The sequence below is a fragment of the Acartia tonsa genome, chromosome 6 (genome assembly GCF_053477335.1).
Source record: "Acartia tonsa isolate MP-2025a chromosome 6, ASM5347733v1, whole genome shotgun sequence".
Lineage (NCBI taxonomy): Eukaryota > Metazoa > Arthropoda > Copepoda > Calanoida > Acartiidae > Acartia > Acartia tonsa.
In genome coordinates, this window is record NC_137265.1 from 23,553,534 (window position 1) to 23,663,480 (window position 109,947).

A 109,947-nucleotide genomic window follows, 5' to 3' on the forward strand; every position below is an offset into this window, starting at 1 on the left:
AGCTCCAGAACCTGGAGGCCTATCCAAAAAATCTTAAAACTTCGTGAAATTCATCATATAAGAAAGATTTTATCACTAATAACTTATCCTCTCAGTCCAAATATAAAGCCTAGGAGCCAGGTTTACGCAAATGTGTCAAAACTCACCCCCCCCCCCTTATTCTTGCAAGAAATTATTTAAAGAGGGGGGGCGAAAGTGACACTTTTTGAAACCAAAACTAAAAGTCTGAGGAACTCAACTAAAAAAAGAGTTACAGGTCTGACATTTTGCATGGCAGTTGCTTTATAGGGGTACAATATGGAACTGTGAAGAAACGGCGTCGCAACCGCCGAAAACCGCCGAGAAAAGGCAAAATAAATTTCGGCGGGAAACGGCGTTTTTCGGCGGTTGCTCCGCCGTTTCTTCACAGTTCCATATTGTACCCCTATAAAGCAACTGCCATGCAAAATCTCAGACCTGTAACTCTTTTTTTAGTTGAGTTCCTTTGTTGACTTTTAGTTTTGGTTTCAAAAAGTGTCACTTTCGCCCCCCCCCCCCCACCTTTGTTTTTAAAATGAAAATCCTTGCAATTAGGCTACTAATATTTAAACGTTATTAATGCAAAATATAGAGAATTATTCGGGTAGGTAACACGTACATTAATGTTTACCAAAAATAAATGCAGTTATTAGATCTTATTTGTAGGCTCTCTTATATGACTTGATATACACGGAAAACTTTGAAAATTGAATTTCGGTACTTTACTTCTAGGGGCTTGTGGAGCAAAAGACCCCCAAAACACTAAAAATATGAGTTCTGACCTTATTTTTAAAGATATCAACCTGATTTTTTCTTTATAATACTTTTTTAACATACCCGAATCAACGAACCATTACAGATTACATTTTGGGACTTTCCTTCTAGGGGCTTGTGGAGCAAGAGACCCCCAAAACACAAAAATATGAGTACTGGGCTTATTTTTGAAGATATCGACCTGATTTTTTTATAATACTTTTTTAACATAACCGAATTAACGAACCATTACAGATTTCATTTTGGGACTTTCCTTCTAGGGGCTTGTGGAGCAAGAGACCCCCAAAACACAAAAATATAAGTACTGGGCTTATTTTTGAAGATATCAACCTGCATTTTTTATATAAAAATAATATTTAAACATAACCGAATCTACGAACCATTACAGATTTCATTTTGGGACTTTCCTTCTAGGGGCTTGAGGAGCAAGAGACCCCCAAAAATCATAAAAATATGAGTTGTGGGCTTCTTTTTTAAGATATCAACCTAGTTTTTATATAAAAATACTATTTTAACATAACCGAATCTACGAACCATTACAGATTTCATTTTGGGACTTTCCTTCTACGGGCTTGTGGAGCAAAAGACCCCAAAAACACTAAAAATATGAGTTCTGAGCTTATTTTTTAAGATATCAACCTGATTTTTAAAAAATAATACTGTTTTAACATAACCAAATTAAGAAAACATTACAGATTTCATTTTGGGACTTTCCTTCTAGGGGCTAGTGGAGCAAAGATTCCAAAACCACTAAAAATATGAGTTCTGAGCTTATTTTTTAAGATAACCTGAGAACTCAATTTATTTTGTTTTGGAGGTGTTTTACCCTACTTTCCCCTAAAAGGAAAGTGCCAAAATGAAATTATTAGTGGCTACCTAGTTCAAACATGTGAAAAAAGTTTTCATGAAACAAATCAGCTCAATATCTCTAAAAATATTTTTTGGGGGTCTTTTGCCCCACTAGCTTCTAGAAGGAAAGTCCCAAAATGAAATCTGTAATGGTTTCTTAGTTCGGTTATGTTAAAAAAAAGTGTTCCTAAAAAAATCAGGTTGATATATTTAAAAATAAGGTCAAAACTCATATTTTAAGTGTTTTTGGGGTCTTTTGCTCCACAAGCCCCTAGAAGGAAAGTCCCAAAATGAAATCTGTAATGGTTCGTAGATTCGGTTATGTTAAAATAGTATTTTTATATAAAAAATCAGGTTGATCTCTTTAAAAATAAGCACAGAACTCATATTTTTAGTGTTTTTGGGGTCTTTTGCTCCACAAGCCCGTAGAAGGAAAGTCCAAAAATGAAATCTGTAATGGTTCGTAGATTCGGTTATGTTTAAATTAGGGTTGGGCCGGATATCCGGCCATTTTCAATATCCGGCCGGATACCGGATATTGAAACTATCCGCCCGGATATCCGGCTATAACTTTTTTTTATATTTTACACCAAAAATCTCTGCTTTTTAAAATTTTAAATGGCTATAATTTTCTTATTATTGAAGCTAGAAGAACAATTTTTGAATATGTTTATCTTTATGTAAATTTTATATATGAAATCTCAAAAGTTTATTAATAAATTTTTTTTGCTACTTTAATATCAGGTAATTTAGCCGGTTATCCGGCCGGATATCCGGTAATTTGGCCGAATAACCGGATATTTGCCTGATATCCGGCGTTGGCCGGATATCCGGCCGGATACCGGATATCCGGAATTTGAAATCAGCCGGATATCCGGTATCCGGCCAAAAAAGTATCCGGCCCAACCCTAGTTTAAATATTATTTTTATATAAAAAAGCAGGTTGATATCTTCAAAAATAAGCCGGGTACTCATATTTTTGTGTTTTGGGGGTCTCTTGCTCCAAAAGCCCCTAAGAGAAAAGTCCCAAAATGAAATCTGTAATGGTTCGTTAATTCGGTTAAGTTAAAAAAGTATTATAAAAAAAATCAGGTCGATATCTTCAAAAATAAGCCAAGTACTCATATTTTTGTGTTTAGGAGGTCTCTTGCTCCACATGCCCCTAGAAGGAAAGTCCCAAAATGAAATCTGTAATGGTTCGTTGATTCGGGTATGTTAAAAAAGTAGTATAAAGAAAAAATCAGGTCGATATCTTTAAAAAATAAGGTCAGAACTCATATTTTTAGTGTTTTGGGGGGTCTTTTGCTCCACAAGCCCATAGAAGGAAAGTACCGAAATTCAATTTTCAAAGTTTTCCGTGTATATCAAGTCATATAAGAGAGCCTACAAAAAGAATTAGGTTGATAACTTTAAAAACAAGCCCATACGACCCTCCCAAACTTTGGTACTGAATTTCATTTCCTATAAGTGTACAAACTCCCCCCCCCCCCCTTATCTAGATAGATATAATTAAAAATAAACACAACAAATCTTCAAAAAGTAGGTAATTAATTAATATTACAATATAATCGATCTGAATGCATGAAATATATTTTTAGCTTCGATCTACAAATATTCTCAAGATTGTCAGGCAAAGAAAAATAATTCTAAGCTAGGGAATTACAGTATCAGCTTTAATAATCGAAAATAAGAGAATTAAACAATATATATATCATATCTTTCCATAACATTGTTTTTATTAGTTTATAAGATATTTTTTTTAGCTCGCCGGTCGTACTTACTTTGGGCGAGATTATTTCATTAAATCGTAAATTAAACTAAAATTATACTGCTTATGTATTAGATTTGGAGCTAAAATAACATAAACTCACTAAATACTTGCCTTTTTTCTCAATATATTACTACTTAAATTAATTTATTTTGATTTACATCTCGGCCCACACGGCTCCGATGAAGACACAAGGGCCAAGAAGGCAGAGACCGACTCATAATAATCAGCTGATCAATTCATAACAAACTAAAGAAATACCATTTTTTCTCTACATCTTTTTCTCCTTTTCCTATTTTCCGTTTTGCAATTGCAAATTCATATTTTTGGCATAAAACAATTTCAATGTGTTCTATTATTTAGTTTTAGGCATATTTAATTATCTTCAAAGTTTATTTAAAAGTTTTAATTAAATTTTATATGAGTTATTTTTTTAGAGAAAATTTGATTACTTAGAAATTGTCCAAATGATATAAAATCAAAAATACCCTCTTATTTTTCTTTTAACTTAAATTTACTCTTACATTTAGAATTTCTTAATGATTTAAATCATTTTTGTCCACTTTTTATCACCGATTTACTTTGTAAGTGTCATTTAATTACTGTTTTTATATTATTTATTTTTCTTGTTACTTTTAAATGTCGTCGTTGTGTGAATAGTGTACACTCAATTAGAAAATATGGGGTCATAATTTTTTATTTGATTTGTAGATTTGTTAAATGTTATATATTTATAAAAGTTTTGAATAATCAAAAAGAATTTGATAGGTTTTTTTTGTATAATATTTTGATCTACAAAACTGTTTTTTCATCTCCCTCTTATTTTACAGACAGACACTTGTCTACTTGAAGGAGAAAGAGGTGTTTGTGTTGTGATGTGTGAAGTGACAGAAAACTTGTCAAATAAGAATCAGACAAATGCCAAGACAGATAACTAGAGAAACTACCACTTGACAGATTATTAACACTGTAATTTATAATTCAGTAAAGTTATATTTAAAATATAAATATATTGTTTCTTTTGCATAGAATAAATTAATATATAACATATGTTTTGATAATTTTAATTTTAGATGATGATTAACACTTTCATAAGCGAAGCTTTCTAGCTTATGATAGGGACGTCCGTCTTATTTTGGCATTTATGAAAGAAATGTTTAGGGGGTAAATTTTTTGAGATGGATGTTTTCCACGCAGCCAAAAAAAATTATCCTTAATATTACTAATACTATATGTCTTCCTATTGATAGAATCGAAGATTACATTAAATGTATGCGCGATGAACCCATCTGGCGCAGTGGTTGCAACTTATCTTACAGACTGTTTAACTCCATAGCACTTATTTTGTATCATGGTGTAAATTTTTATAAACTAACGTTTCAGATAACAAAATGAAATTTTAAAAGACAATTTTTACACTTTTACATTTTCCTAAATAAGAAACTTTATCTTTTATATTTATTCAATTTAAAGTTTGAAAGAGGCATAGAAATGGCTCTTCAAAAGGTGAAAGGGAATATTGAGCGGATGTTTGATAAGAATCTGACAGATTTAGTCAGGGGAATCAGGTAACCGACTTATTTTATTTTATTCTACTGGTTTATTTTCAGTCAATTTTTATTGAAGATTGTTTGTTTTTCTCTGCTTTTATTATTGAAGACTAGATTTCAGTATAAAAATAATACAACTATTGACAATTTACCTACGTATTGGATTTAACTGTACTACTAAGTATTTTATTTACAGGAATAATCGAGACAATGAAGGAAAATACATAGCTCAATGTCTTGAGGAAATTAAACAAGAATTAAGACAGGTACAAAAAATGTTTTATGTTACTATTAATTTTCTTTTGGAAATACTAAAGACTTCGTTTTCGCCCTATTAGAAGATGGGAGAAAATCTCTCAAAGGGGGGGGGCGAAAGTGACACTTTTTGAAACCAAAACTAAAAGTCAACAAAGGAACTCAACAAAAAAAAAGAGTTACAGGTCTGAGATTTTGCATGGCAGTTGCTTTATAGGGGTACAATATGGAACTGTGAAGAAACGGCGGCTCAACCGCCGAAAACCGCCGTTTCCCGCCGAAATTTTTTTTTCCTTTTCTCGGTGGTTTTCGGCGGTTGCGCCGCCGTTTCTTCACAGTTCCACATTGTACCCCTATAAAGCAACTGCCATGCAAAATGTCAGACCTGTAACTCTTTTTTTAGTTGAGTTCCTTTGACTTTTAGTTTTGGTTTCAAAAAGTGTCACTTTCGCCCCCCCCCTTTATTTATTGTTTAATTTAAGTCTAGTATTTAAAGAAAAAAACATTGAACTATTGATATAATATTAATTTTTGGTTGTTTCAGCACAACATAGCTGTGAAAGCAAACGCAGTTAGCAAGTTGACTTATCTACAAATGCTTGGTTATGATATTTCATGGGCTGGCTTCAACATAATTGAGGTAAGAATTTAAAGTAAAAGTTTTCTGTCGGCGTATATTTTTTTTGATAGGTAAATAATTTGTATCATAAAGAGGACTATCCACGAACGAGAGCACACGATTCTAAGTACCTTCCAGCATTGACCCTAAGTATTTTCTTTCAGAATATAATAGTTCACCATATATTATTGATATATTGACGAGAAAATTTATGTTTCACCATGTTTTTTTTAGGTATTTTAATTGATTTTGAAAACTTTTATGAAGCTAATTCTTTAAATAAAATGGATATTTGATGATACATATGTTAATACTCGTATTATATAGATTGTAAATTAATCCATAATAGCATTAATTTAAACATACATTTGAGATATAGTAAATGTGCTTTTGACTTTTTTTAATTTTTATCATTTGACAACATGGACAATTAAAGACACCCCGAACTCAACAAAGCGTTTGATAGAATTTTAACTAAAAATAGTGGACATTTTTTTACTTTTCTTCAACTTGAAGTGGTGAAACATAAATTTTCTCGTCAATATATCAATAATATATGGTGACCCATTATATTCTGAAAGAAAATACTCAGGATCAATGCTGGAAGGTACTTAGAATCACGTGCTCTTGTTCGTGGATAGTCCTCTTTCTATATCCATTTAACGTTTGTAGTTATGCCTCTTTCTTAGTAGATAGGATACCTTCGTTTTAGATAATTACTTTTAACTTCCTAAAACCTTTTCAATAGCCCACTACTTTCAATATTATCACTTTAGTCTAAAATTGATATTTGGTGTCTCTAGGTGATGTCAAGCACAAAGTTTACTGAAAAGAGAATTGGATATCTGGCAGCCAGTCAGTCCTTTCATCAGGTATCAATAACTATTATCGGTTGCGCTCTAAGCTTCTAGGAGATCTCAAAAAGATGAGGGAGAGGGTAGAAAAAAACCTAAAACCACCGCAAATCTTAAGGTGGAAATAAAAAATAGTCAGAAATCAAGACCTACTTAAAAGTATCCCTAAATAGATAAATTGATCGGTTCAGTTGTTTCTGAGATCTTAATGGACAATTTAAATTGAAATACCTTCTACTGTTAAATGAGACATATGAATGATGGTTAATCTTTGCTTATCCTACTATAAAATTCCAGGACACAGAAGTGTTGATGCTGGCAACGAACATGATCCGCAAAGACCTGAACGCAACATCCCAATATGAGGCTGGTCTCACACTTTCTTCCCTATCCTGCTTTTTATCTCCCGATCTTGCAAGGTACAATAAGTAATTTAACATTTAACTTTAAAAGCATGCATAAACAAAACATAGTTTACATAGGAAATTTTTATATCAATGTACATTGGAAATTTAGGCTTCTTAAACCTCTTAAACTTAAATTATTACCTACAGTTTATTTGTGAAAGATTATTTTCAATAATTTGAATTTTAAACAAATAGTACCTATTATTACCAACTAACTTTAGGCAAATTTTGCTAATCATTTTCATTAAATATAACTCCTGTAGGGATTTGGCCAATGATGTGATGTCTCTGTTGACTTCTACAAAACCATATCTACGAAAGAAGGGAGTTTTGCTGCTTTATAAGGTTGGTACTAAACACTTATTTAAGAAATATGTTATATCTGTAGAAAAATGATTTTGCCAATAACTTTTTACCAGTGAAAGTCATCAATATTAGTTTATCACACATATATGTACACTGTTATTTTTCAAGATTTTACTCAAACATTAAGATTATTTTTCCTAGGTGTTTTTGAGATATCCAGATGCTCTAAGGCCAGCTTTTCCCAGGCTCAAGGAAAAACTGGAGGATCCAGATCCGGGAGTTCAGGTGGGAAGTCATGTTTAGTAGCGATACTACTCTATATCATGGACTAGCGGCTACGCCCCTAGAGGCCTCTAGTGGCACTTTGAATGTTTTTTTATTTAAAATATCTAATTACAGAAATAATTGGTTTATGTTTCGTTGGAGTCTCTTTTTCGGGAGGGGTAATTTTTTTCTAGGGGCGATTTCTCCTGATAGGGTGGTGGTACCCTCCCCCAAAATAGTTATAAACCTTCCCGGGACTTATGAGAAGCTACCTTGTTAAGGAGAACCCGATCGGTTCAGCGGTAAGCGAGATCCTTCGGTACAAACACACAGACACACAAACACACAGACATCCTGTTACTTTAGTATAAGGATATGTCCGTATGTCAGGACTGTAAAGAGATTTAGATTCACACTGCACAGCTGTCATATTACGTAAGACCATCGATTTTATTTCTATGTGATTTCCATATTTTAATAGGTAGGGAAAAGTAGGTTTTAAATTCTCTTGTAATCCTTTTTTTATCCTTTACAAGCTAATATTTGTATGTCTACTCACCTGTTGAATTTTATTAGGAGCCGCCTCTTAATAAATGTTTCATCCTTGTTTTAATTCAGAAAGGCTTAGATGCGCTTTAAAGTATACTTATGAGACTTTTCAATTGCAAAGACACGTGTTATCTTTTTTTAGTACCTGTAATATGTTTTATTTCTATTCAGTCTGCTGCTGTGAACGTAATATGTGAGTTGGCACGTAAGAATCCCAAGAATTATTTGTCCTTGGCTCCGACATTCTTCAAACTTATGACTTCTTCAACAAATAATTGGATGCTGATTAAGATTATCAAACTTTTTGGTGCTCTTACACCTTTAGAGCCCAGGTAATATTTGTTTATTTTGTCAAGTACAACATCATAAAAAAGTTTATTTTATGATGATCAATGTAAGAAAGTAGATTTGTATAAGTCAAACCAATCCTTTCTTACCCTATATATTTGTTTGTATAGTCAAAAAAAGCTAGATCCTTTCTTTTAATACGCTTTTGCTATGAGAAAATGTTAGAGAGATTATATTCCAGTATGGCTTCGAATAAGATTGATTTTGGCTGGATTAGAACCTGTTCTGAGCCATACATTAAAATTGTGTATCGTATAGTATCACATAATTCTACTTTAATTAGCACGGGCCTTCGATCCATTGGGCCAATTGATTCTAAGAGTTTTCATTTTACTATCTTTAGAAAATTTTTCCATATTACGATGCAATAATTAACATTTTTAGGCTTGGAAAGAAGCTGATTGAGCCCTTGACAAACCTGATTCACTCAACCTCAGCCATGTCACTGCTGTATGAGTGTATCAATACAGTGATAGCTGTCCTCATATCTATCTCCACTGGTATGCCCAACCATGCGGCTTCCATTCAGCTATGTGTACAGAAATTGAGGTTGGATTTTCTTTATTTAATGTGTTTTTTCTAAATACCTATCGAGAATTATTGTCTTTATTTGCCTGTTTGTAAGGTTCCTCCTTATAGTAAAGCTTCTAATAGGTCCTTGAGGTATATGATAAACTACAAATATGTAATTTTAAAACTTTCTGCATATTTATTTTCTTCAGTTTTCCTACAAAAAAATAAATAATATCCTTCCTTTAGAATTCTAATAGAAGATAGTGACCAGAACCTGAAATACCTGGGTCTGCTGGCCATGTCCAAGATCCTGAAAACAAGCCCCAAGTCTGTTGCCAGCCACAAGGACCTTGTCATGTCCTGTCTTGATGATCCAGATGATTCAATCAGGTTAAAATTTGTTGTTACTTAAATTCCACATGTCAAAAAAAAATTTTATCAAAAACTGGATTTTTAAAGCATTGGTTTACAAAACGAATTAAACAAAAGGAGGGTAGTGGTCCAAGGATATTGAACAATACTTTCAACAAAAGAGCTTTTATTAGGAGATTCATAATAAACATCCTAATATCAGATGAATAATTCGAAATCAGAATTTAGACTTACATTAGGTACTAATAGGAGAAAACTTAGTATAACCTAGGCCTGTATTCACCCAAAAATAGGTGTAACGAGAATTCTAGTTGTCTTATCCATGTGATTCCAACATTCTAACACAAGAAGAGCTGTTAGCAAGTTTCTTAATTACTAAATCATTAAACTCCCTACATAATTTTAACATAGGTTGCGGGCCCTGGACCTTTTGTCTGGCATGGTGAGCAAGAAAAACCTGATGGAGATTGTAAGGAAGCTCATGTCACACATGGCCAAAGCTGAAGGCACAACTTACAGGTTTGTTTTTATTATCACTGCGACGATACAGTAGACTGTAGATAAATCTTCCCTCAAACTTTAAAAACTTGCTTCTGAAATTTGTATCTTGGGTTAAATTTAGGAAGTGTATTACAAAGCATAAAATAATACCCGCTTCACATTCCCTCTAATATTCAATCTACAATAATTGTTTATTATTACTCAGCGAAAGATTTATTTATTGTCCATTGTCCTATGCCTGTATCCCTGGTTTCTATAATAGGTTTTAATACAATAGGGACGATTTCACTAGGGGAAAAACCTAAATACTTTTGTTATCACCTTGTATTATATTTGTAATATTTAGGGATGAGCTGTTAACCAAAATTCTTGAGATCTGCAGTCAGAATGATTACCAGTACATATCCAACTTTGAGTGGTATGTGAGCGTCCTTGTTGAGCTATCCCAGATGGAGGGGGGCAGCCATGGCGGAAAGCTGGCACACCAAATGATGGATGTGGCGATAAGGTATACATTTTTACAATTAAACGGTAATAGAAACAACTACCTGGGCAGGAGGTACTTCTTGAAGTACTGGGGGATATTGACGTCCCTCCCCTTACCAGTCACCCTTCCTTCCAGGGATATGGAAGGTTTGCGTAGGACTAACTATCCTACCTGTAAAAATCCCCACAGTTAGCGAAAACACCCACAGAACCTCAAACACTTATGGCTTTCACACAGCCAGAGGTGTACATGAAACAAGAACTGTTGGAACTGATGCTCAGTTTACTGAGAATATGAAAGATGATGGTCAAATCCGAAAGGAAGCTATCAACTTGATGACAGGACCAATAGGTTCTAAGCAAAGCTGTAAGATAGGAACCTGGAATGTTAGAACAATGTATGAGTCAACTAAAACAGCCCAAGTAGTTAAAGAAATGACAAGTTACAATATTGGAATACTTGGAATTGCGGAATGTAGATGGACAGGACAAGGACAAACTACAACCAAAGATGGCCACCTAATACTTTATTCTGGTCATGAAAGCCAACATATGTATGGTGTTGCTATAATTATTCAAAAACGACATGTCAATTCACTAATAGACTGGAAACCTATATCAGACAGAATAATTAAGGCTAGATTCCAATCAAGGCATTGCAAGTTGACTATTATCCAATGCTACGCCCCAACAAATGACAAAGATGGAGAAGTAAAACAAGAGTTTTATGATCAACTGCAATCAATCAGAAACTCAGTACCCAAACATGACATGTGCCTAGTTCTTGGAGATATGAATGCTAAAGTAGGAACTGACAGGACTGGAGTGGAGAACGCAATGGGACACTTTGGTATAGGTACAAGAAATGAAAATGGAGAACTTTTAATTGAATTCTGTTTAAATAATGATATGGTTGTAGGAGGTACACTATTTCAACACAAAAACATTCACAAATATACCTGGACAACGCCTGATGGACAAACAAGAAACATGATTGACCACATTATGATCAATAGAAAATGGGTCAAGTCAATGCAAGACTGTAGGAGTTACAGAGGAGCCGATATATTTAGTGACCATGAACTAGTTGTCAGTAAGATTAAATTAAAGCTGAAGCGTACTGGCCATGATAAAAAGAGTGAGATTGGTAGACAATATGATTCTACAAGATTAAAGGACCCTGTGATAAAGAATGAATTTGTCTTAAAACTCAGAAATAGATTTCAAGTCTTAGAGGACCTAAATGACGAGACTGAGATCACATGGATTTCAATTAAAGAAAACTTTCAATCTACTGCTAAGGAAATCCTAGGTCACAAGAAACCAGAGAAAAAGGACTGGATCTCTGAAGAAACATGGATCAAAATAGAAGAGAGAAAGAAGCTCAAAAACAAAATCCATAATGCTCAACATTTGGCTGACATGAGCAATTTAAAAGCTGAATATACTGCTAAAGACAAAGAAGTCAAAAAGTGCACAAGGAAAGACAAGAGAGATTACATTGACAATCTGGCTGAAAAGGCCCAAAGAGCAGCTGACTTTGGTAACATGAAAACAGTATACAACATAACCAAGCAATTAAGTGGCAAATATAGCAAAAAGAGTGGTGAAACTATCAGGGCTAAAGATGGTAAATTACTCACTACAGAAAAAGAAGTTGCTGAAAGGTGGAAATCACATTTTGAAGAAGTGTTGAACAGACCTGAACCAGAAATTACTGCTGAACCAGAACCAGGACATGAAATAGACATAGACACACGACCACCAACTATTCAAGAAGTTAAAGCTGCTATACATAGTCTAAAGAATGACAAAGCACCAGGACCTGACTTGATAACTGCCGAAATGCTTAAGGCAGACATAGATCTTTCTGCTAGGACTCTAACTGATCTCTTTGATAAAATTTGGAGGCAAGAAAAGATACCAACGGACTGGTCTAAAGGTATAATCATAAAACTACCTAAGAAGGGAGATTTGAACAATTGTGATAATTGGAGAGGAATTATGCTGCTTTCTATCCCAAGCAAGGTCCTATGTAAAGTTATTTTAAACAGAATTGATGAGAAAATTGACAATAAACTAAGAGAAGAACAAGCTGGATTCCGTGCTGGAAAGGGCTGTGTTGACCAAATTTTCACCCTTAGGACGGTTATTGAACAATGTGTTGAATTTAACAAGCCACTTCATGTAAATTTTGTTGATTTCTCTAAGGCCTTTGACTCCATACACAGACAAACACTTTGGAAAATACTAAGAAGTTATGGTATACCTGAAAAGATGATAATTATGATAACTAAATTCTATGACAACTTCCAAGCCTGTGTTTCAGTTGGAAACAATAAGACATCTGATTTCTTTAGAATAAGCACTGGAGTTAGACAGGGATACATTTTATCACCTATTCTATTTATATTGGTCATTGACTGGGTGATGAAGAAAACCACAGAGGACAAAAAACGTGGTCTCCAGCTGGGCATACTAGGACACCTAGAGGATCTGGACTTTGCTGATGACCTGGCACTGATTTCAGAAACAATCAAACATCTACAAGCTAAAACAGATAGACTAGTCAAATATGCAGGTTTAGTCGGGCTCTTTGTCAATGTCAAGAAGACCGAAATTATGAATATACCTACAAACCCTGATCAAAATATAACAATAAATGGTGAACAATTGAAACAAAGCAACAAATTCACCTATCTGGGGAGTGTTATCAGCAGCGAAAATGGCTCAAAAGCTGATATTAAGACCAGGATTGATAAGGCTAGGGTTGCTTTCAACAGTCTACACAACGTTTGGAATTCAAAGAAACTTGCTCTGAAAACAAAAATCAGACTTTACAACAGTAATGTGAAATCAGTTCTTCTTTATGGAGCTGAATGCTGGAGAACTGTGAAAACTGAAACAAATCAACTTAATGCATTTCACAATAGCTGCCTAAGAAGAATTTGCAAAATATTCTGGCCAAACAAAATATCAAACATTGAGCTGCATGCTAAGACGAAGTGCAATAGTATTGAAGCAGAAGTGAAATATAAAAGACTAAGGTGGCTAGGACATGTGCTCAGAATGGAACAAAATAGGTTTCCAAAAAAGTGCTTAAAATGGAACCCCACCACTGGTAAACGTAAACGGGGACAACCAAAAATGACCTGGAGGCGGAGCACTGAAAAGGACCTCTTTGATTTGGAATTAACATGGGGAGAAGCTGAAGCACTTGCCAAAAAAAGAAATTCATGGAGGAACAAGGTGTCCGTATTCTCTGGACTCAACAGTCAAAAAGAGAGATGCGCCTGATGATGAGAAACAACTACCTACCTACCTAAAGCATATTGATGGATTTGATTTTTTTCAAGCTTCAATAGGCAATAGCGGGGTTTTTAGTGTTAGCTTGTCCTGTAGTTAATTTATTTTTGATAAGGTAATATATATATACTAATTATATTTTCTTTTTCCAGAGTTGAGACCATCAGACCATTTGCGATAGAACAAATGTCCCTGCTCATTGAAAACTCTTCTGTACTGTTGAAGTAAGTTATCCTGTTTTCCTTTGAAAAATATTTTATACTAGTTTTATAACTTGAATATGTATCTTGTAAGTAATAACAAATAAGCTAAATGTATTATATATCATTATCTAGCTTTAAACCATATTAGAACTAAACTCTTAGTTACAAATTATATATTGAATCTTAATAGATATAAAGAGACTTGCCTATTAATAACAACTTTGATAACACTGAAATATTTTAGATCTGGACGACACACGTCAGCTACCGAGGTGCTGTATGCCGCCTGCTGGTTGGTTGGCGAGTTCTGCAGCTTGCTGGCCAACCCAAGACAAGCTCTCGTCTCAATGCTGACAGGGACAGAGATGCCCAACTATATTTGTTTTAAATATGTTTGGATTCCGCTCTCCTACTGGATGATTGATTCTTGAACTGACCATTAATTGACATTTTTTCCTCTGTCCTAATATACACGTATATTATACATCCATTGTTCGGATGAATTTTAACTTATTGGATTTGTATACTTCACTTAATTACTATTATTACTAAGAAAAAGCATAGGTAGGTAGTTAATAGTTTTTTTTTGTTACAAATACACATATGATAAACAATCATCTAAATTCATCACTCATGTAACTTGTTAACATTTTTGATTCCATTAATTTTCGGTATATTTTTTTTATGATAAAGATAATAATTTGAAATATCAACTGGCGTCCCTGTGGTTACAGGATTGAATCCAGCGTTGGCTCCCCACATCCAGGCAACCTTTGTGCACAACATCCTGAAGCTCTACTCCAGGCTGGAGGAGGTAGATACAGAGATTGATGCTATGGTAAGTTTCATATTCAAATAGCTTGTTTTTAAATCAAATTATTTTTTTCTTATCTTTCTTTTTTTGTAGTCTAAAATTATACTGCCTTTCATGATGGCTACACTTACTGGACATATGAAAATGATTATATTCAAAGAGTGCTATTTATATGTTTTATTGGCAAAGTGGGATGTTTTTTTTACACATTTCTCCATGAATCAAAATAGTAGGTACTGATATTGAACTGGCAAATCAATCACTAAATATAGGATTGGGATAAGAATAATTTGTTGACTTTTATCCTATTCCTGTATTCACTTATAAACACTCTTTTTTTTTGAAAAGCAGCTAGATGATTATATTTTATTTTAGATATTGGGTAAGCTGGAAGAGCTGGTATCCAGTCCAAACCTTGAGGTCCAGGAGCGTGCCAGTACAGCCCTCCAACTTGTCAGGTCTATTGCCAACCCGGACATTGGCGAGGAACAACTAAGGAAGGAATTACAGGTACCTAAGAAATTATTGGTTGAAAAGTTTGAACACAACTTGTTTATAACTAACAAATTAGAATACAATAGAATTACTAGGTAAAGTTTTTGTGCCAACGAATAAGATAATGTGGTTATATAACTTTGGGTAATAGAATAAATCTAAAAAAAACCAGATAGTTGAAGACCGTCTACTAGCAGATTTTAGCGACTTGGCTGTGTTAATATTCCGGACGCCAATGGCTGATATTCAATGGCGCAGTAGAAAGTCGGCACAGGGTCCAAGGGGTGGGGACATTCATCTATTCAAATACTTCACTCTCTATTGTTTTACTCTAATAGTAATAGTGTAATTTAAAATGATTTATTTGTTTTTAGATTTTATACGCTGGTGAATTGAACCCTGTTGGTCCCAAGGCTCAGAAGAAGGTTCCGGTGCCGGAGGGACTCGATCTCGATGCCTGGATCAATGAACCTGAACCTGAGGAATCTGATGACGAGGATGAAGTGTAAGTTAATCAGCTAGCCTAAAACTTTCCCCTAGACTCTGATTAATTTGTAGACCGTATACCGGATCTTAGTGGACAAATAAACACACAACTTACTGTTTTACACTTTTTCGTCCCTAGCATCTCTAGGCTCTGTATTCGAAGCGTAAGTCTTTGGATGGATAAAAGGGGGACGTAACTGAAGCTTTTTTGATGCTGGGGGGGGGGGGGTTTTCTCCGGAACCACTTGATGAACCGTGCAAATTTTTTGGACTTAAGCTTTTAGGGGTATGAACATCTTATGGTTTCAAAGTCAACCCCCTACCCCCACCACCTAGCCCCCCGGGGCTCAAAACCCCCCTAAAAATGAACCTAACCTTAATTATCTCAGAAACCATTTGACCAATAGGGATGATTTCTTAAACTTAAGCTTTTATGGTTATAAACTAACTTCTAGATTAGAAGTCACCCCCCTGCCGCCAACCCCTAGCCCTCCAGGGCTCCAAAAAACCCTAAAAATGAACCTAACTTTAATTTTCTCAAAAACCATTTGACCAATAGAGATGATTTCTTAAACTTAAGCTTTTATGGTTATAAAATAACTTCTAGATTAGAAGTCACCCCCCTGCCGCCAACCCCTAGCCCTCCGGGGCTCCAAAAAAACCCTAAAAATGAACCTAACTTTAATTTTCTCAGAAACCATTTGACCAATAGGGATGATTTCTTAAACTTAAGCTTTCATGGTTATAAACTAACTTCTAGATTAGAAGTCACCCCCCTGCCGCCAACCCCTAGCCCTCCGGGGCTCCAAAAAACCCCTAAAAATGAACCTAACTTTAATTTTCTCAGAAACCATTTGACCAATAGGGATGATTTCTTAAACTTAAGCTTTTATGGTTATAAACTAACTTCTAGATTATAAGTCACCCCCCTGCTGCCAACCCCTAGCCCTCTGGGGCTCCAAAAAATCCTTAAAATGAACCTAACCTTAATTTTCACAGAAACCATCTGACCAATAGGGATGATTTCTTAAACTTAAGCTTTTATGGTTATAAACTAACTCCTAGATTATAAGTCACCCCCCTGCCGCCAACCCCTATAGCCCTCTGGGGCTCCAAAAAACCCTAAAAATGAACCTAACCTTAATTTTCTCAGAAACCATTTGACCAATAGGGATGATTTAATAATGCGGTTCCTGAGAAAACTGAGATTAGGTTATTTCTCTGAAAGCATGTTTTAAAAAAAAATACTGGAAATTTAAGCTGAAGTATATTTTTTAGGAGCCCAGGACCGGGGGGCTATGGGGTGGGTGACTTCTAAAATAAAATTTAGTTTACAACCATATATCTGCCAAACAAAAAAGTAGTTTATACACATAAAAAAACATCTCTATTGATCAAATGGTTTCTGAGAAAATTACAGTTAGGTTCATTTTTAGGGTTTTTTTTAAGCCCAGGAGGGCTAGGGGTTGGCGGCAGGAGTGGGAAGACTTCTAAACTAAAAGTTAATTTATAAGCATAAAAGCTTAAGTTTAAGAATCTATTGATCAAATGGTTTCTGAGAAAATTAAGGTTAGGTTCATTTTTAGGGTTTTTGAGCCCTCGAGGGCTAGGGGTTGGCGGCAGGGGGTTGACTTCTAAACTAGAAGTTAGTTTATTAGCATTATAGCTTAAGTTTAAGCAATCATCTCTATTGATCAAATGGTTTCTGAGAAAATAAAGGTTAGGTTAATTTTTATGGGTTTTTGATCCCCGGGTGGCTAGGGGTTAGCGGCAGGGGGGTGACTTCTATACCAAAAGCTAGTTTATAACCATAACGGTTTAAGTTCAAGAAATCATCTCTATTGGTCGAATTGTTTCTGAGAAAATTAAGGTTAGGTTCATTTTTAGGGTTTTTGAAGCCCTGGAGGGCTAGGGGTTGGCTGCAGGTGGGTGACTTCTAAACAATAAAAGTCCTAGAAATCTGACGTATTGATCATATGGTTTCTAAGAAAATTAAGGTTAGGTTCATTTCTAGAGTTTTTTTGAGCCCTGGAGGGCTATGGGTTTGCGGCAGGGGGGTGACTTCTAAACTTTAGTTAGTTTATAAGCATAAAAGTTTAAGTTTAAGAAATCATTCCTATTGGTCAAATGATTTCTGAGAAAATTAAGGTTAGGTACATTTTTAGGGTTTTTTGAGCCCCGGAGGGCTAGGGGTTGGCGGCAGGGGGGTGACTTATAATCAAGGAGTTAGTTTATAACCTTAAAAGTTTAAGTTTAAGAAATCATCCCTATTGGTCAAATGGTTTCTGAGAAAATTAAGGTTAGTTTTATTTTTAGGGGTTTTTGGAGCTCCGGAGGGCTAGGGGTTGGAGGCAGGGGTGTGACTTATAATCTAGGAGTTAGTTTATAATCATAAATGCTTAAGTTTAAGAAATCATCCCTTTGGTTCAAAGGGTTTCTGGAAAATTAAGGTTAGGTTCATTTTTAGGATTTTTTTGAGCCCCGGAGGGCTAGGGGTTTGCGACAGGGAGGTGACTTCTAATCTAGAAGTTAGTTTATAACCATAAAAGCTTAAGTTTAAGAAATCATCCCTACTGGTCAAATGGTTTCTGAGAAAATTAAAGTTAGGTTCATTTTTAGGATTTTTGGAGCCCCGGAGGGCTAGGGGTTGGCGGCAGGGGGGTGACTTATAATCTAGGAGTTAGTTTATAATCATAAAAGCTTGAGTTTAAGAAATCATCCCTATTGGTCAAATGGTTTCTGAGAAAATTAAGGTTAGGTTCATTTTTAGGATTTTTTTGAGCCCCGGAGGGCTAGGGGTTGGCGGCAGGGGGGTGACTTATAATCTAAAAGTTAGTTTATAACCATAAAAGCTTAAGTTTAAGCAATCATCCCTATTGGTCAAATGGTTTCTGAGAAAATTAAAGTTAGGTTCATTTTTAGGGTTTTTTGGAGCCCCGGAGGGCTAGGGGTTGGCGGCAGGGGGGTGACTTATAATCTAGGAGTTAGTTTATAATCATAAAAGCTTGAGTTTAAGAAATCATCCCTATTGGTCAAATGGTTTCTGAGAAAATTAAGGTTAGGTTCATTTTTAGGATTTTTTTGAGCCCCGGAGGGCTAGGGGTTGGCGGCAGGGGGGTGACTTATAATCTAAAAGTTAGTTTATAACCATAAAAGCTTAAGTTTAAGCAATCATCCCTATTGGTCAAATGGTTTCTGAGAAAATTAAAGTTAGGTTCATTTTTAGGGTTTTTTGGAGCCCCGGAGGGCTAGGGGTTGGCGGCAGGGGGGTGACTTCTAATCTAGAAGTTAGTTTGTGACCCTAAAAGCTTAAGTTTAAGAAATCATCCCTATTGGTCAAATGGTTTCTGAGAAAATTAAGGTTAGGTTCATTTTTAGGGGGGTTTTGAGCCCCGGGGGGCTAGGGGGTGGGGGTAGGGGGTTGACTTTGAAACCATAAGATGTTCATACCCCTAAAAGCTTAAGTCCAAAAAATTTGCACGGTTCATCAAGTGGTTCCGGAGAAACCCCCCCCCCCCCCCCCCCCAGCATCAAAAAAGCTTCAGTTACGTCCCCCTTATCCAAAGACTTGATTCAAATAGTAAAATAGCCTAAAACCATCCGAGGTATTATTTAAAGATTCACTAAAATGGAGAACTCAATCGGCTCAGTAGTTATAAAAAACTTAAGCCACAGACAAACAAACCAGTTATAAAAAACTTAAGCTACAGACAAAACAAACCTTGCTACTTTATATAACAGGATAAACTCTTTTTGAATTGATAATGTATATTTTAGTGAGGAGAATCTTGCGCAAGTGTTTTTCAAGGATGACCGACAGGAACGAGGTGGTAAGAAGTCACCCAGCGAACCTTCAGAGGAGGTAAATTTATCTTAATTTACATTTTTGTATCGTAGAAAACGTAGTAGCGGGTTTCGCAGTAGCTTTTGATAGGTTATTTTAGGTTAGGTTAGGTAAATGTTAATGACTGCCCGCAGGGTTAGGAAATTGGCCCCGCAGGGACTAGAAATAGGAGAAAAGCTACTGTGAAAATACGTTTTCTTTCCATTATCCACATTTTTATGTCTTTTATCTGAGGATTTTAGAATTCAAATTAAAAGATAAGATAAAACTTACTCAGGGAAAAGGGAATGATATTCCCACAAACAATTTAAAGGAAAATTTCCCCACAACTCTCTTCCCTTTTCTCCTTTTTTTACCCACCCCTCTTCATTTATATGAAAAATCAAGATATACCCCCAGCTAACTTCCAAAGGTTTCGTGATTTTGTTTGTAACCTGTAACCTACTAAGTTAAGCACAAAACGTCTTAAATAGATTTATTATTCTAAATAGTCAATCAGATACAATATAACGTTCATATTTTGTCACATTACAAGCGATGAAATTTTCGATTAAAAGAAAGTCTCTTGCAAAACTTTATACTAAGAAATTAATCTATTTAAGCTGACTTATTATATGGATGAGTAAGAAAAGGACCCAATAGTACTAAAAGTGTAATCCTGTACTTAAAAGTGACACAGTAATACATATTAATAATAAATGACTGTGAAACATGTTAAGGAACTTGCCAACATGAGAGCACAAAGATTGGCCAACCAAAGCAGTAATCCTAATTATCTAAAATCATACACACCCACCTCTCCAAGTAGACAGGTAAACATATTTCAGTATAGCTTCCAAACCGATTAATATCCGCTGGTTTAGAAGCGGTTCTCAGCCATACGGAAAAGTTATGTATATTGTATAGCATCGTATTATAGACAATGTTTTTCTAATATTAAAATAAAAATCATAATATTAATTCCAGTTTTGTTTACCCAATGTTTTAAGCCAACGAATGAGAGAAAGTGTTAATATTAGTTTCAAGTATAATTTACAGTCTATTATCCCCTTCCTCTTGGGGAATTACTCACCCCAAAAATTGCAATAAGATTTTTTTTAGGATATGAATGGCGGTGAGGTGGATGAGATTGGTATCCAGTCAATAGATCTGGATGTTCCTCTCTATATTCCAGGTTACAATTTATATTAAACACTTTTTTGGTTATTGACGTCAAATGGATACAGGATATACGGGGATATATTGACAGGGGAAATTTGTCGGGGAGGGGGAGGGGGGCAGTATTAACTCATTCATTACACAGAATAAGATTTTAAATCAGGTTTCTATCAAAATGTAGCACTTGTTCCCCCTTTCTTTAGGTTTTTTAAAAATTTAATTTGATTTTATGACTTTATGAGTCCATGACAATTTTTCCATACTATTGTGGTATTCGGCAACCGTGAGCCATGTCTATGGCACCCCTGATCTGGGGTTCGGTGGAGGGTCAATGGCCCTCCCCCGAGTCCTGGGGAAGGGGTCTAGTGACCCCCTCCCTACGCTTAGAATTAATGATTTGAATCTGTCATGTTTATTATGGTTAACTGTATTCTTAATTCTCCCCCACCCTTTCCAGGGATGGGGGAATCAATATTGCCCAAACTGACCATTGTATATGTATTATTTATGCTTTCATGTTATGATTATTTATTCCTATCCATGTAATTATTGTTTGTTGTATATAGCTTTAGTATTGCTTAACCCTTCAATAAAGTGACAACTGAAAATAGATGTTGATCATTATCTAGTGAAAGCTAGAGAAGCGTAGCTTCTCTATAGTAAGGTGTCCACGTCTGTCACACTGCCGTAATCTAATTGAACTCCGGTGTCTGCCATTTATCCTCGGCGGATACCACAACTTTGGTGACAGCTGTGTGAGATTACGGCGAACCACAAGTGTAGAGCAGACGCGCATCTGAGGCTAAGGTACTCCCAGCAGTGAATCTGGCAAAACTGACGCAAGCAACCTGAATTACCCACCCTGGACAGCAAAGTTTAACTCTGCATCCGGCAGTTGTGGAAGCGAAACAGCGAAATCTGACGAATAACCGCGAGCAGCGCTGATATCTAACGGAGAATTGAGCGCCAAAAGGGCTGAAACAGGCCTGCGGACCGGCTGAAACAAGCCAAATACGTGTAGACGGCTGAAAATAGGCCAATTTTACTGCAAGAAATAGCAGGATCCGAACCAGTGGCGCTAGCAGGACGGGACATTCCCTGCCGCCATCAGCCGGATTTGGATCAGCGGCGCTAGCAGGACGGGACATTCCCTGCCGCCGATAGGCTGAAACATGCCACATAGCTGCAAGCTGCGAGCTAACATACGGGTGTAGTGCACCAGAACAGAGAAAAACTACGTCAACCCCGAGTATCCTGAGAAGCTACAACGCAGCCACCCATCTAGAAAACAGATATTATATCACATTTGCAGGGATTACCACCCTAATGTGATGGCCAAACAATAGATTTATGAGCAAAGCTTGGCAAACAAATTGTTGTGTTGTGATAAATCTAAGAATAGAACAGGCTTGGATTACTGTGTATTGTGATAACAGCTAAAAATAGAACAGAGTTGGTCAACAAATCTGTTATGCAATTGTGATAAGGACAAAAATAAAAGCTAGATGTAATATAATCAAAACAATCTCAAGCCCACAGCACAACAACAATACACCCCTTATTCCAAGGGAAGGGGAGGGGCCCCTTCTCCATTGAAGGCAAATACAATCAGGGTGATATAACAGATAAACCTAAGATTAAGAAGAAAAGGCCCTATTACACCAGCACACAGTTACCCCCCTCCCTCACAGGGGGAACGGACGGAGTTACCCCCGTCCCCTCACGCGCTTCCCCCTTCCTACCCACACTAGACTAAGTCCGTCTGTGGTGTGGAGCTAGCGATCGGAGACACAGAGCGCCATTCACGGGTAGCGCAACAGAGTGCGGAAAATATCATAAATCCAACGGACGAAACGGACCAATGAGAGAGCGAGCTGAGGGGTGAGAGCGCGTTTTCCCCGTGTGCGCGGATTTGACGGCGCGAACGCGCGTTACAAGGACAGAAGATTCCACGCACACACACACACACACACACACACACTCTCACACCAGAGCAGAGCTACTCCATAGCATTTAACAGGGGTATTTTTAGCAAATAAAGAATTGCAAGTTTCTTTCCTCCTAGCTCTAGTGTGATAAGGGAAAACCCAATCAGTTCCTGACAGCAGTTCAGACCCTCAACATCTATCTACCTCAACACCTAACTATTGATAAGTACAGCCAAGTTATATCTTTGCAACTAACACTCCCAACCTAGTGATACAAACAGTGTTGGCTGTTAGGCTAGGAAGCCTCAAGTGACAACCCATTCATTGTAGTACTGTATAACTTTGTGCCCGCCGTTTCACCGTTGACCCAATGGACCAGCATCAAGTCCCAGGAGGTGACCAAGCCCCAGGATGGCTCCAGGATGACCCTCAGCCGGCCCCAGCCGAGTACCGCAAGCTGATGCTGAGCAATCTGCCGGAGTTTAGAGGGCCGCCCAAGCAATCCTGGTCGGCACATATCCGCCGACTGGAGATGTCATGGGCGGCTTATCGCGTGCCACCTCATGATTCCCTCAACCGCCGCAACGCCCTACTACTGTCATTGGTAGGGCAAGCGGCGGAAATGGCGTCCCATCTGTTTGGCGAGGCAGGCCAAGCCTTGACCTACGAACAGGTCAAGACCGAGTGTGAATTGCTATTTCGCCCTGCTTTTGAATCCCAAACGCTTAAACAAGCGTTTAGGGATTACAAGCAACACTCGACAGAACCTATACAAGCGTACATATCAACTAAGTGCGCCTTGTATAGGGACGCCTACAACCATGAGGATCTTGAGTTGTTGGTGGACGAATTAAATCGTGGAATTCGTAACGCCAATGTAAAACGCCTCATGATGAACCATGAAATTGCGAGTGTACCTGAGTACACTCGCAAGGCCATGTTCACTGTGACCATGGTTACTAAGCAGCTGAAGGAAGGTGTGTGCTTAGTGGACTCGACCGACGGGCTGACTGGATCTGCCTGCATCCAGTTGCCCCAATATGACGAGTCGGAGCCAATGGAGATTGGCTCCTTGGCTCCGGGTCTCCACCAGATGGGGAAGGTCGCTCCAGATGACAAGGTTCCAGGCCGCTGCTACCGCTGCCAGGGGAGAGGCCACCGAGCTCGAGACTGTCCAACGCCTGTGGAAGTTAGCCTAGAGGAGAGGCGCCCCCAGCCACGCCGTGACCGTTCTGCCAAGTGTGAGCGTTGCCACTATGACGGTCACACGGCGGCTGATTGTAGAGCGGACTGGGCCCAGGTAGCCAGCCGCAGGCGCACCGCCGACAAGGGTGCCCCTCCAGGGAAGTCCAGCAGAGTGGCCCATATGGAAGGGAGCGCGCCCCCAGCACCACCACCGCAAGCAGCCGCCCCCAGAGCTGCGGACCGAGCCGATGGGATGCCGCAGTTCGGGACTGTCCCAGCTAGGATCAACGTACTGGGCGGCGCGGCTGAACCCAACCGGGTTGGCCTAGGCTTCAGTCTTAACCATCTGGGGCCAGAGCTGGTACAGCCCAACAACATAGCCGAGCCAGAGGTGCTGAGGCCCCAGCCTTTCAGCCTCAACATGATGGAACCTGCCCGACTGAGCCTACCCAGCAAGAGTGGAGGGGCGCTGCCCAGCGTCCCTGAGACGGTGTATGGGGAGGCCCTGGCAGCCGCTGAACGAGAGAGGCAGGAGGTGCTAGCCAGCACCTCTGCATCGATGTATGGGACGCCACCCGGCGTCGCCACCTGGGATGATGGGGGGGTGCTATCCAGCGCCTCCCACCTGGTGCCTGGGGCGACAACCGTCGCCGCCACCGAGATACCTGGATCCTGGAACGAGCCAGCCTCCAACCTGATGTCTGGGGCGACAACCGTCGCCGCCACCGAGAGACCTGAGTCCTGGAACGAGCCAGCGGTCCCAGAGGAAGGGGTGACACCCGTCACCCCCAGCCAGCCAGCACCACCAGCCTGCAGGGAGAGCCCAGCTACATGCCAGCCAGCGCCACCAGCCTGCAGGGAGAGTCCAGCTACATGCCATCCAGAGCCCTCTACCAGCCAAGGGAACCCAGCTGCTCACCATCAGGATAAGTTGAATTTGTTAAATGTGTTGTATCCAAAACATTGTAAACACCCAGCCTTGCCTGTGCCCCCCGCACCAGAGGCTGGGGAGATTGAAATTTGGGAAAATAAGGACTTGCCTGTGCCACATGCACCTGAGTTCCTAGGGCAGGGGAGGGCATTGAGTAAGGGCGAGCCTGTGCCACATGCACTTCAGCCCCATGCCACTGGGCATGCCTTGGACCAGGGAAGGGAGCACTTAGGGCTAGGGGAGCCGACACCCAGGCAAGTGCCAGTCGCTTGCCAGTCTGTCATTGGGGAGGGTATCGGGGTGCCTCGGCCGCATACAGATAACGCTCAATGGAAATTTGTATCTAGCCAGGAGCAGCCCAGCCGTGTCCAGTCCCAAGAAGCAGCCGTGACCAGAGCCGGAGATCCCCAGCCGCGTGTACGAGGAAGATGGTTACCTGGAAGCCTCTCCCATTGGTGGATGGTCCTGTGGGGCCTCCTGCTGGCAGCCGTGTGGCCTACAACCAGCTACGTCCTGGTGGGGTGGGACTGTGCCAACCCCACCCATGTCACGTCTTACAATAAAGAGAAGATGTGTGACACGGAGCCCCTACACCAGGAGGTGCCCCTGGGCCATGACATACACGTCCTGCAGCAAGTCAAGGTGAGGGAAACCACTGGGTTCAGCTGTCAGCTCACCGTGTCCCAGTGGACATTCAGGTGTGGGGTATGGGGTCACCTCAAGGTGACCTCGGTCCCCACCCTCATGAGGCCAACCAAGATAGACCCAGAAGCGTGCCGAGACCTGGCCAGGAACCGAGTATACACGTTGCCAGGCAAGACCCAGCCACTGACGTTCCAGCTGAACCACCCCCTGTTCTTCACCATCGACATGGTGGGCGCCCTCGTCAACAGCCCCGAGGGGGTGGGTTGCGAGGGGGAGGACGTCCACTTTGAGGGCCAGCTCTACCGCAATGAATTAGTGCTCCAGGAGCGGCGGCTGCTGGTCAAGGAGGAGACCTATGTGGTGGAGGATGGACGGGTGGAGTCCCAGTCTGACCACCTGACCCTCGAGTGTCCCCATTCTGAGCTGTCCTGTATCACTGGGGAAGCAACCTACGTGTGGGACCACCTGGGAAGAGATTGCCCCTTGAGACTGATCCGCAGCCTCCAGCCCAGCCTGGTGAGGGATGCATATCTGGTTGACCATCAGGCCCAGTTTTTCATCAACATGACCAACCCCACCTCAATTGTGAACTGCGACTTCGAGGCCCATGCCACCAACCATCCAGCGTTGTTCGTGGCAGCTGACCCAGCCGCGGCTGCGCTGCCCAGAGTGTCGGCCAGGGATGTTGACGTTCCCCTTCAAGCACAGATCCATGCCGGTTATATCGGGTTTACCCTGGAAACGCGCATGAGAAGCACTGCAGCAGAAGAGGTAGCGGCCAACTGCTGGAAGCTCCAGCAACTAGATCCGGCCCACCCGGTGCGTGTCCAGGGGAGCACGTTCTCGGTACTGAGGGGAGACATCCTGCTGCAGCTGACCTGCCAAAGGCACAAGTATGTTGTCCGCGAACACAAGGAGTGTTGGGACAAAGTGCCAGTGGAGCCCACAGGTTTTGTAGACGCTGTGACACGGGTATACAGTGAGCACGCCACCAAGATTCCCTGTTCCTCCACCTACCCCCTGACTGTGCACGCGGAGGAAGGCTGGATAGAGTTAACTCCTGCTCCCAAGAAGAGGCCACCCCCGCTGGATACGCCTAAGCAGTTGTTGACAGAACCCTTAGATGACTTCAGTTCAGGTGGTTTGTATTCACAGGCTGAGTTGAACGACTGGCAACAACTGCTGGCGTTCCCAGCATACAAGAGTGCCATGCTGACCGGCCTATCCTATGGCTCCTGCGTTCAGCAAGGCAGCTGTTCGGCCACAGGAGACCATGGGATAGTGTCCTACAACATTGACCGACTGGCGGAGGAAGGAGAGGCAGCCCTGGATGTCTGGGCAGGATTTAGACAAGCCATCCACGAGTGGGGAGATGGCGCCGCCATACTGTGCTTGCTGTTGCTGATCCTCAAACTGCTGGGGGACCTAACCATCATTTCTCTGGCAGCAGCACAAGGAGGAGTCCGGGCAGCCCTGAATGCGATATCACAAGTGTTCCTGTACCATCCAGCTTTGTATAGGAAAGCGCTGGCTAGAGCCAGGCTCAACCATGCCAAGTCCCGGGACTTTTCAGTGGACTGGGATGCCATTCCCATCGGCAGGGAAGCAGCCGAGGAAATGGTGTCTATGAAATCAACTGACAGCGGGCATGACCGCCCAGGTAGGCCAGGACCGCCCTCCGGCAGACCCCGCGGCCCCTCAGGAGGACAGGCCGCTGCTCAGACAATCAACCTGGCAGCCAGTGCCCCAGCCGCTGCCAACAACAACCCGCAGGCCCCACTGCTGACCGTTCCAGCGACAACTGTGCCACCAGCAAACCTGATACCTGCCGGCGCTGACCAACGTATCCACCCCAAGTCAGCCTCTGCCTTCTATCCCACATTGGGAGCCCATCAACCCTAAGAAGATACTCACCACTAGGATTCCATTGAATCATTATCGTTTGTATATATTTTAGCCCTAAGGAGCGGGCCGAAGGCCTCAACCACTGTCGGAAGTCTGATAGGGAAACCACCTCCCAGCCTTCCGAGGGGAGAGTTGTGGTATTCGGCAACCGTGAGCCATGTCTATGGCACCCCTGATCTGGGGTTCGGTGGAGGGTCAATGGCCCTCCCCCGAGTCCTGGGGAAGGGGTCTAGTGACCCCCTCCCTACGCTTAGAATTAATGATTTGAATCTGTCATGTTTATTATGGTTAACTGTATTCTTAATTCTCCCCCACCCTTTCCAGGGATGGGGGAATCAATATTGCCCAAACTGACCATTGTATATGTATTATTTATGCTTTCATGTTATGATTATTTATTCCTATCCATGTAATTATTGTTTGTTGTATATAGCTTTAGTATTGCTTAACCCTTCAATAAAGTGACAACTGAAAATAGATGTTGATCATTATCTAGTGAAAGCTAGAGAAGCGTAGCTTCTCTATAGTAAGGTGTCCACGTCTGTCACACTGCCGTAATCTAATTGAACTCCGGTGTCTGCCATTTATCCTCGGCGGATACCACACTATTTCACTGTGCCCAAGTTAAAATAAATGAAATACTTTTACATTTAGTATAGTTATCATAGCTGTATAGCATTGAATTGATATATAACAAATTAATAAAAATTAACCCTTAAAAACGCAATGTAGGATTAAGATTAAGATTTTTTTATATATAATTTTAGATAACCTTTAAATCAAACTGTGTGCATGATAATCTTGTTTTAGGTTTGAAAAGTGCTGATTCTTATTTCAATATTGAATCATCTTCAAGAGAAAGAAAACATAAGAAAAAGAAAAAGAAGAAATCTAAGAAAGTGTGAGTATCTTTTTTTTAACAGGGTTAAGTGCGTTTCGTCGTATTTTCACAGTAGCTTTTGACAAGTTATTTTTAGGTTATGCTAGGTGAATGTTAATGATTGCTCCGCAGGGTTAGATCCCCTGGCAGGGGCTAGAAATAGGATAAAAACTAATGTGAAAATACGACGAAACCCGCTACTTCGTTTTATTTCCATGGTCCATAAATATATTAGTTTCTACCATGTAGTTTTATATTTATTATAGTGAGAGTAGCAGTGAGGATGATGACGGACCCAACGTTGCTGTCTCCAGGAACCTGGACATGCCAGAAGGAGCCAGCTTATCCGACCAGGAACATATACATTTCATTTTCCTTCTTTTCAACAATGTCAAAATTTTTAACTCAAAAATATTCTCTTACATCAATGAATAATGATAAATTATTATTTGGGTCTTACACCAGATTTTCATGTTCCCTGATAATGTGAAACTTGCAGCGCGCTATAATAACGATTCCCCCTTTACCCCAACTCCTCCCCAACTGGATGAACGAACTGACCAAATAACGAGTTCCGTGTAAGCAAGCCATATTGATCACAATTTTTTTATTTTTCATAATTTCTACAATCTACATCCATTGTTACATCTTTTTTTTAAAAACTCAACTATTATCTGATTTTAAACAATCATATTGTCTACATACATGAAAATGAACATGTACGTATTGAACAGGAGGAAGAGTCCCTTGATCCTCTGGATCCACACAGCGCCCTGGCTGCTATTTCACTAGAGGACTTACAGACACCACCAAAGTAAGGATGGATTTTCATTTTTTTTCACCCAAAGTATAAACTTTGCTGCGAGTCAGTAATCTTCTTTATTGAAACAAAACTGAATATTACTTAGCATACCTGGTGATAAATAAAATAAAATTTTAAATGGATTTCAGTGAAACTCATTGCGAAAATTTTGAATAAAAAGTACCTAGTTTAGGTACATTTTTTATGTTCAGTTTCTTATTCTTTTTAATTTATTTATAGGTTGTTTTATACTTTTTAAATTTTTTTATTTTTCTGCAAACTCTTTCAAGTAATAATTTATTACACTACTTAATCTAGAATTTTAAATTTTATATAGTTTGAAAACTAAAATGTTTTATTTATTTTTCATAACATCATCAAGATGTTTTCGTCATAAATGAAATCAACCAATACAAATAGAAAAATCAACAGAAAAGAAATAATTTGATTTGTTATTAATGAATGTTTTGAAAAAAATATTTTCCAGAAAATTTTTGTAATTTGATTACTTTCAGGGGTGAGAAGAAGAAAAAGAAATCCGAGTCTGGCGATCAAGGGCTTGTTAATTTAGGTAGGTATTTTGTTTTGTATCGGAGAATGATTGGGGGGTTCTTAGTAACTGGATGTTTATGTGTCTAAAAATTATAGACGTTATCTAAAGTCTGTAGCGCCATTCAACCTTTGTAGAGAAAAACTCGATTTTAATCTTATGATTGATGTCGCGCAGGTCTAATGGATTTTAATTTTATATCTCATTTAGACTTTTTATCTAAAAGACAAAAATCCAATACTATTTAAACAAAAAAATTACTACTTATGAACATGATAGTTTTCAAATTTTAGTTGAAAATAATCATAAGTTGTTGAGATATTAACAGTGGAGATTATATACCTGAGGGTGTAGAAGTAGGAGAGGACAGTCCTATTATAATTGTTTATATTATAGGAGATATTAACAGTGGAGATTATATACCTGAGGGTGTAGAAGCAGGAGAGGACAGTCCTATTGCCCTACATGTCTCACATAAGAAAAAGAAGAAGTAAGATTAAGATTTTTTTTGAATTGGGTAAAAAAAATTCTTTCTTTGACTTTTTTTGCGCGAGAACTTAAATTACCTTAGCTATTAATAAAAATAATATTATTTTAAGAACACTTTTATTACCTTATTCTTAAATTAAAGATCAGAGAAGAAAAGTAAGAAGAGTAAAAAGGAGAAGCATGCACCAAAAGAGGACGACCTATTGGGACTGGAAGAACCTGCACAAGAACAATCAGCTGATCCTAAGCTAACTACGTCATCTGTACAGGTAAATAATCAGCTGATTATGGGCTAACCACGTCATCTCTAAAGGTAGATAATCAGCTGATCTTAAACTAACTACGTCATCTGTACAGGTAAACAATCAGCTGATTATAAGCTAGCTACGTCATCTGTACAGGTAGAAAATCAGCTGATCCTAAGCTTGCTTTATCATCTGTACAGGTAAATACTCGGCTGATTCTAAGCTAACTACTTCATCTGTACAGGTAGATAATCAACTGATAATAAAATTATTGCATCATCCATACAGTTAAATAATCAGCTGATCATAAAATTACTGCATCATTTATACAGGTAAATAATTAGCTGATCTTGAAATCATTGCATCATCTGTACAGATAGATAATCAGCTGATCACAAACTTACTACATCATTTGTACAGGTAAATAATCAGGTGATTATAAGATAACCCCTTTATCATCCTTATAAATAGTTAGTCAACTGATAATTTAACTAATAAGATTATGTTATAGATTGTTTTTAAATCATGAAATAAATTCAGGTGATTGGGAGCGATGATATTCTACAAGTGAGCCTTGTGCCAGCAAGTGTACAGATAACTGATACTGGCTTCTCTGTACAAATTACAGTTGACAACACCTCTCAACAAAAAGTAAAGGTAAGAAAGGTTTCAATATAGATATTTTGTCTTTAAAATGTAAGATTGCTAGAAAAATATATAATAATTTTAAATTGTGTTTATTTTTAAATTCTTGTAAAACATACTATTTAATAATACACCTTGATAAGTTCAAGTAATTTCCCACAAAATGACTGTCGTCGGGCACTGTTACATCTTGTTTACAACTTATTTTTAGGGAAAAAATGAAAAGATGAGGGTTATTTTTTTCCCGATTCCCGGCACTAACATTGCAGGAACCCCAAACCTAACCTGAAGTAATAAACTAAAAAACTATCCCCCCTCCCCTTTTTATTTTTTATTTTGCTTACCTAGAAATAAAATAATTTAGTGATACAATTTTTCTATTCTAGGATATCAATTTATTGGTTGGTGAGGAGGAGTTTGGGTTGACCAAATCTCTGAAACCTGGTAGCAACAAGACCAAGACTGTGATTATAGGCATGACAAATTTACAACCTGGCTCTCCAATTCAGGTCTGTAATTATACTTTTAGACAGGGGTCTAAAGGGATAAAACAATGGCATATTAATGGATGTATATTCCCAAATGATGATACACAAAAAAAAACCTTCTCTAGATTACAATTAGTAATTGAAACGCTTGGACAATCAAGTTAATAAAACAGCAAATTAAAATTCAATAAAAGTTCCCAAAGTTGTTAAGCTAACGAATGAGAAAACTTTAGGTATTAGTGTAATGAAAAGCCCAAAATCCCTTCCCTACCTGGTGCAACGTCCATTCATTTTTTGAAAGGAGTTTCAATTTTAATGCTATAGAATAACTTTACACTTACTAGTTATGTCTGAAAGTTTTATATTAAACACACAGATAAGTTTTTTTTTAACTTATCCTAGAGCTTAAAAATGCCTAGACAATTTCTTATAATTTTCAAAAGTTTAATAAAAGTTGAAAATATTAAGATGTTTTTAGTTATCGATTCAATGTTTTCAGGCAAATTTGAACTACAAAGAGAATGAAGAGCGCAGTATTGAGCTGTGTCTAGTGCTTCCAGCTACAGCTTGGCTCCAGGATTCCAGGTAATAGTATTGAGATGTGCCTAGTGCTTCCAGCTACAGCTTGGCTACAGGATTCCAGGTAATAGTATTGACATTGAGCTATGCCTAGTGCTTCCAGCTACAGCTTGGCTACAGGATTCCAGGTAATATTATTGAGCTGTTTCTAATGCTTCCAGCTACAGCTTGGCTACAGGATTCCAGGTAAGAAAATACATTTCTAATATTAAAAATTCAAAGGCTTTCTTTAAGTCTAAAGTAAAATAATCAAACTACAAGAAAGACTTTTTAACCTTGTTTTACATATAGCAATAGGTAGATGATTAAAATTGTAAAATTTATGCTAAAAAACAGTAGGGTTTATATTATTCACTGTGGGCTAGAATTGAATCAAGTCAAAAGTATGTGCCGAGCCCTGGGTCCTATGTATGGTGAAAATAGACATAAAACCATGATGATTCCAGGTAAAGCCAAAATATTTCAGCGGGGGCTTTTTGAGAAAATTAGATTTAAAAATTTCAAGTTCAATTTTCACCCCCTAGGAGTTGCCGCATATTCATGACAAGAAAAGTAAATATTATTTATTTTCAATTTTGAACAACTTTGCTTTTATTAAGTCCTTCTTAAAACCTCTCTATATATGATTTATTTTAGGCTGAATTTTCGTGACCTTTGCAAAGCAAGTGATAGAAATGGCCATTTATTAACTCCCTTCCGAAGTGGTTTTATGAAGAACTTTATAAAAGCAAAGATGTTCAAAATTTAAAATAAATACCTAATATTTGCTTTTCTTGTCATGATTATGCGGCAACTCCTAGGGGGTGAAAATTGAACTTGAAATTTTCAAATCTAATTTTCTCAAAAAGCCCCCGCTGAAATATTTTGGTTTTACCTGGAATCATCATGGTTTTATGTCTATTTTCACCATACATAGGTCCCAGGACTCGGCACTTACTTTTGTCTTGATTCAATTCTAGCCCACAGTGTATTAGATTTCAATTTACTACTATCAAAGTGCCTTTATGTTGACAAATAGTTGCGTATGCGTGTGTACTTTCATTACAACTTATAAAGTGACGGCTAATTACTATTTGTTAATATCATTTTACATTTTAGCATCGAAGACGAGAATTTTGCTGAGCTTTTGGTGAGTGGAAAGCTAGAATTTATGCTGTCAAAACAAATTCAAACCAGTTTAAATATACAGGTACATATATATTTCTTTCATAATAATCTAACGCCGAAAAAAAAAAGTACCTTTTTGTCCTAGGAATCATAATTACAAAAATCAGATTAAAAAGATAATTGTATAAAACAAAATTTTGTAGCCAAAAAAAGTTAAAATCCGGATGTTTTGAATTGACGTATTTTTGGGTAACTATTATAGAGTTACTACAGGAATCAACATTTAACATGTCTACATTAACGAAAACAGATAACTTTTAAGAACAAACCATAATTATTGAAAAGCTTCGCTTTGAAAAAGTCAATCAAATAATATTTTAACCTAAAAATTTTACTAGCCGAACTTCCAATGTTGTATCTAGTGACTTGCAATGATCAAATAAAAGATTGAACTTTAACCAATATTGATTTAAGGAGGCGACCAGTGTACTTTCACGACACAAGATCCACGTTGTCCAAGTCCAGGGTGGAAGCACAGTATCCCTGCACGCCCTCAGCACCAGCGGACACCATCTCGCCTTCCTGCTCAAGCCAATCAATGGTGGCTCCAACTTTACCATGTCACTGGAGGGCCGCAGCAGTTGCAAAGAGCTGCTGGCGGCTGTTCTAGACTTGGCCGCTACAGAATTGGCTTAGCAGAGTTGGTAGAATGGTGGGGGGCTCTTAAATTGACTGTAGGTGAAAAAGTTGCAATTTAAACATACTATATTATATCTTATATTTTAAAAATCTTCCTAAGACTAGGATTCCAGATTTGTTAGGTCTGATGAAGGGGTTAATTTTAGTTTTATGAGTGCCTACCGAGGGACATAGGGCTGTTTATTTCCCTAGTCCCCAAAGTTTTATAATAATGTTTTCTTATTCGTTAACTTAACAACATTGGGGTCTTTTGTTGAATTTTGATTTGTTGGTTCATTAATTTTAGGGTTCAAACATTTCAAACACAAGAAGGTGTATTTTATGTATCATTATTGGGGATGTACATCAATTTATCCGTCATTGGCTTATCCATTTAGATCCCTGGTGTTTTAATTTGTATCTACATATCATGACTAATTGATTTAAGCATTTAGTAAAATCTTACCTAAACTGTGATTTTTAAGCCCGTTTTCTAGTTTGGTCCATCTAGATGTCTTTATTTGTACCTTAAGTGGGTTCAAATTTATTAATGTTTTCTAATTGGAGAAACTTTTTAATATTTTATGATTTAAAAAAATATATTGTACTTATTACCAATTTTACTTAGCTTAATGCTTTAATTGTAAGATATATTTATTTCATAAGTTGCTTCAACGATAGAATTAATGTTACTTCGTTTTTTATGACTTAATAAAAATTAACATTTCATGTCAAAGAGTGGTGGAAAGAGGACTATCCACGAACCAGAGCACATGATTCTAAGTACCTTCCAGCATTGACCTTAAGTATTTTCTTTCGGAATATAATAGGTCACCATATATTATTAATATATTGACGAGAAAATTTATGTTTCACCATGTTTTTTTAGGTATTTTAATTGATTTGAAAACTTTTATGAAGCTAATTCTTTGAATAAAATGGATATTTGATGTTACATATGCGAATACTCGTGTTATATAGATTGTAAATTAATCGATATTAGCATTAAATTAAACATACATATGTGATGTAGTAAATGTGCTTTGGACTTTTTTAAATTTTTATCATTTGACAATATGGACAATTAAAGACACCCCAAACTCAACAAAACGTTTGATATAATTTTAACAAAAAATGGTGGACATTTTTTTACTTTTCTTCAACTTGAAGTGGTGAAACATAAATTTTCTCGTTAATATATTAATAATATATGGTGACCTATTATATTCTGAAAGAAAATACTCAGGATCAATGCTGGAAGGTACTTAGAATCACGTGCTCTTGTTCGTGGATAGTCCTCTTTCTTACCTTTTTAGCCAAATTTCCCATGAGATGAAATGACACTGAAAATAGAGATTTAAAAATCCTCTAATATTAATTCAAGAAACCTAAAATAAATTGCAGGTTTTCAGTGGTTTCTTTGTATTTTAATTAAACATAAATAAAAACGATTCTATGGATCGTTTCTTTATCAATTTGCAGTATCATTTAATATCCTAGGTTACCTTGACCAAAAGATTAAAAGTGTCCCTCTTTATTATTTTGATTTCAACTATTCTATTCCAATCTTATCCTGGTTTTCATGTTATTATTTAGCTTTTGCTTAATGTCAATATTTATAGTTTAATGGATATATTGTTACTTGGATATTATTTTATTTTCATGAAGAAAAAAAAAACTAATTGGATATTAAACAAGATTATTATGTCCTCTAATAAAGTGAAACTCGCAGCGGGCTGAAATAACAATACCTCCACCCACCCCTGTTACCCTTTCCCCTCCCCTCCTACCGGATGAAAGAACTGATTAATAAATTAATTCCATGTTATCAACCTAAATTGACGACAATTTTTCCCCTGTCATAATATCCACGTATATTCTATATCCAGCGTGGCCATATTCTTCAGTATACTGAAAATCTTCAGTATTCTTCAGTATTTGGAAATTGGGGCTTCAGTATTTTCAGTAAATACTGAATATTCAGTATTTGAAAATTTTATTCAGTATTTTTCAGTTTTTGGAAATTTTCATGATTCAGTATTTTCATTATTTCTTAAATTCCAAAAAAATTTGCTTAAATAAGATGTTTATTTAAGTAGTTGATGTCAGATTTTTTTCGGCGCTTCGCGCCTCACTTTACTTTCCTTTAAATTACCCTATAACTTTGTACATTAATTTTTATATTTTTTTATGGTAATATACATTTTTTCTTCAATTCATCTCAAATATAATTTTTGTAGATATTTGAGATGCTTTTATACAGTATTTTTTTGTCTATTAATAGAATGAATAATCTAAGGTGAGTACTTTGCATGATTATTGAAGGTAAAGTTTTTTAGCATGCTCTTAAGACATAGACGTCCAAGGGAGGGGGGTAAAGTGGCGATTACCCCCCCCCCCCCAAACGAATTTGGGGTGCCATAGGCACCCCCAAAATTTTTTTCATTTACCCCCCCCCCCCCCATTCATAATTTATAATTAACAAAGAAAATTTTTGCGCACTTCGCGCGCATTTTTAATACTAAATATTTAATAAAATTTAAATTACCCCTCCAAAAATTTTACCCCGAGGGTAAATTTTGGGGGGGGGGGGTAAACAAAATTTACCACTGCCAACAGATTTCATGGGGGGTAATTACCCCCCCCCCCCCCACCAAACAAATTTTACCCCCGGGGTAAAAATTTTGGGGGGGGTAAAAAAAAATTTGCGGCGCGCTTCGCGCGCCATTTTACCCCCTCCAAAAGCGAATTATCCCCCCCTTAAAAAATGTCCCCCCCCACAAAAAAAAAAAAAGGTTGGACGTCTATGCTCTTAACTCAACTAAAAAGTATTTAAGTTTTGTAATCATTTAAAATATTTATCACTCATTTTCTGCTTAATTGGTGCAAGAAAATCTAAGAGGCAAAATTAAAAGATCTTTAAAATATCCCACTAATAACAAAGCTATGATGATATGAAATTTTGAAATGAGGAATCATATAAAAAAAATACTTATTCAGTATTTGTATTTTTTTGTTCAGTATTTCAGTATTTTTTCTTATTTTAGGATTCAGTATTTTCAGTATTTCCTTTTTTTTCTTCAGTATCAGTATTTTTTTGGTTGTGGCCACACTGTATATCCATTAATAGTTTATTTGATTAATTTTAACCAGTGGTGTGATCATTTTATGTCCTGTGATTTTATCATTTAAATAATACCAATCTAAAGTATTTTTAAATAGAAACATGATAATGCAATTAATATTATATAGCAGCTTCGCTTACATGCATATTAGTTTGATAGGTTTATATATAAAGGTAGACTGGATTTACCCGCGTTATAACCCATATATATAGCACATTTAGGAATTAATTAGAAGGTTATAAAAAGATTCCTTTTAACAATTAAGAAGCTCTATTGAAATTTATTTTGAAAACGTAGAACCAAATAGGACACTGACTCAAAAAGTATTTGATGTTAATAATTAGATTTTAAAAATTGCTTTATTATTATGGTTTAAAATAAGATAGAGATATTTTTTAATTGAGCATCTATCAACTAATTATAAGAAGCTAGTAAAGGATATTTTTCTTTCTAGGTTGTTTTAATAAAACTAGATATTTGGATTTTAAGATCGGTACCATAATCCAGTCTCTTTTGCAAAAATAAAATGAGTGTTTAAAATATCTGAACATCTAATGCTATTTGCCTGTCAAGTAAACCTTATTTTCTACTATTATTATTATTGAATTTTTAAAAATTGAAGATTGTATTTATTATTAAAATATTTGTTTTCCTGAATGTTGATATTTTTACAATTGTGATGGATGGGATCTGTTTTATTTTCAGAATCAAAAATGGCGGCAAAATTGATGAGAATGTCGTCGTTGATTTCTTAGCCCCAGCTCGATGTTACCTAATGGTAAGTTATTTTAGATACAAACTAATCTGCAAGTAAACCTGTTATTTAAGTTAGTTCAATTCATTCGTAATACATATTATATTATGCCTTATTAAATTGTTGATTATATTTATAAGGTATGAATTCACTTCCGCATATGTAGTATCACATTATAAAACTCATAAAACCGCATAGGTATTATTACAACAGAGCAAAATTTCCCTTCAATTTATATTTACCTTCATTATTAAACACTAATATTTATTTGCTATTCCCAACATAAAATACTAAGATTTTGTTATATCCAGAAGTGAATGTAAACCTAAATATGAATAATCAAAGATTTTATGTGTATACTAAAGAATTATCTAATATATTTAACTAATTCTAGTTAATCAGGCTATAAAATGCCCGAGGATTAAATTAAACCCATTCATAAAAAAAACTCCGGAATTGATGGATATACCACTGGACTACAAGGATCCTGTTTAATAGCCGTCTATTTTTATTATTTTTTGGGGGGAGTAGATATTTGTTTTTTACATTTCACCCCCAAATTTTTCAAACTTTTGTGGAGGTAAAATGATTCGCAGTCCATTGTTCTTTCCCTTATTCCATGGTGATATATCATTTGATATTTTTTTTAATATTTCAAAAGTATTATGACACAAAACTGATTTATAAGATTAGAATGAATTTAAGACTAGCTGCTCTGAACAAAAATTAATTTTTGTCAGGGATCTAAAGGGATAAGACAATGTTCGATAAATTTAAGTACATCCCCAATGATTAGTAGTATATTAGTAGTGGTTGAAAGATTTGGACACTCAACTTTAGGAAGCAACCAATCAAAGTTCCATAAGTCTCCAAAGTTATTAAGCCAACGATTAACAAAAAGGTTCTTATAAAACTTTGGGGACTAGTGTAATAAACAGCCCAATGTCGCCTCCCTCCCAGAATTTTTGTTGTGTAAGAGTTGGGGGGGGGGAGTAGTAAATGAGAGTTGTATTGATTAAACAGAAGTGTGGAATTTCCTTCTTGTAAACACACTCCACACACACACACACAAACCAATCTTTGTATTTATTTGTCTTTCCTTTAACAAAGGTTAAAAAAGTGAAATTGTTAGTATTGCTCTATAACTTATAATTTTATTATAAGGTTTAGTAAGGTTTTTTTGTCTGTAGCTTTAGATTTCGAAAATATTATTAAAATATTGAGATCTTATTTTAAGAGAGGGATCTTATAGGTCCAGGGGTGGTTTTAGGATATCTTTCTGCCCTTCCCTACTTAATCGAATACAAAGCAACTAGATGGTAGGAGCGCAGCCACTAGTTTAACTTATAAGAAAGCAGTAAGAAACAACTTTATACAAATAATAACTATACCATTCAAATTAAGGGAAACTTATGTTTGAATTAAATTAATCAATTTGACAATAATTATGGTTTAGCTAAAAAGTTTTTGAGCTTTATTCAATCCATTTTCCTAATGTTTAACCTCTAAATAACATGGGGAAAAATAATATATGCTATTTTGACAATTTATTTACCATGTACCATAAAAAGTTTTTCTCACGAAAGCTTAAAATATATCGGTCTAGCGGTTACCGAGAACTTAAGCATCATTCTGACTAACATTGTACTAATTGCAAGTCTTCTTCATAGAAAATTTATGTAAAAAAGTTGAATCATCTCGCAACTAAATTAACATATCTGGAAAAACCAGAATTACACATGCATTGCATGGTTGCGTCCAACAATGAATTTTATATGATTCACTTTTTTATATCAGGGATCACAAAGGATAATCCGTTTGCCGATAAATTGATAAACATCCTTAATGATTATACATAAAATTACCACTTTTATAGACTATAATTAGTGGTTGAAACGTTTGGCACTCAACTAAATGAATTAAACAAATAAAATCAAATAAAAGTCCCCTAATTTGCTCAGTTAACAAATAGAAGAACGTTATTTTAAAACTTTGGAGACTATTGTAATAAACAGCCAAATGTCCTTCCTGATTTTATAAAACTTCAAAACTCCCATTGGGGGGGAAGCTGAAGTTGCAAATATCTCGTATAAGAATTTACTCTGTGTGTTTTTCTAATTTCTCTCTCGCCAATTGAAAGTTTCTTGCTTTTAAACGTAGTTCTTAAAGATCTCATCCCTAAAACCAAACTATAGAAAAAAGATTAATTTTATATAAATTGTTTTGCTTAAGTACATACCTATTTAGTCTTAAATTTCTTTTCACGTACTTATTCTATAATTTGGCGGTATTAAACCTTAAGTTTAAAAACCTGAATAAAAAAACCTGTATGCCTCAATGGATTTTGTTATAAACTACTTTTAATTTACTAAATGAAATATTTGTTGAACACCCAGTTTGCTGAGTAAAAGTAGTTTAAAGTGTACTACTTAACAGAGAGGAAGAGTACAATGGTCTGTTTATTACACTAGTCCCCAAAGTTTTATTAAAACGTTTTCTTATTCGTTGGCTCAACAACATTGGGGACTTTTAATGAATTTTGATTGGTTGGTTCTTTAAGTTGAGTGTACAAAAGTTTCAGCCACTAATTATAATCTACACAAGGGTTAATTTTGTGAATCATCATTGGGACTGTACAATATTTTATCGGCCATTGTCTTATCCCTTTAGATCCCTGATACTACTGAAATAACTCAAGTAGAGGAGATTAAATTTGAGTTCAAACTTTCAAGTTTCAATTGAATTTACTCAAATGGAAAACATCTGTCTCTCTCTCGTGTTTTAATAAGCATTTAGTTTAGTTTTTAAACATACAGGTATAGCTGCACTCCAAGGGCCTTTAATGACACTTAAAGAGGGGCCGGTAGGAAGGCAGACCCACCACCTTAAAGTTAATATGCAGGAGCAAGTGTTTTATGCGCCGTATAGTATTTATTTCAAGCATTTCTTGGCCCCTTTATTATTTTTGTTTTTAAATAATTCTATATTTTTAGGTGGTTAAGCGAAATTTTCCCCCTTTTTAAAAACCTTACCTGGACTAGGTATATTAAACTTTCTTAAAAATTGTGAAGTTTCGGTCAAGCCGTTTACAAAGCTTATTTTGAACATACATAGGCACATACATCTCAATACTTCATGAAATAAGATTTTTCAGATTCATTTCGGGCTCTAGGTTGATTATTATTTGATTGTTGAAGTAAATGATTTTATTGGTTAATGTATTAACTTAACTTTAAAATAGTTTCCAAGAATCAATTTTAGTGCACTATAAGTAGTTTGCTTTTGGTAGGGATAATTCATCAGAAGAAAAAAATATTTTAATTTAAAATTTTCTCGTTGTCAAATGAATATCCTGTATTCCTAAATTTCTGATTGTCTTAGTGTCTGCGTGTCTGTTTAACCATTAAGATCTTGTTAACGGCAAGACTGATTTTTTACAACTTTAAGATAATTTTAGTATTGGCCTCGGGCTATTTTTTATTAGGACAACCTATTCCCTCACTCTCTTATGAGATAGGGTCATACATTAAGGTATGTTTTCAAGATCATTATTTGACCGGCGGTAAGTTTGATTGCCCGATATTTTTTCTTGGGATTTCATGTCACTCTCCAAAGTTCTTTTTTCTTGACCTTGCAGCAGTAAAATGTCAACATTTCTTTACCAGTAATATCAAATATAAATGCAGTTTTCAATTTCAAGAAATTTCTGAGACAAATAGGCCAGGGTGGGAGGGGCATTAGGCTGTTTATTAAACTAGTCCCCAAGGTTTTATAATAACTTTTTCCTCATTCGTTGGCCTGACAACTTTGAGGACTTTTATTAGATTTTGATTGCTTGTTTCATTTAGTTGAGTATCCAGACGTTTCAACCAATGATTGTAATCTACAGAAGGGGTAATTTTCTGTATCATCACTGGGGATGTGCAACTATTATCGGCCATTGTCTTGTTCCTTTAGATCCCTGTAGACAAATAGACAGTACAAGGGAAGGCTACCCGTCCAAGGATAGGATAACTTGAAGGGATACTTCAACTGAAGAAAACATTTTGTTAGCCCAAAAAGTCCTTTAGTAATAGTTATTTATCGCATCGTATTTGGACATCTTTGTATGTTCGTATATATGGTTTGTGAGTGTTTAAGTTTGCTCAGAAAAGTTTGCAAAGTATGATTATTATTTTACCAAGTTTTTCTTTATAAATATATAATCCTTGTACATTTCAATCAATTGAGTTATTTATATTTTTATTACGCACCTACTTATGTTATTTAACAAGAACAACTTTGGCCACGAAATGCATTTAAAATTAAACAATTTTCAGTAAAGAAGGGAACAAGGGGCTGTCCCCAAAGTTGTAAACCCCGAACCACTTCATTATGCAATCTACATTTTCCTGGATATTTTGTCTACGGTAGACCATAAGTGTACAGCTTTACAGTACATTGTTTCTATTTGTTAAAGCAACACGTATGATAAAAGAAAAAGATTCTGTTTAAAGTAAAATGCTTATATTTCAATCAAAATCTATATTTTTGTATTTTTTACCGATCCACTTCATTATGCAAATCAAAAGAAAATCAATGAGAAAACGTTTGTTTTGCCCTTTTCTCCACTTTTAAAAATTAATTCTGATAAAATAACAAATTTTTTAATGGATTTATGCATTAATTATAATGAAAAACAGTTTAAGGTAGATCTTATTGATTTTTCTAAATAAGAAATAATTGAAAAAAAGAAATTCTATCCCTATCACTTTAGAGGACAGCTGCCGACCGCCAGTCTTATGGATGAAGCTAAATACATGTAAAAAATAAAAATTTGCCTGAAAAGTATACAAAAATATTTTTTGATGTGTTAAAAAAATCCATTTTAAAATCTTGATTTTGAGGAAGATGGCCTTTAAGATGCTCTTACTGGTGGTGAAGGTGAGCTAAATGTTATCAAAGTGCATGCCCTTGAAGATAACTTATATATTGAACTATGGTCCAATTTTTGTAGTCATAGCAGCCTCCAGCCAAGCAATATTAAAAAAGAAAAAAATTGCAATTTTAATTACTAAAATTCATAAAGTAAATAATGTAGATTTTAGATAATGGTTATATTTCATGTCGAGAGGCTCCACTGGAGGCTGCTATGACTACAAAAAATGGTACATAGGTTAATAGACAAGTTGTTGTAATGGTCATGTACTTAGATAACATTTAGCTCACCTTCACCACCAGTAAGAGCATCTTAAAGGCCATCTTCCTCAAAATCAAGATTGTAAAATTTTTTTAACACATCAAAAAACATTTTTGTATACTTTTCAGGGTAATTTTTATCTTTAACATGTATTTAGCTTCATCCATAAGACTGGGAGTCAGCAGCTGTCCTCTAAAGGGATAGGGATAGAATTTCTTTTTTTCAATCATTTCTTATTTAGGAAAATCATTAAAATCTACCTTAAACTGTTTTTCATTATAATTAATGCATAAATCCCTTAAAAAATTGTTATTTTATCAGAATCATTTTTTAAAAGTGGAGAAAAGTACAAAACAAACGTTTTCTCATTGATTTTCTTTTGATTTGCATAATGAAGTGGATCGGTAAAAAATAAAAAAATTTAGATTTTGATTGAAATATAAGCATTTTACTTTTTAAAAGAATCTTTTTTCTTTTATCATACGTGTTGCTTTAACAAATAGAAACAATGTACTGTAAGGCTGTACACTTATGGACTACCGTAGACAAAATATCCAGGAAAATGTAGATTGCATAATGAAGTGGTTCGGGGTTTATAATAGCTTTTTCTTATTCGTTGGTTTAACAACTTTGGGGACTTTTAGTGAATTTTAATTGGTTATTTTATTAATTTGAGTGTGAAAACGTTTCTACCACTAAATGTAATCTAAATAAGGGGTAATTTTGTGTATCATAATTGGTGATGCACATCAATTTATCGGCCTGTAGATCCATGAAATACATGTACCTAGAGTCATCAAATCATCTCTTTGATTTAAAAAGTTATTTTTTTTGTTTAGATAAATAAGCATGCCAAAGAAAAGTGAGAAATCTCCCAAATCTCGGAGTACCAATGATAAGAAAGGGAACAAGGTAATAAGATATTTATAATTAAGAAATATCCCAAATCACGGAGTACCAATGATAAGAAAGGGAATAAGGTATTTTAAATTGACAATTTTGATTTTGCGATTTTCCAATTAATGATAATATGAGCAAGGGGAGGGATACTTCACCAGAAGAAAAATATTTAGTTAAGAGTATTGTTGTGATTATAGTAGATACTGATACTAATGATAATATTAAGGATAATAGTGAGCTTATAGAGATAGTTGAGAATATAGTAGATATTAATACTATTGATAATATTAAGGATAATATTGAGCTTATAGAGATAGTTGAGAATATAGTATATACTAATACTATTGATAATATTAAGGATAATAGTGAGCTTATAGAGACAGTTGAGAAGGAGATGGTTGTGAATATAGTTGAAACTCCTGATGCTCTTAATAATGATAACAATAATAAGAAGGTAAATCAAGCTTTTATTCACTTTCAAGATGTCAACCAATAGAAATGAGTCTTTTAGAATATGAGCTTTCTCTAAGGTCTCGATTTATGAACTTTTGACTCTAATAAAATGTTTGAGTATTGATTTATTTTATAAATTGTCCTCTTTTGTATTTTAATTTCAATTTAAGTTATGATCATTTGACACGCAAATTTTTCGAAAAGTTTTTATTTGCCATATTTTTATTCCTCTAAAGCCAAGATGAATATAATTCATTTCCAGTATGGCTAATTAATATCCGCTGGTTCTTAGCTAATACTGAAAAATCATGTATAGCATCGTATTACATGCAATTTTCCATAAATATTTAGATAAAAATCATAAAATTAATACCAGTTTGTTTGCTACAAAACTGGTTTTAATCATTTAATATCCACAGAAAACTGACTATAATACGATGCGATTCTCTATTAGGCGGAGTCGAAGCCTCCAGACAAAGTGAGTGATAGCAACACCGGAGGGGTAGAGGAAGGAGGGGGTAGTGGTGCTCCAACACCTGCAGCCACCCCAACCCCACAACCTGTGGTCGTCACCCCTCCACAAGTATTAGATACAATAAAAACTAGCGAACTTAAGGTAAGATTTGTTTCTTGTTATGAAACATTATACCTACCTAATAATTTAAACTTTTTTTCTAACACAATTAAACCAAGTTGAGGATATCCATAAATCTAGCTAATCTGGCTGGGAAAATTAGACTAAGGGCGTATTCTTTCTTTAAAGATTGATGACAAAATTGTAAAAAAAAATTTTAGTTTAAGTTGTACCTAGAATATTAAAATATTCATGAAAGAAAAAAATCACTTTTTGATAATTTAGTTTGTTGAGAAGTGGTAAATCGGTATTTTTAATACTTACGCCAAGTTTTACATTTATTAGACAATACTTTCTTGTTTAGCATTGTAATTAGCTTAACTGTAACTTAAATTTTGATTTTATAGAGTAGATAGGTAAGATTTAAAAGCCTTAAAAAGAAAATTTAGTGTTTTTTTCTTTTATTATGGAATACCTAGTTAGATCCTCATTTGATTTTTATTTATAGGATCTGTTGGAGTGCCCCGTGTGTTTGCGGGTGCCGCGCAGCTCCCCCATATACCAGTGTGCCCGCGGTCATGTGGTCTGCAAGGACTGCAAGCCTAATGTTAATACTTGCCCCCAGTGCAGAGATGTTCTAGGAAATATTAGGTAAGATAGTAATGGTGATGGCTTTGGTGCTAATCCGATGACCATAAATGAGGGAAGTTTTCATGTGGGTTTGCCGTAAACTTATGTTTTCTAAGACTTTAAAACAGGAGAAGATCGCTAAAAAAAATTCGCGGCAGTTGCTTTAATGGGGGTAAAAAAATTTGGTTTAAAATGCTTCGCATTACATTTTTGTTTTTAACATATAATTAGGTATGAATCATAAATTGATGAAGGGTGTGCAAAAAAATGCGGACATTTTTTAAATTTAAATTGCGTGGCTTGTATTAATAGTAGAAAAAATGTTACACATACAGTTAGAACCGCTAAGAAGTGTATTTTTTTAGAAATATAAGAACGGTTCCTGTGCTACGTATAGTTAGGGAGCTATGTGTTAAAATGTCCCAACTGACTTAAAACTTGACTTGCGAGTATATTCGTAAATATTAGACAATAATTCTTGCAAAAAGACGTGCATAAATTTTTAAAATATAAATTGTGCGGCTTGTGTTAATGGCAGAAAAATGTTACGTATACCGTTAGAACCGCTATGAACTGTATTTTTTTGAAATATAAGAACGGTTTCTGTGCTAAAAATAATTTAGGAGCTAGGTGGTAAAATGTCCCAAAATTTACTCGCATGTCAAGTTTTAAGTCAGTTGGGACATTTTAACACGTAGCTCCCTAACTATACGTAGCACAGGAATCGTTCTTATATTTCTAAAAAATAAACTTCTTAGCGGTTCTAACGGTATGCGTAACATTTTACCACAAGCCGCACAATTTCAATTTTAAAAATGTCCCCATTTTTTTTGCACATCCTTTAGATATTAAATTCTTATCTACAAATATATACTGATACAGTGTCCTTTTTCTTAACACAAAATGTACTCATTATTTATTATTTAAAACCTATTTATATATTCAGGTCCTTAGTGTCAGAGAAAGTTCTAGAAAAACTTCCAACGCCTTGTAAATATTCAGATTCTGGATGCGAGGTAGGTCTCCTTGGCTTTTAGTAATTGTCAAAAAGGTTTTTATGGCTTTTAATAAATTCTTGAAAATGTAATTATAGATTTATCGCATCGTATTTAAATTAAAAATATTACAGATTAAAACCAGTTTGGTTAGTCCCGAGGGGCCGATGGCTAATTTTTCATCCGCGGAAAGCTGTCTGTAAAACAATGCTAAACATAATTTTTATTCAGTATTGCTGAGAACCGGTTCTAATCAAGCGGATATTAATTGGTTTTGAAGCCATACTGGAAATATCTTTATTTATCTTGCATTGCAATACGAATACTGAAAACCCTGGCGAGTGATAGAAAAATGGCGGATGAAATAGATTTTAATATCTCATCAATTTAATTTTCCCTGTGTAAAAAATTCATATTATAAAACTAAATGAGTTTATGAAATTCTTTATATGAATCAGTATATTAATAAAAAAAAACTTTTTTATTTTGTAAGAATTTAAAATATTTTTTTTGTAAATACATCATTAGACAAGAAAATTGAATCAGGAAAATTTGTGGATTTATAAAACTTTATGGAAATCACAAACTTACATTTAGACCAGGAATAAGGTATAGCTAACAAGCAAAATAAATTAAGATAATATTTTCAAGGGCATATAAAAAGGTCGTCTTTACTACAAAATATAAGCTGAAATTACCAAATATATTTTTGAATTATTTTCGTTTTTAATTACAGCTGCTTTTAGACACAAGCTGTTTGTATTAATTACCAGCTTATACCAATAACGAAAGTAATTCTGAAAAAAATCACGAAACCTATAGGTGTTTTTCAGCTGTCGCTGGGGGGCAACAAATCGTAAAATTGACGACCTCTCCATTTGCCCCCCAAATATTATTTAAGATTTATTTTGCTTGTTGGTTATACCTTATTCCTGATTTATTACAGAGAAAAAGTAACTTTAAACAAATATCTTTTTTTCAGCTCCTCTTAGGTTTTATTTTAAAAAATATTTTGGTTGGGTTTACTTCTATTCATTGATTTCATTATCAAATTATCAGAATAGCTCATTTCATACAAAAGCATAATGATTAATGATCCTATTGATATTTTATGCCTTTTCACTGTTTCCATCAATTAAGTGTTGGAATTATATTAGATTTTGCTTTTCAGGCAAGTTTCCAATTGTTGTTTTTATTTAGGTTGAGCTTATGAGAAGCGAGCTTCCAAGTCATGAAAAAGAATGCCAATATAGATCAGGTATTCACATTATTATCAAAAGTGATTTATTATTACTTGGACCTTACACCAGATTATCATGTACTCTAATATGGTGAGCTTGTAGCTGGCTTAAAAACGATCCCCCAATCCATTCCCTTTACCCCATCCCCTCCCCTTATACTGGATGCACGAACTGACCAATAAATGATGTCCTTGTTTGTTCTGACCTGCATAGTATTTCAGCTTGACTGCCCACAGGTAGAATTTTAAAGTTTGTTTCTAGCCATTCTGTGTTGACTTCTGCAAATATTTGAACTTTATTTACACACAGTTTCTTATTCTTATTCAATAGTTTCTTACATCAATGGTGCGGTAAACCTAAAAAGAATAGACCATTAGACTAATCCAGATATCCTTTACAATAAATATATGCATTTGATTTAAAATTTAAAATGTTTAAAATTGATAAAAATAAAACTTTTGGAATGATTTTGAATTGAATATTTTTTAGTGACAGAAGGTCAAACTTTATCTGCTTTTGTAAAAGAAATTGATTGAATTTGAATTATTGAAGAAAGAAATTAAAATAAATTGGTTTACAATAATAATTAAACTTACATAGTCTTTCTCAAGCATCTTTTACTTCAACATTTCTTGGCTGTCAACATCAATAACTTCATCACTCATAGCTTCTTCATCATTACTTTCATCATCATCTTTGGTATCATCATCAACTATATCATCATCTTTGGTATCATCATCAACTATATCATCATCTTGATCAGATCATCAGCAATCAACTCTTATCTCATCCTCTAGTACTTCTTTGTCAATTGGTGCTCCTTGTCAGCTTGTGATTGTCAGCAGCTGCAGCTCTAAAAAAGATATACTTGAGGAGCTGGAAGATGATGATAATGAATCATCAGTTATTTTAAAGACTTGACTTAAGATTCTTTTGTTCAACACTATTAAAGATGACTTACAGGACTCAATTGCTGATATTTATGAAATTGCTAGTTTCAAGGCTCTTTAAATTTGACTCTTAAATGTATGTACCTTTTTCAAGTGGCAGTTTTGCTTGTAGGCCACTTCTTGCAGGGTTCCCTCTCTACTGGGCTGGCTCCACTCCAAGCCACTCCTAAAGATCATCAGATTAGGATTGAATGGATACATAATCATCAGACAATTTAAACTATTCAGTGCCAGATTCAATTTTAAGGAGATCAACTTTGCTTGCATGAATTTGATTGCTTTAAACATCAGATAGCATTAAATTAAACTTTACACACCTGCAAGCTTCCCAACTCAAGCTCAACCCTTGTTTGGTAGGGTGTTGGGGATTTGAGTGCCAGACATTTATCCACAGTTGACCAACTCTAGTGTTGCTTGATCCTCCTCTCTGAACTCTACCAGATCATCTCTGTCACCATCACCATCAGCAGCAACAGTCCTTAACAAGACAAGATCAGGATCAACATCAACAATGCCTCAGCCCCACCTCTCTTGGCTACTGAGCAAATTGTAAAAAAGAGTCAAAATTCTACCTTTTTAAATCTTTGGTTTCTTTCAGATTGTTTCATACATTCATTTTAAATAAAACACTTAGGATATCTGGAAATAAAATTAACAATTAATAAGGTCTATTCATAGATTATCTTTCCTGCCTATGACTGCTAATTTAAGTTAATTTAAGGGAATTAAATGCAGCAAAAGCAAAATCAAGAAAAGAATCATTTAGACTTTTACATTTACAGTTACATAGAATCATTAAGATTGGCATCCTATTTACATAAAGCCTTACTCAAGCTAAACAAGTTTAAATAATAATTTCATAACTAAATCTTCTTGATCTTTGGTGGAAATAATCATCTGGAGGATCCTCTTGACAATGGGGACTCTTCTGCCAATGATGATCTAGAAAATTCAGAAGATTAAGGTGAAATTCCATTTTGCTGCTCTAGATGTACATTCTGTACAGTCCCACCACAGAAAGTTAGCCACAATGGAATTTCAACACTCCAGTACTTGAATCTTGACTGAACTCCAGCTCCACTTTGATATGATTTGGTTATTTGAGCTTTGATTAGTTTGTTTAAAATCTTTAAAGGTTTCATAAAATGTTCATAAAATGACACAATTTGTGCCAACTATAATAGAGATAGAGGAAAACATGGAAATAAACAAATATTTAAATGTCCTTTGTTTCACATATCAATTCATCAGATTCAAAGTTTTTCTTACAGACTAAGTGTTCCAACAGACTTATAATAAATTCATCAGGTAAAATCACTAAAACTAGGAGTCCCATAAAGGCTGACTGTGGCATAGATGTTTTACACAGTTCAAAATGTATGCCAATTCACTAATAAGAAAGGACATTTAAAGTTCATAGAAGAAGAAAGATAGAGAGTTCATGCTGTACTTACAGTATTGATGGTCAGGTTGATGTTGGCTCTGGCAAGGGCTTCACTCAATTGGCCTGGCAAATCCAACTCATCCTCAGATTCCAACACAGCAATCTCTCTTACAGATCTCTTGGTGTAGTAATACTTCCCTCCAATCTTGTTTCTGTACTTGATACTCACTGACCTGGCAATACCATCATGAGATTCTTCCAAATTTGCAACAATACCAACTCTCCATGATAATCCACCAAGCTGAACACCAGTATCTCTCAGGAAAATAACAACATCACCAACCTTCACTATTGGGATACCATCACCATGCCATTGTCTTGATTTGGGAATATAATCAGCAATTCTCTGACTTGCCCAAACTTTCCACCAACTCTGCTCAACTAACTCCATATGCTTAAGCATTTGGGCTCCTGATGCCATTGTGATAGAACCAGCTGGGGCACACCTGTTGTTTCTTCCTAGCAACAACCTGGCAGGGGTGATCAAATCCATCTCATCCAAATTTGTGTACCTGTTCCCCATACACATAGGCAAAGAATTGAGTTCATTGGTAATCCAACAGAAGGCAGTCTCATAGTGAAGAACATCCAACTTCAATCCCTTGAACACAGCATTAAACAACTCTTTAATCCTTCCTACAGCTCTCTCAGCACCACCAATGAAATTATGGGAACCAGCAGGACAAGTTTCAAAACTAAGCTTTGTCTTAGTTTTAGTGTTGATGGTCTTGGTGAGGTCAACAACAGACAACTCCATCTTCTTGCAAGCAGCAACAATCTGTGATCCTTGGTCAATATACACATGATTGGGATAACCATATCTGGAGCCAAATCTGAGAAACACATCAACAAAATTCTCAGTGTCATATGCTTGCATAACAAATGCAGCACAAGCATTAGTTGTAGAACACTTGAAGACAACACCATACACCTTGATTGTTGATCTCCTGCCATGTTTGCAGTGAGCTTCAAAGGGTCCAAAAAGATCAGCTTGACTTGAGTAGAAAGCAGGAGCAATAGTATATCTTGATGGGTGAACTTTGGCCATCTCTGCCTCTAGAAGTCTGGCTTTGTATTTCTGACAAAACTTACAGGATTTCTTGATCTCAGCAGCCAAACTGTCAGCAAGAAGAATGAATGCTATATCTCTAGAAGCTCTCAAAGTACTCTTGATTCCACCATGATGAGTGACTGTAACATGACAATATGTCATAATGCTATAACTTTCAGGGCTGTATCTGTCCAAGATAGGGTTGAAGAAGGTGAAGGGCTTCAGATCCACCATCACATTGGCAACATTGTCAGGCTCATCCCCTTCAAGGATTCTTCCATCATGTCTAAGAACACCATCAACAAGTTTACCATCAACCAACTTGGAAGGATTATTAAAATGTTGCACTTCCTTAGTTGTAACTTGGAACAGATACCTTTTAGCATGTTCTTCATCTTCATTATCAACAACTACAACAACCTTCTCTGCTACTACTTCAAGACTCTTAGCTTTCTTTCTCCAAATCTTGGTCAATCTAGCCAATATTGCCAACTTCCTCAGAACTTTTGGCCAAGTGGTGGAGCAAGGATCAATTATATATCTGGAGAACTCATACCTTTCAGAAACCTTAGCAACCAAGTTTGTCAGAATGATCCCTTGAATATCAGAGCTTCTGATTTCTTTGGCAACAATCATCTTCTCCTCCTTGGACAAGGTCATCTCTTGAACAGTCTTGACAGGCATCTGTTGCTGGGGCTGCTTCATCCACTCATGTCCAACCTGCCAAATTGATCCTTCCATTACATCAGAAACTTTGCAAGGCCTTGTACCAATATCAGCAGGATTAAGTGCAGATTCAATATGTCTCCACTCATTAACATCAGAATACCTCCTTATCTGGATAGCACAATTCCTTACTCCAACTTGCAATGGCCTGCTGTCTTGGTGAATCCATGAGAGGGCCACAGTAGAATCTGTCACATACAGACATCTCTTGATTAAACCATTAAACTGCTTCTTGACAACATCACCAAGAACTGCTCCCATTGTACAAGCCTTCATCTCTGCCCTAGGCACTGTCAACTTTGATGTCAGCTTGGACTTTGCTGCTATCAACTGGCAAGCAAATTCTCCATTGGGACAGAGGAGTCTAACATAAACAGCAGCAACTGCAACAACTTGGCTGGCATCAGTAGCAATCAGAAGCTCAATGTTATCAATGTCAAGACCTTCTTTTGGGAAGATTGTCCTAGGGATTCTAATATTTCCAAGCAGCTGAATATTAGCAAGATTCTGCACCCACTTGTCAAGATGTTCATTTGGCAAGGAATCATCCCATCCTTCAGACAGCTTGCACATCTGGCTAAGATCAACCTTCAAGTCAGCAGTCACTGGAACAACAATACCCAGAGGATCATAAACTGAAGCAACTCTACCAGAAAGAGTTCTTCTTGTAAATGTTTTGGCAAGAGCTTCCTTAACATCACCTGTGACAAGTTCAGGCATTTTCCCCCTTTTCTTTTTACCAAAAAAGAGAGGTTTTATGTCTAGTCCAATAGTGTCTTCTTTGGGGTTCCAAACATATCCACACACTCCAACAGATTCTCCATCAGCAGATACTATATCAGAAGGATCTTCCCCATTCTTGGTTATAGCTTTAACACCCATCTGACTAAGGGCAAGAGAATCAATCAATCCTTGTGCAGCAAGATCTCTGGCTTGATCAGTTAAATGAGAAGACATAGCATCATCCATATACAACTTCTTCTTAAGCACAGCAGGTCCACCAGTATATTCAAGCTCAGGGATAGTAGCAGCAAAATCAGCAGTTTTCTTGAAACCAACCATAGTCTGATTTCCACTGGGTCTTACTCCATAGATAAGTGTACAAACAACCATTTCCTCAGCTGGGTTCTTAGGGTCAAGATCTTCACACCAGAGATACTTTTGATATTTCAGGAACTCTGGCTCCAATTCAACTGCATTGTAAGCCATCTGAACATCTGCTGTAAAAGCAGAAGCACCAACTCTAAACTGTATCAGAAGATTTACAAGTGTTGCAAGCATATTGGATCCTTTGGCAAGAATACAATTAAGACTATAACCAGTGCTTGTTCTTGATGATGCATCAAAGACCATTCTGCATGGTGTACTCAATGATGATGAGAATACACATCTCCAAGGTATAAAATATCCATCCCCTCTTGCTAACTTCTGGATTTCTGGAGGCAGCTCTGAAATCTTCTTTACAAATCCTCTTGATCTTAGCTTCTCATGGGAATGTAAAATATCAGGAATCATCTCAGGGCTTTTACTGGCAATTCTCAATTGTGACTCAAGGATCTTTACAGCAATATACTTATTATCAGCCAAATACTTGCTAGGATCAAGGATAAATGGCAACTTAGCAGTACACTTCTTCTTGGTAGGTACATAGGTAACACTGTCATGAATTAGCAAATCCTCATGCTCCTCCTTAAGACTAGCTTCCTCAAGAGTCTCAGCATTCTTGCAGTCTTGGCAATTTCTGCATTTCTGACATCTGTAATTATCCTCACCTCCATATTCTTCTAGTAGCTGGAATTCCTTGATCTCTCTTTTAGGGGAGTTGGCTGCAATGGTCACTCTTACCTTGTAATCTTCATAATCCTCCTCACACTCACACACTTGACAAATTAGTGGTTTGGTGAACTCCTCAGAACACTCCATTACAGGAAAAGTAGGACCATAAAGAGTAGAGTTGACAAAGTTGTATGTTCTCATTTCCATGGTTAAGAACATCTTTGGACCCATCATTTGAGCAGCATTCCTTGCATTCCTCCATGAGCTATGTGATCCTCCAAGGACTCCTTGCTTGCCATTAACTCCTTTAAATCTGGCTGTAAAGATGGATAATCCACAACTTAAGGAAAACTCATACACAGGAAAATACTTGAGATATCTGATCCCAATCATCAGATCAACTGTGGCTCCACCTCTACATATCTCTTGATCACAAACATACTTATCAAGACAATATGGCTTATGCTGCTTGAACCATTCCTCTCTCTTATCATATGTAAATCCAGCATCCATTCTCAGGCATCTTATGCAGCTCCCAGTAGCACATGCTTGCTTAAACCTCTCATAGGACTTGTTCTTCAGAAATCTTTTACAGTATGACAAGTGAGTGTGTTTCTTGTTGCACCAAGAACAGGGGACAACTTTAGGATCCTTGGCTTGATTCACTTGATGAGCAGCATTCTTAGACTTATTACTACTTTTCTTCTCTTTGGCAGCAGTTGGACTGTTGATTGGAGTACTTGTAACAGGTTGAGAAGGGGTTGCAACAACAGTACCAACAGATTGACTTGCTTGAGTAGGATTATGATCATCACTATCACCAGTATTATCATTGACTTTAGCTGCATATGACTTGCCACTCCTGGTTGATTTAAGGCTCTTCTTGCCAAGATCAGTAATTGTCTTCCCACAGATAGAGATATCATATTCAAGCTCAAAGGTAGCTTCATCAACCATAGTTTGTAAGTATTCAATCTGTAACATCATCAGTTCTTCTCTGCCAGGCATCAATCCACCATAAGCTCTCCTTTTACTTTTAACTCTCTTCTTCAACTCTAGCACATCATGAGGAAGCATATTCTGTTGCACAATAGACAGAATATCAGTAGATCCATAAACATCAGTAATCTCATGCCTGGTAGCCATCTGGTGCAGACTAGACAATTTGTGTTGCACATTAATAGCCCAATTTCTCCTCTCAATATAACCTGTAGGACACCTACCAAACTCTTCAATTTCAGCAGCCTTCTGACTAAAGAGAATCTTTGGCTGACCATAAATTGACTCCAGCAACTCCATACATTCCAAATATGTTGTCAATCCAGCACAGGCTTCCTTTGGAGTTTTGTGCAAGCACTCAGTTGTTAGCTTCAGGTACTTCTCATGATCACTAAAATCTCCTTGACAATCAAAGTAATCATTCAGCTGAGTAGAGAATGTGAAGTAGTCATTTCCTTCCTTATAGTTGCCAGAGAATACAGGAACCTTGAACTTGATATCTGCCTTACTCTTAGTGCTTCCTGGTGTGATTCCAAGCTTCTTGGCTGCAGCCTTGAGAGCAGTTTTAGCATCCTGTTTAGCATTCTGAACTTCAACAGACTTCAGATCTAATCTATGAACAGCTTCTCTCTTACCAGCAGCAATAGCATGTTTAACAATGTCATCAATCTGATTCTTTACTTCCCTGGCTTCCATTTCAGCTGCCTCATAACTAGCCTCCATAGACTTATAGTTAGCCATTGTCTTGACAGATGTCTCCTTCACAGCTTTCAACTCTGCAAGGACATTATCAACCAATTTCAAGACTGGGGCTTCCAAAGCCAAGGCTCTTTCACCAGAAATCTCATCAGATATGGAGTTTGAAGAAGTGTTTAAGGAAGAGGAAGGTGTGGCATGCTCTGCTTCATTAGCTGCTTTGATAAAAGTAGAGAACTTCTTCCTCAGCAGGTTAGCTTCCTCTAATTTGTTTTCAAGGAACTGATCAGAAGGATTCTCATTGAAGAAAGTGATAACTTCTCTGGTCTTAGTTGCTTGGTCTCTTGCAATTTCAACCAAGCCACTTCTAGCAGCTGCTGTAATCTTAGTAGGATCAACATCCTCAAAGTCATCTTCCCAGACCATAGAGGCATCAAGCAGTTGGGTGAGATGCTTCTTAATTGTTTTTGCCATAGTTTTGGAGACTGTTTTCTTTACAACAACTGTATCTGTGTTTTGTAGAGAAAGAGCTGAGTTGTTGGTTGAGGGTACTGGAGTTGTAGGAGCACTAATATACCTTTCAAGATCCCTAATGGTAGCATTAGCTTCATCTTCCTCAGTACCATCAGTATCAGAGACAAAAGCTATTTGTAGAGGAACACTTGTTTTATTACCATAATTAACAGGAGGATCTTCAACAATATACTCAGTACCAGTAAGATCTATATCATAATCATCTAATCCTGAGGCACTTCCAACAGATGATTCTGGTTCTGTTTCAAGAGCTTCAATCCTTCTTGATAATTCCAGTGATATGTTGATTGCTGTTTCAGTTGATGATAGGCTAAATCCATGTGATTCAGAAGCATCAGATTCAGACATTGGCTTATAGTAACTGGTCCACTAGATTTACTATGTTTACTGTTCTGACCTGCATAGTATTTCAGCTTGACTGCCCACAGGTAGAATTTTAAAGTTTGTTTCTAGCCATTCTGTGTTGACTTCTGCAAATATTTGAACTTTATTTACACACAGTTTCTTATTCTTATTCAATAGTTTCTTACATCAATGGTGCGGTAAACCTAAAAAGAATAGACCATTAGACTAATCCAGATATCCTTTACAATAAATATATGCATTTGATTTAAAATTTAAAATGTTTAAAATTGATAAAAATAAAACTTTTGGAATGATTTTGAATTGAATATTTTTTAGTGACAGAAGGTCAAACTTTATCTGCTTTTGTAAAAGAAATTGATTGAATTTGAATTATTGAAGAAAGAAATTAAAATAAATTGGTTTACAATAATAATTAAACTTACATAGTCTTTCTCAAGCATCTTTTACTTCAACATTTCTTGGCTGTCAACATCAATAACTTCATCACTCATAGCTTCTTCATCATTACTTTCATCATCATCTTTGGTATCATCATCAACTATATCATCATCTTTGGTATCATCATCAACTATATCATCATCTTGATCAGATCATCAGCAATCAACTCTTATCTCATCCTCTAGTACTTCTTTGTCAATTGGTGCTCCTTGTCAGCTTGTGATTGTCAGCAGCTGCAGCTCTAAAAAAGATATACTTGAGGAGCTGGAAGATGATGATAATGAATCATCAGTTATTTTAAAGACTTGACTTAAGATTCTTTTGTTCAACACTATTAAAGATGACTTACAGGACTCAATTGCTGATATTTATGAAATTGCTAGTTTCAAGGCTCTTTAAATTTGACTCTTAAATGTATGTACCTTTTTCAAGTGGCAGTTTTGCTTGTAGGCCACTTCTTGCAGGGTTCCCTCTCTACTGGGCTGGCTCCACTCCAAGCCACTCCTAAAGATCATCAGATTAGGATTGAATGGATACATAATCATCAGACAATTTAAACTATTCAGTGCCAGATTCAATTTTAAGGAGATCAACTTTGCTTGCATGAATTTGATTGCTTTAAACATCAGATAGCATTAAATTAAACTTTACACACCTGCAAGCTTCCCAACTCAAGCTCAACCCTTGTTTGGTAGGGTGTTGGGGATTTGAGTGCCAGACATTTATCCACAGTTGACCAACTCTAGTGTTGCTTGATCCTCCTCTCTGAACTCTACCAGATCATCTCTGTCACCATCACCATCAGCAGCAACAGTCCTTAACAAGACAAGATCAGGATCAACATCAACAATGCCTCAGCCCCACCTCTCTTGGCTACTGAGCAAATTGTAAAAAAGAGTCAAAATTCTACCTTTTTAAATCTTTGGTTTCTTTCAGATTGTTTCATACATTCATTTTAAATAAAACACTTAGGATATCTGGAAATAAAATTAACAATTAATAAGGTCTATTCATAGATTATCTTTCCTGCCTATGACTGCTAATTTAAGTTAATTTAAGGGAATTAAATGCAGCAAAAGCAAAATCAAGAAAAGAATCATTTAGACTTTTACATTTACAGTTACATAGAATCATTAAGATTGGCATCCTATTTACATAAAGCCTTACTCAAGCTAAACAAGTTTAAATAATAATTTCATAACTAAATCTTCTTGATCTTTGGTGGAAATAATCATCTGGAGGATCCTCTTGACAATGGGGACTCTTCTGCCAATGATGATCTAGAAAATTCAGAAGATTAAGGTGAAATTCCATTTTGCTGCTCTAGATGTACATTCTGTACATTGTTAGCAACCTAATTTGACAATTTTCCCTTTGTCATTATATCCACGTATATTCTACATCCATTGTTATCAAAAGCGAAGCATTTCTATATTTAGGGTCGGTTAGTCCGTCCTTCCGTAGCAGATAGCTCTAATTTTAATTTAAGCATGTTAGAATTGCCTTAACTATTTCAAACTTGGCATGATGACTCTTTCCACAGTTAGGTACAATTTAGAAAGCGTAATCAATTCCAGAAAGTTCGCTTTTGGATTATGTATTACTAGGACGTTTAGTTATGATATTAATAAGGTGAATACAAAAACTGTAAGCACAATAGTCATAATATATCTACACTTGAAGCATATGCTAAATATTTTTTACACACAAAAATGGGATTTTTATGTCTGTGGGGCCTTTTTTGGTTTAGAAACTAGAAAAATCGGGGTATTTTTATTTCATCTAGATGTAAGGTATATAAAAGAAGGATAGTGTTCCAATTTTCGACTTATAATGAGAATCAGACCATTTTTTTCACGTTTGATTAAATGCAATCTGAAACAATTTTTATAAAATTTTCAGTAAATTGTGTAGACCTTGCCTGCCAGCAATCCGTCAGTCTGTGTAAACTTCTCAACCATATTGATAATGATCATGAAACTGAGGTAAAAATTAAAATTAGGTGTTCGAGGATTTATAAGCCCCTGGAGGCTGAAGCCGTAGGAAACTGCACAAACCTATGAAAGATTCTTGTTTTAATAAAAAAAACGTGTCTGAAAAAAAATAATCAAATCTAAGAAAAAAGAACGACTTAGGAATCTTAAGAATTTCGAAACAAATGTTTACCTATTGATCAGGGGTCTTAAGCGATAAGACATTAGACGATGAACTAAATATACCATTATTATCTATGACAATTTTACATAAATACCCCTTCCGTAGATAAGAATTATTGGAAAGGGGTAGCTATTTTAACAATCAATTCTACAAAAAATCATGAAACCTTTAAAAGTTTGTGGAAGTATATTTTAATTTTTTTGTGTAATTGAAGAAGGGGAGCAAAAGGGAAAGGGGTTGTGGGTAAATTTTCTTTAGAATTGTTTGTTAGAATATCAATCCCTTTTCTTCGATTATTGGTAGAATAGATGGTTTGAACCAACCAATCAAGTTTTTTAAAAGAACCAAAAGTATTTAAGCCAACAAATGAGAGAGAATGTTTACAAAACTTTGAGGACTAATATAATTTACAGTCCAATGTCCCCTACCTTAAATTACTGATTCTTAAATTTGTTTTTTTTTCAGGATTTTGTACGTGTAGAAGGAGGCGAATACTCTAGTCATTTTATAGTTAATGAAGAAGATTTTAACAAAGATATTATGTGGATTTCTGATCAATTACATTTTGATCAAAAGTATTTTTATAGGTAAGCAATTGGGATACTGTGATAGGACAATTTGGATATTTTAATATATTCCCATGGATTAGGTATTGAAAAAAATTCTCTCCAGGCTAAAAAAAAATTATTTTGTTAAGTACATCTTAAATGTAAACTTTCTGCCATAATCCTTAAGTCTCACTAAGGATCGCAGAGTAGGCGAATGTCCTTTCGCCTTCTTGATTTTGACTTTTTCCCTTACACGGCCCCGGCAAATTATTAGGAATCTTTATTTCAACGTATACATCTATATTTTAAATCATATTTTGTTGTCATTTGATAGTCAGAAGATTTTATGGCTATCCAACAATTAAAGCTTTTTTAATTTTCTGTGACCTCTAAAATATTGTAATCTTGTTAATTACTACTTTACTTATAAACAAAAATATCTTTTAATAAAATAAATAAGGTAAAATGAACCATATGTAATATTTATGCATCTTTTTTTTATAAAAATTGTTCAATTTATCAAGTTATATTTTTAAAATATGATTTATGGCATGCAAAGTACAAACAATATTTCCCCGGATTTTGCTTGAAAATACTTTGGCTGTTATAGATGTAGGGCAAGGTGTCTATTTCTTCTTTGTTTTAAATCACACTTATGGTATAAAAAGGGATAATAGATTATTGATCAGTTTGAGATAATCAAAAATGCGCTTTATTTTTTCCCTTTTTATTTGATCATAGTGATGGAAAAGAAATTGCAGACAACTGTTCGGTAGATATTATGCATGTGTATTGTATATTAGGATGTTTCTCATTGTGCCAGACACTTTAATCACGGAATAGAAACATTATCCCGTCTCCTTTTTTTCATATCGTTATTATTAGAGCGACTCGAGACGTGTTTTTATGATTTCGATTAACTTTTTCTTATCTAACAGAGAATGTTGTCGAAGTAACAAAGGTCTGTGGTATATCTGGGTGTATCAGCTGGAACCTGGAACTTCTGGTCAGGATTATACCTGTGAAATATCTGTACTCAGTGCAGATCATGAAGAGATGCTCACTTGCAAGTCAAGACCACTCAGTCTAGATTATACAAAGGTAGATAATTCTCTCAAGACTCTTTAAAGGTCACCATCTAAAACTTGTTTAATGTTTGATTCGCTAAGAAATGGATTAGAACAGGGGGTTGTTGTGAGTGATTTTTGCATACTCTTATAAATTATTTCTCTCAGCTGACTTACATAACGAAACCCCACATCCCCCCTTATTACTTTACTACCTCAACTCCCCTGACCATGGAGGAACGTATTGACCAATATCTATATTAGCAACTTAATTTGACGACAAAAGTTCTCCTGTTGTCACAATATCCATATATTGCTAGGATACACTTATTCCGATAGAGCGTAAAGACAAGCTTTTTTGAATTTTTTATTAGTGTCCTTCATCCATTGAACAAGGGAATTCTTTGAGAATCATTCATTCATTCAATTTAATAGTCCGATCTTTAAAGATAATATATGTTAAAATATTATCGAAATGTTTATTTTAGGAAAAGGTAGCAGAAAGTGGGCGAGGACTAGTATTTACAGATAGTACAGCCAGGTAACATTTATAAGTTTTTGAAACAATCCCTTTAAATATTTTTAGCAGGTATTATATTTTTTATATTTAGCAAGTATTTTACAATAAAATATGTTGGCAGCTGTTCAAGCGCCTTTTTTTTGCCCTGACCTTTGGCTCCTTAGTGCTTCCAAGACAGACATAAATACTATCCAATGTACAATGTAAAAGTAATAGAATGTGTTTCTGTCTGTGTGTTTTGAAGGATCTAGCTAACCGCTGAACCGATATGGTTCTCAATTACAATGAAGATTCTCATTGGTTTTGGGAAAGTTTGTTATGGGGGAGGGTACCTCCACTAAACTATATAAGTTGGAAAGAATTCTAATGTATATATATTAATAGATTTGAAATCTGCATAAATTTTAAGGATTTTTTATAAAATTCGTTTTTTTGTATATTTCTTTTTATCTAAAAGCGCAAATACAATTTAAGTTAATTAATTTTGACATCTGTGATTGGTGGGTTGAAAACAATCTGCGCTCTGATTGGAGAAGCTTAAGTGTCGTACATCATTTAACCAATTAGAGCTCAGGTAGTTTCCAATCCACCTATCCTATTGGTCAAAATTAATTAACTTAAATTGTATTTGCGCTTTTAAATAAAGAGTTATATAAAAAAACGATTTTTATAAAAAATCCTTAAAATTTTATACAGTCTTCAAATCTATTATATACATAAAAATTCTTTCCAACTTATATAGCTTAACCTCCACCCTTTCAAGATAAATCGTCTGTAGAAAAAATTACCCTGCTTTCCCCCACCCCCAAAAAAAAATCTTATTAAAATCAAAAGTGGAGTGGCTTCTCCCCTTCTTTAAAGTGCCCTTAAATGCATATAGGGGCGTAGCCGTTTGTAACATTATAGAACAGTAAAGTGAGATGATGATATTTTCTTTAATTTGCCGTTCTATGTGTTTTAATGTTTAAATTATTTTAAACAAAAATATTTATTACAAATATTTTCAGGTTATTCTGGCAAGACAATAAAGTTCGTTACAGTGTCAAAATCAAAAGAAAAAATTAAACAAAACAACACCTGAACATAAGTTGTGAAATATTGAATATTGATAATTAAGATTTATTATATTTTTTTTTTTCTAATGTGGAACTTTACTCAACATATATTAAAATGGAATTTCTTAGGTTAGAATTGAAATAAGAACTAGGGTTTTCTTAGCCTTTACAATGATCTAAAACGTCCAAAATTGTTTCATTTCCCAAGTAAAAAACTAATTGTATGTCGCTTTGGTGCATTTATAATAATATCTTTAAGAATATAGGGGCGATCTACTTAGAGCTCATGTTAAACAAAGTGGTAAATACAAAAAATCCTATTTTGACTGTTAAGATACTGAAGTTTAAAGCTTTTTTTATAATTAGATGGGGGAGAAAACAAATGCAATTCCAAATTTTTTGGGGGTTCCTAGGAACATTTCTACGTCCTTTTTTCTTATATGTCTCTTTAGCTTACTTGGACGTATGAAATGTACAAAACCTTGTTTTACGAGATCACTAAGTAAATCTCCCCTATCTTTTTTAAAATTTAATTGCTGTGAATAGTTATAGTTATCTATCTACTTATTAATATTTTCTGTGATTTATAATATTTGTATGTTAGTTAAGTAGGAATGAAAATATTATTATTTTATTTAAATCATTGTAATACGTTATTAAGTAATATATTCCAGTGATTGGGAGTAGGACAATAATATTAAAAATATTTGGAAGATAGTCCTAAATATTCTTCTTATAAAGAAAATAGGGGTATAGTCCCTTTCGTAACATCGCACCTTATGGGGTGATTCTTCGTATTTTTCACAGCAGCTTTTCTCCTATTTTTTAAAAAAACGACGAATCGCTCCTTATGGGGCGATGTTACGAAAGTGACTATTCCCGAAAATAGTTACCTACAATTTTTAACAATATCTTCTATAAAAAAAAATATTTTTTTTAAAGAATATACAATTCTATATAATAAGATAATTCTTCAGTATGGCTAAAAACCGGTTCTAATCCAGCGGATATTATTCGGTTTCGAAACCATTATGGTGAAAGTAATTTCTTTATTTAATCAATATTTTATGTCATTTTTAACTCTTGATGTTTCATTGTTCACGATTTATACAGCATTTAAAATATATACATTTGATATGTGTATAAATCTTAAGTTACTGTTGGTTGCCTCATAAAGGGATGAGTGATTATTGTAGTTATATCCAGGGAAGGAGGGGATATTGGACTGTAAACTAATTCTAAAGTTATACAGCCACGTTAGCTTATTGCTTAGCTACAAACGTTGGGTATTTTTATTGAATCCTAATTGGCTGATTCAAAATAGAAGTATCCAAACATTTTAACCAAAAATTTTAATCTACATTAGGGGTAATTTTGTTTATCATTATTAAGTTTGTACATTAATTTATTGTCCATGATCTTATCCCCTTAAACAAATAACCACAATATTTTGGCTTTTGTTTTAAGTTTATATTTAGGTTTTTAGTATCCTACATTTCTTGGTTACGATATCTCTACAATGATCATCCCGCTGTTTATATTAATTTTGTTAAATGTAACCTTATTATTATTAAAATAAAATCTCTGCTGTGAATTAGTTAAAATAAAATTAAGCTTCTCAAACTTTGTTTAGTTTAAATTTTCGTAGTTAAGCCACTCTACAATTGTGAAAATATTAATGGATGTAGAATTTACGTGGATTTTATTACATGGGAAAAATTGTCATCAAAACCAAGCTTATACCAATAACGGAATTAATTCGGAAAAAAATCACGAAACCTTTACGTGTTTTTCAGCTGACGTAACCCATCGTAAAATTGACGACCTCTACATTTGCCCCCCAAATATTATTTTAGATTTTTTTCGCTTGTTGGTTATACCTTATACCTGATCAAAACCTAATTTTCCAAATTGTAAAATAATAACATATCTGAAAAAAAAATTTTATTAAAATATTAGCATTTAGTCATCATTGGTTAAATTTACTCATAATTGAAAGTCCGCCATATTGTATTTTTTTTAATTAGGGGACTAGGCATACATAGACAATGAAGATTTTTGATGTAACAAGTGTTTTGATAAAGTCAAGCTGCCTCTATATATCACTTGTTAAATAATGTTTAGACTTCTTTTATTCACCATTTACAAAGAAATCCGAAAACGCACAATTTTAAAATATCTTGAGTTCCCATTTAATTTTTATCCAGCTGCTTTTGTTTTTATACAATTTTTTAAGCAACTTCAGCTCTAAAATTGCCTTTTTCTTGTAAAAAGAAATGCATAATATCAAATTGATAAAACTCAAAAATTAGGTTTTGAAAGAGCCTAAAAAGAATGATTCTAAATTGACGTACATACGACTTGGCAATTATCTTATTGTCTGAAATTGTCTTATCTCTGGCTTTCTATAAATAAAATCTTCGGACTTTTTTTTGTCTCTGTAGAATAATCTACGCTCTTTCTTACAACGGGTATATATACCTGAGAAAAATCATCGAGAGCAAAAGGAAGTTGTTTGGAACCGGGAAGAGCAGAATAAGGAGAGAGAGATTTTATGGGGAGAAATTTCAGAGTAAAGAGAGGAGTGGAACGGTTTTAGAAGGGAGGAAACAAGAACTCAAAATGTGTCGTATATCATCAGTTTTTATTTTACGCTAAAGGAGGAACTACACTTTAAACAATAAATAAATAGTAAAAATGTATCTATTAACATTGTGACATTTTAATAAGCATAAATTCAAACAAATAAATTATAGTATGAATTAATAAAATATATCAAATATCATTAAACTACATTCATCTATACAGTTTAAGTAACAAATAGATAAACATAGGTACATATAGATTAATATCTTCGTCAATAGGTAAACCTATATAATATTTTACCTCAAGTAAAAACTAAAGTTAAGATGTTCCTGGGATCGATTATCTCCAAAAATTTACTAACTTTAAAGGCTGCTAGCAGCCAATCGGCTCAACGTATAACGTAAAACGCAGAAAATTGTAACCTACAAATAATCTGGAGGAATTGTTATTTTAGCCCGCTCCTAGTTTCACTTTATTAGAGATTATGAAAATCTGTAAAAAATATATCCATTGATATTTGCCATAGGGAAAATCTATTTTTATATCTTTTCTAGAGTGGAACGTCTAAGACGCATTTTCATTAATATTTAATCTCTTTTTCAAGTATGGCGTCAAAACCGGTTTATATCCGCTGGAATTAAATCGGTTCTCCGCCATACTTAAAAATAATGTATTGCATCGTATTACTGTAAATTTTTCACTAATATAAAAATTAAAACTGGTTTTAATAGTATCATTTTTCATTTTGATATCTGCGGAAAGCTGTTTATAATGCGATAAATAAATATTCTAATATAGATTTTTGAAGTTTAAAGTAATTGGGTTGCGGACTGGCAGCTGTCAACACATAATGTCTATTTTATTTAGGGAGGGGAGAGGACATTAGACTATGAACAATACTGGTACCTTTATAAATAAACTATCATTCATTTTCTTTAAAACTTTTGGTATATTTATTGAATCATGATTGGTTTGTTCAAACTATCAGTATCCAAACATTAAAAATCATAATTTTGATCTGCCAAGGGATAATTATGTTTTTCACAATTGGGGATGTACAATAAGTGATTTCTCATTCGTTGGCTTAATAATGTTGGAAAACTTTAATAGATCTATTTTGTTTTTAAAATTTTCCACCATTAATTCTTATCTACCTAAATAGTATTTAGTTAATCATAAGACACCATTTATACTAGTGACGCAACCTTTAAGTAAGTAAACAATTATTTTTATGACAATTACATTGTAGTATTATGAAAATATGCAGATTAGGTTTAGGTAGGATTAGCTCACTTAAGTAAAAAAGAAAAACATTAAGTAGGTACAATGTAAACAAGGATGATAACATTCATAAGTGTAGGTACTAATTAATCTGAGGGATAATTTTAAAAACAAATTAAGCAAGAATCTAGCTTGAATAACAGCTGAGTAAATCCCATTTTCCATATAGCGGTACATACAGACATGCAGTGAGTTATAAAGTAGCTTCGCTACTAATAACCAGGATAATACCAGGAAAGAGTTGCACCTAATTTAGGCCATTGCATTTACACCGCTGCTACTTTTATACACCATATACTTTACAACAAGCAGAAGAAAAAAAATTGGAAAGGAAGTTTAAAACTATTATTTTCTATCAAATGAATTTTGATCATTCCATTTAGCAACCAACGTAATAAAAATGCCCTTAATAGTAGCTCCTTTAAAAGATGATAAAAGGGGAAGTTTTAGGTAAGCCTTACAAATTTTATGGGGTGTTTGACCCCTTTCCCTTTGTACGTCCCTACATTACATATGTTAATATATTTTATATCATTCATTTTATCTCATAATTATAATTCTTAATAAGACAAGAACATTTAAGCAAATAAGTAGCGCAGCAATAACAAGACAAGATTATTTTGATGATAAAAATTACCTAGATATGATATACAAAAAAAATGGTTCTCCTTTGCAGTGAAGCTTCTTCTCATAGGTCCAGGGAAAATTTATAACAATTTGGGGGAGGTTACTATCGCCCTCCCAAGAGGAATGACCTTTGAAAAAAAATTACCTCCCTAATTATTTTACTGTTTCTTTTTTAATCTTAAATTAAAAGTAGATGGCCATCTCCTTCACCCTTTACTCAAGTGCCCTAGAGGCCTGAAGGTTCGTAACCGACATATATATAGCAAAGCTGCGCCACTAAAAGTTTAGATAAATTAGATGAAAATGTCAATTATGAAAATATGTTGCGTCTAGTTTTAACTAACTTTTTTTCTTAATAAGTTTAAAGAACTTACATCATGATTACAAAAAAAGATTTAAAGAGATTTAAGCATTAATTCTGTTTAACTAACTAGCGGCTGCGCTACTAGAAAAAAAAATTTATTATAGGGTGGAGGGGGGGGAATTTTTTTTTGGGAGGGAGGGGGGGTAAGTCGACCCCACTATTTTAATTTTTGTTTTTAAAAGAATTTTTTTGGTGTGGTTGGGGGGTATTTTTCATTTTTTTTTTTTTGGGGGGGGGGGTGTCCTACCCCCCAAGAAAATAGTTATAAACCTTCCAAGGACCTATGAGAAGATACCCTGAAAGGAGAGCCTGACCAGTTCAGCGTTTAGCGAGATCCTTCAGTACAAACAGACAGACAGACATTGTTCTACTTTGTATTATATATATCAAGATACAAGCTGCTTCGTCCCTAACCTGTAATTGCTTTGATCTTTGGTTTTAAACCTAAACCACCACATTTCATGAAAAAATAACTGAAGGGGGACTTAAAATTTATCTAGAAACCATTCATATTTATGCAATTCCCCCTCCTTATTCTAGGGTATTAAATCTATTAACATTTTACTTCTTATAAATTAAGTTGTAAACAAGGTCATTAAAAGACTTTTGAAGTATTATTAAGAACTAGCGGCTTCGCCCCTAGCCTCTAAGGGCTTTGCTCCAAGAGATGATAAAAAAAAGTTAAGGTGAAATTCGTAAAAAAAAAAAAATAAGAAGGACCAAGGAAATCTCCTGCAAAAAAAAAGGACCAAGGATATCTCCTACAAAATAAAAAAAAATGGGGGGGTTGGAGTAGTCCCACCACCCAGGAAAATAGCTTAAAACCATCACAGGACCAGTAGGTAAAATCTCTGAAAATTAGAGCCCAGTCAGTTCAGCGGTTACTGAGATCTTAAGCTTCAGACGGACAGACAGACATCGTTCTACTTTGTATTATAGATAATGAATGTCGAATATACGTGTATATTTTGACAGGGGATAAATTGTCGTCAATTTAGGTTGATATTTCTCTGTCATTTATTGGTCAGTTCGTTTATCCAGTAAGAGAGAAGGGGATGGGGTAAAAGGGGTGGTGGGAGATGATCGTTTTTATAGCCCGCTACAAGTTTCACTTTCTTAGAGAACATGATAATCTGGAGTAAGATCCGAGTAATAATAAATCCATTTTAAGAATAGTTTCAGTGAGTGAAGAAAGTCGCTCAAAAAAAATTATTATGTCATAAAAATGATTATTGAGGAGAGGAGGATTGGGAAAGAAAACCCATAAAAAAGAAATGGTTAATCTCTCATTTTTATGACGTCACATGCTGATTTTTTGAGCAACTTCTTCACTCAAATAGTTTTATAACAATTTGTGTAACTTTGACTTTAGCAAATCATTTGACGAGAATGAGTTTTTAACATTTTTATCTTTATAATAAAGTAACAGGATCTGGTTGTGTCTGTCTGCTTGTCTGTGTTGTGTACTGAAGAATCTTTTCAACCACTGAACCAATATTGGTTTCCTTTGCAATGTAGCTTCTTATTGGTCCTGAGAAGGTTATTAACTATTTTGCGGGTGGTTACCACCACCATCCCAGAAGAAATCGCCCCTAGAAAATTGACCCCCTCCCCCTCCAATGGCATCTATTTAGTTTTAAAATAAAAAAGCAAAGAACATAAAAACTGCATATTAGATTTAGGATGATACCCGCCTCTCTGCCCTCTACTCATAGAAATGTTTTTAAATATTAATAATGTATAAAAAAATTAATACCTACCATTATTATGATAATGTTCGTGTTATAATGCTTACATTATTAATATATACAAAGGAATAATAGAAAATGTAAATAATGATGCTATAATGTAGGGGTGTGGGTGAGGAGGGGGGGGGGGGGCTACACCACACTAACATGATTCCCAAGTGGTTATGTAATCCCACCAACCATACATTATTTTAGATCAATTTTCCTTTTAACCATCGATATATCGTTACTTGGATGTTGCACCAGATTTTCATGTATTCAGATAAAGTGATTCTCGCAGCTGGCTAAAACAACTATACCCTTCTTACAACCCTTACCCCATCCCCTCCTACTGGATGAACGAACTCACCTAAAAATGAGGCAAGCTAAACTGAAGACAAATTTTCTACTGTCATAATATCCACGTATATCTTATTTCAATTCTTTTCACCAACCCTGTATTGTTTAGTTACAATTTCAAATTAATGTACATTATTTTGATACGCTTCGCGCACCCCCCTTAGTAGAATCCTATGCACGTGCAAGCTTTTATGCTTTTGTTAAGGATAAATTATTCTCTAAACTTGTAAAAACCATTATTTATTATTGCATTTGGACTGATATAAAGAATCGTAGGTAGCTTTACAAAGTGTCTCAACAAATCAGCCGTGTGACGTCATAAAATACGTCTAAATCCGTCTCTTTTTTAGGGTTTTCCTTTCCCACTTCTCCTCTTATCCCTCATTGTTATGACGTCCCACGGCTGATCTTTTGAGACTGGTCCTGCTGTTATTTTTGTTTGGGAGTGGGACAGAGGCACCCTAACCCCCTAAAAAGCAAAATATTACCAATTACATTTTTTTTACAATCAGTAAAGAGTATGTTGCTACAAACTGCATAAATACACGAAAATACAAATTATTCGATCATGAACCTTATAAGATAAACTTTTTCATACAACAAAAAATTAATATTATGCATTCCTCACTCACCCTTTCGATGTTTTGATTATAAGGGAATAGTAATACGTAACTCTGTACTTTACGTTAAAGAAAAGAGAGAAAGGGAGCACCAGAAATAGAGTTAAAACTCTCATTTACTTCACTGACGAAATAAACAAATTAAAACATTACAATTACAATATGAGAAGGATTTTCCTGTATAATAATTTACTTGTGCTTTATGAGATATGAGCAACATTCATAGTTAGAGTTAGGAAATTGGGGAATGACTTGGTCCAAAACAGGTACAAACAACTCATTACATTGAACAATTAGGACTTTCAGACAAATAGCATGCAATAAACGAGTTGGTTGTCTGCAATAAATAAGAAGTTGGTAAACTTCGGACATACTACAATTATATGACCCTGGATTTTTAACCTTTTAAATACACCAGCGTCTGCGCCACTTCCATCTATGGGCTATATAATCGAAGTGTCCATATTACTTCGATTATAGATTTTAAAAAAACTTATCGTGACAAAGTTGAAGATTCCCTTAATTTGATAACTCTATCGGTTCATTAGTTATTGAAAACTTAGGCTTCAGAAGAAGAAAAACATTACTCCTTTACAGTTTATGCTGCCACTATACTCTGGTAAAGGGTGACGGATATCAGGAAAACAGCTTAAAACCACCTTAAGTCACTATACATGATTACTACAAAGGCAACTAAAATACATTGTTTATAAGATTATTGCTTTGCTTCTTCCAGACATAATTGTTCCTCATGATATTTATATGAATACCTTTTTTATCTAGATATTGGATTATTAATCATAATGGTTTTTATCAAGGCTCGGCAGCTGAGCGTCAGCTGCCTGTAAGCCTCAGGGAAATCAAACATTTACAATTTCAAAGATTAGCTGGAAGTCTAAATCTTACGCAATTATAGAAATCCCTATTTTGAAAATGTCAAAACATACAAATGAGTTCAAATTTGAGGATTAGTCGTGGCTGACGCGCAGCTGCCGAGCCCTGGTTTTTTTTCATGATGAAATGTTCATAATTAATCAGGTTTTCTAAATAAATCATCTGGTGACCATTTCACGATTAGATAAATTGAATTCACCTTTCAAATCTGGCTTCAAAACCGAGTAATATCCGCTGAATTAGAACAGGTTTTAGGCCATATTGATTATTGTGTCGTATCGTAATGAAGACAATTTTCTACGAACAATAAATTGTAAATAATAATTCTAATAACAGTTTTGTTAGACAGGTCCTTTTGTTCACTCGGGGCTATTAAAACTGTAATATATATTATCTAGTTTTATTATTCGTAGAAAGCTATCCATAATACGATGCGATAAATAACTATCTTTAAACTTAATTTATCATGATATTACGCGGTAAAATCAAAGAATTAGTTGTCTAAGGAGCATACATTTATATGTTGTATCATATTTCCGCGCGGCTCATATTCACTTTTGCTGCGGCTGCTAAGCTCTGCAAAATTGTTTGTAATTTATTAAGCAAATATTGTAAGAAATGTTATATCTTTTTATCTAAAACCATTAGGATACAAATTGCATTGACTAAACAAAAACACAATTGGTTTTTAAAACCGAATACAGTAGACAAAAGTAGAAAGGTACACCAATCTAAGTGGAAAACCTGCAGTTTTTAACACGCAAAGCATATTCCATAAAGCTGGTGTTCCATCTCACTAACTGTAAGTCTGATAACCCTCTTTGTTTTCTTAATTGTTCAAATTTTAAATATTCAGGGATTAAGAAAACGTCCAATTAATCATTCAATAATTTTCCCTTCCTTTTTATTATAAAATTGTACCTTTGGTTTCATAACATCCTTTTCTAAACATATTTTCAAATTTTTCCCCTTTTTTTGTAACCTGCCCTTTTTCTCTAATATATAATATAAATGTAAAAGTAATGCATATTACAGAATATGTAAATCACTATGTTATAAAACATAAAATACTTATTTGTATTTTGTTTCTTTTCATTGTATCTTTGTGTTTATGATCTTTATTTATGATTACAATAATTTGCTGATTTTATTGAATTTCAGACGTGTACCCCTAATGCTAGGAGCTAACAAAATCCATGTAGATATTAGTGATATAACTGAGGTTCATAATAATAAACACAAGCATAAGATTAGAGTTAATAAAGCTAATGATATTAGTGATACAGTTGACAATGAGAATGGTAAACAAGAGATGGAATCTTCTTCATCAAGCCAGGTTGGCCAGTCTTATCTTTAGAAGCAGCTTATAGTGCCTATTAAAAAAATGACGTCATACAATACAAATGACCATTGAGAGGCTAGTATACTTTTTACCATTTTGGTCAATCTAAATGCATAATATATATAGATATATTCTATATATTTGGAAAGAAAACGAAGTAGGGGATTTCGTCTTATATTCACAGTAGCTTTTGATAGGTTATTTTAGGTAAGGTTAGGTTAGGTAAATGTTAATGATTGCCCCTCAGGTGTAATAAAAGGGCCCCGCAGGGTTAGAGGCTCCCGCAGGTCTTAGAAATAGGAAAAGGCTACTGTAAAAATACGATGAAACCTGCTACTTCGTTTTCTTAACATGATACGATTTTTTTATGAGAGAGGGGCTAGAAAAAACAATCAAGAAAATATCATTTATTTGTAAATGAATGAGTATATTTTTGCAGAAATAGATATAGGCTAATAACAGATTAATTCATATTGATATATATTATTACTAGGTCTAGCAGCTTCGCCCCTAGCCTCTAGGGGTTTTGCCCCAAGAGGTAATTAAAAAAAAAGAAAAAAAAATTAAGTATTTCTGGTGCTGCCATTTATTTTGAAATAGTTTCCCCAGAAAACAATTTTTCTTTGGGGGGGGGGGGGGGTTTTAATTTTTGTGGGGGTTGGGGGTGTCCTATCCCCCAAGATAATAGCTTAAAACCTGAAGAGTAGAATCCGATTGGTTCAGTGGTTACTGAGATCTTAAGGGACAGACGGACAGACAGACAGACATCGTTCTACTTTGTATTATAGATTTCTTAACATTTTATTGTATTCTACATATAGAAAATCTTCTATTATTATAAAAGTTTTTCAATTAGGGTAATATTTACATTTTCCTTAAATATTTATGAGAAATATATGATAATTATTTAGCTACCTACTTTTTTAGACAGCTTTGCTGTTAGGATATTTTTTAATATCTGAGACTAGAAGGGTGTGTCTTCAACCCATACCCTTCATTGCGAGTGAGAAATATATGGTGCATTATTTGCCAAATGTACCACTTTTCTGCACTACCTCTCCGATTTTGTTAAAACTCTATATTTTGGTCCGTTGGGTGATTCAAGGATGCTGGATGGCCAAAAAAAAGTTTCAGAGTCCCTGGATGTCTAGATATCTAGCTATCTATGAAGGTAGGTAACAAAAATTTAAAAAACACCCATTTTTTCACAATTTTAAAAATCATTTTTTTTGGCTTAAATCCTGTGTTTTATCTGTGGGCATATGTGGTATATAACGGTTCGGAGGACCCGGGACTTTAAGGTTGTCAAATTTCATTTTGGGACACCCTGTAAATGTGATTTTTGTGTCCGTAGAGCTAAAACTTGGTCCAAATTGGCTATTTTTTTCAAATTACTCTAATATGTGTCTAAGTATGTTTGGCCATAGTGTTTTCTGACCAGATCAATATTTTCCTATTTTTTGGACACCCTGTATTTAAAAAAAAAGGGAGAAAAAAATTTAGTTTTTTTTAATTTTTTTTTTCTATTTTTAAGTTACTTAAAACTGTCATATAGATACAGATTTTAACTTATAACAATAATATTTGCCTATTTTACAAATTTTTACACTTTTGGGACACCCTGTGCATGTTTTTAAAAAATGATGGTTTTTGCCCATTTTTGGGAGGAAGGAGTCGTTTTAGAACTTTTCAAGATACATCATTTGTTATTTATGCAAAAAGCGCAAAAAGCGAACCGTTTTGCCGTTATTCACTGGCACAGGCGGAATTTTTCACGTTTTTTGCCGTTCCCGAGGTTCTAATGGGCATTTGAGGTAGGAAGACGTTGATTTTTTAAGATAACTGTGAAATACTTTTATTTAGGCATTTTAATTTACTAAATTTCATGTGAAGTAAAAATTTTTGTATATCCAACCGATTTTTGTCAAAAGGAATTTCAAATGCACATGGTTTATGTTTCTTTTATTACTTATGTTATAGCAATTATTTATATTATATTCACTTCATTTTCTTGTTTTAACAAGTGAAATCCATCTCAACGAAAAACGGTTAGCTGCACAAAAAATTTGACTTCACATGAAATTTAGTAAATTAAAATGCCTAAATAAAAGTATTTCACAGTTATCTTGAAAAATCAACGTCTTCCTACCTTAAATGCCCATTAGAACCTCGGGAACGGCAAAAAACGTAAAAAATTCCGCCTTTGGCAGTGAATAACGGCAAAACGGTTCGGATTTTGCGCTTTTTGCATAAATAACAAATGATGTATCTTGAAAAGTTCTACAAAAATGAAGAAATAGTCTATGGCCCTAAAACGACTCCTTCCTCCCAAAAATGGGCAAAAACCATCATTTTTTAAAAACATGCACAGGGTGTCCCAAAAGTGTAAAAATTTGTAAAATAGGCAAATATTATTGTTATTAGTCAAAATCCGTATCTATATGACAGTTTTAAGTAACTTAAAAATAGAAAAAAAAATTTAAAAAAAACAAAATTTTTTTTCTCTTTTTTTGAAAATACAGGGTGTCCAAAAAATAGGAAAATATTGATCTGGTCAGAAAACACTATGGCCAAACATACTAAGACACATATTAGAGTAATTTGAAAAAAAATAGCCAATTTGGACCAAGTTTTAGCTCTACAGACACAAAAATCACATTTACAGGGTGTCCCAAAATGAAATTTGAGAACCTTAAAGTCCCGGGTCCTCCGAACCGTTATATACCACATATGCCCACAGATAAAACACAGGATTTAAGCCAAAAAAAATGATTTTTTTCAGACAGGTATTTTGGGTATTACGCTAGATATCCAAAATACACTTTTTGTTGGACACCCTGTAAAATTAGAGTTTTGGCCAAAATAGCATTATGTGCGCTTTTTACATGAATAAACGATCATTTTGGTGTATAAAATGTATAGGTTGGATGTAAGATTGATGAAAAAATTTATTTTTAAAATTGTGAAAAAATGGGTGTTTTTTAAATTTTTGTTACCTACCTTCATAGATAGCTAGATATCTAGACATCCAGGGACTCTGAAACTTTTTTTTGGCCATCCAGCATCCTTGAATCACCCAACGGACCAAAATATAGAGTTTTAACAAAATCGGAGAGGTAGTGCAGAAAAGTGGTACATTTGGCAAATAATGCACCATATATTTATCAATTAGCAACCTGTCTTATTCCCTATTTACTTTAGGAAAATAAACATAAATTTCCAAAATACTAAAAAATCTATATTAGTTTAAATTCAAATTCTAGTGGCATTTAAGGTATATAACTTAATTAGTCATGAACCTCCATTTTCAAGGAGTACCATATCGGTCAAATGTTCAGCGAGATCCTTAGCTTCAGACAAAAAATTCTTACTACTTTATATAATAGGGTGCTTAAAGTTATCTTTATTTGTTTGAAAAAAGTACTTTTTTTATTTCAGCCAAGTCCAGATTCTGTAACAGAACTTCGGGTACCCACCATAATCTTTCCACCTGAAGAAGATCCACACATTCATGAAGACAACACAAACATTAACCAATCAGAGAATAGTTGGCAACCGTTACAAGCCAATTCTGATTCGTTAAATCCCTCCAATCAGAGCACAGAAAACTCCAATTCCACCAAGCAGCTGATCACATCAGGATTGACCAATGAGAATACAGATTTTTCCAATAATGGAGGAGGTGAATTTAAAGAGAATAGAAATCTCCTCTATGTTCGCACCTCCAATCAAAATCCAAATTTTTTACCAGTAGACAACCACCTGACAGATTTAAGGTAAATATAATTATCGAGTAGCATAGTAACTTTATGGCTATGAATGTCAGTCAATACTTTTAACAGATTGCCATTTATCCGTTTGAAAAACAGTAAGCTATAATACAGTAATAGATCTGTAGATGCCATATTGACAAGAATATTATTAACTTAACATTCTAAACGTTATAAAGATCCGGTGAAATGAACATACAACAGTTACACAAATAGTAGCTGTGCTAGATTATAAAAATTATAACACTAAAAAGTTTTTATTCTTTTGTAATTCCATATTAAAGTTGGTGCACAAATATTGACAAACATTTTCCTCCTTCATAAAAACTTTTTAATTATTAATACAACTTAAGAGAGAAATATAATTGTCTTTTTATAAATGTAATTAGAAGTTTTATTATGAATTAATGGAAATAATCAAAACTTATTAAAGAATAAGATTAATGATTCTACTATAATTACAAAAGCAGTTTGATATTAACAAAGTATTTAAAGATAATTTAGTAAATTCTATTCAAAATATTACGTTTTGAATTTTTACTTTGATTTTTCTCAAATGTATAGGTAATTAATCAGGGAGTAAGGGAGGGGACAATGGGCAATTAATTCAAATTAAGAGTTTTCGCTGAAAGACCATGAAATCCAGATTTATCCACAAAATATTAAGGAAATTTTAAAGGGTGTGTTAATAAAATTTAGAAAACTATAAAATAAGAAAAAAGTTCCCAGAAAAAAAACATTCATTTGAAAATAAGATTACCAGCACATCAGATTGACGTAACCATTAATTAATTACTAGAAAAATCTCCAAGGAACCCGTTCAACCCAATAACATAACCCCATAACACTAAATTTGAATGGTTCTTAGACTGCTAATTACACAAATATCACAATAAAGTTTTTATCTATGAAATGATATTCTCTGGAGAAAAAAAATGTTAAAACCAGCCACATCATAACAAATTAAGTTGATTGATACTTGTCTGCTAAATTCAAAACTAAAAAGCGAGTTAGCGGCATTTGATGTGATAGCACCCAAAGTCAGTCAGAACCTGCTAAAATATTACACATTCTCATTAAGCCAGTACCCAAAGTCTGAGACTCCAAATAATTGAATATTCGATCCTTAAAAATGATATTGTTTACAGCTGACTTTTATCTATGTATGAAATTAGAAAAACATGCATTCGTAATGAAATGTGTACACAATTTCAACCAATGAGATTTAATATAGGTTCCGATGGGATTCTCCTATTGGCTCAATCAGACATTACCTCTCTTGTCTCACTACCTTTATTCACATTGTATTATAAACAGCTTTTCACTAATATCAAAATAAAAAATGGAGTGGGGACAAAACACCTAATTTAAAAATACCTAATTTAAAAATGCCTAATTTTATAAATGTCTAATGTGACAAAACACCTAATTTATAAATACCTAATTTAAAAATGTCTAATTTAAAAATACCTAATTTTAAAAATGCCTAATGTGACAAAACACCTAATTTTAAAAATGCCTAATTTTTATAAACACCTAACTATAAATACCTAAGTTTAAAAATACCTAATTTTAAAATACCTAATTTAAAAAAACCTAATTTTAAGCATATCTTAAAACTGTTGTTGAACATATTAAATCGGCAGCTACGCCCCCTAGAGTCCTCTAGGAGCGATTGCAGTGCGGAGGGAAATTCAATAAGTGTGGGGGGGGGGAAGGGGTTACAACCCACCTCCAAAATTTCAAAATATAATTTGAAATAGAAAACTGGACGGACGTACGGTTTGACCGACCCTAATTATAGAAAAGCTTTGCTTTTAAAAATAAAATTTTATGATTAGTTTGTGGCACCTCACATGACTAATGAGAAATAAATTAATTAGTAAAATCAAAGGTTGGAGGACAAAGAAAATGAATTTTTATTGGTTTTTTCCTTAACCTAAGTAGCCATAGCGTCACTTTCTTGAGGGGTGATAGTTGACCTGACCATCCCCCATTTTAGTTCTAGTTTTATAAAGAAAGATTAAAGAAATATAAAAAACAGAGGGAAGGGGGGGGGGATTTTTTGAAAGGGCGATTTCTCATTGGAAAGTGATTGTAACCTCCCCAAAAGCGTTTTAAACCATGACCTACGGGAAGCTTCATTGTAAAGATGAACCATATTGGTTCAATGACTAGCGAGATCCTTCAGTCAATTGGATTAATGTTATCAAAATTTTAAGTATTTTAGTGACAAAAATAGATATTTAGAATTAGGCATTGTTAAATTAGGCGTTTAGATAGTTTAGAATTAGGTATTTTTAAATTAGGCGTTTTTAATATTAGACATTTTTAAAATTAGGTATTTTTAGTTAGGCATTTTTAGTTAGGCGTTTTTAAATTAGGCATTTATAAATTAGGCATTTATAAATTAGGTGTTTTTAACGTAGGTGTTTTTAACATTAGGTATTTTTAAACTTAGTTAGGCATTTTTAGTTAGGCATTTTTAAATTAGGTGTTTTGTCCCCACTCCATAAAAAATTACATGATTAAAAACAGATTTGTTAGTGCTAATTTTTAATTTAGTATTTGTAGAAAATTGTTTGTTATACGATGCTGTACATGATATCTAAGTATGTCTAAGAATAGTTTCTATTTAAGAGGGAACACAGTAAAAGTGTCTGACTATGACGTCAGAAAAAATTAACAATTAACCAATGAGAGGCCGCTATATATTTTAACATTGTGAATACTGGCTTCTCATTGGTTAATTGTTAATTTTTTCTGACGTCATAGTCAGACACTTTTACTGTTTTCATCAAGAGGGTATATACTGGAAAAAGAAATTCATTCATTAAACTATAAAATCATAAATATATCTCTTTATACACTTAAAATCTAATATGGACTTAGGTATATATTGTCTCCACTTTTTTGGAGATGCTATAAGCTGCTCATGGATTAAGCTTTATGAAACAAGATATGCTGGTTTATAAATATTAGTAAAAGAGAAAAAAAACATGTATCATACCGCAAGATTTCTCATTTGGTATTCATATTCTTGGTTTCATCTTGACAGCAGCCACTTAAACATTGGAATAATATCTTTTTCCTTACAGAGAGAAGGGAATAGATTAAATTGAAAATTGTTTCTTTTTTTCCTTTCTAGTCGTCAATTACGGAAATTTATATCATTAACTTAATTTGCCCTATCATTTTATCCAACTATCAACAATGTCCAAAGAGGTAGTGTAATGGAGGTACTATTATAAAAAAAATTTTCAGATGTCCTACACTTACATAACAAATTGCCTCGAAAATTTTGCGGTGGAGGAATATAATCCCATTTTTCTGTTTTGGACATTTCATAAACTTCTATCCAACAATGACTTACCTCCCCCCCCCCCCTTCTAGAACATTAAAAGTGAAAAATATATATCTTCCTTTATTTCACTCTAAAGCAGATTTTTTCTGTCATTCTAAGCACATACTTTACTTGATTTATGCATACATCAAGTTTGAATGTAAAATATATGCATTTTTTCTGCAAAAGAAGTAAAATAGTCATTAAATTCTTAAGTAGTGCAGTAGAAATAACATAAAAAAAGAAAAGCAAACTATTTTAGTTACTAAGTGATAATAGCAAATGTCTTCATTTCTTATTAAAATCAGATGTAAGATTATGACAAAAAAATTAATTAAGACTTTTAATAATTTAGTCAGTCTAATGTTTTTAAGTATATTTTAAAATGGATGTAAAAATACGTGGATATTATGGCAAGTTTAAAATTGTCATCAATCTAGCTTGCTAAAATGAACATTACTTATTGGTCAGATCGTTCATTTATTAGAAGGGAAGGGAATGGGGGTGGGGGGTCGTTATTTTAACCCGCCAATAGGTTTACAGGTATAGCTAACAAAAAAAAACTAAAACAATATTGGGGGGGGGGGGGGGCCCGGGGGGGGAGATAAAGAGGTTGCACCAAAGACAGCTGAAAACCACATACTGGTTTCATGATTTTTTTTCGAAGTAATTTCGTTGTTAGTATAAGCTGATGTGCAAGATCCATGTAATAGTAATTTTATGTACGTTTTATTTGTAGAAGTACAACAACTATGAACAGTAACACCCTTGTGCCAAGAACTCCAACTTTCAGAAAACAAAATTTCAGGTGCGTGATAATATTTAGAAAATGGGCTGAGTCGTCACAATTTAGCCGCCATTAGTGGCAAATTTTCTGCAATTTGGCAGCTCAAACACGATATATTATATAATAGTTTATAGATATTGAGAGAGCGGAAAGAGAGATATAGATAGAATGTGTGTGTCTGTAAGTAGGTATAACATATATTATAGATTCTTAGAATAAATTTTATTAATCTTGTGTCCTCTACTGTGCTAAGATCTACCTTCCAAGTTTTGTAAACAAAATCTCTCTTTCGTTGGATTAATATTAAATCAGATTGTGTTGTACAAAATACAGTTCTAATGTCGATCTCTAATCTAAATCCAAAGTAATTTTGTGTATCATAATTTGGAATGTACATAATTTTATCTCCATTGTCTAATGCTTTAAGATCCCTGTATGAATATATTTCATTCAAATATGGTCCATAAGTATTTTGCCCTATAGTATATAAAGCTTTTGATTTCAATTTTAGATTTCAAGATCAGTTGAGTTATCCTTCCTCTCAGCCTATACCAAACAGTAACAGGTAGAAAATATCTTATCCTCAGCCTATACCAAACAGTAACAGGTAGAAAATATCTTATCCTCAGCCTATACCACAAAGTAACAGGTAGAAAATATCTTATCCTCAGCCTATACCACAAAGTAACAGGTAGAAAATATCTTATCCTCAGCCTATACCACAAAGTAACAGGTAGAAAATATCTTATCCTCAGCCTATACCACAAAGTAACAGGTAGGAAATATCTTATCCTCAGCCTATACCACATAGTAACAGGTAGGAGATATACTCCCCTCAGCCTAAACCACAAAGTAACAGGTAGAATTATGTTTTTTTTTATTTACAGTTATCCCTGTCATAAACTTTGAGTTTGAATAGAATTGTAGAGTACAACCCACAACCCACAACCTTCATACAACTATCCCTCAAAATATCATAATTCTACATTTTCGTATTCATTCGAATCTAGTGGAAAGGAACCGGTTCTCATCCATACGAAAAAACTATGTCTATCATCATTGAATATCCAGCTTTCTACGAATATAAAAATGTGCAACCATAAGATTAAAACCAGTTTTTTTAGCCTGTGCCTTCGGCACCTCGGGTCTAAAAAAACTGGTTTTAATGTTATAATTGTACATTCTACATCCGCGGGAAACTGATTATAATACGATGCGAGCAATAACTATTCTTTATTTCAATTCACAAAACATCCAGGGAGGAGGGGACAATAATCTGTAAATTTCACTGGTAACCAAGGTTTTGTAAACCCATTTCTAGTTTGTTGGCTCAAAACTTTGGGTATTTTTATTTAATATTGATGGTAGGATCAAGCTAGCAGTGTGATAATATTTTGAAAATTAATTTTGATCTACATGTAATTTTGTTTATTATTGTAGGAGATAAACATCAATTTATTGTCTATTGTCTTTTCCCTTTAGATCCCTGAAATTAATCCTCATAATACCTATATTTTACATCCTTTATTTCAAACAGTAAAATATCCAGGGAGGGTATAGCTACCCGTGTCCACCATTAATTTTAATTTATGGGAGGAGTAATTTTGTTCATTACTATTGGAGATAAACATCAATTTATCATCATTGTTTTATCCCTTTAGATCCCTGCAATTACCCTTCATACCTAATACCTTAATTTTACATCTTTTATTTTAAACAGTAAAATATCCAGGGATCAAAAGGATAAGGCAATGACCGATAAATTGATATATATCCCCAATGATGTTACACAAAATTACTCATTCTATAGAATACAATTAGTGATTGAAATGTTTGCACACTAAACCTAATGAAGCAAACAATCAGAATGTAATTAAAGTCCCCAAAGCTGTTAAGCCAACAAATAAGAAACGTTTTCATGAAACCTTTGGGACTAGTGTAATAAACAGCCCAATGTCCCCTCCCTTTGTGTTAGATTCCGGTGCTAAATAAAAGAAAATAGAAGAAAGGTAGACACCAGATTGATAGGAAAGGATAAAATATATTTGATGGAAAACATTTAATTAGATTTCTCCAGAGAAACTAATGAAAATAATTTTTTACCAAGTTCTTAATTTGATATAACTTTTCGAACAACAAGGATCTAAACATCCATAAGAAGCGCATCACAAAAAACTCATGGATGAAAATGTAGAAAAAATATTTAAGGATGAGATGTTATGTCGTTATTAACAGGAATCTATGGGACAATGGCCGATAAATTGATATACATCACCAATGATAATACACAAAATTACCCCTTCTGTAGATTACAATTAGTAGTTGAAACTTTGGACACTCAACTTGGTGAATCAACCGATTAAAATTTAATAATAGTCCCCAAGGTTGTTAGCCAACGTATAAGAAAACGGTAATATAAAACTTTGGGGAGTATTGCCCATTAACCACTCCCTCCATGGGTTATTAATCAAGAATAAACTTATTAGAAAAAATCCAGAAATCAAACACATGCGTTTTTATGTTTTAATATTTTAAATCATTTTAGCATGACTGACAAAACCTATGGACCAAGTAAATGTTATACTGGATGTGCATTTATATAGAGAATCTTCACAAAATAACAGCCGTCTATCCAAAATAGCAGCCTAGAAATTTAATTTTCCCCATATTAATACGGACTCACGAACGGACAGACAGAAACAGTGAATTTTTAATTACCTTAGCTACTAACAAGAACTATTTTCTCCTAACATTGCGTAGCAATAATTTAAAATGAAAACAGTTAATTATAAAAATACATACAGACTGTAACTTAAATTAGACCAAATATGAACATAAACAAATTGGCTTTAAGGTAGAAAGAAATGTCGTCTGAAATATCTTAATTATATAGTAGCTGCGCTACTAAATATACAATTTCCGAAGAAAAGTAAACTTTACATATAGTACATAAAAATAAATCATCATTGAACCGGATATAAAAAAAAGATTTTATGCTACTTTAATATCTGGTATCCGGCTAAATATACAATTTCCGAAAAAAAGTAAACTTTACATAAAAATATATAATCATTGAACTGGATGTATTTTGTTGACTTTTAATTTCAATATTTTACGCCTGTCATAACAAATATTTATACTACTACATCACTATGTTCCACGGGTGACAAAAAATCGTTTTTTACATTTTGGAAAATACACTTTTAAACAATTGTTTAGTAATATACACAAGTTTTGGGAAATAAAGCCGAAAGAATTAGCTCTTTACTATGAAAAATAAGAATTTTACGTGTAATTATACCAGAGGTATGGAATTAAGTTCCTTTTCATCATTGTAAACAACTATTTTTAAGGTCAACTAAACTACATTTCAAATCAATGTGGACCCCTTATTTTTAAAGCTATATTTAAGTATTATATATTTTTGGAATCAGTATGTAATAATTTATACGTTTAGCCTTTGAAAGAAGTCAAATCTCCATTTTTTGTTGTAATTGTAGATGGTTTTCTTAGCATACTCGATTTCTGTAAAATAGACAATTTTCTTCTAATGAAAATTTTAAGTTTGGTTCCAGATCTTTTAAGACCAAAAGAGTCCAAGCAAATCCTCTTACATGGTGATATTAAATGTATGTACAATATCAGAGAACTTTACCCTGTGTATGCGAAGGTATGCGAAGTTTGTTTTTTTAAGCCCTAAAGATACTGGGTCTATAAAAAATAACAATTTTTAAGATATAAAAGTAATTTATTTTGCTACTTATTTCCAACACATAATCAATTAAACTAAAAGTAAAGAAAAGTTTTAAATAAAGATTATCCCTAAATGTCTAGGCTCTTATTTGAACTATTTTACCTTTTTATTGGGGGGGGGGGGGAGGGTAATGCCCCACTTATATCCACATCTAAACCCAATAAAGCTAAAAGTTTAAAAAATTTTATGTGGTTTCCTAGTTCAAATATATATTCTTATTTAATTAGCATTATTTACTCCCTTCACACTTATATTAAGCAACCTTTTTCCAAAGGTGCTTTCAAAAAGACAAGTAGAATTTGTATTGTTTAAGATAGAAAATGCTTCCTTTCAAGTAAATTGAAAATAAAATGAAAGTCTTATATCAGAGATTTATAGGGATTATACAATGGCTGAGAAATTAATGTACATTCTCAATGCTAATACACAAAATTGGCCCTTCTTTAAATTACAATTAGTGATTGAAACGTTTGGAAACTCAACTAATAAACCAACCAATCAAAATTCAATAAAAGTCCCACAAATTGTTATGCCTACAAATAAAAAAACGCTATTTGTGAATTTGGGGACTATTAAAATAAACAGCCCATTGTCCCCTCCCTCCCTACATTTACACACAGAAAATAAATAAGAGATAGGCTTATCTGTATGTAAACTTTAGATTAGAAATCTCAAAATATAAATTTCGGCGGCGGCGGTAAAACGGCGGCAGATTTTCATATAGTTTCAGTAGGTCATACATACTTGTTAGAAAAGCTTATGTTTAAAATTTGAAGTCTATAGGTAAAAAATTGCGGTCTCAAGAGCTGTTTTAAGATTTCTGAGGGATCAGGACCTGCAGGATCATACCTGGACCCTGAAATTGACTTAAACACTTAAATTTCATATTGGTATGTACTAGTATAGGATATTTTAGTATTTGGTAACTTAAAATGCTTAGTTTAAGGCAAACAAAATATTTTTGCCTATACCTGTATGACCCTGCCAGGTCTGCTGGCATCCTGTGCCAACCAGGATGGAGATATTCAAAATTTCGTCATTACATTGAAAGATATATGGATACTTATTGCTACTTAAATAAAATTTCGTCAAAATTTTAAAATATACACTTGCTATGATTTTTTGTCATTTTTTGGCTTTTCTGGAACACAGTGTACATGCTCCCATTCTAGCAATAACACCATGACCTTAAATCTTATGTTGCTATAACAAATAGCCAAATTTTAACAAGCGTTCTTAGCTGGATCTTTAAATCATTTCAATGGTGCGCCAAATCAAGGTGAGCCTGTATACGGCCCAACCCTAGTACATAGAGCTAGATATTTATAATGAAACCAGATATTGTTAATCAATTTTGTCACATGCAACCAAAATAGGAAATATTCACTTCCGCATATTTCCATTTTTGATGGATTTTTTTCGGTGAAATGGGACCGTTGGCATTTTTAGGTCATTTTTTTACGGTTTTCGGCCCGCCACGCCCAAAAATTTGAGATAATCTTACGAGACCTTTTGCCCAACCTAACCCTGGTTATTGGTGAGGTTTAGGGAAAAAAATCTCGGATCGCATGTAGCACTGTGTTTCATAATCGCAAAAAGACACAATCCTATTATAAAAAGAAGTAAGGTTTTTATGTAATAAATTTCAATAACCACTATACTGATTGAGTTCTCTTATATAGGGAAGCTTCACATAGGTCCTAGGATGATTTCAAATTTAATCCTTTGGATGATTTAAGACTATTTCTGCCTCCTATCTACCCCATTAACTACAGAGCACTCTAGATGCTAGGGGCGCAGCTAGTAGCAAATGTTTAGGGTCGTTTAATGGTGAGAGCGAAATGTACTTATGTGCTGTTGTAATATTATGCGATTCATATCCTATTATATAAAGTAGTAAGCGTTTTTTGTCTGTCCCGAAGGATCTCGCTAACCGCTGAACCGATATTGTTCTTCTTTACAGTGAAGGAAGGTTTTAAACTATTTTTGGAGAGGGTGTCTTCACCCCTCTTCTAGGGGCGTATCCGCTAGTGATTAAATAAAATGCTTGATTTGCGGAAGTAAATGCACGCCATCAAAATATTGGCGATTGGTCGTCAGGAATACAGGAATATGAAAATAGATATGAAAATATCAATTTTAAATGTCGATCGGCTTTTGAGAGAACGGACAAAAGAAACTGGTTTTATTTATTTTTTTATTTTGGAGGGCGGGTGTCGGTTACAAAAAAAAACAAAGCAATCTATACAGGCACGCGAAAGGATATGGGTTAAGGCACATCTCTAAAATAAAATGGGTATGGCATTAAACAAATCTTTACCTAATCTTGTCTTAGATAAATATAAGGCTAACATATACTACATTTCTTTTATGTAAAGCTAAGGGGCCTCTTATTTCTAGGCTAGCATAGAAAATCTTTAAGGATTTTCTATAATAACAATGAGATATGTTTTTGAAGACAAATAAATATTAATAAAGTTATGAAATAAAGTTTTTAGTAGCTATAAGCTACTCTATACTTCATTTTGTCTGTCCACCTATCCGTATTTATATGGCAGAAATATGATTTTCACTGCTGCTATTTAAGATGGACAGCTGAAATTGTTGTGAAATTCTATGTATCAATAAGCATCCAGTGTATGATTTATCCAAGTCCACCAGTCTTTTTGTCATGGCTTTTCTTTTATTTGGAAAACTGAATATCTTCTATCTAACTTACTTTGTCCGGTTGTACGTTAATTATTTTTATGTCCTTCGCTACTTATGGATGTCGTTATCCTTGTTTTTTTTCTGAGAAATTAACAAGGAAATTAAATAATAAAGCAAAGTTTCTTAATTCATCTGTCATTGACAGTTTCAAAACTTTTTTTTCTTATAATTAAGATGTTTTCTAGTACAAAAGCTTCACACACAAAAATGTCTAAAGCAGTACAAACACAAAACTTTAAAAGACAATTAGAATAAAAGAAACAAGGATGACAACATAAGTAGCGAAGCACACAAAAACAAAACATTTGGTTAAATAGGGAAAAAAGTCGAACAGGGGGGGACAGAAAAATTGAAGGTCTGTGAAAGGTTCCTTTTGCCGCACGGCGCACAGACATATGGACAAAGTTTGTGATACACTATCTTCTCTACTTCCAAGCGAAGGATAATTAACACATGGTAAAGCTCTAAATCTTAGACATGTTACCGACTAACAGACAAATACACGTAGATTGTAGAGTAGCTTTGTATTGAGGTTTAAAGCTTCTTAATGGACATTATCAATTTCAAAAACAATATTTGAATCTGGAAGAATCTTGATGAAAGAACCATTGATTAAATCGAACATTGTCCGTCAAAATGTATTGAGAATAACGTCGAAAGATATTTCATTTCCAATTGTAAGCATTAAAGATTAAGAATAGTTTTCTATCGTATCGTATAATAGACAGCTTTCCGCGGATATTAAAATGAAAAATTGTAAGATCAAAACAACTTTTGCTAGCCCCAAAAGGGCCGAAGCCCTGAGTTTACAAAACTGGTATTAAATTTGTGATTTTTATTTTAATATCCGCGGATAATACGCTGCGATAAATTCAATTAAAAGACTTTAGTTAAGTCGTATGTTGATATAACAACAGCACCAAAAGATTAACAGGGATTGAATGAAAGTTTATGTAGACATAATTATCTATAATCAATAATGCAATTCTTCCCAGGGAGGGAAAAGACAATAGGTAAAAAATATAATGGTTTAGAATAATTTAATCCAATAATTTTATACAGCTTGTTCATAAATGCATGGGTACATTGTCACATCTCATCCAGAGCTCAAAGGTTTCAACCACTAATTGTAATATACAGAAGGGGTAATTTTGTTTACCATCATTGGGGATGAACATCAATTTATCGGCCGTTGTCTTATCCCCTTTGGATCCCTGCTAATAATGGTTTATAATAGGGTAAAATTTAGTCCTAGTGTCTAAACTTTTCAACCAATAATTTCATCTAATGTTGTGTTCAGATTTGCAGGGGTACATTAAATTTACGTCCATTGTCACATCCCTTAACGTCCCTGAATTCCATCAAATATAATAACATCAGACTTATAAATTACTTTAAGAATATTTTGGTAATAATCTACTTCTTAGAACCGCTTTTTCCAATTCAGTTTTTTTGTAGCTACTCTATAATTTACTTTATTTGTCCGTAACGCTATGACAGAAATGTGATTTTATCGGCTGGTATTGAAGATGATCATTTTGTATTTTCAGTGAAGATTTCTATGACATATGCGCAGATAATCTATATATATTGTTTTGTCTATCGGTTAAGCTTCAAAAGTCATAAACCTAATTTTCGAAATTTTCTTTGTGTGTTTGCATATTCTCACTCTCTCTCTCTCTCTCTCTCTTTTATTTTATAATGGAAAAATTAGTCCATTTCATGATTTTTTGTACTTTGCTCCTTTGGATGTTTTCATCCTTGTTATCTATTAACAAGAATGAATGGCAGCAAAGCTGTAAGAAAGAAAAAAAAGAATAATGAGTAATATGTAAGACTTGCCTGTTAAGTCTTATCTCAATTGTAACAGTGTTCATTAGAGTAAAACACTAGAGGAAGAAAGGGTTAAATAACTGTATCTCACCATCGCAACCACCTTGTGCCACCTTTCTATTGGGTCATTGAAAATCAGCCAATGGTGTCGCTTATATTAACACAGCCAAGTAGCAGAGAATAATTTAGAAGCAGACGAAGAAGGTCATTGAAAAGGGAAGGGTGGTAGTTGTCTGTATACATCTGTTCAGTGTACATACCATATAGACTTAGGAATACACTATTTTGAATATAAGACCTACATATAAAATCATTCCAAAGGTCAAATTAATCGAAGTTTTGGACATCCAGCCAATGTGTATATGTAGAGTTATCCACTTGTAAGGTTAAAACAAATAGAACGATTTTATCATGCTAAAATAAGGCACTAATATAGCATTTTCACATTTTATTTTCAAGTAGGTTTATTTGGAAAGTTGATACGATTTTAATAATTGTTTTCCATATACCTAGACATTTCATAAATAATTCAATTGGCACAAAGTATTTATTGTCATAGGTATATTAATTTAAACTTAAATTAAATATTAGTACCGAAGCTACTCTAAAAGTATTCGTCTCTGTTTGTCTGAACTTTTGTCTGTTTTTCCTTCTATGATGCCAATCCACATTCCTTCTCCCTTTAAATCGCCCACCCCCATTTTATAAAATTGAATGTTTAGTAGCGAAGGTACTTTATAAGCATTCATCTTTGTCCGTCTAAAATTATGTCTGTTTGTACTGCTGAAATGCAAATTTACTTCTCTTTCACTTTTTATCCCATCCCCTCCTCTGCTACTGGATGAACGAACTTACCAATAAATTATGTTTATGTTAGCAACCTAAATTGGCTACAATTTTTTCCCTGTCATCATATCCACGTAATTCTATATCCATTAATTTAATAAAAATTAACCAGAAGGAAAAATTAAACATTTGTTCTAATTTTAGATTTTCTTTATTTGTTTTTTTCTAAAGATTTTAGTTTTAATTAAGTTAATTTAATTTTTCTATGAAATTTTTATTTCTGGTTTGTTTTTTAAATAAATAATCTAAAAATATAAATAGCTCCATGAAATATTTTTCAGTTTTCTTTTTTTAAATTGGGTTAGGATATTCCTTAAATAAGTTACGTTTTGAGGTGATTAATTTACAGGAACCGGCAGCTGCGTAGATGAGGCTTAGGGTGACTTAGATTTTGTTTAGCCGACTGGGGCTGTGTGCGGCTGCAGCTGATTTTCCTCCAACTGTGTGGCTTAACCCGTGACCGTGGCTCAACACGTAGCGCATCCGCTCGTCGTCGGGAAGGTGATAGGTTCGAATCTCGGTCCGACACCGCGTCATAACTGAAGACGTTAAAAATGGTTCCTACTTTTGCTATGTCAGATGCGCGAAATAAATAGTTAGATTATGGGGAATGCCTTGGCCCAAAACAAGCGCAACTCATTACCATGCACAGTTAGGACTTCTCAGACAAAGGTCGTGCAATCAAAGGGTTAGTTGTCTGATGGGTGTTGATACCCTAGGCGATTGAGCGCGTTACTCTGCACTTTAAAACGCAGAGTATGTTGAAAGGTGACGTGGAGAGGACTTGTGCCCGAAGCGTCACCACGCCCCTTGAGTCAATAGTCAAACTGTGTGGCTTCTGTTAGACACACTGCTAGTTTTTATGCATTTTATATCTTCTAAGTTACATCTTATGTGTTTTAGAGTTTGTTTCTACCTTTCTCTACAAGATATGATGTGACACGAATACAAATATCTTAATTTTTTTCTTTCATTTCTTCCCAAACAAATAAAATATTTTACACAAACCACTTTTTAGTAGCAATAACAATTATATTAATTTCTATATATCATAACACTTATTTTCATAACAACTACGAGCCGAAAATAGCCAAAAACCAGACTTAAATCTAAAATTGAATAGCCTAAAACATTTGAGAAGCTTTCATAAATATGTAGAACTGAATCGGTTCAGAAGTTATCGAACTCTTAAGCTACAGATAAAAAAACATTACTACTTTATATAATTTGTACTACTCTCTTTATCCCCGTTAGAAGGATTAATTTACATATTAGATTATTATGTGATGATATGATGAAATTACAACAAGATCGATGTTCATATAAGTAGCGTAACTAAAATATTCTTAGTTAAAAATGAAGAACACTAGTTGATTTGACCCTAGCCTCTAGGGGAGGGCGGAAGGAAAGGTTGCTAAAATAGCCTAAATCCACCCCATGACATTTTTAAAATTTACTGAAAAGTAAAAATTATACGGACCATCATTTTCCGAGATCTTAAGCTTACTTTGCATTAAAATGGATTTAAAATGTGAAAGTTAAAGTACGTTACGCAAAATATGAAAAGATAGAAACGTAGAGTAGCAATTCTAATTAATATAATTAGGTTATATGATGAGGTTATTAATTCTGACACACAAATTATGGATATATATAAAGAGTAGCTTCTATATAACTAGATTTGGTACGTCCACTTGGAGAAATTTGAGATTCTCTTGGCTAATATAATGAATAGGACTATGAATTTTATTGTTTAGATTCCCTAAAACTTGTAAAGAAGTTGTATCAACTTTTTTTTTTATAGCTAGCCGGTTCTTTTAGTAAGTAGTAGATGTAAAATTTTTCATAGAATTCAGATATGCAATCGGTTTTTTTGTAGACCTCTTATTTTTTAAGTAATTTAAGTTTTTAAAAAAAATAATTAAGTCGGTTTTAAGGTACTAAAACGCAACAAAATAAAAGAAGAAAATGGCCAGTAAGAACAAAAATAGTAAGATCTTTAATTTGACACCTTACTTTTAAAATTCTGTTGAGTAATTATTGAAAAAATCTATTTTTTTAACCTCGGTATAATAAAAACTTTAGACCTAAATATTTTCTCAAACAGACATAAAAAACATGGGTTCATATATACCTTCAGAATCAGAAAAATATTACGAATCCATTGTAAGCAAAATTGAAAAAAATAAAAAAATAAAAAAATTAAAGAAATGGCCAATTATTTTTTTTGTTCAGGCAACACTATTGTCTTCCCTTTTTTACCCCCTCTTTACCCCCTCTTTACCCCCTTCCCATTTTTATACTCAATTGAAGAATTAAGACGTTGCCTGTACAATATAATATGATATTTTCATATAATTCCTTTTATTGTAGTTTATATACTATATTGTAAACTTTTTTTTTCAATTTTGCTTACAATGGATTCGTAATATTTTTCTGATTCTGAAGGTATATATGAACCCATATTTTTTTATTTGTGAAATAATAAAATTAAGTTCAAAGTTTTTATTCTCGTGGGTTAAAAAAAATCGATTTTTTCAATAATTACCTGACAGAATTGAAAAAGTAAGGTGTCAAATTAAAGATCTTACTATTTTTGTTCATAATGACCATTTTCTTTCTTTTTTTTGTTGCATTTTAGTACCTTAAAATCGACTTAATTTTTTTTTTTAAACTTAAATTACTTAAAAAATAAGAGGTCTACAAAAAAACCGATTGCATATCTGAATTCTATGAAAAATTTTACATCTACTACTTACTAAAAGAACCGGCTAGCTATAAAAAAAATAGTTGATACACCTTCTTTACAAGTATTTCATGGTATTCATTGTTAATTTATTGACTGCTTTCTAGCCGCTACTATCATATCTATTTTATTTCAGGTTGTGTGATGATGTTGTAAACTCTGACTCACAAAGTATCATCTCATCAAGCTCCAGGTAATCATGGACTAAGGATAGTTAGACAGATAGTGATGATGTTGTAAACTCTGACTCACAAAGTATTATCTCATCAAGCTTCAGGTAATCATGGACAAAGGATAGATAGACAGATAGTGATGATGTTGTAAACTCTGACTCACAAAGTATCATCTCATCAAGCTCCAGGTAATCATGGACAAAGAATAGATAGATAGATAGTGATGATGTTGTAAACTCTGACTCACAAAGTATCATCTCATCCAGCTCCAAGTAATCATGGACAAAGGATAGATAGATAGATAGTGATGATGTTGTAAACTCTGACTCACAAATTATTAACTCATCTAGCTCCAGGTAATCATGGACAGAGGATAGATAGATAGACAGATAGTGATGATGTTGTAAACTCTGACTCACAAAGTATCATCTCATCAAGCTCCAGGTAATCATGGACAAAGGATAGATAGATAAAGAGTGATGATGTTGTAAACTCTGACTCACAAAGTATCATCTCATCTAGCTCCAGGTAATCATGAACAAGGGATAGTGCATCTGAAGAGGAATTTTTATTTATTTGTAACTTTTAAGCTTGTCTAAATAATATGATTTATAATTAGAAAAATGGTGTAATTGAATTAAAAAATGAATTATTTCTAGTTTGTAACCGAAAAAAATCTAGCAAAATGGATTTCACATTTTCCCCAGTTTGGTTGGATTATATCCCTCCAGATATGCAAGTGGTATAAGACTAGTGTGTGTTATTAAGGATATGAATGGAAACGTGTATACCTGCTTTTTAGCAACAAAAAAAGATAAATATTCCTTGCAAAAAATGTAACCTGTTGCAAATTAAATTAACTTTTTCATTTATATTTCTGTCACATGTTATGTTATAATCCTTAATTTTATCATGAAATAATTAGAGATATTGGCTGGCCAAAATATACATTCCTCTTTTCTCGGTATTTTAAAATTTTGGAACAGATTTTTGTATCAATCTGATATTGAATTTAGTTTCAAACTCTCATTATTTTCTCTTTTTAGCATTGAAAAAATGGATTTAGAATAAGTGGATATTATGACAGGGAAATTCTTGCCGACAATTTAGTTTGCTAATATAGTCCTCAGATATTGATCATTACGTTCCTCAGTGGTCAGGGGGGGAGATGGGCGGTATTGTTATATTGTCTTTTGATAGAAACATTTATCAGGATATGCAAGAACCTTTACCAATTTCCACGTATACTATATCCATTATTGCAAATACAATTACATATTTATTTTAAAAATGCAATTTTAACATGAAAGAAATATAATCTAAATGCAATAAAAATATAAAAAATATTTTTGAAATTAGATATGTTATTTTTTTGAGAATATTTTGAAAGATTCATTTGAAAATCGTGTACAAAAATTAAACTAATTTTATTAAATAAAGTACAAAATAAAATTACAAAAATTTAAGGAAAATCTGCTATTTATTGTTAGCTTGACTTAAATATTGCATTTGATATTCTCAGTCATATTTATTTTCTTTCCGACAATACAATAAACACTTTTAGATAAGAATTAAATAATTATATTACCAGTAATATCAGATGTGCCTGTAGCATCTATAGGATTTTATTTCGTAGTAGATAATAGTTTAATACCATCTTGAGACCTATGTGAAGCGTCGCATAAAATGAGAACTCAATCGGTTCAGTGGCTAACCTTATCTTAAACCAAAATAAACAAGCTTTATACATATAATAGGATACATAAATGTAAATATAATTTAAATATGGATAATATAACCTCACGGTGCAAAAATCCATTTTTTTTATAAAACATATTTGCTTGCTTTTGGTTTAAGCAGGGAGGAAGAGGACAATAGACAGACATGGTTTAAAGTTTGAAAACAATTTAAATTTAGATATTCCGCCTGGTGCATAGTTCCTATCCTGGGTGTTTTTGATGAAACTGCTACATCACTTTCATCAAGAGTTAATGATTTCATTCTAAGGTAAGATTTGTAATTGCTGTTCTTTCAGGGACTCAGAGTAGTTAATCAAGGATGACAACATCTATACTAGTTCAGGGACTCAGGGAGTAGTTCAAGGACTCAGAGTAGTTAATCAAGGATGACAACATCTATACTAGTTCAGGGACTCAGGGAGTAGTTCAAGGACTCAGAGTAGTTAATCAAGGATGACAACATCTATACTAGTTCAGGGACTCAGGGAGTAGTTCAAGGACTCAGAGTAGTTAATCAAGGATGACAACATCTATACTAGTTCAGGGACTCAGAGTAGTTAATCAAGGATGACAACATCTATACTAGTTCAGGGACTCAGGGAGTAGTTCAAGGACTCAGAGTAGTTAATCAAGGATGACAACATCTATACTAGTTCAGGGACTCAGAGTAATTAATCAAGGATGACAACATCTATACTAGTTCAGGGACTCAGGGAGTAGTTCAAGGACTCAGAGTAGTTAATCAAGGATGACAACATCTATACTAGTTCAGGGACTCAGGGAGTAGTTCAAGGACTCAGAGTAGTTAATCAAGGATGACAACATCTATACTAGTTCAGAGACTCAGAGTAGTTAATCAAGGATGACAACATCTATACTAGTTCAGGGACTCAGAGTAGTTAATCAAGGATGACAACATCTATACTAGTTCAGGGACTCAGAGTAGTTAATCAAGGATGACAACATCTATACTAGTTCAGGGACTCAGGGAGTAGTTCAAGGACTCAGAGTAGTTAATCAAGGATGACAACATCTATACTAGTTCAGGGACTCAGGGAGTAGTTCAAGGACTCAGAGTAGTTAATCAAGAATGACAACATCTATAGGAAGCGAAGTAAAAAAAGTAAAGAGTAACCTTTTCTTCTAGTTGTTTATGAGTTGATAGGTTCACATCTAATCCTAAATTTCGTTGTAGCTGTGTGTGTGTGTGTGTAGCCATAGTTTCTTAGTGTTTGGACCTAAGTAGTCATGGAGAAGGACGAGACACTTTTGTATAGCCACTGGGGCCATCAAGCTCCACGCCCAAGTACATTGTGCCTTGACCCGCTGTCTCAAGGGAGCTACTCTTTATTACCTCACCCTCGCCGAGTATGGCAGGTGTCCCAAATTAAGTCAACGTAATGAATGACGCTCTCCGCAGAGGATAAGGGTTGTACAGATATTATGTACGTGACTATTAAGTATCCAAACCACTTAATAATCTCCCTTCTTACACAACCAGGGGAAGTTGTGTGTAGCTAAATAAACTAAATTAATACGAGCTGCTAGACAATAATATCATGAGTTGCAGAATGCCTTGGCCTACAAAAAGCAGTTGCTGACTTAAACATGATGCAACAAATTAATACAATTTACGACTATACATGACTATTAATTTTGTACACACATGTATTCAAATTTTAAATAAATTTTCCTTATCATATCTAATTAATATATTATTTTAGTTTTGTTGGGCAAAATTTAGTGTGCGATCATATCCGCGTAACATATCGAATTTCATTATATATTTTGTAATGCAGATAAGTAAATTTGTGTTTTAAAACGCTATTTAAACCTAAAATAATATTAAAGTTTTGGTCCATTACTTCCTCCTAAATGCAAGAGAGCATTCTTTCATGTGAAATTAAATTATGAATTGTCGGATATCATTCTTTTAAAATCTCCCCCTTGGGGGTGCTTGAGCGGAAAAAAACTCCCTGTCTCTCCCTTTACGCGTACAATTTTTGTGGATGTGGATTTTTTGTGTTCAATCACTTTCCCTTTCTTCTGTTTCATTTATTCAATTGCTATTGTATCTTTTTTTCGTGACAAAATGAGATCAGGGATATAATGGGATAAGACAATAGCCGATAAATTGATGTACATCAACAATGTTGATACACACAATTACCCCATCTGTGGATTAAAATTAGTGGTTGAAACTATGGTTGGACACTAAACTTAATAAAGACCCAAAAGTTGTGCCTTTGTTAAAAAACTTTGGGGACTAGTGTACTAAGAAACCGCCCCTTCCTCCCTGGATAATATGCGGAAATGAATGAACGTCGGAAATTTTTATGCCACATCGAATTAGTCTACAAAGTTTGGCTTAATAACTTATTAACTCTTTCATCTTCTTTTTTTAAGTAGCGCAGCTACTATATAATTCACTTTGTCTGTCTGTCTTTTACTCCGTAATGCTCTTTGGGAAATGTAATTTTATCGACTGCTATCGAAGATAGATAGATGTTTTTAAAAATCATCTTGAGCAGCCAATTTCGTACGAAGGCATTTTTCTTTTCTTTTTGATGACTAAACATCAGCTATATATCTCACTTTATCTGCTTTATCCAACCATCATTTTTTTGTGCTCCGTTTTTTATGGATGTTGTTATCCTTGTTTTTAAAATTAAGCCAAGAGTTAAGACATATTGAATGAGATGTTACAAGGAAGGGTGTGTACATTGGATTGTAAACTTAACTGGCCCTAAAAGTTTTATAAGTACGTTCTCTCATTCGTTGACTTAAAAACTTTTGGGAATTTAATCAAATCTTGTTTGGGTAATCAAAATAGCAGTGTTTAAACTTTTCTACAATTTTTATTCTTCAGAGAGTAAGGGTGAGGGTGTGCATTAATTTATTGCCAATTGTCTTGTCTCTTAAGATCCCCTGATCTTATGCACTAATAAATTATTTAAGGAAGTGAATTATATAACTCTTTTTAAAGGATTTACTTTACTTTATTTCATAAACTAGTAATAGAATAGTTGCTATAACCGTGTGACGTCAATAGATCCATCTGTTTTTAAGGTCTTTCCTGTCCCACTCGCCCTCTCATCCCCATGACCTATGAGAAGCTATACTGTAAAAGAGAACCATATCTGTTTAGCAGTTAGTGAGATCCTACAGACAAAAACAGCTTAATACTTTATATAATAGGATGAATTGATACCTAAAATGAAATAGAAAATACCTAACAAATTTTCATTTATTTTATCATTTTTATAAGAAGTAGAAAAGAATTATTACCAATAAAATTTTGATAACAAGGATGACAACATCCATAAAAGCAAAGCTTTGAAATATTAGGGGTGTCAGAACTGAATATTCAAAATATAAATATAAAAGTTTTGACAAAATTCTACGTAAATATGTTGCAAATTTTCTTAAATACAGAATACTGTTTAAGGACATACTTACAATTTTGAATTTGATTATAGAGATGTCACCCTTATAATATTGTACTTTTTTGTCCGAGGAATCTAATTAATAAAATCAGATGAATAGGATAATTACATCATACAAAAAATTGTCGTCAAAAAAGTTAAAAATCAACATGTTTAAAATGGACGTACGAACATTTTGGTAACGATTAAAGAGTTGCTACGCTTTCTAAATCGTACCTAATTACTACAGAAATCAACATGCAAAGATTGAAATCGATAGGACAATTTTAACATGCCTAAATTAATGAAAAAAGCTAACCGTAACATACTGACGGGCCGACTCTAATTATGGAAAAGCTTCGCTTATGGTCATAACATTCATTCATTTCTTTCTATCCTTCCTAAATTGAATTATTTCTCATTTTTTTCATATTTACCTTGAACAATGAACATATAGGTCTGTACTGTACGTTAATTTATGCAGTATTTCCAGGGATCTATAGGGATAAGACAATGGCCGATAAATTGATGTACATCCCCAACGTTTAAACACTCAAGTTAATAAACCAACCAATGAAAATTCAACCCAAAGTTGTTTAGCCAACAAATAAGAACGTTATCATATAACTTTGGGAACTAGTGTAATAACCAGCCCATTGTCTCCTCTCTCTGTACGTAATTTATGCATTATTTTACTTATATTATTACAGGGAGAGAAGGTGACATAGGACTCTTTAAATCATACTGGTACCAAAATTTTATAAAATTTTTCATTGGTGCTTTTATCAAACCTTTATTGGTTGGTTTAAGCTAGAAGTGTCTAAATATTTAAACCAATAACCTTAATTTGTCAATTTTAATTGGGGATGTACGCCAATTTATCGTTTATCAAATATGAAAACTTTGGGGACTAGTGTAATAAGCAGTCCAATGTCTCCTCCCTCCCTGGTATTGTTAATAGATTATGTTTTTTTTTGTAGGTGGTTGATGGTGCTTATGTTTGTGTTCTACATTGGTGTTGCAGTATTTAGCCTTATCCTTCTCATTATGATTCCATTTGGTTTTGCCGTTGCCACACCTGGCAGCTTCTCACAATCAAGGTAACTTTATATTTTAGGTCACCCTGTATATTTTATTATGGTGTAGTTTTTCATGTTATTTCATAATATTTTAGAACACCCTGTATATTTGTATATGGTGTGGTGTTTCATGTTATTTCATAATATTCTAGGACACCAGGTATATTTGTATTTGGTGTGGTGTTTCATATTATTCTATAATATTCTAGGACACCCTGTATATTTGTATGTGGCTTGTTGTTTAATGTTATTTTAAAATAATTTAGGACACCCTGTGTATTTGTATATAGTGTGGTGTTTCATGTTATTGCATAATATTCTAGGACACCCTGTATATTTGTATATGTAGTGGTGTTTCATGTTATTTTATGATATTCTGGGACACCCTGTATATTTGTATGTGGCGTGTTTTTCATGTTATTTTAAAATATTCAATGACACTCTGTATATTTGTATATGGTGTTCTGTTTCATGTTATTTGATTCATCTGACAAAGTTTTATAATTAAAGAAAGTAATTTATTCCACATTCTTCTTGCCTCCACATTCCTAAATTCTTTATCTTGTAAGTGCAAAGTTACTATTTAATTTATTCTTATTGGTATGTCAATCCCATAGACGTCCAAGGTCGGGTGTGGGGGTATAGGTGGTTTACCCCCCTCAAACTTTAAAAACGCCATACTTTATTATTCTCAAAATAAATAGAATAAGTTACCACCCTCATTTTACCCCTTCAGAAAAGCTTAGACGTCCTTGGTCCATCCTTCTGTATTGTTATGTATTGACTGCTTTATGAGTGCTTCTACTTTATACTTCATTTTTTTCTGTCAGTCTGTCCTTTATTAGTGGTATTTCCTTAAATGCTCAGATTATGGTTTCTATAATGGCAGCAAGGATGAGATTTTAAAAATTTCTAAGCTTCTCGTCTGATGTTTTTTCCTCCTTGTTTAATTATTTCTATTATTTGTTCTGTTTGACCTTAAAGGGGACTTCGAATGTACTTTTGGTAGTTGTGAAAAATTTGTCGTCAATTTAGATTGCTAACATGGACCTCATTTGATGGTCTGTTCGTACATCCAGTAGGATGGGATGGTGTGGGTTAAAGGGGATGGACGGGTGGTATCCTTATTTAAGCCAATTGCGAGCATCACATTATCAGACTGCATAAAATCTGGTGTAAAATCCAAGTATTAAAAGACTATGCAGCAAAATTACATTTACAAATTTTCGTTTTTAAACCTGCATTATATTTTACTGTTCTTGTACAGATTGTGGGTTGCATAATTTTTGCCAAAATTGTCATCATTTGCTTGTTTTTTTTTGATAAAAAAAATCAAATATTTAAAATAAGAATAAATTTTTTTCTGTCCATTTTTGCAGGAAAAAATATTTTCTTCCATCAAAGTATCTATATCTAAAATTGAATTCCCTTGAGTTTAAAACGAGCATCAGGTTTTTTCACATTAGATTTATTATTTATAGATTAACCATATTTAGTTTAATGTGTGTGTATAATCATAATGTTTTTAGATTTCTCATTTATAGAATATTTATGTCTAGTCAGTTTCTAGACATTAGATTTATTGATAATAGACTAATTAAGTAGAGTCAGTATATGTATTAGGTTTCTAGACATTTGATTTATCTGTTATAGACTAATCATACCTAGTCAGTATATGTATTAGGTTTCTGAACACTAGATTTATCTCTTATAGACTAATTAAGTGAAGTCATTAGATGTATTAGGTTTCTAAACATTAGATTTATCTCTTATAGACTAATCATATCTAGTCAGTATATGTATTAGGTTTCTAGACATTAAATTTATCTCTTATACACTAATCAAGTAGAGTCTGTATATGTATTAGGTTTCTAAACATTAGATTTCTCTCTTATAGACTAATCATATCTAGTCAGTATATGTATTAGGTTTCTAGACATTAGATTTCTCTCTTATAGACTAATCATATATAGTCAGTATATGTATTAGGTTTCTAGACATTAGATTTATCTCTTATAGACTAATCATATCTAGTCAGTATATGTATTAGGTTTCTAAACATTAGATTTCTCTCTTATAGACTAATCATATCTAGTCAGTATATGTATTAGGTTTCTAAACATTAGATTTCTCTCTTATAGACTAATCATATCTAGTCAGTATATGTATTAGGTTTCTAGACATTAGATTTATCTCTTATAGACTAATCATATATAGTCAGTATATGTATTATGTTTCTAGACATTAGATTTATCACTTATAGACTAATCATATCTAGTCAGTATATGTATTAGGTTTCTAGACATTAGATTTCTCTCTTATAGACTAATCATATATAGTCAGTATATGTATTAGGTTTCTAGACATTAGATTTATCACTTAAAGACTAATCAAGTAGAGTCAGTATATGTATTAGGTTTCTAGACATTAGATTTCTCTCTTATAGACTAATCATATATAGTCAGTATATGTATTAGGTTTCTAGACATTAGATTTATCTCTTATAGACTAATCAAGTAGAGTCAGTATATGTATTAGGTTTCTGAACACTAGATTTCTCTCTTATAGACTAATCAAGTAGAGTCAGTATATGTATTAGCTTTATAAACATTAGATTTCTCTCTTATAGACTAATCATATCTAGTCAGTATATATTTTAGGTTTCTAAACATCAGATTTATCTGTAATAAACTAATCATATCGAGTCGTATATGTATTAGGTTTCTAGACATTAGATTTATCTCTTATAGACTAATCAAGTAGAGTCAGTATATGTATTAGCTTTATAAACATCAGATTTCTCTCTTATAGACTATAATCATGTATAGTCAGTATATGTATTAGGATTCTAGACATTAGATCTATATGTTGTAGACTAATCATATCTAGTCAGTATATGTATTAGGTTTCTAAACATTAGATCTATCAGTTGTAGACTAATCATATCATATCAGTCAGTATATGTATTAGGATTCTAGACATTAGATCTATATGTTGTAGACTAATCGTATCTAGTCAGTATATTTATTAGGTTTCTAGACATTAGATTTATCTCTTATACACTAATCCGCCTCTAGAAATAGACAACTTCTGCTCACTCTAATTGTAAAACTGTACATATCTACCTCTAGGAAAAGACAAACTCTGCTTACTCTATTATAAAAATCTGTAAAAAATGTACATATCCGCCTCTAAGAATAGACAAATTGAGACCAATATTTCAAATATTGTAGGGATAAAAGGTTAAATAAATGAATGTAGCTAGAATATACAACGATATTATGACAATTGAAAAATTGTCGTCAATTTAGGTTGCTAATATTCAGTCCGTTCATACAGTAGGAGGGTAAAATGGTAAATTATTCATGTTTAGTTAGCGAGATCTTAAACGTCATTAAGACAGATAGGTGGAAGGTTAGAGTAAAACACTAGAGGGATAATATATCTCCCCATCGCAATCGTCTTGTACAACCTTTCTATTGGGTCATTGAAAATCAACCAATGGTATCGCTTATATTAACACAGCTAAGTAGCAGAAAATTATTTAGAAGCAGACAAAAGAGGTCTTTGAAAAATGAAGGAAGGTAGTTGTCTGTATATACATCTATACTATAGATCTGTTGATGGAAGGACAGTTTTCTAATCCTCTGACGCCTAGAGGGCATAGAAGTATTTTAAGTAAATTTTAGATTTAAGGTCTAAGTCCTAAACTAAATTTAAAGTCCTATATTATCTCTCTTTTGATCACTGAATATCTGCTCATTCACTAACTTTTTCCAAGCATGATTTTTATGTGCTTCGCTAAAGATGTGCAAAAAAAATGCGGACATTTTTAAAAATTTAAATTGCGCGGCTTGATTTAATAGTAGAAAAAATGTTACGCATATCTTTAGAACCGCTATGAACTCTAGTTTTTTTTTCCTGTGCTACGTTTAATTAGTAAAATGTCCCAACTTATGGATTTATGGATGTTGTATTTCTTGTTTTAAGCTAAATTTTAAATATATACCCATCTTAATTTTATAATTCATCTTTGATAACAAAGTTGCATCAACGTATTAGCAAAAATCAAATTTTAAAACTCAAATTTCTTTCATAATCAGATATTATTTTGTTTGTATAAGAACGAATTTTGCAACCCTTTGATTTGTGATATTTGACATAAAAATAAAAATTAGAAATTTTATTAACACTAATTCTGAAGCACAATGCCATTTTTATTCCATATTTCTTTCTTGAATTTATTGGATTTTTTCTTTCACTATTCACTGATAATAATCTTCCTTATTTATGCATATAAAAGCGGACATGTCCCTTATTGGCATCAAGGGCAAATTATGTGGTGTTTTTTTGTTTTTTTTGGGGGGGGGTAGTTAATTAAGTCAACCCATGTTCAATTTTAGTTTTGAAAGGTGAAACAAAAAGTTTTAAGGGGTCATTTTCTTGAGGTAATTTCTCTTGTGAGGATCGTGGTATCTTCCCCCCAAAACCTCCCCTGATCCATGTCGATCTACATTGTAAACATATCGGTTCTGCGGTTAGCTGGATCCTTCGGTAGAAAATCAGACATCTTTTACTCTTAAATTATTAATTGATCCGTTTCTTGCCTCTAAGGGATATTACTATTAAAAAATAGCTTAAAACCACCATAAGACAATTATAAAGCCTCCTTATAAATTATAAACTATTAGAACTGATCATTTACGAGATCTTTAGCGTCAGACATGAAACCTTACTACTTTATATCATAGGTATAATAATCCTTCATGATGTAGCGAGGAATATTATTTATAATTAATTGTTATATTGATATGTATATTCAATTAATAATATAAATAAAAACAATCCGACAAGACAATAGTGAAAAAATGAATGAATGTCAAGGATGACAAGATCCATACATATGCAAAGTTGCAAAAAAAATAATTGAAGACCATCAAGAAGATTATTCCTCATTGCCTATCTCAACCAATAAAATGAAAGTCAAAATTTAAAACTTATATTATTAACAAAACATTAAAACTTTCTTTCTGTTCTTCTGGATTTATTATTATTAGGATCTTACTCCAGATTTTTATGTTCTAAGGCTAAAATGACTATCATCCCCATCCTGCCCCTTTAACCTATCCTCTCCAGTCCTATTTCATTAATGACCCGACCAATAAATGAGAGGGGAAATAGCAAGCTAAATTGAAGTTAATTTCCACGTATATTCTACATCCAATTATGTTTCCTATAGGAAGTTAGGAAAGATGAAACTTTCTGACCTGAATATCAAATTTATGTATTTTCATTATTCATTTTTAAAAGTTAAGAGAAGCAAAGCAAAGCAAAGTTTCTATATAACTAGAGTCTAACATTGTCTGAGTCACTTACATTTAATGTAATTTATAACATTTTATACTTTAATGTATAGTTTATTGAATAAAACTGCAAAAAAATGAAATTTTTATTACTTTTTAAACAACTAGTGTATGACTATGTGCCCCTTGCATAAATGCCCCTGTATTCTAGAAAACCATCCCAAAAATAAAATCTAAAACTATAAAAGCTGAAAATCATCTATATAGAGACACGTATGAAGCTTCCCTAAAATAGAGAACCCAATTGAGATATTAAGATCTTAAGCTTTAGACAAAAGATTATAAAATAGAATTAAGAATAAAATTTTATTTTTTAGTTCTTCCCTCATTTTTTTCTAGCTAGAAATGGAAAAAAATGTCCTTTTTAAATTTAAGTTATATGTCTGGGCTTAAACTGTATATTTTTAATAAGTTATATTTTTCTTTCCTCTACTTTTCCCCTGATTTTTTTTCATGACTAAAATGTCTCTTTTCTTCTCTTGGTATTACTATATGTATATCTTTAATTCTTTAGCATGAAGCAATTTATAGTTTTTGGTCTTCGGGGTTTTAGAATTATTATTTACCCCAAAAGTTTTAATTTTGGTTTATTTTGTTTAATAACTACAGGGTGGGGCAAATAAGACCGGACAAACTTTAAACGGCCATAGCGCCAAAACTACTCGACCAATCAGGACGTTTGACCACACTATAAAAAGCTTAGGTAATGACCTTTCAGCACAAAAAAATCTTTGGACGAAGATGGACGTGTACAACGAGCTGGTCGCGCATATGTTCAAATTCCAAATGCGCCGGTAGATTAATCTGGATTCTCGACTAGGGCCCACTAAATCTGACCTCAGCCTATCTGCAGGTGAGGTAGAGTTATGCAACTTGCTGGGGATACTGTTAGATACTTAAGTAGGACACTAGAAAAGACTAGAGCTCTCTATCTAAAATGGCTTGGCCGTAGTATTCCAGCAAAGTGAAACGGGGCAGATTTTTAGATGTAAAAAAAGTCAAAAACCGTGAAAATTCGTGAAAATTTCTCGGTTCTTGACTCCAGGGACCCATATTGAACCTTAAAACTCATTTTAGACTATGGGTTGCGCTGAAACCCTAGCTGAAACTTCATGCCATTTCCAAAAAAGGTAAAGATCGTCGTTATAGCTCAATTTTGGTCCATTAAGAGCCTCAGTGTATAAGGGTAGCTTGAAAATTTGGCGAATTTGGATCCTGCGGTTACTCACGTTCCTAATGAAATGTGGCCTCCCAGCAGCCCGATCGTTATTCAATGGACTTTTGGGCCTGGGGTTACCTTGAAGCATGCATCAATAGACGTGCCCATACCACAAAGACCTCCCTCATTGCCACTATCAAGGAGAACTGCGCCAGCTTGGACAGGTACATTTTGACCTGGACCTGCTGGCGGTTGAGAGGGCAGGTAGAGTCGGTCATTAAGGCTGGCGGCGTATAGTCATATACCTATTTTGCTTGCCAGTTTTTGAAAATCAATAAAATCTTTAAAATTGACGATTTTATGTTCATTTGTTTAGAAGTTAGAATTTGTCCTGTCTTATTTGCCCCACCCTGTATCAGTGTATATATCAGAAAAAGAAGGAAATAATATAAATTACGGAACCTTTAAAACAATAAGTTTTCATGTCTTTTAAAGCATGACGGATGGACGGACAGACAGGCATTTCGAATTATAGAGTAGCTGTTGTACCACTAAATCAAAAGAGATTACACGAGAAGTGAGGGTAAAAAGAACTTCCTCACCCCAAAAAAAAGAAAACAATATTATAGTGGTGCGGATAATAAATATTTGCATTAGATATTTTTGTCTGGAAACAATAATTAAATCATAGACTCTTTATGCTGTAGGCGCGTATACAAGAAAGAGAAAAACAGATAAAAATATTGCAATACAATAATCGTTTATTATTACTTGGATCTTACACCAGATTATCATGTACTCTTGTAGCTGGCTAAAATAACTATCCCCCCATCCACCCCCTTTGCCCCATCCTCTCCCTTCCTACTGGATTAACGAACTGACCAATAAGTGATGTATATGTTAGCAACCGAATTTGACCACATTTTTCCGCTGTCATAATATCCATATATGTTTTATTTCCACTTTTACGCTTTGGGAGTTCCTGTATACATATTTTTTGGGTATATTTTAACTTTTGTAAAATTAGCAAAGTATTTGATGAAATTAGGGAGGGAGGGGACATTGGGCTTATAAAAACGTTTTCTTATTCGTTGGCTTGACAACCTTTTATTGAATTTGATTAGTTTATTCATTTAGTTTCAGGGTTCAAATGTTTCAACCACTAATTTTATTCTACAGAAGGTGTAATTTTGTGCATCATCATTGAGGATGGACATCAATTTATCGGCCATTATCTTATCCGTTAGATCAAGGGTGTAATTTGTAAATTGACGAACTTACCTTAAAGAGTCTTTCTTATTAAAACATGTCTCATAGGATCGAAAAATAATTTTTGTTATGTTATCAAATTTCATTTTATAAAAACTAACAATGCTTGTATACTTTATTCCTTCTGAAAACAAACAATTTAAGCACTTCGAGGGGTAAGGAGTGTATAAAAATTGCTTAAAATCATCCATAGACTTACATGTAGATTCCTTAAAAAAAGAGAACTCAACAGGTACAGTAATTGTCGAAATCTTTAGCTAAAGACAAAAAAAACTTACTACTTTACATAATGGGATATTGAATGTGAAAGAAAATTACTAAAACTGTCCCAAATAAAATTACTGAGTGCGCCATCGTACAGAATTGCATTAGGGAAAAAACTGGAAGAATGGTTCTTGATTGTAAACAGTAAAAAAAAACCAGAGAGAGAGGAGTCAATAGGCTGTTTAATACACTAGTTCCCAAAGTTTTTTTAATAACGTTTTCTTACTAGGTTGACTTTTGGGACTTTAGTAAATTTTGATTGGTTGCTTAATTAAGTTCGAACGTTTCAACCACTAATTTAACTACTGAAGGGGATAATTATGGGTAATTAAATTTATCGGCCATTGTCTTACCCTTTAGTTTCCTGATAAAAAACAAACAAACAAACATTATAAATGGATTTACACACAGAGAAAAAATACTTTGATATAAAAAAGCAACAATGTAAGTTTGTTTGCGATGCTTTTCCTTACATTCACTATAGCATTAAACATTAAACAATCCTTTAATTCAATTTTTAAAACGGACGCACGCACAGGTAACGGATAGCTGTTTTTGTTAATTTAGGCATGTTAGAATTGTCCTATCGATATCAAACTTTGCATGGGGATTCCTTTAGTAGTTAAGTACGATTTAGAAAGCGTAGCAACTCTATAATCATTACCAGAATGTCCGTATGTCCATTTTAGACCTGTTTATTTAAATTTTTTAACAAAAGTTTTTATGTGACATAATTTATCTGTTTTTTGGAGACGAAGCCCTTATTTTATGACGTCACAGGAATTAAAAGTGGTACAGTTTGGGCTTCGTCATTTTTGAAGTACTGATTCCCATTACAATAAGGTACAATATTATGAGCGAAGCATCTTTATAATCAATTCCTGAAAATATCAGTATGTCCTTAAACAGTAATCTGTATTTCAGAAGTTTTGCAGCAAATCTACGTATAATTTTGTCAAAACTTATATATTTATATTTTGTGTATTCAGTTCTGCCAATCTACATGTTGAGGTAACTGGGTTCATGGGGCAGACAGATTGTTATTTTAGCCAGCTTCAAGTTTCACTCTATTAAAGTACCTGAAAATGTGGTGCAACATACAAATAATAATATATCCATTATGAAACTAATATCTTTTTTTTTATTTCAGTTCTCACTCCGAGTATGCGTTGAGAAGATCTGCCCTCAGCATTCCTTAATTCACCAACAAACAAGATAAAATACCTATTTAATTATTTGTTCAAAGTTTTTTCCAATATAAATTTAAACTGTTTTCGGGCCATACTGAAAAATTATGTATAGTGCCGTAATTTCCCAATTTTTCACGAATGAGAATAAAAGTCATAAAAAAATACCAATTTTTTGGCCTTAAGAGGGGTAGAATTAATCTTAAAGTTTAAAATTTTACAATCCGCGGAAAGCTGTCCATAATACGATGCCATAAATGACTATACACTAGTATTAATCAAAATCTGATTTATTTCATCTTTTTTTTTTAATTTAAAATATTTGGTTAAACCCATATTCTAATCTACTGAGCATAGTAACTTATGGGCGTTTATTAACCCACTTACCCTTGGCATTTTATGACAATTTATGTCAAGGATAGAATTTCTGTTAATGGTAAGTGGGTTAAATTAGGCAACTCACTTGTTATTTAGCCAAAAACATATATAATAAATTTATTTTGTAAAGATGTAAATTTTAGATTTTATATTAAGATTTTAAAAAATATATTACATCTTACCCTGTATTTATTTAAGAGCAAAGCTACTTTAAAATTCACTTTGTCTGCATGTCCGTCCGTCAGTCCATAATTTTCCTATTTGGTAAATGTGATTTTCTTAGATGTTATTTAAGATATATGGCTAAAATTTATTGTGAAGATTCTTCATACGAATTAGAAACTAGTATATAATTTACTTAGACCGTCGTTCTGTCAGTCAGTCATGCAACATAAATATAAATATTAAAACATAAAAAGTCATGTGAAAGGTAATTTTTTCAAATAATTTTTTTTATTTATGACCACTGAAAATCTGTTCTTTTGATCATTTTGTCGGAATTTCCATCCACGTTTTTCTTTGCGCTTCGCTACTTATGGATGTGAAATGAATACCAGTTGATTTTTGTAATACTTAAACTCTCCAGGAAAGTATCAATTTTTGGAGATTTTAAAAACTTTATTCTTATGTAAAATTTTATTCATAGCTTAAATTAAAACTTAATGAAATTTGATGAATAAAATTATTTACATACCTAATTCATGTAAAATTTTATTTATATCTTAAATTAATACTTATTGAATTTTGTCGAAAAAATTATTTACATACCTACTATATGTAAAATAGTATTTATATCTTAAATTAAACAGAATGAATTTTGATGAAAAAAAAATTTTTACATACCGAATTTCAAAATATTACTATAAAAGTATTTTAGTGTATTTAATTTTAAAAACTATTGATAAAATTTTAATTAATATTCAAAAACTTTTTTATATATATTCAAGTTTTAGGCATATATGCATTTATTAAATTTTCTTAATTGAAAAAGTTTAATCTCTTTTTATATATTTTGTTGCCAAATTAGATAGTTTATTTTAATTAGGGTTTGAAACTTTATATATCTTTATATGCATTTTATTGAGGATATACAAACTTTCCCGATTTTGTATTATTTTTGAGGAACACGACTCCAGTGACGTCATATTTTTCTTTCCCGAAAAAGGGAAGGGGGGAAGAAAATCTCTTCAAAAGAGATGGGGAAAACTCCCTTTTCTCCCATCTCTTTTTCCTTCCCCCCTTCCCTTTTTTTTCTTTCCCCCTTCCCTTTTTCGGGAAAGAAAAATATGACGTAACTGGAGTCGTGTTCCTCAAAAATTATACAAAATCGGGAAAGTTTGTATATCTTCCATTTTATTATAATTATAATCTAAATATATTAATATTATTGTTGCTCTATATTGATTTAATTGTAAAAGACCAGGGTGGAGGGGGACATTGGGCAATATTTATTACACTAGTCTCCAAAGTTTTATGATAACGTCTTCTTATTCGTTGGCTTAACAACTTTGGGGGCTTATTGAATTCATTGGTTAGCTCATTAAGTTAAGTGTCCAAACGTTTTAACCACTATACGTAAATTACAGAAAAGGTAATTGTGTATTATAATTGGGAATATACATCATTTTTTATCAGCTATTGTCTGATCCCTTTAGATCCCTGGTATGGCATTTAAATTTACGGTTTCTTCAGGAATATAGGTGGATATAGGTAAGGGACAATGGGCAGTTAATTCAATTTAAGATTTCTAATTTTATTGCCAGATTTATCTAGAAAATAAGAAAAGTTGTAAAGGTTTAAGTACCCAAAGTCCAAGACAGCCAGAAATATTGATTTTTAGATCCATTGTACCATCCCTATCTTCCTGGCTTTTTTATTGTTTTTTGACAGATTTATATAATTAAAAACAAACTTGATAAAAGAATTTTATGATTTAATCTTTAATTGTAACTTTTTGTTGCGGCACTTCTTTTTGAAACAAAATGTTATTTTATATTCATGTATCATCAAATTGTAAGGTGAAAAAAAGTTGATTTGTAAAATAAATCTAAAGTTTGAATAATGTGTTCAAATATAGAAAATAAAGATTTAAGTCCAAAAAAGCGCAGCATAAAAATCAAACCGTTATCTTTCATAATTTCTTAGAAAATTTCTTTTCTGTTAAAAGAGATTGTCTTACGGATTGATAGAACTTATAGAAATCTTTTATCTATGCTTCTAATGGCTTATATAAATACTTATATTTGAAATAAAATTTTCAACCATATTTGCAAATATGGTAATTTTGAAATGCTAGGTTGGCAAATTTTAACTTTTTTATTCACAGTTTACTCGGGAAAAAGCTTAAG

The 109,947-nt window shown here is 33.9% G+C and overlaps 3 protein-coding genes and 1 long non-coding RNA gene across 18 annotated transcripts; 3 read left to right on the forward strand and 1 right to left on the reverse strand.

The window, feature by feature from the left end:
• Window positions 1-4,796: 4,796 nt before the first annotated feature.
• g (adaptor-related protein complex 3, delta 1 subunit-like garnet) lies at window positions 4,797-37,635 on the forward strand. Of its 14 annotated transcripts, none has more exons than XM_080163975.1 (33): window positions 4,797-4,977; window positions 5,156-5,225; window positions 5,759-5,854; window positions 6,637-6,705; window positions 6,985-7,106; window positions 7,358-7,439; window positions 7,602-7,685; window positions 8,385-8,545; window positions 8,946-9,110; window positions 9,321-9,464; window positions 9,858-9,965; window positions 10,294-10,455; window positions 13,892-13,963; window positions 14,187-14,295; window positions 14,673-14,780; window positions 15,132-15,266; window positions 15,626-15,756; window positions 19,515-19,599; window positions 20,301-20,393; window positions 20,683-20,755; window positions 28,144-28,234; window positions 28,480-28,564; window positions 28,945-29,027; window positions 29,531-29,586; window positions 29,962-30,055; window positions 30,197-30,323; window positions 30,840-30,956; window positions 31,331-31,453; window positions 31,932-32,017; window positions 33,110-33,200; window positions 33,593-33,939; window positions 34,195-37,094; window positions 37,411-37,635. In XM_080163975.1, the coding sequence occupies exons 1-31, from the start codon at window positions 4,901-4,903 to the stop codon at window positions 33,812-33,814; spliced, it is 3,321 nt and encodes a 1,106-aa protein (XP_080020101.1). In that variant the 5' UTR covers window positions 4,797-4,900; the 3' UTR covers window positions 33,815-33,939; window positions 34,195-37,094; window positions 37,411-37,635. The 14 variants fall into 14 exon arrangements, with proteins under 14 accessions (XP_080020101.1, XP_080020102.1, XP_080020105.1 ...); XM_080163976.1 differs by having other exon boundaries at window positions 37,429-37,635; XM_080163979.1 differs by having other exon boundaries at window positions 37,453-37,635.
• Window positions 37,609-63,597, forward strand: LOC145322163 (E3 ubiquitin-protein ligase Siah1-like). Of its 2 annotated transcripts, none has more exons than XM_080163989.1 (13): window positions 37,609-37,699; window positions 43,694-43,766; window positions 44,113-44,208; window positions 44,662-44,823; window positions 45,290-45,432; window positions 46,358-46,427; window positions 47,607-47,664; window positions 58,530-58,612; window positions 59,250-59,371; window positions 60,271-60,433; window positions 60,888-60,940; window positions 61,927-62,724; window positions 62,845-63,597. In XM_080163989.1, the coding sequence occupies exons 2-12, from the start codon at window positions 43,704-43,706 to the stop codon at window positions 61,982-61,984; spliced, it is 1,071 nt and encodes a 356-aa protein (XP_080020115.1). In that variant the 5' UTR covers window positions 37,609-37,699; window positions 43,694-43,703; the 3' UTR covers window positions 61,985-62,724; window positions 62,845-63,597. The 2 variants fall into 2 exon arrangements, with proteins under 2 accessions (XP_080020115.1, XP_080020114.1); XM_080163988.1 differs by having other exon boundaries at window positions 62,864-63,597.
• On the reverse strand, window positions 47,924-49,897 carry LOC145322164 (uncharacterized). The gene is made up of 2 exons (XR_013880519.1): window positions 48,244-49,897; window positions 47,924-48,003 (listed from the first exon to the last, which is right to left on the reverse strand). It is a non-coding gene; the product is annotated as an uncharacterized LOC145322164 (long non-coding RNA).
• An 8,001-nt stretch (window positions 63,598-71,598) lies between the features above and the next one.
• Window positions 71,599-108,098, forward strand: LOC145322169 (uncharacterized). The gene is made up of 8 exons (XM_080163999.1): window positions 71,599-71,769; window positions 75,214-75,551; window positions 79,628-79,696; window positions 80,187-80,240; window positions 91,700-91,756; window positions 93,654-93,743; window positions 97,881-98,000; window positions 107,185-108,098. Exons 1-8 carry the CDS (start codon window positions 71,608-71,610, stop codon window positions 107,231-107,233), a joined length of 939 nt encoding a protein of 312 aa, XP_080020125.1. The 5' UTR covers window positions 71,599-71,607; the 3' UTR covers window positions 107,234-108,098.
• The last annotated feature ends 1,849 nt before the right edge of the window (window positions 108,099-109,947 follow it).

Bases quoted from the DNA above. Each gene is read 5' to 3' on its own strand.
- g (XM_080163973.1), top strand. From the start codon at position 4,901: ATGGCTCTTCAAAAGGTGAAAGGGAATATTGAGCGGATGTTTGATAAG. The intron at 7,107-7,357 runs GTACAATAAGTA...TAACTCCTGTAG, and splicing joins TTATCTCCCGATCTTGCAAG to GGATTTGGCCAATGATGTGA. The intron at 31,454-31,931 runs GTCTGTAATTAT...CAATGTTTTCAG, and splicing joins AACCTGGCTCTCCAATTCAG to GCAAATTTGAACTACAAAGA.
- LOC145322163 (XM_080163989.1), top strand. From the start codon at position 43,704: ATGCCAAAGAAAAGTGAGAAATCTCCCAAATCTCGGAGTACCAATGAT. The intron at 43,767-44,112 runs GTAATAAGATAT...GATAATATTAAG, and splicing joins ATGATAAGAAAGGGAACAAG to GATAATAGTGAGCTTATAGA. The intron at 44,209-44,661 runs GTAAATCAAGCT...ATTCTCTATTAG, and splicing joins ATGATAACAATAATAAGAAG to GCGGAGTCGAAGCCTCCAGA.
- LOC145322169 (XM_080163999.1), top strand. From the start codon at position 71,608: ATGCTAGGAGCTAACAAAATCCATGTAGATATTAGTGATATAACTGAG. The intron at 80,241-91,699 runs GTAGAAAATATC...ATTTTATTTCAG, and splicing joins CCTATACCAAACAGTAACAG to GTTGTGTGATGATGTTGTAA. The intron at 98,001-107,184 runs GTAACTTTATAT...TTTTTATTTCAG, and splicing joins GGCAGCTTCTCACAATCAAG to TTCTCACTCCGAGTATGCGT.